Source organism: Nomascus leucogenys, chromosome 12 (genome assembly GCF_006542625.1).
Source record: "Nomascus leucogenys isolate Asia chromosome 12, Asia_NLE_v1, whole genome shotgun sequence".
NCBI classification, from domain to species: Eukaryota; Metazoa; Chordata; class Mammalia; order Primates; family Hylobatidae; genus Nomascus; species Nomascus leucogenys.
Window position 1 is genome coordinate 43,480,712 of NC_044392.1, and position 134,897 is coordinate 43,615,608.

A 134,897-nucleotide genomic window follows, 5' to 3' on the forward strand; every position below is an offset into this window, starting at 1 on the left:
ATAAAATACTGGCAAAGCGAATCCAGCAGCACATCAAAAAGCTTATCCACCATGATCAAGTGGGCTTCATCCCTGGGATGCAAGACTGGTTCAACATATGCAAATCAATAAATGTAATCCAACATATAAACAGAACCAAAGACAAAAACCACATGATTATCTCAATAGATGCAGAAAAGGCCTTTGACAAAATTCAACAACCCTTCATGCTAAAAACTCTCAATAAATTAGGTATTGATGGGACGTATCTCAAAATTATAAGAGCTATCTACGACAAACCCACAGCCAATATCATACTGAATGGGCAAAAACTGGAAGCATTCCCTCTGAAAACTGGCACAAGACAGGGATGCCCTCTCTCACCGCTCCTGTTCAACATAGTGCTGGAAGTTCTGGCCAGAGCAATCAGGCAGGAGAAGGAAATAAAAGGTATTCAATTAGGAAAAGAGGAAGTCAAATTGTCCCTGTTTGCAGATGACATGATTGTATATCTAGAAAACCCCACTGTCTCAGCCCAAAATCTCCTTAAGCTGATTAGCAACTTCAGCAAAGTCTCAGGATACAAAATTAATGTACAAAAATCACAAGCATTCTTGTACACCAATAACAGACAAACAGAGAGCCAAATCATGAGTGAACTCCCATTCACAATTGCTTCAAAGAGAATAAAATACCTAGGAATCCAACTTACAAGGGATGTGAAGGACCTCTTCAAGGAGAACTACAAACCACTGCTCAATGAAATAAAAGAGGATACAAACAAATGGAAGAACATTCCATGCTCATGGGTTGGAAGAATCAATATCGTGAAAATGGCCATACTGCCCAAGGTAATTTATAGATTCAATGCCATCCCCATCAAGCTACCAATGACTTTCTTCACAGAATTGGAAAAAACTACTTTAAAGTTCATATGGAACCAAAAAAGAGCCCGCATCGCCAAGTCAATCCTAAGCCAAAAGAACAAAGCTGGAGGCATCACGCTACCTGACTTTAAACTATACTACAAGGCTACAGTAACCAAAACAGCATGGTACTGGTACCACAACAGAGACATAGATCAATGGAACAGAACAGAGCCCTCAGAAATGATGCCACATAGCTACAACTATCTGATCTTTGACAAACCTGACAAAAACAAGAAATGGGGAAAGGATTCCCTATTTAATAAATGGTGCTGGGAAAACTGGCTAGCCATATGTAGAAAGCTGCAACTGGATCCCTTCCTTACACCTTATACAAAAATTAATTCAAGATGGATTAAAGACTTATATGTTAGACCTAAAACCATTAAAATCCTACAAGAAAACCTAGGCAATACCATTCAGGACATAGGCATGGGCAAGGACTTCATGTCTAAAACACCAAAAGCAATGGCAACAAAAGCCAAAATCGACAAATGGGATCTCATTAAACTAAAGAGCTTCTGCACAGCAAAAGAAACTATCATCAGAATTAACAGGCAACCTACAGAATGGGAGAAAATTTTTGCAACCTACTCATCTGACAAAGGGCTAATATCCAGAATCTATAATGAACTCAAACAAATTTACAAGAAAAAAACAAACAACCCCATCAAAAAGTGGGCAGAGGACATGAACAGACACTTCTCAAAAGAAGACATTTATGCAGCCAGAAAACACATGAAGAAATGCTCATCATCACTGGCCATCAGAGAAATGCAAATCAAAACCACAGTGAGATACCATCTCACACCAGTTAGAATGGCCATCATTAAAAAATCAGGAAACAACAGGTGCTGGAGAGGATGTGGAGAAATAGGAACACTTTTACACTGTTGGTGGGACTGTAAACTAGTTCAACCATTGTGGAAGTCAGTGTGGCGATTCCTCAGGGATCTCGAACTAGAAATACCATTTGACCCAGCCATCCCATTACTGGGTATATACCCAAAGGACTATAAATCATGCTGCTATAAAGACACATGCACACGTATGTTTATTGCGGCACTATTCACAATAGCAAAGAGTTGGAACCAACCCAAATGTCCAACAACGATAGACTGGATTAAGAAAATGTGGCACATATACACCATGGAATACTATGCAGCCATAAAAAATGATGAGTTCGTGTCCTTTGTAGGGACATGGATGAAACTGGAAAACATCATTCTCAGTAAACTATCGCAAGGACAAAAAACCAAACACCGCATGTTCTCACTCATAGGTGGGAATTGAACAATGAGAACTCATGGACACAGGAAGGTGAACATCACACTCCGGGGACTGTTGTGGGGTGGGGGGATGGGGGAGGGACAGCATTAGGAGATACACCTAATGCTAAATGACGAGTTAATGGGTGCAGGAAATCAACATGGCACATGGATACATATGTAACAAACCTGCACATTGTGCACATGTACCCTAAAACCCTAAAGTATAATAAAAAAAAAAAAAAAAAAAGAAAATGAAAATTTAATTTTTTTGCACATCTTCACTGCAGTATGTAAGTTTTTACTCTCTCTTTCACATATGTCTGACCTTAAGACTATCTCTGTATTATATCCCATATCAGACCATAGACGTTTACAAAACAAATGTTTATTAGCCTAGAGTTTTTATCTTGAACAGGAGTCACATTATCACACCATGTCCTTTGCTCCTCTGTAACCTGGATGGTGGCTGTTCCCATGCAGCCCAGCTTGATGGAGCACTCATCTCTTTTTCTCATTCCTGAAAGAAGCTTCCTCTCCACAGAGCATTACTGATTAAACAGGCAAAGTTCAGTCTATTACATTATTTGGTAGGGTGCAAACACAAAGTAATTTCATTATCAGCCAATAACTTACCTGTTAACTTACTTTGTTGAGTCTTTTTAAATTTTCCACTACCAGAGGAAATCTCAAGCAAACTTGGTAAGATTTCCAATCACTTTCAGGTATTAATTAAGTAGTTCCTCTTCAGATAGGAATGAAAGGAAGAAAGAGATACAGAAAGAGAGAGAGAGAAGGAGGCAGGCAGGAAGAGAAAGAGAAAGCAAGCAAGCAAAAAACAAATCTGGTTCTTTTTATAGGGTGACTTCCTCATATGACAGCCTCTTTTTTGCTTCTCTCTCAGCACAGGGCTGAGTGACTTCTGCTTGGAAGCCTGCAGCAGAGAAAGAGGAGATCCTGTTAGTTTTCTCTCTCTTTTTGCTTCACTTCCTTCCCAACCCATTAGCTGCTATTTTGGGTCCCTAAAGAAGGAGCAGGGGCAGGACAAGAAGGTTAACAATGAAGGATAAAGTATTTCTTAAGAAGGCAGCTATAGTGGGGCTGGTGTCCCTTAGTGAGTGCCCTGTCACCTGCTGCCTCTCTAGCAACCCTTCTGTGGCTTCTTCAGAGACTCATCCACCTGCTGTTCCCTGATGCTATGATGCCTCTGGCCAGCTACTTAAAATGCCCCTACTGCTGCTGGACCTTCCTCACACAGTTCCTCTTGAGGGGTCTCCTCACTATCCCAGCCATGCTCTGTGTAGCGTCACCTTCAAGAAGATCCAGTCTGGTCCACATAAGATCCTAGAAAACATGCTTCTTTCCTGTGTGAAATTTGACCAGCCTGGGCAGCATGGCGAAACTTCATCTCTACAAAAAATAAAAATAAAAATACAGAAAAATTAGCCAGTTGCGGTGGCATTCACCTGTGGTCCCAGCTACTCAGGAGGCTGAGGTAGAAGACTCACTTGAGCCTGGGAGATCAAGCCTGCAGTGAGCTGTGATTGCACCACTGCACTCCAACCTGGGTGACAGAGACAGACACAGTTTCAAATAAATAAATAAATAAATTTGAGTGCACAGGAGATTCATGACACAGCTCCAGCCAGCTGCTCACCTTCAGATGCTTACAGATATGAGCCAGCTACCAGACCAGGTCCCTCTAAACTTCAGTGAACCTGAGCAGAAATTTCTTACAGATTTTCCAAGTCCCTCTCTCGGTTCATTTAGGGGAAGGTAGAAGAAAGTACACAGTGCACTAAAAACTTTATTTAAGAAAATTCCTTGTTATTACATATTTCTTATTAATGAATGAGTTCTTGGCATTGTCTAATAAAGCCCAGATGGGCAAGACAGACTAATGACGGCAGCGACCAGTTTTACAAAATTTGAACATGTCCTGAACAAATGATCTAGCACTTATTTTTCCAGGCCTTGGGGCTTCTTCCAGAATTGAGACCATTATTTATAATAGTTAATTTTTAATATTATAATTAATAATTATTATTTTTTAAATTATACTTTAAGTTCTAGGGTACATGTGCACAAGGTGCAGGTTTGTTACATATGTATACATGCGCCATGTTGGTGTGCTGCACCCATTAACTCGTCATTTAGCATTGGGTATATCTCCTAATGCTGTCCCTCCCCCTTCCCCCCACCCCACAACAGGCCCCAGTGTGTGGTGTTCCCCTTCCTGTGTCCAAGTGTTCTCATTGTTCAATTCCCACCTATGAGTGAGAACATGCGGCGTTTGGTTTTTTGTCCTTGCGATAGTTTGCTGAGAATGATGGTTTCCAGCTTCATCCATGTCCCTACAAAGGACATGAACTCTTCATTTTTTATGGCTGCCTAGTATTCCATGGTGTATATGTGCCACATTTTCTTAATCCAGTCTATCATTGATAGACGTTTGGGTTGGTTCCAAGTCTTTGCTATTGTGAATAGTGCTGCAATAAACATACATGTGCATGTGTCTTTATAGCAGCATGATTTATAGTACTTTGGGTATATACCCAGTAATGGGATGGCTGGGTCAAATGGTATTTCTTGTTCTAGAACCCTGAGGAATCGCCACACCGACTTCCACAATGGTTGAACTAGTTTACAGTCCCACCAACAGTGTAAAAGTGTTCCTATTTCTCCACATCCTCTCTAGCACCTGTTGTTTCCTGAGTTTTTAATGATCGCCATTCTAACTGGTGTGAGATGGTATCTCACTGTGGTTTTGATTTGCATTTCTCCGATGGCCAGTGATGATGAGCATTTTTTCATGTGTCTGTTGGCTGCATAAATGTCTTCTTTTGAGAAGTGTCTATAATTAATTATTAAGTATGGATTGATTAGAATATTTACTAACCAAATATTAAGAATAGATACTGTACTAATAGTTGCAAGAATACAATAGGGACTATGAGTAAATAATTATCCCAAGTTTCTTTTTTCTTTTTTTTTTTTTTTTTGAGATGAAGTCTCACTCTGTTGCCCAGGCTGGAGTGCAGTGGCACCATCTCCGTTCACTGCAGCCTGTGCCTCCTGGGTTCAATCAATTCTCCTGCCTCTGCCTCCTGAGTAGCTGGGACTAGAGGCGCGTGCCGCCACACCCAGCTAATTTTTGTATTTTTAGTAGTGACATGGTTTCACTATGTTGGCTAGAATAGTCTTGATCTCCTGACCTTGTGATCTGCCCACCTCGGCCTCCCAAAGTGTTGGGATTACAGGCGTGAGCCACCGCGCCCATCCCATCCCAAATTTCTTACATTTATATTGTAGCATTCAAAAGTACTGCCTTTTAATATGGTGCTTGTGTGTTATAGACTATGTTTAAACCAACTCTAATTCTTGTCCTCCTCTTTTCCGAGCCTAGGACATTGCTTGGTTCACAAGAGATAATCACTAAATATTTGTGGTTAAATTAGTACTATTCAATAAAAATTGTATTACCAACTTTGAAAGCACTGAAACAAGGGGTGACAGAGGATAGCCCCAGTCTGCTCTTCCATTCCCCCCTCCTCCTAAATGAATTTAGCCATCTCCTGTAACATTATTATCTCTTTATTCCATTTCCAACCTGTTTTCAAGAATAGGTGATGAACACCAGTTAATAAAAGAGGAGTGAGGAGCTGAAAATAGGAAACCACACCCTCTCCCTGTCCCCGAGATCATGTGTGACAGAAATGATGTGGACACACAGAGAGGATTGGCAGACCCTCAAGAAGAGAAATTGGTTTAGGGGGTCTGGGTAGAACAGATGGTTCTCTCAATCACACAGGTTAAGGAAAATCATCATCTCCTTGGTAAGGAAGGATTGGAATTTCACAGTACAATATTCTCAAGGCTAAGTAGGGAGTGCTCATGAGAAAACTGTTCATGTGACTCCTTATGAAGCTCAAATTTTGCGCTGGTGTAATGTTTTCCATGCAGGGGCAGCAAAGTGCAGTGATGTCTAGTAACCCTCATGATACTTCCCATGCCCGGCCAGCTCATAGGACAGCTCCTCTTTCCTCTTCCTTCACAGGTCCTGTACCGAACTATTTATTCTGACATTATGAGAATGTGGGCTTTCAACATGAATATGTGTCCAGTGACCCTACTTTGGGGCACAATGGTGCCTGGGCAAAGCTAATTAGCCTTTGGAAGTGAGCTAGCCTCTTTGCAGGGTGCTTCCAGAGTGCTTCTGAGGTGTGACCCTGTAAGTTATTTGCTTTCCTGTCACTTATGATTTCCCATTTAAAAGAGGAACATGAATGTGGATTAAGCAAGATTAAATTAATTAAACATTCAGTTTTTAAAAGGAAGAAATGAAAACTGATCATCCTAGCCAAAAAAAAAAAAAAAAAAAAAGCATAGATCTAGTTAACAAAGCTACCAAGAAAAGACCCAACTATCTTGTACAGGGTCCCACAGCTAGTAAGTTACTGAGTGGGAATTGGAAGCCAAGTCTGCCTGCATCCAGAACCCATGCTCATAGCCTCTGCACTGTAATGCTGTTTTTTTTTTTTGGAAAAAAGAAAAAATTATACCTTAAGTTTTAGGGTACATGTGCACAACGTTCAGGTTAGTTACATATGTATACATGTGCCATGTTGGTGTGCTGCACCCATTAACTCGTCATTTAACATTAGGTATATCTCCTAATGTTATCCCTCCCCCTTTCCCCCACCCCACAACAGGCCCTGGTGTGTGATGTTCCCCTTCCTGTGTCCATGTGTTCTCATTGTTCAATTCCCACCTGTGAGTGAGAACATGCGGTGTTTGGTTTTTTGTCCTTGCGATAGTTTGCTGAGAATGATGTTCTCCAGCTTCATCCATGTCCCTGAAAATGCTGCTTTTTACAGATGGTTCCAGGAAAGTCCAGAAAAGCAAAGGTAGAAGTTCCAGGGCAGAGCACACCAGGGATACAAGGACAGCTAGGGCTGATTTTGCTGCTAGCAAGATGTGGGCAGCCAGTCTGGGTTCAGCCCGGGCACCCTAGACAGGGAGGCTTGCTGAGTTTCCTCCCTGTGGACTCCAGTCTTTGGGCTGCCATCATCTGTTCTCTGTCCTCTTGGATCCCTCATTGCAGATACCTGGAGAATTAAAAACCATTGCAATTTTGTCATGACCCTGAGGGAGGCCACAGCCCAGGTGTCCTGTCTGCCCTGCAGCATCCACAAGGGCCCAGGCTGACAGGGTTGGTGCTGGAGTTTTAAGTCCTAAGTCCTTAGGACCTCTTTTCTGTGAGTGATTGGATTTTTCTTTGCCATAAACAATCCTAAGATTGGTGATATAAAAAAAGTATTAATAATAACCAACCATAAGTAATGGATCTATTAACAGGAGATGTGACTCAACATCTACAGTTATAGAGAGCTTATGGTCTCTGGGGCAACCTATTCTGTCTTTTTTTTTTCTCATGATGGGTTTAAATTTTTTTTTTATACAGTCGTTCCTTATTATACATGGATACTCAGTTCTTGCATATGTGAAAAATGTGCCCTCTGTATTTGGTTGAAAAATAATCTGCGTATTAGTGGATGGACCTGCCAAGTTCACACCTGTGTCAACTGTAGTTTCCATACGTACATGGTGTTTTCTCCTCAGAAATCCCACAAAACAATTTTATTTTAAATGCCTGAAGACAGTGCTTATGTTCCCTGAACCCCAAGTCCTGAGTCTATTTCCCATATGACATAATGTTGAGCTTCTCCTCCATCTTGGTCACCGTTGGGGAGGGAGAAGGGACACAGTGAGAGCAACAGAAGGGAATCAAAGCGATTATTTAGAGGTGTTTGCAGATGTACACAAGAAAGAGCAACCAAACCCATCAGAACCCTGTGTTCTAGATCAATTGCTTATAAAACATCGGCCTGGGAGAGGCCCAGTCATTCTGTAACTGTCTCAGAATGTCAGTCCCAGCCACCAGAAAACACAATGTGGACAAGGAATAAAGCCAAGAGATGGCATTTCTGGTGAGTCTAAAGGCTCAGTGATGTTCTGTCTCACAATACAATCATTCATACATTCATTTGTTGAGTCAGCAATCATTTATTGCATGCTAAGCACTAGATGTATAAGGGGGAGCAATTTGGATGGTTTTCTACTCTCACAGAGCCATAATTGACATACTCAACTATTTACCCAAGGGGTTTCAGCTTGATTCCAAACCAGCAGGACACGAAGCTTGCCCTTCCTGAGAGGGCCCTCAGAGTGTCTTCTAGCTTTTGTTGTGTGTCATGTATTGACGTTCTCCAGGCAGGTATCTACTTCCGCACAGCTTTGGGCTTCCCCAACCTGTGCCTCCCATTCCACCTCCCTCTTCTTGGCAGTCCTCTTCTTGATAACCTCTTCTCAATTCCCTAAACCCTCAGCTTCTGAAACTTCTTCCTTCACTCTCTTCTCATACCCTGGTTTGTGCTTGGTCATTGCCCAGAACAGCTTCTCTGACTCAAGCACTTCTCTCCCAATCTCTGAACAACTTCCTATACCTTGAACTTTCTAACACTCTCCTTTTCCCCAGCACCTCCTCACTGAGGTTCCCTTTCCCAGAACTTATTTCTGTTTTCACTTTTCATCAGCCCATGTCCTGATCTTCTCTAAGCCTCATACACCAGTTGGGCGGGCCCCTCAGCTTGAACTCTGGCTTTGTGGGCCTCTCACACCAGCCTTCTGTCTGCAGCCTGAGAAGATCCCACAACTGGGCACGTGGATGCTGCTTACAAATGCAAGTTTTTCTACCCAGTGCTGAAAACAGATAGTTTACTTATCTTTTTTCAGACTCGCTTTCCTTTTAGTGATTATTTCAGACCTTTACCACTTTTTAGAAGCTGCCAGCCAATACAGCCTCCTTGCTCACGTTAAGTAACTTTTATCCTCCAAACATAGTAGGTTTCAGGTAAGTTCTTCTACCTCCTATTGAAGTCCTCCTCTGCTCTCTCTGGTGCAGTGGTCTCTTAATGGGTCTTAATGACCCATTACTGGTCTTCTCCATCCCAATTCCTCCTCAATGCTACAGCCAAAATACACACCTTAAATGTGTAACACTCTTCAGTGGCTTCTTGTGTCCTGTGAGATAGTGTCCTTCCTGGCTAAAAAGCTTCCTTTTCCTTTCTTCATGTTCTCACGCCTGTTCATAAAATACTATATTGGGGGGAAAGTTTTCTTTTTCTTTTCTCTTCTTCTTTCACTCAATTTTCCACATGGAATGGGGAAAATATATTTCTGAATCATGAAGCCTCTGTTTGCTAATGGGTTTGTCTGCCTTCAAGCCACACAAAGTCTTTTCTTTTCCAAGGATAAACTCAGTTGTGCACATCTGGCTCCTGAAGAATGGAGGTAAATGCATAGAGCCTTAGATCCCAGTGGCAGTCTAATGTAGCTTCATCAACAGTAAAGATGATATTTTGAACCTTTTCTGAATTCTGTACCTATTACTGTATCACTTCAGAATCTAGAGAGGGAAGGATGTGAATAGTTAGCATTTACAAACCCATTCATGATAGACCCTCCATTATCTGGCTCTTGTTGCTACTTGCATATCATCTAGTATCTTTACCTTTCAACATCAATAACCCCTGGCCCCTGATCACTAAGCAGGCTGTAATCCAGTCATTCCAAACTACCTGTGGTGCCTTAAATAAGTAATACTGTTTCACTTGTCTGCATATGCATAGCAAAATCTTTTCCTATTCTGATTCTCCACTTAATTCATCCTGAACCCCTGCTCAAGTATCATCATTGCTGTGAAGTCTTCTCTGATTAGCTCCAAACATAGTAACCATATCCTCCAAAGTTTCATTTCTTTTTTTTATTTTACAGATGGGATCTCACTCTGTCACTCAGGCTGAGGTGCAGTGGCCTGATCACAGCTCACTGCAGCCTCAAACTCCTGGGCTCAAGCAATCCTCCCACTTCGGCCTCCCAAAGTGCTGGGATTACAGATATGAGCCACCTTGCCTGGCCTCCAAAGTTTCTTATACTTTTCTCTCTTAACAGCAGTTTCCACATTATTGCAATTACTAGACCGCATACTTTTACAGTGCAAAACTATCACGTGTTCCTTCATGTACTGCCTCCACCCATCACATTGCCTGACATTCATGAGTGCTAAAAACTTTTCATTGAATACAATATTAAGTAAATGAAGAAATGCGGGATTAAAAATGAATGCCTACAATGAACCAAGCTTTCTGCTCAGTCACCTGAATATTATAAAGAAGCAAAAATTATCACTGTAGAGCAACAATTACCCGGCTTGGAATGCAGGGATTATGTCAGCATACAAAGTTGATTGCTTGATCAATCTGGAGTAGAATAGCTCATGAATACAGCAAAGCAGAGGGGCCTGAGAGGGTCTTACTGCTTCATCTCTGTCCATCATGTCTTAGACCTACAGACAACTTGAGTTCAATTATTATGATGCCCCTCACCTCAAGGATCTGTTTCCATCCAGCTTCCAAAGATGGGCATACACCAGCACAAGCACAGAAAAAAAAACAAATCTGTATATTGGACCCTCTGCTTAGCACTGAGAAAGCAGGTTTGAAGACAATAAAGCCAGGCCTATATGTGGAGATTGGCACCATGACCCTGGATTATGGTTTATCGGATATGCCTCCAAGGGCAACTCTGCATTTATCCTATGGCCTCTGGCTTCCAGATTTTCTAGGCACTTCCCTCTGGGGAAAAGGAATCAAAATTGGCTTACTTCCCTTGCAAACCATCCTTGGAGATTAAGTACTGGCTTGTCTTCTACTGAGAGATGGCCATATTTTTGGCACCTGCCTTTCCTTGTGGGAGGTGTTTCCTCTGTTTACATAGCAAAGGGGCTGTAGCAGAGACAGATGGAGCTGGACTTACAGCAGAACCAAGTCATGATAGCCTGTTTCTGTTTTGTTTTCAGCATTTTTCTGCCAGTTCTGGCCACCTCCTTTCCTCTGGAACATGCTGATTTCAGCAAGTCCAGCTCTGTCAGCTCTGCCCCCCCGAGTCTATTGGTTTCTGATCATCTGATGATGCTTTGACTGCACTCAGGACCTGTCTTTGTCCCTCCTCTTAACATACTTGCAGCTAAAACTAAATATTGCTGCTTAGGGACCTACTTCTAGCCTTAAATTTCAGCTCATCCTCTTCAGCTGCCTTGGTCATGGCTCTGCTATTCTCCTTGATCCTTGGTGAGTATCTCTGCACCTGTTGGTTTAGGCTTCAGAGTTTTCTGGAAATTTGATTAGGAGAACTTTCTCCCTGCCAACCTGGAATAGATTTAGATGTTTTTCAAGGATGAGCTTCTTCCTCCTTTCTACATTTGGTAAGTATTCTAATCCTTAAAAAGCCACTTAATCCATACACATTTGTAAGTCACTTTAACAGATTTTTTTCTATTTTCTTATATTTGTAATAACAGAGTCATGATAGTTTATCCCATTTCTCTTTTTACATAAGTGTTCCTAAATGTACTATTGGTAAGAAGACAAATGAATGGGCACCGGGTAGCAGCAAGTAGAGCCAGGAAAGGAAGTAGAACTACAAGAAAATCACCTTTCATTGATCATATTGTCTGGTTTCCTCTGAAGAGTGTTTCATATAATGTTTTTCTAATTTTCTTCAGTTTCTCATTGCTTAGAGTAATCTAGAGATTAGTCTAGTTAATCTGGTGATTGTGGAGCCAAGGAGACCTGGATTTCAATCCTGCCATTTTGATTTCTTAGCGGTGTGAATTCGTAGGTTACCATACCTCTCTGAACTCTTGCTCTCTCATCTATGAAGTGCGGATAATATTATGTTCCTCAGAAGTTTTTAGGAGTATTTTTTTAAATTTTATTATTATTATACTTTAAGTTTTAGGGTACATGTGCACAACGTGCAGGCTTGTTACATATGTATACATGTGCCATGTTGGTGTGCTGCACCCACCAACTTGCCATCTAGCATTAGGTATATCTCATAATGCTATCCCTTCCCCCTCCCCCCACCCCACAACAGTCCCCGAAGTGTGATGTTCCCCTTCCTGTGTCCATGCATTCTCATTGTTCAATTCCCACCTATGAGTGAGAACATGCATTGTTTGGTTTTTTGTCCTTGCGATAGTTTGCTGAGAATGATGGTTTCCAGTTTCATCCATGTCCCTACAAAGGACATGAACTCTTCATTTTTTATGGCTGCATAGTGTTCCATGGTGTATATGTGCCACATTTTCTTAATCCAGTCTATCATTGTTGGACATTTGGGTTGGTTCCAAGTCTTTGCTATTGTGAATAGTGCCACAATAAACATATGTGTGCATGTGTCTTTATAGCAGCATGATTTATAATCCTTTGGGCATATACCCAGTAATGGGATGGCTGGGTCAAATGGTATTTATAGTTCTAGATCCCTGAGGAATTGCCACACCGACTTCCACAATGATTGAACTAGTTTACAGTCCCAGCAACAGTGTAAAAGTGTTCCTATTTCTCCACATCCCCTCCAGCACCTGTTGTTTCCTGACTTTTTAATGATCACCATTCTAACTGGTGTGAGATGGTATCTCATTGTGGTTTTGATTTGCATTTCTCTGATGGCCAGTGATGATGAGCATTTTTTCATGTGTTTTTTAGATGCATAAATGTCTTCTTCTGAGAAGTGTCTGTTCATATCCTTCGCCCACTTTTTGATGGGGTTGTTTTTTTCTTGCAAATTTGTTTGAGTTCATTGTAGATTCTGGATATTAGCCCTTTGTCAGATGAGTAGGTTGTGAAAACTTTCTCCCATTTTGTAGGTTGCCTGTTCACTCTGATGGTGGTTTCTTTTGCTGTGCAGAAGCTCTTTAGTTTAATTAGATCCCATTTGTCAATTTTGGCTTTTGTTGCCATTGCTTTTAGTGTTTTAGACATGAAGTCCTTGCCCATGCCTGTGTCCTGAATGGTATTGCCTAGGTTTTCTTCTAGGGTTTTTATGGTTTTAGGTCTAACATGTAAGTCTTTAATCCATCTTGAATTAATTTTTGTATAAGGTGTAAGGAAGGGATCCCATTTCAGCTTTCTACATATGGCTAGGCAGTTTTCCCAGCGCCATTTATTAAATAGGGAATCCTTTCCCCATTGCTTGTTTTTGTCAGGTTTGTCAAAGATCAGATAGTTGTAGATATGCGTAGGACCCTCTGAGCCAGGTGCGGGATATAATCTCCTAGTATGCCGTTTTTTAAGCCCGTTGGAAAAGCGCAGTATTAGGGTGGGAGTGACCCGATTTTCCAGGTGTCATCTGTCACCCCTTTCTTTGACTAGGAAAGGGAACTCCTTGACCCCTTGTGCTTCCCAAGGGAGGCAATGCCTCACCCTGCTTCAGCTCGCATACTGTGCGCTGCACCCACTGTCCTGCACCCACCATCTGGCACTCCCTAGTGAGATGAACCCAGAACCTCAGATGGAAATGCAGAAATCACCCGTCTTCTGCGTCGCTCATGCTGGGAGCTGTAGACTGGAGCTGTTTCTATTCAGCCATCTTGGCTCCACCCTCAAGAGTATTTTTTTATAAGATAACTAATATAAGGCATCTTACAATGCCTGGTAAATCCCTATGCTAATCAATCACATCCACTTTTATGTCTTGATGATCTAGTGCATCACCAAAGCCCACACAAGCCTCTCAACTGGACACTTTCGTGTCCAATGTAAGGTACTGACCACATCTTAAACATCCATGCATCCCCCACATCACTCAACAGCTAGTCTTGCCCCTCATGGATATACTACTGGGTCTCCCAGGCTCATCTGCACTTCCACCTGCTTCATGAAACCTTTCTGGCCTGTGCTTTCTGCAGTTACCCACCCTACTGCAGAGCTTCCAAGTCACTTACTGGCTATATCACGTTTGCACCTGCATATCAGGCTTGCCATGCTCACTTTCCTTCACATGTACACATGTTGGGTTGGGGGTTATGCAATGATTCCCATATGTATAATATAACCTTGAGTTTTGGACAGTTGCAGAAAAGGCCTCATTGAGCCTGAGAGTGGCCACATTCTGAAGATTAAAGGAATGAGAGTAATGAAAAGTTATTTGGAAACCAAGAAAAGAAAATATTCCAGGATAAACCACTGAACTACTTGAATCTGCCTGAAAAACTGTAGGCTGGAGGTCCAAAGATATTTGCTCCTTCTGAAAAATCCTATAAGATAGGGGTGGTGGGTGTTTTGCAGCTGAAAATGCACAGGCCTCAGGGACTCCTGGAGTTTACAGGGCCCAGGACTCTCTACAGCATTACGAGGGACCTTATGGAGAAAGGAGTCCAAATATACAGAGATCCTGTAGGAAGAAATCCACATGTTTTAAAGATAGGCTGGTACTGGAATCTGGAGGTTTGGAACTACATAGAGAGCTACTTCCTGAGCTATTCATCTAAATCAGCTAAAACAGCCTGCAAGCTGATAATGAGGTTTATATTTTTAAATGGTAGGAAAAAAACAAAAGAAAAATACTATTTTATGACACACGAAAGTGACAAAAAATTTAAATTTCAGTGTCTAATAAATAAAGGTTTAATGGAACAGAGCCGTCCTCATTTGCATACATATATGTGGCTGTTCTCAGGCTACAGTGGCAGAGCTGAGTGGTTGCAACAGACACTGTATGGCCCACAAAACTGAAAATATTACTGTCTGGACTTTTACAGTAAGAGTTTGCTTACCTGGTCTAAATGCTGTGCCAATGAACACAGGCATATCCTGCCCCTTTGCCCTAATTTCTGCACTGCCCACCATGGCATCTTTACCTCCACTGGCCATTGCATCTTCTCAGTGGCCTCCAGCACTCTTTCCTGTTGAGCCAAGAGGCTGTATCACCACACTTTTACTTCAGGCAGTAATAACCAATCAATCTAAATAGATATAGAAATAGAAAACCAATCTATCCACCATCACATGTGAAGAAAGCAGGCTGAACCAGTTAGCTGTGGTAGAATTGATCTCTGTGATTCCTAGCCAGTGTCCCTCTGTCCTTGGAGGATGGTCATCCCAGAAGAAGAAGGTCCCAACAGGACTAACATTGGAGGCTCTGCATCTACCACTCTTGTCTCACACAGTTCTGTGAAGGCCTTCTAGAGTCATGTTCTTTGAATAAAGCCTTGGAAATTGACCTCACTCATTTCCTTCTTTCTTCCCCAGCCATTTGCACCAGACCTGGATTCCTAGGTAAGATTTTTGGGGGTTTCTGAGAGGGAGGCCTCAAGCTCAGGAGAGGGGAAATTTTGAAGCTTCTTGAGCCACAGAGAAAGACTGGTTCAAAACAGGCCCAGCAGACTTCCTTTCTGGCTTCCTACCTCACCCACTCAGTCTTGTGTGGGCAGATTTCCACCTCCAGAATTTAGAAGGGTTTGGGTGGTTTATCCTGGCAGGGGGCACCTCTCCCCACTTGGTTTCTGTGGCCACTTGTCCAGCATCCAAGTAAGAGCTAGGTTCATTTCAGGTCTAGAATGCACTTCTCTGCCTTATGGGCATACCTGAAAAATGAGCTTCCTTTTAGTTTCTTCCTGTTGGTTTCCAGCATATCCAGGTCCCCCTGCCAAGATAATGGTATCTTTGTTTGAATTAGAAATGCATTGTTGCTTGCAGCACATAGCTTGACCAGCAGAGTATAGGCTGGATTTCCTGCTTGGGGAGTCTTTGGGTAATGCACAAATTATAAACCCAAGGAAAGGGTGCACAGAGAGAATGAGTTTATAGAAGAAGGAGGCTATAGGTTGTGGATTATCAGTTTCTTGTATATTAGCCCTCCGGTCTCCCCTTCTGTTTGATCATAGAGACTTTACCACAGAGGGGCAGCCAGAAACATTGCTATTGGTGTGGAGAATCCTATACCCTGATAGATGCAACCTTCCTGGGTTCTCATCTTGATATTCAGATTATTCTTTTCTCAGCCCTTCTGTTTCCTCAAGCTGAATTTCTTGTTTTTTTAAAAAAAAAATTGTTTTTTTATTTGTTTCTTCTTTCCCTGAATTTCTTGTTTACTTATTTTTTGTTTTTTGTTTTTTATTTATTTCTTCTTTCTCATGGCTATTTTAGTCTTCTACCCCATAGAAAATGAAAATCGATGAAAAATTGAGGATTTTGCAATCAGCAAGGAAAGAAAATATCCTGTTAATCCTGATAGCTAGTATTTCCTGGAGTACACAATAATGCCAATCCAAACTCTAATGTCAGATACAATGACCCCCAAATTATTTATGGTTCATGCTACTCATGAAGATAAAAACATTTCTGGATAACTGCTCTTAAATTATATTTTAACCCAGATCTATAAGCCTTAAACTCAGTTGTGTGAAAATGAAAAACTTGTCTTAGTTTTTTATGGTTTATATAAAAGCCTTATTTTTTATGGTTAACTTTTAATTGCTATCTCTAGCCTCCATTTTTATATTTTTTTCTGAAAAAAATTTAAGCAAAGGAAAGAAACAAAACAACAAATGCATTAACTAAACACAAGCTTCCTGATGCAGTTTAAAATTAGCCAGATTAGGCTGGGCGCAGTGGCTCACACCTGTAATCCCAGCACTTTGGGAGGCCCAGGTGGGCGGATCACGAGGTCAGGAGATTGGTACCATCCTGGCTAACACAGTGAAACCCCGTGTCTACTAAAAATACAAAAAAATTAGCCAGGCGTGGCGGCTGGCACCTGTAATCCCAGCTACTTGGGAGGCTGAGGCAGGAGAATGGTGTGAACTCAGGAGGCTGAGCTTGCAGTGAGCCGAGATCGCACCACTGCACTCCAGCCTGGGCGACAGGGCGAGACTCCATCTCAAAAAAGAAAAAGAAAAAGAAAAAGAAAAAGAAAAAGAAAAATTAGCCAGATTATAGTTTTCTCACTGAACTACTTCTCTTGGACTGATTCTAAACTCTGAGGACTTTGTGTGCAGTTGTGACAAGGCAGTCTGTGGGAAATCTGGTCCTCAGCAGTCATGTTCCATCCATGCATGCAATCTGAGTCATCCCATGTGGCCCATGTTGGCCCCTATTAAGCTGTTCATCTTCCAATAGGCCATAGACTTCCGGTCCAAACGTGGTCTCACCTGGTGCACCAGAACTCTCTCAGCTAACTGTCTCTCTCCATGTAAGCATGGCAAATTCAGACTCTGCTCTATTGTTCTGAGGATGCAGGAGGCTTGGTAGGATTGCCAAGCTTAATATAAGCTTCCTGAGGGCAGCAATGCTATCTCCCTTGTTCATCACTGTTCTCTGAGATCACTAACAAACAAACAAACAAAACAGAAATGTAGTACGCACGTAACAAATGTTTGCTGTCTGATAGGCTCTTCCCTGGTCTCCCTACACAGCCATCTCTACTCTCCTTGCATGTCTTGGTGGAAGGAAGAAAATTTCTGTTAGTCTTTTCTTTTTTTCTCTTTTTTCGAGATGGAGTCTCGCTCTGTTGCCCAGGCTGGAGTGCAGTGGCATGATCTCGGCTCACTACAACCTCCAAATCCTGAGTTCAAGCGATTTCTGGCTAATATTTGTATTCATTTATTTATGTTTTTTAGTGGAGACACGGTTTCACCATGTTGTCCAGGCTGGTCTTAAACTCCTGACCTCAAGAAATCCATTTGCCTCAGCCTCCCAAAGTGCTAGGATTACAGGCATGAACCATCGCACCCCACCTCTGTTAGCTTTTGTACTTCCAGAGTTCTAGTCATGAAACTGAACCAAGTCCTAGATTTCTCACAACTTATCTGGAGACTCCATGGATCCTCTCTTATGCTTCTAGTCCCTGGAATTAGACCAGACTCTTGGGGCTCTGAGACTCTGACTCTTCCCTTTCCCAGTGCTCTGTATTTCTCCTGAGGTGGGCACTCGAACAAAGAATAATTTCATAGGAAGCAGCAAGTATGGGCATGGATTGGCCACTGAGAGTGAGAGATAGGCTGTTCAGCCCAAATTGTACACACTCTGCCTCAATCTGGCTGCCACGGAGAGAGACAGAGTCACGAAGAAGAAAAACGCAACAGATACTCTCTTTATACCTCTGTTCTGGCCTGGGGCTTCCACTTTTGGACAATGTAGCCATAGGACCACAATTTTCATGAGGATGATTTTCCTCATCTGTGAAACAATGGGGTGGACTTTATGATCTCCTTAGGGCCTTCTGATTCTGACCACCAGAGAATCTAAAACTCTGCTGGATCTTCAACCAACCTCTTTTCCTTAATCTTCAATCTGAAAATGCCAGCAGTCATGTCCAGGTATCTTGAAGTAGAGTTTCTTGGCAGGATACCATTAAGGCTGTAGCAGAACCAGAACTCAGAGACGGAGTTCTGAAGCTCCTCTTCCTTCCCCTTTCTTCTGATCCCTCATTTCTAGTTCCCCAACACTCTACACCATTTGAATGGTGGAAGAGTCCCAAATTGACTGAGTACATGCCTAAGGACCCTCTGAGCTCCTCTCAGGCCTCTAGCTAACAACCTGTCTCTTTGCAGAGTCTCCATCTGGAGTGCGGCTGGTGGGGGGCCCCCACCGCTGTGAAGGGCGGGTGGAGGTGGAACAGAAAGGCCAGTGGGGCACCGTGTGTGATGACGACTGGGACATTAAGGACGTGGCTGTGGTGTGCTGGGAGCTGGGCTGTGGAGCTGCCTACGGAACCCCCAGTGGTATTTTGTATGAGCCACCAGCAGAAAAAGAGCAAAAGGTCCTCATCCAATCAGTCAATTGCACAGGAACAGAAGATACATTGGCTCAATGTGAGCAAGAAGAAGTTTATGATTGTTCACATGATGAAGATGCTGGGGCATCATGTGAGAGTGAGTATGGCAGGGGTCCCAGACCACTTGCCAGCTGCCATACCCCTCATGGCCACTCTTGTTGGTCTTCATTCCCCACCATAGACTTTCATATAATGGCTAATTGGCCCCTCACCCCCCACATCTCATACTTTCCTAATTGTCAGTGCTGGAGATAAACAATATCCTCACCTAGAACTACAATTCCTACTTGGTTGAGCAAATGCTTTTATCTTAGTTTCAATCTATATGAGAACTTGTTTCTCTTATTTACACACATGCCAACATGCATACCACTAAACATTTGTTGAATAGAGTATACTGTAACTGGAGCTGGGCATGGAGTTATGGGGGAATAAATGAGCTCACAAAGTATAATGTATGCTTTTTAAAAAATTGTTTCAGTTTTCCAGGAGTTTATCTTCTAGTCAGGTAGACAGGAGATACTCATAGGAAACTAACACAATCTAATAGACAGGTGGATAGATGATAGAAAGATACATAGACAAACAGATCTGTGTTCCTTTACTTCCCTCCATATACTTGCTTTCTGTGTATGAGTAGTCTCTTCTCTTTTGTTCATTAGATGGCGATGTGACTGAGGAGCTAGTCCATGGCTCCTCTTTGTCTCTCCACAGAATTTGTTTCTAGGGAAACAGTCACCTTTTGCCTTGACATTGAAGACTTAGTCCTATTTTTTAGAAAGATTGAGGGTTGGGAGCACTAATCTGAGATATTTAGTTCATAATGCCAACAATGAACCAAAAAGCATTTGGTGTTGGATATATCTTGTATGTTATTGTATTTATTTTTAAAAGTCTATACAAGATCTCTTGTGAGGATCAAATGACAAGTTGAACGTGAAAACAATTTGAAAAATTAAAATGCTACAGAAATGATAATGATTCAGCTTTGAATTTGGAAATTACATTTTCTTCACTGATTCCCTCATTCATTCTTTCAGCAGGCATCTATAAGGCAGTGTTAAGCACTTTATCATACCTTGTACTGAACACCAAGAACTGAGAGATGTGTCCATTGGGCCGCCTTTACTGAGAAGACCATGTTCTGGCAGGGAACAGACATACTCTCTTTCTTTCCCTCAGACCCAGAGAGCTCTTTCTCCCCAGTCCCAGAGGGCGTCAGGCTGGCTGATGGCCCTGGGCATTGCAAGGGACACGTGGAAGTGAAGCACCAGAACCAGTGGTATATCGTGTGCCAGACAGGCTGGAGCCTCCGGGCCGCAAAAGTGGTGTGCCGGCAGCTGGGATGTGGGAGGGCTGTACTGACTCAAAAACGCTGCAACAAGCATGGCTATGGCCAAAAACCCATCTGGCTGAGCCAGATGTCATGCTCAGGACGGGAAACAACCCTTCAGGATTGCCCTTCTGGGCCTTGGGGGAAGAACACTTGCAACCATGATGAAGACACATGGGTCGAATGTGAAGGTAATGCCTGTGCGTCCAGAGACTAGGTTTATTCACGGATTTAATTATGTGGAATCTCATTCAAACAGTATTTACAAAGAGCTACTAACGCACCAAAGGACCATTGCAAACTTATTTAACTGGGCAGATAATTAATTCCTTTGTTTTTGAAATGGAGATAATAATACCCAACTTTGTATCTGAAAATGCTTTAAATATTAAGCACTATATTAATGAACTCTTATTATTTTGAATTCTATATTGTAAGAACAAGGTACATCTTTCTATATATCTGTTAAGTTCTTCAATTTTTAAAACTTCTTAGAATGTCATTTATAAATATTAGATTTATAAAATAGATGGGGAAGTGAAAAGATCCTTGTGAGGGAAATCGACCTGGACAACAGCAGTTAGAACTTGATGGAGAGATACAGAAAGAGCTCTAATCACAGAAATACATGTGGAGAGTTTCAAATGTGCTGATGGGGCTTGGTAAGGATGTAGATGATCTTCTTGGCCAGGTGCAGTGGCTCATGCCTGTAACACCAGCGCTTTGGGAAGCCAAGGTGGGAGGAGCACTTGAGCCCAAGAGTTTGAGAATAGCCTGAGCAACATATGGAGAACCCTGTATCCTAAAAAATAAATAAATAAATAAATAAATAAATAAATAAATAAATAAAGCTGAGCTTTGTGGCATGCACCTGTAGTCCCAGCTACTCAGGAGGCTGAGGTGGGAGGATCACTAGGGCCCTCAAGGTTGAGGCTGCAGTGAGTGGTGATTACACCACTACACTCCAGCCTGGGCAACAGAGTGAGATGATGTCTCAAAACAAACATACAAAAAATACAAAATGAAAAAATTTTAAAAATAAATGATCTTATTTTTTCTCCTTTCCCTTCCTGTCTCCAACCCCTGACTTCCTCCCCCATCCTGCAGATCCCTTTGACTTGAGACTAGTAGGAGGAGACAAGCTCTGCTCTGGGCGACTGGAGGTGCTGCACAAGGGCGTATGGGGCTCTGTCTGTGATGATAATTGGGGAGAAAAGGAGGACCAGGTGGTATGCAAGCAACTGGGCTGTGGGAAGTCTCTCTCTCCCTCCTTCAAAGACCGGAAAAGCTATGGCCCTGGGGTTGGCCGCATCTGGCTGGATAATGTTCGTTGCTCAGGGGAGGAGCAGTCCCTGGAGCAGTGCCAGCACAGATTTTGGGGGTTTCACGACTGCACCCACCAGGAAGATGTGGCTGTCATCTGCTCAGGTAAGTCCTACAGATGGAGTTCATAAGGGCTGGCAAGGAGGATGATAAAGGAAGAGGAAATGATGGGGGTGTACTCTGGGGAAAAGGGTATTTCCACAAGCGCCATGAAGCTGCTCATAGCCATCACCTGCTCTGTACTTCCAGGGATGTGGCTGGAAGTCCAGACCCTGTGGTAGGCTTTATTCCTGGGGCTGGTGGGTAGAGGTAGGGCTGACACTATATAGGTATGGATCGTGAGAACATACAGGTATTGAATGTAAAAACAAGAGGTGTTCTGAAAATTATTTCATCAACATTTTTATATTAAACATGTTAAACATAAAGTGAGAGTCGGAGAAAATAAGCAACTCTTCAAAATCATTAAAATTGCTTTCAAATCATATAGCAGAACCATAATAAACCATCTTTACTCTCAACCCAAGGTTATTCTCTTAGATGACCCTAACCTTGAAACTTAAGTTAAACTATGAAAGATGGTTCTACCTCATTCCATTTGTCATCACTCCTAAATTTTAAATTAGTCTGTGAGAGTAGGACTACGGTAGGGAGCTTTTTGAGAATGCCCATGAGAGAGTCTTATCAGAGAGACTACAATACCAGCCCTGAACTGTAGACCTCTTCAGAGGATTGAAGGAAGAAGCCCTGTCGCAATTTGGGTTAGAAAATGCAAGTGCAGCCGCTGGGTGGCTGACTCAAAAGAGCCACCCATCTGAAGCCCCATTGTGTAATCAATGTGGGGCTACTTGGTTAAACCACTAACTCTGGAACTAGATAAGAACTGATAGTTGACCAAGGAATGTGGGAAGCAGTTAGTGCCCAGAGAAGAATAAATTCAGCTGCAGGAGGCTAGGGTCTGAGCCAGGCTGCTGCTACTTTGAAGCTGTGTAATGTTAGTCACTTAACTCCTCAGAACCTAAGTGTTTTCATGGGTAAAAATAGAAAGACACTTGTCCGGTTTACCTCAAAGACTTTGTGATTGTGTGAGGATAAGATATGTTAATAGATGTCAGTACTGTTTGTGACTCACATGGAGCTAGTTGAGTAAGTCCCTGGGATACTGCACCAGGTTCTGGCCTGGCTCACATCAGTGTGGGATCTGTACATGGCTTAGCTCTTTTTCCTATGTTGAGCCCCAGTCTTCTCCCTTAGCTAATGTGAGTTTCAACTGAATAATTCCTTTGTGGACTATACCCATCCTTACTGCATTTTCCTCTTCTCTTTACAGGATAGTATCCTGGTGTTCTTGATGCTTCACCTGGCCCCACTGGCCCTGCCTGCCCTCTGCTTGTTCTCCTGAGCCCTGATTATCCTCATACTCATTCTGGGGCTCAGCTTCAGCCACTACTCCCTCATTCCCTCAGGAGTCTGAACACTGGGCTTATGCCTTACTCTCAGGGACAAGCAGCCCCCATTGCTGCCTGTAGATGTGAGATGTTGAGTTCCCTCTTGCTGGGGAAGATGAGCTTCCACGTATCCTGCGCTCAACCCTGATCCTTTGACACTGGTTCTGGCCTTTCCTGCCTCTTCTCAAGCTGCCTGGAATCCTCAGGCGTGTCACTTTGATCAGATGTGCAGACCATTACTAAGGCAAGATCTATGTCTGCAAACATTAAAGGAATGAAACAATGAAAGGAACATTTGAAAGAAAATGTGGGTAAACAATTTCTTGCAACTTGGGGGAAAGTTTAGAATTCTTTTGATTGGATTACTTTTTTTTTTTTTCCCTTAAGCTTCAGGTGACCACAATAGCAGCACCTCACTATTCTGTTATTTCTTAGTGTAGGTAGACAATTCTTTCAGAAGAGCAGCATCCTATAATCCTAGACCTTTTCATGACCCTTAAAAATTGATGTTTCATCCTCTGATTGCCCCAATAAAAATCTTTGTTGTCCATCCCTATACAACCTGCCAACATGGTTGACATTTAACAAGAGGAATGTCAAAAATACATTTTACTTTATTCAAAAAAAATATATTGGTTACTGGGAAAAGGTCAAGAAAGAGGCAGAAACAGGTCAGGGAGGGCTAAAGTTGTTTCTTATGCCAAGTAAAAGCGAAAAATATCATTTTCACTTTATCAACTGAGACTTTGGGGCCTGTAAGCTTGAGGCAAGACAGAAATAAGAGAATCAAGACTCGATTGTAAAAATTGACAACTTTAGACTCTGAGGCTAGGCTGAGTACTTATTATATGGCTACATTTACACATTTACACTTATCTAATAAATCAGATTTCACAGTCTTAGCAATTGCCTCTCTGTGTGATATGCTCTTTTTGCCCACAGAGAAGCAGCTGTGTCAGATTCTCTGCGGCAATCTCTTAAACAAGGTTAAGTAGAAGAGAACCTTCCAGCAAATACAACCATATGTGTAAAAAGCTGTCCTCTGGGTGTGCAACTGTCTCCCAGTCTATTTCTGCTCCAGCCTGTGTACCCAAAGACAGTTCTGCTGCTCCTGCACTTCAGGCTAACACACTTCTAATAAGCCAACTCTAATGCCATGCCTTTCTAATCTGACAGTTTTTTGCTTTTCTTCTAACCAGTGTGTTTATGTTTCTAACCCAGAACCACAATGGTCTCTGGCTCCTTACTCAATTAATTCTGTCAAAACAGTTCAACCATCAAAGAAAGACAGAAAGTGGGAGGAGGGGTGCAGTGGGACAAGAGGAGAGTGGGAGGGAGAGAGCCCACCACTCAGCTGGGAGTCCAGAGGCAAAACTGTGTTTCCCTAAGTCACTGCCTGTCCTAGAGGATTCATTCTTAAAGCACTAGGTTTTAATGAAGGATGAAAAAACACTGAAGAGAGAATGAATTTCTGACATTGTAAAGCTGAAATGATGGAATAATGGGGTCCTCTGAAAAGAGTCCCTAAGGAAATGCATGGAACTGATACTATTTGCTGACAAACTTGTCCATTCATTAGGTTTAGGGCATCCTTGACATGTTTACTCTGCATTATTCAGATATGAAATGTGAGACAGATTGCCTACAGAAAGAGCTAGACTCTTGAATACTGGCTATGGGATCCCATGACTGCTAATGACACTGGAGTGTGTTTCTGCATCCTAACCCGCAGTTCCATTGTAGCTCAATTTGTTTAATAAATATTTAAAAACTAGCAGGCGAAAATAGGTAGAGAAATCTTGCTTCAGAGAAGGGAAGAAAATGCTTTACCACATGGATCAGAGAACCAGAGGAAGCCCTTCCACAGAGATATATGAGTAAGAATGAAACAGATGCTCAGAGGGGAACATAGATGAGACACACAGAAACCCCAGAAAGTATTTTTGGTTTCTCATTCTTGTCTCTTCCTGGGGTCAAATGGCATTCCTGGCCTTGGGTTCTGTGACAAACTGCTGTATTGTACATAATAATTTTTTTGAAGTTTTTGATTGACTTATGCTTGTTTTTGTACTTCCAACTAAAAGAACCCCAGATAATATATTTATTTTAAATTCATAAAATGATAATTCACTAATTTTTTGTAAGGCTGAGTAGCTAAACCCAGTTATTACTAATGAATAGACTCTCATTGCATTTATAAAATCATGTTTATGGATCTCAAAAGATAAGGACCAGGGCCTATAAGCAGAGGCCTATTTCTATTTCTGTTACTCCAAGATACTACTTTTGAGTGGCCTTGGTTATATAAATGCCCAATAATTCTTTTACAAAGGTGACATTTAAAGCTCACGGCCTCCACATTAAAACACAGAACAATTAAAGGTCTAGTGAACGTGGGCTCTAGAAGATAGGCAAATCAGAACTGACAGCTATTCGTGCTTCCTGTTTCTTCTGCTGGAAAAGCTCTCTTCAACTTTGTTACCTGATGAACTTTTAATTATTCTCAGTGTCTCATTTCTCTCTTAAAATGTAATTTAAATCAGGTTATAACCCTGCTATAGGGCCTTTGAGAGCTTCTCATTGCACATGAGTTAAATGTAAACTCCTTACTTTGACTTAAATGCCTGTGCATGATCTGGTCCCTGCCTACTCCTCCAACCTCATCTCATGCTACTCTTGTCCTCTAACAACCCATTCCCACCACATGGGCTTTCTCTCCTTTCCTCAAACATGTCAAATTTACTAAACTGTGGTAAGTCTTCCAGAGGAGCAGGTTTTTGTAAGAGGAGCTATCAGAAGCTCTGTTTAGACATGTTAAGTCTGATATCTATTAGATCTCCATGTGGAGATAATAAGTACAAGTTTAGAGGAGTGGTCTGGGCTTGGATACATGATCTGGGAAACCATTACACATAGATAGTATTCAAAGCCATTAGACTACAGGACTTCAGTCCCAAGAAAATGAGTGAGACAGAAAAGGAGAGGAGATGCAAGAACAGAGCCTCAGAGAACCGACATTTAATCCAACATTTAGCTTACATTCCCTTGAAACAAGGACTTAGGTGCAGATTTTTTATTAGGCGATAATTTCAGGAAACACTTGTGAGAGACTGAGGAAGGTTAGTAGGAAAGAAATAAAACGCAATAAAGTGAGCATTAATGAGTTGGTTACTGCTGGGGGCAACTGAGTCTCCATCTCTCTGGGGGTCTTCTGAGGCACTGTATAAAAGTTATTTCAAAATATTCTCACCAAGGAATGAGTAAGCTGAAGTATTTATCTACCAAATCTCATACCCCATTGATTGAGAGTTGCTCCTGTTGGTGTTAAACCTTGTGTATGGGCTGAGTGAACTCCTGAGTACCAGTGAAAATTACAGGTAGAAAAGCTAAGACATGTGGGCACTTGAGGGGACATAAGACCTTCCATCACAGGTATAGAAGACAGTGAAGTAGGAGTAAGCATGAGACTTGTATCTTTAAAACCAATGAAGAAAGTGTTTCAAGAAGGAGATATGTATTGACTGTTGATGGACCAAATAAGATGAATTGACTATTGGGTTTGACACCATGGCGTCTACATTTTCTAGATGCACCCTAGAGGTACTCCCTTCTGAGGTCCCAATGTCTTCCTAGGGCATTGCAAGGATATGAGACTCAAGTTGTTACTCCACATAGAACCCAGAACCACTCAATTCCCTGGTCTTGTGGAATTTATCACTCCTTCTCCTCCACTTACTCCTCATTTCTTCCCTTCCTCCATCTAAGGTTAATTTGAGTTATACTGTGAAATGTTTGAGGGAGAAGCCAAATATAAACCTTCTTCTGGGTTCTGGAAGAAAATGGAACATGAGGAAGAGCTAATAAAGTTGCAATGATAATAAACTAGAAGTGATAATGGCACTTTTAACTACTCTACTATGGGAATTTTCAACTAAGTTATGATTGCCTCTGGACCCCACCTTATGCTGCCTACCAAGATTCCTCTGGTTGAGCTCTGTCTTGGTTATTTTTTCCCTCCTTAATACTTTCCCTTAAACTACCTTTGATGGTTAATTCTATATGTTCATTTCACTGAGTCATGTGGTGTCCATATATTTGGTTAAACATTATTTCTATGTGTGTCTGTGAAGATGTTTCCAGATGAGTTAGCATTTGTATCAGTAGACTGAGTAAAGCATGTTGCACTTCCCAGTGTAGGTGGGCATCATCTAATCTGCTGAGTGCCTGAATAGAAGAAAAACACAAAAGAAGCGAGCATTTACTGTCTACATGACTGCATGAGATGAATATTGATCTTCTTCTGCCCTTGGACTGGGACTTATACTTGGTGCCCCGATTCTCAGGCCTTCAGAGTTGTATCAGAACTTACAATATCAGGTCTAGTTCTCAGGCCATCAGACATAGTCTGGAACTACACCACCACCTTTCCCGTGTCTCCACATTGCACAAAGCAGATTCCCAGCCTCCATAATTGTGTGTACCAACTACTTAAATACATTATAACACACACACACACACACACACACACACGCACACCATTTGTTCTGTTTCTCTGAAGAACTCTGACAAGATACAGATTTTGGTACTGAAAGAGATTCTACAGGAACGGAATTTTAAGGATAAATTTTCTGAATTGGTTATGGGGTTTCTGAAATTGGCTCTATAATCTGATTAGATATAAAATGCTGGTAACTTTATTTACAATAATAAAGATAGCACTGTGTGTTCATGGCTTGAATTGGTAATAAAGATACAGAAATATCCACATCAGATATTCCTAATCAACCACCCATAAGAAGCAAGAAGCTGAGTGACTAGGTTTATGATACTTTCAAACATTTTTGGAAAACTAGCAAATAAAATGAGGTTATCTGGTTACTCAATACTACCGGACAAAGTAGTGAAAGAAAAAGATGAGCTCAGGGATTTGAATTCACAGCTCAATTACCACATGAATCACCTGAAAACTTTTATATGTGCTCTGAAGGGAGACCCTTATCTCCTGTAGCTACAGAGTTGAGATTGCTGAAAATCAAATGCTGGATCTTAATTGTGCAACTGTCTAAACTACAAAGCAATTTAACCCCCCGGAACTTCAGCGTATCTACCATTAAAGGGCAGGCATTGATTGGGAAATGATGAGATCCTGTAAGTTAGGATGGGGATGTGTGAGAAAACTCTAAGGAAGCCTAACCACACCTGGCAGAGTGGCATCCACACCCCAGAGGTATTGGCCTCTCTATTCCATCTGAGGCACTAACCTTGCATTGCCTGAGGAAAATGTAAGGCCTCCCCAGAGTCATGAAAGACAATGCCAATTCTCCTCAGGACCGACTCCTATCTTTTCTTTGATTCTAGATCTATAACTATACTCACATTGCAACAAGCCTCTAAAGGTGAGATATAAATTGTGACCCACGAGGAGGTCACACTACACTCCAAAAGAACTGCCTGAGTTTTTCTAATTCAAACAGACAGAAATCTAGGGAACACATGTGGGAATGAATACTAAAGGTATAAGATAATGATGAAAAGAACTTAAGTTTGATTAGGCAGAATTTATTGGTATGGGCTTGTAAAGTATATATTCTTTCTTTAATGTTGCAGCTCATGAAGGTGAAAAGGGCTCTCGCAGTTTGGTTAGTAGGACAAAACATGGAACAAAAGGTGGCCCACAAAGAGTGAGGTGGCACACACTGCCTTGGTTTAATGTAGAAGAAGGGATTCAACGACTTAGGGAGAGAGGACTGTTAAAGAGGTTTTATCATTTAAGACCTGCTTACACACACTAGAATAGTTCAGAAGACACACATTTTATCATTAGCTGTGAGAAATAAATTTCTGAGGGGAGCCCTGGCATCCGAAAAACTCTGTCATCACTCTTCTTTGTAGGCTGGCCTTACAGTGGAAATTGCAGTCACTGAATTGGGAAATTAAAATGCAATAGGAGTAACTGGATCCCAGGATGGCAGGGCCAAGTGATGGCATTCAACTGCCAAAGGCTATGTAGGTTACCAAAGTGGACAACAAAGTCAAAGCAACCATCAGAATAATCTGACTCACAGAGACCTATGACACTGACTAGATCATCATGTGTTTCTGGAATTGAAATAGATAGGAAGCCTGCTAATTTCTTATTGATCTATATAAACAGAAACATTTTAGGTCAAGCAAACAACAGTCTAACCTAAATCATAGAAACAGAGAGTCACAGTCCTCAATCAACTTCTAGATTTGAGCCAATTTACAAAGCTAGAACCTCCTGAATGAAGGAAAGGGCAGGTCCTTTTGAGGAAGAACACTAGTGCAATACCAAAAATTTGTTACTAATCTTTTTCCAAAGCCTCTCCAAAGGGATGTATAGGTTTTTCCAGGATAATTGTGCATTGGGGAAAATAAAATAATCAGACTTCTTGGGGACTATTGGATACCAGCCCTAATTCATTCTGAGTAAAGAAGACCCAAAACATCACTGTGCTCCAGAAGTCAGGGTAGGAGCTTATGAAGTTCAGGTGATCAATGGAATTTTAGCTGAGGTCTGTCTCACATTGGGCCCAATGGGTCCCTGAACTCATCCTGTGTTTATAACCCCAGCTCCAGAATGCATAATTGAAATAGATATACTCAGCAGCTGACAAAGACCCTACATTGTTTCTCTGACCTGTGGAATGAGGGCTACTATGATGGTAAAGTCCATGTAGAATCCAATAGTACTGCCTCCACCTAGAACAATAGTAAGTTAAAAGCAAGACTGCATTCTTGGAAGAATTGCAGAGATTAGTGACACCATTAAGGATGGTAGTGATTCCTACAATTCTATTTAACTCACCTATTTGGCCTGTGTAGAAGACAGATGGGTCCTGGAGAATGCCAGTGAATTATCATAAGCTTAACCATGAGGTGACATGAATTGCAGCTGCTGTACCAGATGTGGTTTCATTGCTTGAGCAAATTAACACATCCCCTCATACCTGGTATATAGCTACTGATCTGGAAAATGCCCTTTTCTCCATCTCTGTCAATAAGGCTCACCAGAAACAGTTTGCTTTCAGCTGGGAAGGCTAGCACTACACTTTCACTGTCCTATCTTAGGGGCATTTCAGTTTTCCAGCCCTATATCATGACGTACTTCACAGAGATTTTGAGTGTCTGTCTCTTCCTCAAGATATAACACTGGTCCATTATATTGATGACATTATGCTGATTGAATCTAGTGTGTGAGAAGTAGCAGCTGCTCTAGACTTATTGGTAAGGCATTTTTGTTTCAGAGGATGGGAAATAAATCTGAAAATAATTTAGGGACCCTGTACCTCAGTGATACTACATGAAGAGGTGGTTAAAATATCCCCAATCTCCACTCCTGCCACACTGCCTTCTCTCTCCCAGCCTGCACCTGTGGCTTCATGGGGAGTTCCCTCCAATCAGTTGACAGAGGAGGAGAAGACTCTCTGGCCTGATTTATAGATGGTTCTACATGATGTGCGGTCACCACGTGAAAGTGGACAGCTGCAGCACCTTCCTGAGACATTCCTAAAAGACAGTGCTGAAAAAAAATCTTCAGTCAGCAGAACTTAAAGCAGTGCACCCGGTTGTGCACTATTGCTTGAAGGAGAGATGACCTGAAGTGCAATTCTATACCAATTCATGGACTGTGGGCAATAGTTTGGCTGGATGGTCAGAGACTTGAAAGAAAGGTGACTGGAAAATTGGTGAATAAGGAAATTTGGGGAAGGGATATGTAGATAGACCTCTTTGAATGAGCAAAATAGATGCGAAGATATTTGGGTTCCATGTAAATGCTCACCAAAGGGTGACCTCAGCAGAGGAGGACTTTAATAACCAAGTGGATAAAATGACCCATTCTGTGGAAGTGGGTCAGCCCACTTCCCCAGCCACCCCTGTTGTGGCCCAATGGGATCATGAACAAAGAGGCCATGGTGGAAAGATGGAGTTAATGCAGGGGCTCAGCATCATGAACTTGCACTCTCCAAGGAAGTGGAGAGTGCCTAATATGCCAGCAGTGGAGACCACGCCGAGTCCCTAATATGACACTACTTCCCAGAGTAATCAGCCATCTACCAGGTGGCAGGTTGATTACATGGGACCACTTCCATCATGGAAAGGGTAGTGTTTTGTCCTTAATGGAATAGACACTTACTCTGGATATAGATTTGTCTTTACTACACACAATGTTGTCTCTAATAAGATAATAATTTAAAAATTAGCCGAGTATGATAGTGCGCTCCTGTAGTCCCAGCCACTCAGAAGGCTAAGAGGAGGATCGCTTGAGCTTGGGAAGTCAAGGCAGAAGTGAGACATGATCATACCACTGCACTCCAGCCTGGGTCACAAAGTGAGACCCTATCTCAAAAAAAAAAAAAAAAGCATTAACCATGCAAGAAAAAAGGATAAATTGGGCTTCACCAAAATTAGATAATTCTGATCTCTTTTTTGTTTTTGATTTTTCACAAAAATTGGACAAGCAGCTTTATGAATAAATAGGAAAATAACATGAAGAGACATTTCAAGGAAGAAAATATACAAAGGGCTAATAAACACATGAGAAATGTTTAGCTTCATTGGCCGCCAAGAAATGCAAATTAAACTCATAAGATATCTCTACACATGCATTGAATTGGCTTTAGAAAAGGAGTTGGAGAGGATATGGAGAAACTGGAATTCAGACTGCTGGTGGGAATGTAAAATAGTAAACATCAAGTAGGGAAGTAATTTAAATTTCTTGAAAAGATAGGCATATTCTCACTCAATAATTCCACCCTGGAATAGTCACCCAAAATTTTGTACATGAATGTTTATAGCAGCTTTATTCATACTACATGGATGAATCTCAAAAATATTATGCCAAAAGAAAGAACTTAGAAACAAAAGAGTAAATATTATATGTTTCAATTTATAGGAAATTCTAGAAAAGGCAAATCAAATCTATAGAGAGTAGTTGGAGAGATACCTAGTTCTGGGAGGTTTGGGGTGACTGGGAAGGCACACAAGGAAACCCGTTGAGATGATGGAAGTGTTCTCGATCATGACAGTGATTGCATTTACATCAGTGTGTATGTTTGTCAAAAATCATTGAATCATATAGTTATGATGGTTCATTTCAATGTATATTAGTTATAACCGAGTAAGCTGATTTTTAAGAAAGAGAACTATAAACAAAATATTCAGAGTGATAGTTACTTCTGGAGAGTACACAAGGAGTGGATTAGAAAAGGCACACTCAAGTAGATGCAATAGTATCATATTAGTTATGTTCAAATTCTTAAACAGTCTGGGGATAGGCTCATGGTTTTTCATTTCATCGTAGTATTTCATAATTTATATTCATGTTACTTTTTTGTGTGCATGCATGAACTATCACATTATAAAAATAAAAGTGTGAGAGAGCTTAACAAATAAAATGTTATAGCCTTTATATCTGTGGAGGAGGAAACACATTTTAATCTGAACAGCTTGTGAAGGCACTGGAGCAGGACACACAGGAAGAGGTGTGATGAGAATCAACCTAAGACCCCAACAACAGATGAATCCATAAAGAAAATGAGTGTATATATACAATGGAATACCATTCAGCCATACAAAATGAAATCCTGTCATTTGTGACAACACGAATGAACCTGGAGGACATCATGTTAAGTGAACTAAGCCAGAAACAGAAAGACAAATACCACATGAACTTACTTACATGTAGAATTTGAAAAAACTAAGAAGTTGATATTATGGAAGTATAGCATAGAATAGCATTTATCAGAGACTGAGGAGGGAATGGGGAGGGAAGAGAGGGAAAGATTGGTCAACAGGTACAAGGTGCCAATTCGATAGGAGGAATAAGGTTTGGTGTTTTATTGCACAGTAGGGTGACTATGGTTACTAGTAAGGTATTATATATTACAAAATAGCTAGGAAAGAGGCTTTTGAATGTTCTCACTACATAGAAATGAAAACTGCACGAGACAATGGATATGCCAAGCACCCTGATTTGATCATCACTGTAAAACATATATATGTATTATATTACAATGTCAAATTGTGCCCCATAAATATGTACAATTACAATGTGTCAGTTAAAACATTAAAAAACCCAACAGATTAAAAGAAAAAGAGAGAGATGAAACAGCACAGTGTATGCAAAAACAGCTTTACACCCTGGATTTAGAGGGCTCTACATTCTCATTCAGGAGATTTTTTTGCACTGGTCCTGAAACTTTACACTAAGCAAGCTTATCCCCACACAGGCTTTCCTAAGCCAATAAATAAAGCTATGGAATACCTATTTGTTTTCAGCACTTTCGCTGTTAGCCTGGTTACCAACATTGCTCCCTTTTCCCTCTGGTTTTGCGTATCTCTGAATAGTTTCTTTTCTCAGTCATACTCATTGAACTGGATACCTGGACTTCGACATCATTGCCTGATAGCATCTTTCTCCTAATAGGTTACTTTCCACACATTCTAGTTATTCTTAATCCTAGACACTCACGGATTTAAGAAATATTGAAAATTAAGATAGCTTATTCTCCTCCAATCCCTAATCTAGGCTTCACTTGCCTAGAACTGGTAGCCCTAATGTGCTAAGGGTAGCAATGGGAGAGATTATAGATACCCTGGTTTTGAGGGAAAAGAGGGGCAATTTTACAAACGCCAGAGTTAGTACTAACAGTGAACCCTTCTCAAGTGCTCTGAAGCTAATCTGCATATACTTCTTTTCTGTATTTCATTTTCAAATATCCCCCAGATTGTAATTTGCCATGATTTTATTTTTCAATGATTTCATGCTCATTTACTGGTACACTGAAAGTTTGAATATCAAAGCGTATATCTGTATGAATAGGTTGACCCTGTACGTAAGTCATCATATGCAGCAAGTGTCAGACCCTACACATAACCGGGGTGACAGCCCCATCAGTCTCTGGCTTAATGACATGTTTGCATAATATGACTATACTAGAGAAAGTTTGCACAGTGGGACTATATTGCTGAGCAAGAAGAATGTGCCAATTAGAAACAATCCAGGAGACATCCCTATCAAAGGTGAAAAGTATTTCAGCAGGACCATAACCTGATGAGACTCATCAAAGTAGGAACCTGCCTTTAGAAAACTTCCTTTGAAATACATGAATTCTTGAAAAAGTCCCTCAAATATTGATGTGTACTATCTGCAACTTGTGGAACTGAATCAAACTATATTTAAAAAGGAGCATCTTTAATTTTCTCAGACTTCACAGAAAAGGAAATGGAGTCTGGTCTTTGGAGGGCTCTTCTTCCTTCTACCTCTGCTGAAGGGTAACTTCCGATATCAACTTCCTCAAACCTCTGATGAACTGCTGCTGCTCAACTCTGAGGTGCATTCTTTTTTTGATGAGAGGCATCTCTAGGTACCATCCCTGACCTGGTCCTCATGCTGCCGAGGCTGTTGCTGTTGATCTGTGGTGAGTTGGACAACTCAGAGCAGGGTGTGGGATGCAATCATGCTTGGGCTCTGCTTCCTGAAGGGCTGTAAGGACTTCTTAGGACTAAGGTTCTGTCAGGTAATGCTCAGGGGTGCTCAGATCTCCACTTCCACGGAGGGCTCAGAGTCAGGCAAAAAGTTGTAGATATGTCAAAAAGCCAGAATTTTCAAGAAAACTGTCATTTCAGTTTTTATCTCATAGGAAGTGTTCACTGTCTGTCTTCCTGTCCATCAATAACTGTCTTTATTCTCAGTGTTTTCAACAGCTGCCAAAAGAAAAATCTGTATAATAAATTAGCCTCTGGATTCCTTGCCCTTCTTACTACCAACATTATTTCTTTTTATCCCTCTCTGACTCCCCATTCCCACAGTCAAACCTTAGAACTTATCATCACTCCTTTGTTTTCAGCATACATCCCCCACCCCCACTAAGTTGTGTTTCTAGCTCACTTTCTTGTGCACTCTATTTTCAACATGTCTTCAATTACCCCAGGGCTACTTTTCCATTATCAGTGACTACACTTCATGCACTCACTTCTCATGGTACTCAGCTCAGATTCTGCAGCTCACCACCACAACTCTCCCTCGAGTACACCTTCATCTCTCTTCCCCCACAGCACTCTCCTGGTTTACACGCCCTTCTGCATGCTTCACTCCTGGGCATAAACAGCTGAGTGGGATTTTTTTTTAAATGCACAACCCTGATGACTTATCCCCTTTTAAGTGTAGGACCCCCGAATCTCAGGTAGCCAACAGCAATGCCAGGCAATTATCCTACATGTTCATAGTCCATGTTGCTCCATGATCACTATTGCATACCTTATCCTGTCATCTCAAACTTCTCTGTTCATTCTCATTGTATAATCTTGCTTCATATTTCATTGAGAAAATAAAAGCAGTCAGAAGAAAACTCTGTCATCTTTCTATTGCCGTTGACCTACTCACCTCTGCATTCACATACACTGCCTTCTCTTCCCCTACCACGAATATATTGCCCCTCAGCTTGTTGATGACAAGACTCTCCACTTGTGCATTGGGCCCATGGCCCTCTTACTTTCTCAAAAAGTTTGCTCCATCATCAATATGTTTATTCATTCTAAATTATTCCCATAAGTATACAAACATGCTACAGTATCTTTTATTAAAAACAGCTTTATTGAAATATTATTCACATATAATACAATTCACCATTTAAGCTATACAATCCAGTGGTTTTTTATTACAATCACTGAGTGGTGCAACTATCACCACAATCAATTTCGGAATGTTTTCATCACCCAAGAAAGAACTCCATACCCACTAGCAGGCATCCCCAATTTTTTTTCCAACCTCTCACTTATCCTCACCCCTCTATCTTCTGGCCACATGCAATCATTATCTACTTTCTGTCTCTTTATATTTGTCTATTCTGGACACCCCCCCCATATCTAACCGTAATTACATATCCCTTGAGCAACATTTCCCTCATTCCTCCTTCCCCACTATTGCCCAAGCTTCTTGTAACCACCATTCTGCACTATCCTTCTATGAGATCAACGTTTTTAGATTCCACATGAGTGAGATAATGCAGTACTTGTCATCCTGTGCCTACCTCATTTCATTTAACATAATATCCTTCAGGCTCACCCATGTTGTTGTAAAAGATAGGATTTCATTCTTTTTTATGGCTGAATAGTATTCCATCATGTATATATACTGCATTTTCTTTATCCATTAATTTTTTTGATGAACGTCTACATTGAAGCTGTCTTGGCTATTGTGAATTGTGCTGCAATAAATGTGGGAGTGCAGATATCTCTTTAACACACTGCTTTAATTTCCTCTGGATACATGTCCAGTAGTGGGATGGCTGAACCATATGGTAGTTCCATTTTTTATATTTTAAGAGCCTCCATACTGTTTTCCATAATGGCTGTTCTAATTTACAGTCCCACCGACAGCATGTGAGAATTCTCTTTTCTCCACATCTTTGACAATACTAGTTATCTTTGGTCTTTTTGATTATAGTCATTTTCACAGGTATGGGGTAATATTTCACTGTGGTTTTGATTTGCATTTTTCTGATGATTAGTGATGTTTGCCATTTTTTCATATACCTGTTGGCTGTTTGCATTTCTTCTTTTGAGAATTAGGCCATTGTTAATAGGGTTGTTTTCTTACTATTAAGTTGTTTGAGTTTCTTATATATTCTGGATATTAACTTTTTCTCAGATGTATTGACTGCAAGTACTTTTTCCTATTTTGTAGGTTGTCTCTTCACTCTGTTGATTGTTTCTTTTACTATGCTGAAGGCTTTTGGTTGTGTGTAATCCCATTTGTCTATTTTTGCTTTTATTGATTTTGCTTTTGAGGTCCTAGCCAAAAAAATCACTGCCCAAATCAGTGACATAGAGCTTTCCCCAATGTTTTCTCCTAGTAGTTTCAGTTCAGGGTCATACATTTAAGTCTTTCATCCATTTTGAGTTGATTTTTGTCTATGGTGAGAGATAAGAATCTAATTTCATTCTTCTATAAGTAGATATCCAGTTTTCTTAACAGTATTTAGTGAAGACACTGTCCTTTCCACATTATGTATTTTTAACACCTTTGTTGAAAATCAGTGGGCTATAAATGTGTGGATTTATGTCTGGGCTCTCTATTCTGTTTCATTGGTCTATGTGTCTGTTTTTATGCCTGTACCATGCTGCTTTGATTAATGTAGGTTTGTAGGTTATTAGAGTTTTAAAGTCAGGTAGTGTAATACCTCCAGCTTTTCTTTTCTTCAAGGTTGTTTGGGCTATTCAGAGTTTTTTGTTTATTTGTTTTTTAGTTCCATACAAATTTTAGGACTGCTTTTTCTATTTCTGAAAACAATGTCATTGGTATTTTGATAGAGATTGCATTGAATCTGTAGATGATTCTGGGGAGTATTGACATTTTAACAGTATTTATTCTTCCAATCCATGAACATGTGATATCTTTCAATTTATTTGCATCTTCTTCAATTTCTTCATTAATGTTTTATAGTTTTCACTGTAGAGACATTTCATCTCCTTGGTTAAATTTATTCCTAAGTATTTTATTATTTTATAACTGTTGTGAATGGGATAGTTTTCTTAATTTCTTTTGCAGGTAGTTCACTATTAGCATATAGAAACACTACTGATTTATATATTTTGTCTATCTATCTATCTATCTATCTATCTATCTATCTATCTATCTATCTATCTATGTATCTATCTATCTATCTATCTATTATCCAGCAACTTCATCAGTGAAGCTGCTGCCCAAATCAGTGACATAGAGCTTTAGCACTTATTAGATAAAATTTTGTTGGTGGGGTCTTTAGAGTTTTCTATATGTAAGATTATGTCATCTGCCAACAGGGACAATTTAACTTCTTCCTTCTCAATTTGGATGCCCTTTCTTTCTTTCTCTTTCTTTCTTTCTTTCTTTCTTTCTTTCTTTCTTTCTTTCTCTTTCTTTCTTTCTTTCTTTCTTTCTTTCTTTCTTTCTTTCTTTCTTCCTTTCTTTCTTTCTTTCTTTCTTCTTTCTCTTGCCTAATACTTTGGCTAGTACTTCCATTATTATGTTAAATAGAAGTGGCCAAAGTGGGCATCTTTGTCTTGTTCTAGATTTCAGAGAAATGCTTTCAACTTTTCCCCATTCAGTATGATATTAGCTATAGACTTGTCATATATGACCTTTATTATGTTGAGGTACATCTCTTCTACACCTAATTTTCTGAGAGTTTTTAACATAAATGGATGTTGAATTTTGTCAAATGCTTTTTGTGCATGTATTGATCATGTGGTTTTTATTCTTGATTTTGTTAATGTGATGTATTATTTCTATTGATCTGCATGTTGAACCATTCTTTCATCCCTGAAATGAATCCCATTGATCATGGTAAATGAATTTTTTAAATGTTCTGTTGAATTTGGTTTGCTAGTTATTTTGCTGAGAATTTGCACATCTATGTCTATCAGAGATATTGGCCTGTAGTTTTCTTTTTGTTGTGTTTTTGTCTGGTTTTGGCATCAAAGTAATATTGGCCTCTTAGAATGAGTTTGGAAGTGTTTTCTTCTTTTAATTTCTTTGAAATCATTTGAGAGGAATTGGTATTAGTTCTTTAAATGTTTGGTAGAATTCAGCAATGAAGCCATCAGGTCCTAGGTTCCTTTTTGATGGAAGACTTTTATTACTGATTGAATTCCCTTAGTTGTTATTGGTCTGTTCAGATTTTCTATTTCTTCAAAATTAAATCTTGAGAAGTTATATGTGTGCAGGAATTTATATATTTCTTCTAAGTTACCAATTTGTTCGCATATAATTGTTCACAATAGTCTCTTATAATCCTTTATCCTTTATAATCTGTGATGTCAGTTGTGATGTCCCCTTTTTATCTCTGATTATATTATTTGAATTTTCTCTCTTTTTTCTTATTTAGTCTAGCTAGTTTGTCAATTTTATCTTTTTAAAAAACTGACTCATTTCATTGATCTTTCGTATTGTTTTTCTAGTCTCTGTTGCATTTATTTCTGCCATAGTCTTTATTATTTCCTTCCTTCTACTAACTTTGGGTGGAGTTCGTTCTTGTTTTTCTAGTTCCTTGAGATGAAACGTTAGGTTACCTATTTTAGATCTTTCTTCTATTTTTGTTGTAGGCATTCATTGCTATAAACTTAATGTGGTTCCATTTTTATTTGCCTCAATAAATTTTAAAATTTCTCTTTTAATTATTTTTCATTGACTCACTAGTTCTTTGGGAGCATGATGTTCAATTTTCATGTATTTGTGAAGTTTCGAAGTACCTTGTGTTACTGATTTCAAGATTTATACCATTGTGGTCAGAAGATACTTCATATAATTTCAATCTTTCTAAATTTGTTAAGATATTTTGCTTCCTCAAATATGATCTATCCTTGAGAATGTTCCATGTGCAGTTGAGAAAAATGTGAATTCTGCCGATATTGGGTGAAATGTTCTATAAATGTCCGTTAGGTCTATTTTGTCAAGAATGCAGTTTAAATCTGATATTTCTTTGTTGATTTTCTGTCTGGATGATTTTCCATTGCTGAAAGTGGAATGTTAAAGTCCCCTACTATTATTATATTGTAGTCTATATCTCCTTTTAGATCTAATAATATTTGCTTTATATATTTGGGTGCTCTAGTGTTGGATATATATATGTTTAAAATTGTTATATCTACTTGATGAATTCACCCCCTTATCATTATACAATGGCCTTCTTTGTGTCTTTTTATAGTTTTTGACTTAAATTCTATTATATCAGATATAAGCATAACTATTCCTGTTCTCCATTTTCATGGTATTTCTTTTTCATCCTTTTACTTTCTGTCTATGTATGTCCTTACAGGTAGAGTTTCTTGTAGGCAGAATATAGTTGGGTCCTGTTTTTTAAAATCCATTCAGCCACTCTATATTTTTTAATTGAATAATTTAATCTATTTACATTCAAGGTTACTATGAATAGGTACGGACTTACTCCCGCCATTTTGTTGAGTGTTTTCTAATTGTTTTGTAGATCTTTCATTCCTTTGTTTCTCTCCTGTTGTTTATCTTTGTGTTTTGGTGGATTTTTTGTAGCACTAGGCTTTGATTCTTTTCTCTCTCCCATTTACTTATCTGCTGTCAATTTTTTCTTTGTGGTTACCATGAGGCTTATATAAAAAATCTTATAGTTGTAATAGACTACTTTAAGCTGATAACAACTTAACTTTGGTCCAGACATTTACCATTGCCCTCATAATTTATATTTTTGTTGCCTTATGTTACATATTTTGTATTGTGTATTTCTTAACAACTTATCACAGCTATAGTTATTTTTGACCATTTCGAATTTAACCATCATAGTAGAGATTTGAAAGATTTACAAATCACCATTACAGTAATGAGATTTTCTGAATTTAATGATCAATTTACCTCTAGTGGTTAATTGTACACTTTCACATGTTTTCATGGAATAATTATTGTCCTTTCACTCCTGGTTGGAACACTCTCTTATGCAGTTACTTTAAGGCTTGTATAGTGGTCTTGAATTCCATCAGCTTTTGCTTGTGTGGGTGGGACTTTATTTCTCCTTCATTTCTGAAAGACAGCTTTTCTGGGTATAGTATTCTTGCTGAAAGTTTTCTTCTTTCAGCTCTTTGAATATATCATCGTATTCTTTTCTGGCCTGCATGATTTCTGGTGATAGATCTGACGATACTCTTATAGAAATTCTCTTATGTGTGACTTGATGTTTCTGCTGTGTTTAGAATTCTCTTTGTGTTTGACCTTTAACAATTTGATTATAATGTACCTTGGAGAGGATCTCTTCAGGTTAAATCTATTTGGGGATTTTTGAGCTTCATGGATTTGGTTGTTAATATCCATCCCAAGACTTGAGTAGTTTTCAGCTACTATTTTATCAAATATGCTTTCCAAAACTTTCTCTATATCTTTTTCTTCTAGTGCTCTAATAACACAAATATTTGCTCACTTAATGGTGTCCCATAAGTCCTGTAGGCTTTCTTCACTTTTGAAAAAAATTTTCCTCAGCTAACTGGGTTATTTCAAAAGATCTATATTCAAGTTTAGAAATTCTTCTTCTTTATCTGGTTTGCTGTTGAAGCTCTAAATTGTAATTTTTATTTCATGCATTTAATTTTTTAGCTCTATGATTTCTGTTAGGATTATTTTCATGATATCTATATATTTTCAAATTTCCTCTTTAGGTCATAAATTGTTTTCCAGATTTTATTGAACTTTTCATCTGTATTCTCTTATAAGTGAGTTTCCTTAAGATTATAATTTTGAATTTTTTAGGCAATTAATAAATCTCCAGTTAGTTATTGGAAAACTGTTTTGTTCTTTTAGTGGTGTCATGTTTCCTCACTTTTTCATGTTTGTTGTGTTCCTGCTTTACCATTTGTGCATCTGGTGGAAGAGTCACCTCTTTCAATTTTACAGAGTGGCTTTTGTAAGAAAAGAGTTTCACCTGCAGATTGATCCTAGGGCACCAACGGATCCTTAGTTGAGGAAGATTCATTGGTTTGGTTCCAGGTGAGCATAGCAGTGTGGTCTCTGTGTAATTTCTTCAGCAGTAATCAATGTCAGCAATGCTTGTGTGTGCCTCAGTGGCCTAGGCTGTAGGAATTTGTGAGGGTGGTGGTGGCAAGATAGATTGTTACAGTTCTCAGTGGCAAGAGCTTTAGGGATCTTCCTGTTCTTTTCCTCATAGACCATCATACCTGAGAGGGTGTCTTTTGGTGTTTGGCCCCGGCATGGGTCACAGGCAGGCATGGTAGTACTGTGTTCCAGGGCACAGATGCTTGAGGTGGTTGTGGTCCTGCACTCAGTGTCCTGCACACACTGCCACTACTATGGCATCTGTGCCTGGATGCAGGTTCATTGTCTTAGGCATAGATGGACACAGCTCTTCCACCAAGACAAAGAATGTGACTCTGAAGCACTCCCCAGTATCTCAGGCCCAACGGGCAAGGTTGTACCTGTGACTTTGATCCTGGGGGTCAAGATACAGCACTATCATGGCTCTAAGGATAAAGGGCTTTCCAAAGGGTCAGACACTGGGAAGCAGATCACAACTACAAATCAAATCCCAGAGTCAATGAGACACAGCGGCAACTTAGGCACCAGGAGAGAGTGTATTACATAGTGGTGACTCTGGATCCTGGAGTGGTGGGACACAGTAGTGGCCCCGGCTCTGTGATGCCAGGTGTAGTGACAAGAAAGACCCTGGAATGGTGATAGGATGCAGTTGTGGCTTTGGCTTTGGAAAGCAGGGAACAGTGCAATATTGGGTTCACTCCCCAATATCACACCATCACACCAAAGAAATGGTGTGCCTCAGCAGCTTAGGCTTCAGAGGGCTAGTCCAGATCCAGGCAGGACACTTAGGCTGTTTGGCCGAGAAGGGCAGAGTAATACAGATTGGCAGGTGCTGTGTTTCCCCAGGGGTAAGATGCCAGGCTGATTTTCACACCAAGGGAGCATGCAGTTGGTCTGCTGGCTCAGCTGTGGCTTCCCTAGGGGCAGGATGCCTGACTGGGTCATATGCCAAGGAGGCAGGCACATGGCTGGTCTTCTGGATAAGGCTTGACTTCCCTGCTGGGCAGGACAGCCTGTTCCTTGGCAGGGCAGAGTGTCATGTGGACTCAAGTGACAGGATCACAGCTGTCTCCCTGAGCCTAGGTTTTGAGTCCCTGGGGTTGGGGCACCGAAGCCACTAAGATGGAGAAAATGGAGTGCTTCCTAGACAGCTTGTTCCCATGGATTAGGAAGCGGGGCAGCTTGGCTAGCAAACGGTGTACTACTGTGTGTGAGCATGATGCAATGATGGTGAAGCCTCAAGGATGAAGAGATGCAGTGACTACTGCCCCCAAGAACAGAACACACTCTAGTAGTTGCTCTAGTTTCAAGACAGTGCTGTGCAAGTAGCTTGGGTCATGGGATGGGAGGAGCCACAGTATGGGCTCTTACTCTAGAATAATGCAGCCATATGAACTCCAGGCAGTTTCCAAAACTGCACATAGGTCCTGTGAGAACTGCAGGATTCTCCAGCAACAAAGACTGCCGGTGTCCACAGATATAATGGGCGCTTCTGGGGACTTCTTTACCTTTTGTTTTTAGCAAAAATCCCCTCCTAGGCCTGAATCCCAGCCTGCATTCCAAGCTGATCTTGACTGAAGAGACAGGGTTGCAGAGGCAGGTTGCAGGGTTCCATTCCCTTCTTTATGTAGCCATCGTGAGCTTCTGTGCTCCACAAGGTTTCTGCCACTCCCCTGCTGTACTTCAGTGCTCTCCTTTAGACACTTCAGTCAAAACGTAGTTGTTTCCTTATTGTTTCAGTGTTTTTTAGTGGGGGAGGGGGATGAGTAATAGACACCTCTAGTCAGCCATCTTGCCGACATCACTGACAATGCCTTTTCTCTTAAAATAATAGAAATATGGCTTCCATTTACTACACCAGTCTTCTGTCTCCCTTTATAAAGTTTTCAGTGCACCAGGTGTATAATCCCAGCACTTTGGGAGGCTGAGGTGGGAGGATCGCTTGACACCAGGTGTTTGAGACCAGCCTGGGCAACGTAGCAAGATCTTGTCTCTACAAAAAATAAAAAATAAATAATTAGCCTGGCATGGTGGCACATGCCTGTAGTCCCAACTACTTGGGAGGCTGAGGTAAGAGGATCACTTGAGCCCAGGTGGTTAAGGCTGCAGTGATCTGACCTCCAGCCTGGGTGATGGAGCAAGATTCTGTCTCAAAAAAATAAAATACAACAAAAAATAAAGTTTTCAGTGAATTGCTGTCTTTGCTTCACTTCCTTTCATTCTTTATTTAATATTTATTTTTAATTTACATTACATTAAGATTTACTTTTTTGAAACACTGTCTATAATTTTTGACAAAAATTTAGATCTGTATAACCACCAGCAGAATCAAAATACAGGACATTTTCATCCCTTCAAAAATTTCCTGGTTGGGTGTAGTGGCTCACGACCATAATCCCGGCAACTGGGGAGGCCGAGGCGGGTGGATCACCTGAGGTCAGGAGTTTAAGACCAGCCTGGCCAACATGGTGAAACCCCATCTGTACTAAAAATACAAAAATTAGCCAGGAGAGGTGGTGCAAGCCTGTAGTCCTAGCTACTCAGGAGGCTGAGGCAAGAGAATTGCATGAACCTGCGAGGTAGAGGTTGCAATGAGCCAAGATCACACCACTGCATTCCAGCCTGGGTGGCAGAGTGAGACTCTGTCTCAAAACAAACAAACAAACAAACAAAGAAACAAACAAAAGCTTTCTTATGCCCTCAAGCCCTCAATCCCTTTTATGGTCAAATCTTCTCCCATTCCTAACCCCTGGCAAACTCATTTAAGTCCTTATACTTCTTCCTCATTCTTCCTTGAACCTACTTAAATCAATCTTTCATCCTTACCACTCCATTGAAACTGTTCTTGCACATAGCATCAACCATCTTCATGTTGCTGCATCCAGGCGTCAATTTTAATTTTTTATTTTACTCAACTTCTCAGGGGCATTTGATCACTCTTTTTTTTTTTTGAAACACTTTTAACTTGGCTTCTGGAATATCATATTCTGCTGGTTTTCTTTCTAATTCAGTATCTGCTGCTTTTCAGTTTCTTTGCTAAATTATTTAATTTTTTTAGAGTCAAGGCCTTACTCTGTTGCCCCAGCTGGAGTGTAGTGGTATGGTCATGGCTCATTGCAACCTTGAATTCCTGGTCTCAAGTGATGCACCTGCCTCAGCTCCCTGAGTAGCTGGAACCAGAGACACATGCAACCACACTCAGCTAATTAAAACAATTTTTTGACCGGGTATGGTGGCTCATGTCTGTAATCCCAGGACTTTGGGAGGCCAAGGCGGGTGGATCACCTGAGGTCAGGAGTTCAGACCAAGCTGACCAACATGATGAAACCCAGTCTCTACTGAAGAAAAAAAAAAATACAAAATTAGCTGGGTGTGGTGGCGTATGCCTGTAATCCCAGCTATTTAGGAGGCTGAGGCAGGAGAATCGCTTGAACCCGAGAGGTAGAGGATAGGGTGAGCCAAGATTGTGCCATTGCACTCTAGTTTGAGCAAGAAGAGTGAAACTCCTTCCCCCCCAAAAAAATTTGTTTTTGTTTGTTTGTTTGTTTGTTTGTTTTACAGACAGGGCTTTTTTTTTAAATTAATTTATTTTTTGCCTCCCAGGCTGAACTCAAACTTCTGGCCCCCATCAATCCTCCTACCTCAACCTTCCAAAGTGTTGGGATTACAGTCATAAGCCACTGCATCTGGCTTGGATCCTTTGCTGACTGCAAAATGTTGGACATCCTCAAAGTTGATACCTAGACTTCATCCATACTCACTTCCCCAAATTATATAATTATGTCACTTCATGTGCCACTTTAAGCTTAAATGTAATCTTATTTCTCCAGCTTTCACCTCTCTTTTAAATACCTCTTATGTACTTAACTGCATTTGGGTATCTAATAGACATCTTAATAAACATCTTAAACTTAACATCACGTGTTTAACTTAAGGCATCTTAAACTCAAACAGATCTCTTGATCTTCCACCTGTACTACCATCACCACAAAACTTAACCTGTTTTCCCCCACAACTTCTCCAATTCAGGAAATGTCACTACCATTCTTCCAGTTGCTGTGGCCAAAAATCTAAGAGTCATACTTAATTCCCCTCTCTCTCCTTTTGCACTTTCTATTAAATCCATAAGCAATTCCTATTAATTCTACTTTCAGAATTTATAGTAAAGTCTGACCACTTCATATCACCAGCAGTCTAATCTTAGCCACTATCTTTACCCTCCTACACTAAATTCCCACTAACGTTCTCCCTGCTTTTCTTTCACTTCTATACTGTTTTCCTCACAGTGTCTGAGTGATATTATAAATTAAGTAAGAACTGTCCATAGTTCCCCATCATACCTAGAATGAAATCCAAAACTATTGCCAAGTCCATAAAGTGCCCGTGACTGGATCCTTCCTATTTCTCAGACACCAAAAACTAACCCCTGCCCCCTTACTTGGTCAGCTCCAGGCGCCCTTGCCTTCTCATTCCTCCTTGTACAAGCATAGTTCCTCCTCAGGATACTTGCATTTGATGTTTTCTCTGCCAGGGATGCTCTTTCCCAAATATTCAGAAGACTTGCTTCCTGATTTCATTTAGGTTTTTACTGAGTCTATCTAAATCTATCTAAACAGTTAAGAGCATCTTAAGATGCTCTGTATCTTATTTCTCTGCTTTATTTTTCTTAGAGAACCAATCACCCTCTGAAAGAATATTATATACTTCTTTTTAAATTGGCTCTCTACCACTATAATATAAATTTCTTGACATCAAAGATTGTCATTCATGTTTACTCCCATCACTCCAGGGCCATGCACAACGTCTGGCATACAGTGAGCACTTCAAATTATTTGCTGTATGGACAAATGTATAGAATATGATTTTATGCCATCTCCTATTGATACTTTTCCCCTACCTAAGGAACTAATTATTCAAGTAAACATTTAACCTAAGAAAAAGTAAGTATCTCAAACCAAGCTTGGCTAAAATAGATAGTAGTAATGACACAATATTTACTGAATAAGTAAATTCCAGGCACTAGTCTAAGCTCCTTAAGAATATCAGTTTATTTAATCTTCACAAAAACTCTGTGAGGTAGGTACTACAATTATCTACACTTTACAGACAAGGAAACTAAGCACAGAGAGGTGAAACATTTCTCCCATAGTCACACAGCTTGTAAGAGGAAGAGCCAGTACTCAAATCTGTGTCATCCAGCTACAAAGCCTGCATTTTCCCCAGAATTATTTTTTCTTGATCATTGAGCCATAATATTATGGTCAAATCCTTGGGATAGAAGATAATTTTTGGAGAAATTTGAATTCCTTTTCTGGACCTAAGCCTCCTCTGATCTGAAATTGGTAAACAAAGGGTCTCTATGCCTTGAGTATGAGGCTTTGCACTCTCCTTGCCTGACTCTGTTGTTCCCATGAGACAGTCAATCCAAACCTGGATCCTCAAGGCTTTTGAAAGGAGGAGGTGGGAATGGGAATGAGGAGCTTGAAGAGGGAGCTGCTAAGTAGTTAGCAAAGATGCCACCTCCTAATCACAGACAACACAGGTCATTGGCAATTACTTTATGATCATGAAAAAGAACCATGTGTTGTTCTGTGGGCAGGTGCTCTGTGGGTGATGCAGAATATGGGAAAAGGAGCAGAGAGAAAGAAGAAAAGAAGTGGGGTTAAGATAAGGAGGGAGGAAGAGAAGATGAAAGAAGGAAGGGGACAAGAGAGAAAGAGAGAAAGAGAGAGGAAGAAAGAGATGCAGGGAGGGTACAGGGGATGGAGGGTGTGGTGTTGGGGAAGCTCTCAGAGGATTTAAACTTTGGAGATGTGTGGGATTTGCTGCTCTGTACTGATCTCTGCTGAATTCTCTCCCAGCTCCACTCTGTGAACCTGCCGGTGAGTTGCACTTCCTTTTCTTCTTCAAGGTCTGTGGGTATTTTGTTACTTAGGTCAGCACAGGAGGCCTGTGGATTGCTGTCTTAGCAGCCCCTTCCTGCCCAAAACATATTAGGGTGACAGCTGCTGAGGTGTACAAACATCAGTGGCTCCCTTGGGCCTGGACTGCTCTGTCTTCACATCAGTCTCTGCACCTGACACGTGTCTGCTCAGTGGGGTGAACAGGTCTTGCTTTGACCTTCTCAAGAACACAGTCACATTTCCGGGAAGCCCCAGCACAGGGAGGGAGACACTGTTTGCACAAGGAAGGCAAAGGGTGCTGAAGATTCATGCTAGAGAGCGTCTCTGTCCTCCCAGCCTCAGGTGCTCCAATTCCCGGTTGTGCTTCTTCGCTGGGTGTGTCACCATGGGTGATGAAGGAAATGCCAAAATCACACATCCACGGAGAACATTAGAGTGAATCCTCCAGACATGTGTGGAATGAAGTAGTACTGCTGCCTCCTTCCTGTTTTTAGCGCTCCTCTGCAGCCACACCTGTTTCCCCAGCTCATTTTCTCTTTCGGACTCTAGCTTATGCAAACTTACTTCATTGCACTGATCCTGATTCAAAGTCTTACCTTTACCAGAGAAGGAGAGTAGGGAATTCCTTTCCCCACCAAGGACTCTTCACTAGATCATGCTCAATGATAAAATGTAAAAATTGCGGCGGCCGGGCGCAGTGGCTCAAGCCTGTAATCCCAGCACTTTGGGAGGCCGAGGCGGGCGGATCACAAGGTCAGGAGATCGAGACCATCCTGGCTAACACGGTGAAACCCCGTCTCTACTAAAAATACAAAAAATTAGCCGGGCGTGTTGGCGGGCGCCTGTAGTCCCAGCTACTCGGAGAGGCTGAGGCAGGAGAATGGTGTGAACCCGGGAGGCAGAGCTTGCAGTGAGCCGAGATCGCGCCACTGCACTCCAGCCTGGGGGACAGAGAAAGACTCCGTCTCAAAAAAAAAAAAAAAAAAAAATTGCTATCTTGTGGAGAAAATACTAGCCACAGTGTTAAAAGGGATTGTCCTGCCACCTCAAGAACATTGGCTGCAAGTGCAACTAGGGAACACAAGTTCCCAAGTTCCCTAGGAATTCCTGTGACCAGAAAGATTCAGAGAGATTCAGAGTCAATCTAGCCTTCTAGGTTCCTTATCTAATGTTTGTCCAAGTCTAACTGACGACTTGTATTAATACCATGCATGCCTTGTGTCTGGTCTCATCTTTACCCCTAAGCCCAAGTGCCCAATCCCAGTCTAAGCAGAAATCCAAAGCCATATCAAAGATGAAGAAACCAAGTTTCTGTCACCAGGTATTTTCCAGATAGTCTCTGCTATCTAAGAATTATCTGAAACAAGCTCTGAACTGTAAGACTGAGCTCCAGACCCTTGCAATCCACCCTGTCCAGTTTCCCACTTCATTACCACCCTAGCCCCATTGAGAATTGCAGGTTACAGATACCCAAATGCTAAATGCCTTTCTTTTTTGAGACAGAGTCTCACTCTGTTGCCCAGGCTGGAGTGCAGTGGTGTGATCTCAGCTCACTGCTACCTCTGCCTCCTGGGTTCAAGTTATTCTCCTGCCTCAGCCTCTGGAGTAGCTGGGACTACAAATGCATGCCACCACGCCTGGCTAATTTTTGTATTTTTAGTAGAGAGAGGTTTTGCCATGTTGGCCAGGCTGGTTTTGAACTCCTGACCTCAGGTGATCCACCAGCCTCGGCCTCCCAAAGTATTGGGATCACAGCCGTGAGCCACCACGCCTGGCCTAAATGCCTTTTTATTTATTGCCCTGCCTAGCTCCAAGAGCTGTGCTACTGGTCAGTCTTCTGGGGACCACAGTTTTCCAAGGAAAGACAGTGACTCTAAGATATTCCATGCCTCAGGACAAAGCAAATATTCTGGTACAATGGATGGAACTGATGTTTAAAAGTTTCCAAAAATAAAAACCAAAAAAAAAACACATTTCAGCAGAAAAGCTGAATTCCTAGTAATTCACCCCTTAGTAATCCAAAGCACTTGTCATTTTCATCTGGTGAGGAAAGAATAAAGTTTTGTCTTAGGGAAAGTATAATATTTTTCAAGGGGCAGAGGCTCTGAGGGTTGGATAAACAAATGCCCACACAGCCCATAGCTATTAGGGGTTGTGACATTTTTATGGGCTGCTGCAAGCTGGGGAGATGAGGAGAGAGCAGAGCACAATTTTATCATCTTATCACCAGAAAAGAGCCCTAGGCCGGGAGTGGTGGCTCACACCTGTACTCAGTACCTTGGGAGGCCAAGGCAGTAGGATCACTTCAGCCCAGGAGTTCAAGACTAGTCTGAGCAACATCATAAGACCTCATCTCTACAAAAAATAAATAAAATTAGCTGGGCTTATGCCCAGCATATGCCTGTAGTCCCAGCTACTTGAGAGGCTGAGGTGGGATGACCGCTTGAGCCCAGGAGGTTGAGGTTGCAGTGAGCTGAGATCGCATCACTGAACTCTAGCCTGAGAGTCAGAACATGACCCTGTCTCAAAAAAAAAAAAAAAAAAAAAAAATAGAAAGAAAAAGAGCCCTTAACACCCCAAAGGGACACATCTCTGAGAATTAAGATATGAATTAAATTAGCTCTTTAGATCATGGTTTCTACAGAGGTTTATATAGAAGCCTCAGAGGTTTGTATAGAAGCCTCAGATAGAAGCCTCTTTAGATCATGGTTTCTACAGAGGTTTGTGTAGAAGCTGTGTGGATGGTGGGTACTGGGCATTTACAAGCAAATACACGCCATTTCTTCTAATAGAAATAGCAATAATGGGGCAGGACAGAGTCAGCAATGAGGGGACTGGGTTCTTCTATGTCTTTCCTGGACAGATCAACCCTGCAGGTCCCATATTCTGTTTTTGAAAAAGATAGTGTGGTTCTGAGATGCCAGGGGAAAGGGAACAGAAGAAGATAATGAATGTGGCTTACAAGGACAAAAGAAGCATATTCACTTTGAATAAAACTTCAAGCTTCACCATCTCCAATGCCAACTCCAGTGACAGTCTTCAATACTATTGTACTGGCTTCAAGAAAGGTGTTTTTAGTTTATGGATAGAAACTTCAAAAAATAATAAGATCCAAGTCAAAGGTAAGGGTTGCCTTCTGAAAGATAACACTGCACAGGGGCAGGATGTACCAGGGGTGAGCAGGGTGAGTTCATGGCAAAGGAAGGCCCATGGGCCACTGGGGGGTGGTGGAGACATGTGGGGTGGCCTGTGTGTCCAACTGGCTGTTTCTTTGAGTCTTGTTAGCAAGTGCTGAGACACAAAATGCCTCTTACCGGAAACTCTGAACCCCATTAATCATTTGTGTTTAATTCGTCTCTCTAGAGCTGTTGTTAATAGCCAGCCCCTCCCATCCCACAGAGGGGAGCCCAGTGACCCTGATGTGTAAGATGCCCTTTCTATGGAGTTCAGATGCCCAGTTCCAGTTCTGCTTCTTCAGAGATGCCCGGGCCTTGGGCCCAGGCTGGAGCAGCTCCTCCAAGCTCCAGATCGCTGCCATGTGGAAAGAAGACTCAGGGTCATACTGGTGTGAGGCACAGACAATGGCGTCCAAAGTCTTGAGGAGCAGCAGATCCCAGATAAATGTGCACAGTGAGTGTCAGTGGGGTCAGTCTGCCAGGATAGGCTGAGAAGGGCAGTGGCAAGAGGCTAATCCTCACTGTTACGGGTTCTATCTCTGCAAGAGTAGGAGCTGTTTGAAAGATATTCCTGAGTTTCTCTCATTATTAGAATCCTTAAGGGATCTTCCCTTATTCACTCTGTTTCCATTCAAGCAAACAGAGAGTACTTAGGAAAACCTTACTGTGTGTCTTCACTGTGCTGGAGGGTGTGAGGGGAAGAGCTGCATAATATCTGGTCCTTGACTACACGAAGTTGATGCTCAGCCAGCACTCTGAATAACTAGGGTTAAATACGTGATGCTGCATTGTGTAGGACTGGCTGTTGACTACAGAGAAGGGGGATAAGGGACTGAGGTGCTCAGAGAAGGCTTTGCCGAAGGAGTGTGTAGAATAGGTTACTGGAGCAGGGCTTACGGAAGGGCAGTTGGAGCTTGATTTCCAAAAAATAGAAAGAAAAGAGTGCTTCATAATTCAACTTGTTATTCCATGTCAGCGTTGACACTTCCAACATCCTCTCCCATTCTATCGTGCCATGAAGCGAATGTCTAATGCCTCCAAAAGGCTGTGGTCTCCCACACTTGCTAAAAACTCAATACTGGTGAAACTGGACCACCACCACCACAATAATCATTGAGCAATTTATACATGGCAGTCCCTATCCTAATGCTTCATAGATACTGTGTAATTGAACCCTCCAATTGCAGGAGATAACTATCATTACCAGCTCTCTTTTACATATGGGAAATTGTACTTCAGAGAAGTTGAGTAATTTGATGAAGCACACAAGAGTAAAAGCATTGGAACCACTCTTCAAATAAGGCAGTCCGATTTACAATTTAGACTTATAATCACTTCACTATACTATTGTTTCTTGAAAAAATGAAAGTTTGAGAGATTAAGGTAGTGGAAGTCACATTGTTCTAGGGAGAGAGGTGATGCTACACCTTGTATGGTAATACTATGGTGTCTTTCTTATCCTACCACCATCACCCAACCAATCAGCAGACCCCTCCCCCTCACCCAAATTAAGCTATATACATCATTGACTTCACTCATGCGCTTTGCTTTCAGGACTGTCACATCTACTTACTGTCTTTGAAACTCTCCCTACTCAGGGTCTTCCTATGTCATCTTGTGTTCACACAGGGGTCCCTGTCACTGATGTGAGCTTGGAGACTCAGCCCCCAGGAGGACAGGTGATGGAGGGAGACAGGCTGGTCCTCATCTGCTCAGTTGCTATGGGCACAGGAGACATCACCTTCCTTTGGTACAAAGGGACTGTAGGCTTAAACCTTCAGACAAAGATACAGCGTTCACTGACAGCGGAGTATGAGATTCCTACAGCGAGGGAGAGTGATGCTGAGCAATATTACTGTGTAGCTGAAAATGGCTATGGTCCCAGCCCCAGTGGGCTGGTGAGCATCACTGTCAGAAGTAAGTTCCACTACCCTCCGTTCAGCCAGCCAGTCACAAACTGGGCTCCACATTTCCCTGGGGCACACAAAGTTTCCCTGGGGCATGCTGAGGAAGTTCAATGGGGCTGAGCATCGGTGGGCAGGGATCATGAGTTTGCTGCATTGTCAGAGACTGTCTCTTACAGTCTACTATCTTCCTCAGTCCCGGTGTCTCGCCCCATCCTCATGCTCAGGGCTCCCAGGGCCCAGGCTGCAGTGGAGGATGTGCTGGAGCTTCACTGTGAGGCCCTAAGAGGCTCTCCTCCGATCCTGTACTGGTTTTATCACGAGGATATCACCTTGGGGAGCAGCTCGGCCCCCTCTGGAGGAGGAGCCTCCTTCAACCTTTCCCTGACTGCAGAACATTCTGGAAACTACTCCTGTGAGGCCAACAATGGCCTGGGGGCCCAGCGCAGTGAGGCGGTGACACTCAGCTTCACAGGTATAGCTCAGGCTATGGAACTGTCTTGGTCAATGTCTCCTTCCCAGCGTCCTGGGAGAGTTTTGCTGGTGCCACTATGCTTCTGGGTGTGTGCTACCAATGGTGGGGCCTCTGTGTGAGGTGCTGTCATGAGTGATGTATTGGAGGGGCATGGAGAACTCAAGGTTGGGTGTATCTCTTCTCTTTTCATAAAGATGATAAGCCACAAATAAATAAATCTGCACTTGGAAGGGCAGACCTTGGGCACAACCCACATCCAAGATGTCTGCTCTCTAAGCCCCAAGCCCTTCCTCTGAGCAGATCATACACAGTTCTCTCCCTCTAGTGCCTACTGGGGCCAGAAGCAATCATCTCACCTCAGGAGTCATTGAGGGGCTGCTCGGCACCCTTGGTCCAGCCACTGTGGCCTTATTATTTTGCTACGGCCTCAAAAGAAAAATAGGTTAGTATTTAAAGAGAGCGGCATTTTGTTACTGTGATCTTTGTTTTCACTGAAATAGGCTGAAATTGTGACATGTATACTGCAAAAGATGTATATGCTGTTAACCACCTTGCCTGTGAATCTGCCCACAACCCCAGCAGGTAGGAACAGTGCCTATTAACACAGTGTAACATTTTTGGTAAAGTTCTCCATCCCTCATGTGCTATTAATTGAGGTTCGAGTGATATTTTGTGCTTCTGTGATTTAATTTTTATACAAAAATGTAATGATTTGGCCGGGGGTGGTGGCTCATGCCTGTAATCCCAGCACTTTGGGAGGCTGAGGTGGGCAGATCACAAGGTCAGGAGATCAAGACCATCCTGGCCAACATGGTGAAACCCCATCTTTACTAAAAATAACAAAAATTAGCTGGGCGTTGTGGTGCATGCCTGTAATCCCAGCTACTTGGGAGGCTGAAGCAGGAGAATCACTTGAACCAGGGAGTTGGAAGTTGCAGTGAGCTGAGATCACGCCACTGCACTCTAGCCTGGTGACAGAGTGAGACTCTGTCTCAAACAAACAAACAAATGTAACTATTTAAAATAATCTGCCACAGAAGAGAAATAGTTAGCAGTTCCAGCTATCCTGACTATATCCCAGTACTAAAGTCAGTGCATCAATTCTTATTCACCTTCAAGTATTGTCACATGCTTTTTCTTCTCTCCGAAATGCACATTCACACATCCACATGTTCTACTTACTGCTGGAACTTTCTCACTTTTCCTCTGAAATGACATTTTCTCCAAGAGGCTTCACCTGGCCTGCACAGCCTGCAATTGTTCTCTCCTATTATGAGTTCCAAGTTATTTAGATTCACACGTTATCACAATTGGTAATTACATATTTATTTATATATTTAACCTTGGTCTCCTCTTCACTGAGGAAGTTGTAGACAAGGCAAGAGAGGACACTGTGAAATTCTCATTTAAATTCCAAGCTTTTCTGACATCTTTGGGTACCTCACACCATCTATAGCATGGTTGTGGCAGAACCTGCCTCCAAGGAATTTTGTCACAATAAGATTGGGTAGTGTGGTTGTAAAACAAAACCAAAACATACAATAAATGTGCATGTTTAGAGACTTGGGTCCTAAGTCCTAGATCTGGTACTAATTGGCTTTGGGAATCTCACTTAATTATTCAGGACCCGAGTTTCCATCTGTGAAATGAAGGCTCTGTAAATGATTGCCAGGATGTCTGCTGGGCACACAGTGGCACCCACAATGGTCATCTGAGCATGAGGCATATCCCTGTGCAGGGTGTATGAAAGCACTGACAGTGAGGGTTCTTCCATTTATGTGTGTGCTCATTTGTTTGTCTTGCAGGAAGACGTTCAGCCAGAGATCCACTCAGGTGAGACCTGTTTTCACTATAGGTGCCAATAATGCAGAAAAATCTATTTTAAAAATAGATTTAGATTTGTTCTCTCCTGAGCTTTTTTTTTTTTTTTTTTCTGTTTTATTATGCCCAGAACTCACTCCTGAGTTCTCCCACTGGCAACTTTGAACAATTCATTGTCACTTCCCTTCTTTCAGATTTCGTACATTAACGATTTTAAATCTTTTCGTTATTTTTCCTATTGATCCCCCTCAATACCACTGCAGAGTATTAAAATCACATTGCAGCTGGGCACAGTGGCAATAATCCCTATACTCCCAGCACTTTGGGACCTATAATCCCAGCACTTTGGGAGGCTGAGGCGGGCGGATCACCTGAGCTCAGGAGTCCAGACCACCTTGGGCAACATGGTGAAACACTGTCTGTACCAAAATACAAAAAATTAGCTGGGTGTGGTGATGCACGCCTGTAGTCCCAGATACTCAGGAGGCTGAAGCAAGAGAATCCCTTGAGTTCGAGAGGTGGAGGTTGCAGTGAGCCGAGATGGCACCACTGCACTTAAGCCTGGGTGACAGAGCAAGACTCTGTCTCATAAATAAATAAATAAATACATAAATAAATAAATAATCACATAGCTTTCACCAGGATCATGCATTCATTCAATCAGTCAACCAATATTTGAGGATCTGTAAGTCATTCTGTTGAGTGCTGAGAGGTGTGAAAATATAAAAGGCTCTTGAGAGTTTTAAAGTATTTCAGGGTAGGTAAGATACATGTACATTTCTGGAATGTAAGACAGACAGGAATAAACATACTGAACAGTTATTGGTGAAGTTCTTTAGATGTTTAGAGGAAGAAAATATTTTTTAAAATACTTCCATCTAGAGATCCCAATGTTTAGTTGTCTTTTTAATATAATGTATTATCATTTATGCCAACAATAAACAGATATTCTTTTTTTTCAAGTGAGAGTAGCTCTTTCACTGGTACCTGCACATGAAGGAGCATTTTCTTCTGACCCTTCCTCAAGTTGCTTCTTCTGCCCAGCAAAGTGTTTTCCATCTGGAGTGAATCAATATTTATTCATTTAATATTTAGGGAGCACTCATGATGTGAATGACACTATTCTGGGAATGGGCAATACCACACCTTACGCTCACAGAGTTACCCTCTGGTGCATGCTCTGCAGTGCCCCACTCAGCCTGTGACAGGGCTGTGGCTCATACCACACTGCTGTGCCTTCTAGCTGCTCATTTCCCTGTAACTTAGTATTCTGCTCAGGACCATTTGTCACAGGCTTCTCTCCTTCAGTGTGATATCTGCATTATCTGGAATGCAATTTCAGATAAATAACATGTGTCTCTGTGTTTGCAGGAGCCTTCCCAGCCCTGTACCCCAAGAGTTCACCTACCTCAACTCAGCTACCCCAAGGCAGCTCCAGCCTATATATGAAAATGGTGAGCCTTCCCAAATGACCCAGGCCAAAGATGGTACAGCAAGATGGGGAAGGGACAATGGGATAACATCTGCTAGCCAAACCTGACTTTGTTGTGCCCCAGCCTCTGCTACAAACAAATGAGTCATCTGTCTTCATGGCTGTGACAGGTGGAAGGTATGGAGTAATTTGAAAGACAGGAATCAGGGGCTGTGTCTTGAAGTCTCCTTCCTTCTCTTGCAGTGAATGTTGTAAGTGGGGATGAGGTTTATTCGTTGGCGTACTATAACCAGCCGGACCAGGAATCAGTAGCAGGTGAGACGTGGGGGCGTAAATTTGTCTCTGACTTTTGTCTTTCCCAGAACCAAGAGAACAATCAGTGGCTGTGCATGGCAAACAACAGCATTCCTCAGAGCAGAAGGCTGTGAGCATCACTGTGTGTACTTAATGGCTGTCTTTGGGTCTGGAGCTACCTTGAGTAGAGCCCAGAGCTAATGCTAAGGTTCTTTCTTTCCTCTGGGGATGGGCTCTCAAATTTCTTAAATTATAGCCACTTAGAAAGAGCAAAAATCCCATGGTCTACCTCTTCCTGACCTCCCAACACAATGGAGGTAAAACGTAGTTACAATAAGGTGTCATTGTAAGGCCTACATTTTATGCCTCACTCCCCAGTCATGTGGCAGCACCAGAGGTGATGGCCTCTGCCTGCCCTCTTTGAGTAGCCTGACATACTCCTCATAACCCCATCACAGCTGCCTAGCTGGTGCTCTTGTCCCATCCTACACATGGTGGGCCCAGAATAACTGAGATGTATAAAGGCCCCTCCTGGCATAGGGGGTCTACTTACCCTCCCACCCCCAGGCTGCCAATTTTCCTCTGGCTACTAAGGGAATCATATTTGTGATAAACAGAAAAGCAAGACAGAAAATATTAATGGAAATCAATTCATGGGAAATAGATGAGAGAGGAAGAAGCTTTTCTTAACACAAGTTTAGTGAAGGACTTTAAATATAAGTGGAATGTCACAGCACTTGCCTTTTCTCCACAGCAGAAACCCTGGGGACACATATGGAGGACAAGGTAAGAGTCTCTATTGTTCTTTCTTCCATGTTCTTTCTTTCCTCTGGGAACTGGTTCTCAAACTTCTTAAATTATAGCCACTTAGAAAGAGCAAAAATCCCATGGTCTACCTCTTCCCTACCTCCCAAAGCAGTGGAGGTAAAAACATGTAGTTACAACAATAAGGGGTCATTGTACAAGGAAATTTTGAAGGCTTACAAATAGATTTACTTTAGCAATGGGCACATGAATGATTTTCAGCTAAACTGCAGTGCATACCTAGTCTAAAAATTCTATTTATCTGAAAATTTTTATCCTAAAATACTATTGAGCCATACATCCATCACTTTGTACTATAAGGTTAACCAAACATTCTACAGCAACTAAATTAATATTGAACAAACCTAAGCTCATAGTAATTTGTGTCACTAAAAATTAGCATTTGGTAAACTTTGAATAATTCAAGATATCACCACTGATACGAAAATACTTTCTTAAAACTGCAGAAATTCCAGCTCTGTGCATGTGTGCAAAAACAGTAGGGGCTTTGCAGTTTTGTCTAGTGTAGTATGGCAGCCAGATATCTCAGGACAAAATTCAAATCCTTGGTAAAGTCCAGTGACATGCTACATTTAATTTACGAATATAAAATTCTGACAACCTTTTAAAAAATGACAGCCCATGGGGCTGCCTAACAATGGCCCATAAGAATGAGGGAAGACACTGTATGTTTGCATCAGTTTGCAGCTTATCAGGAGCATCTTTGTAGTCCACCAGTGGGATACAGGCACTCTGAAAATGCTGGCCTTGGATCACAGTTTTCCAAGAGGCCCTGATTTTTGCGTTGTGTGATGTGCCATGATAAGATGCATCCAAGCTAACTGGGGAAGAGGACCAGTGGAGGCATGTTCTGCTTGTCTTCCCTGCTCTAGTCCTAATCTTTGCTTCCAGGTTTCCTTAGACAACTATTCCAGGCCAAGGAAAGCAAACATTACAGATGGGGACTATGAAGACGCTATGTAAGGTTATGGAAGATTCTGCCCTTTGAAAACCATCGATGACCCCAAGCCTCAGACCTGATATGTTCTTCAGAGATCTTGGGGCATTAGCTTTCTAGTATACCTCTTCTGGATGCCATTCTCCATGGCACTATTCCTTCATCTACTGTGAAGTGAAGTTGGCGCAGCCCTGAAGAAACTACCTAGGAGAACCAATAGACACAGGAGTGACAGGGACTTTGTTATCAGAACCAGATTCCTGCCGGCTCCTTTGAAAACAGGTCAAATTGTGCTCTTCTGTTTACAAGAGGAAACAGGATGGAATAAAAGAAATTAGGATCTTGGGTTGGAGGGACAGTGAAGCTTAGAGCACATGAACTCAAGGTTAGTGACTCTGCAGCACTTCACATAGAGAGCCATGCCCATCATTCAGTCCAAGTGCTTTCTCTGCCCAGACAGCACAGAACTCCAGCCCCGCCACTTACATGGATCATCGAGTTTCCACCTAAAATATGATTCTATTTATTTTGAGTCACTGTTACCAAATTAGAACTAAAACAAAGTTACATAAAAAGTTATTGTGACTACACTTAATTTTAGTGTCATATTTTTGTATATATAGGCCAACCTATGCCACATCCAAAATTATGTATCTATTACAGCCCCTAGAAGCTTTATGAATACAGTGTGTCTTCTTTTATTCACAAAATTTTTGAAATCATGGTAATATGGTTTGAAGTCTATATCTTAATTTTTTTTTTTTAAGTTGAGACAGGGTCTCACTCTGTCACTCAATCTGGAATGCAGTGGCACAATCTTGCCTCACTGCAACGTCTGCCTCTCAGGCTCAAGCAAACCTCTTACCTCAGCCTGCTGAGTAGCTGGGACTACAGGCACATGCCACCAAACTTGGCTATTTTTTGTCTTACGTAGAGACAAGATTTCACCGTTTTGCCCAGGCTGGTCTCAAACTCCTGGGCTCAAGCAATGTATTTAATTTTAAAACAACCACTCACTCTTACGAATTAATAAACATTTGGAGGTATATAAAGTAAAAAGTTAAAGTCTTTCCTGTAAGTTAACACAAATGTTAACTATTGTTAAAAACTTTCAGGTAGCTCTCTAGATATTTTTCTTTTTTTGTATACATACTTATACATACATGTAAATATATAAACATTTAGAAGTATACCTATCTAACAAACTATCATGAAATAATTTCAAATCTGTAAATAGATCTATTATACTATTTTAGAAGTCTCTGTAGTAGTATGTTATATAGATAAATCATAACTTTTTTCTTTTTTTATTGTAGTAAATATGCACAACATAAAATTGATCATTTTAACCATTTTTAAGTGTACAGTTCAGTGGCATTATGTACGATCATAATATATTTTAATCCTTCTCACCACTGGTGGACATTAAGGAGGCTCTCAAAAAATTCATATTATAAAAACAAAGTTCAAACAAATGTCTTTGTACAAGCATATAATGGCACTCCTGCTGGATTATCTGAAGGATAAATTTGTAAATCTAGTATTGCTAGATTATGCATATTAAATATTCTTGTTAAATAGTCTTCAATGTCTCTCAGATAAGGCTGTATCAATTTATATCTTCACCAACAATGTCTGGGAAATCAGTTTGTGGGGTGTATTAGTTAGTTCTCACATTGCTAATAAAGACATATCAGAGACTGGGTAATTTATAAAGGAAAGAGGTTTAATTGACTCACAGTTCCAAACAGCTAGAGAGGCCTCTGGACACTTACAATCATGGCAGAAGGGGAAGCAAACATGTCCTTCTTCACATGGCAGCAGGAGAGAGAAAGTGTCCTGTGTTCAGCCTTTGCCCATCTTCTATGTCATTTGTGTTTTTCTTGGTTTTTATAGGACTGATTTATTAAGGCATAGTTTATAACAGTGAAATGCACAGATTTTATGTGCATAGTTCCATCAATTTGACAAATGCATGCATTTGAGTAATCCAAACCTTTATCATGAGATAAAGTATTTTCATCACTCCAGAAAGTTCCCTCATACTCATGTCTGGTCTATTTATGCCACTCTAGAAACAACTACTGAACATTATGCTTTTGACCATTTCTCCATTGTATGTGATGACAATGTTTTTGGGCAATCTTTCACTTCACTTTTTGTTTACAGTGAATTTAAAAATTAGTTAGTTTTTGCACAGCTAAACTCAATTTTTTTAAATCTTGGTTTCTAACTTTCCTATATTTCTGTCATCTTCTATCAGACCATGTTGCCATGTTATAAAGTATTCTTATATTTTCTTATAATGCCTCCATAGTTTTATTATATATTCACTCAATACATAATTTTTCTATGTGGTATGAGGTAAGAATCTAACTTTTACTGATTTTATCTTTATGTGATTTTTAATTTAAAATGTGGGATAGGGATCTAACTTTTTTTCAAACACATATAAATTGTGCACTACTGTTTATTTAAATAGTCTGTTCTTTTCCCTTTTATTATTATGCTATCTTATCTCACTTGAATTCAACCTAAGCCTGTTTTAGACTCCAACTAATACTACAGATCTTCCTACCACTCTTACCCTTGCATAATTCATTTCAAGCACATTAGCACATTAGCGTCAGGGTTCCTCAAGCACACCAAATTTAGTCCCAGCTCAGGAACTCTGTACTTTCTATTTCCATGCTTTAACGTTCTTTCTCTTGATATCCTTGCTTTCTTATTTTCTTCATTTGCATTTCTGCTTTGATTTTCTGTTTCTGGTCCATGGACATTTTTATTTTCTTTTTGTAGAACAAACACAGCTTTTTTACATTTTATATTTTGCCTGCCATTGCTATGTGCTTGGAGCTCAGGGAGGGCCTCAAAGGATAAAATTGGAGTATCATGTGATCAGAAGTTCGAACTTGTTTGTATTGTATGATCATCCCTTTACTTTAATACATTAAATGCCATCTATGGCTTCTTACATTCCACTTCTTCTTAATCAATTTCTTTCTTCATGAACTTGAACTTTCCCATCATTTTTGATAGGGTCTGTGAGTTTATTTGTCCAAAAAGCCCAAAAGCAGAACTTAAGATTGATAGCATAGCTTTGTGCTCAACAGTTGTAATATTTTATTCCATGCTCTTCTAGCTTCTACTGTTTTCTTTGAGAAATCTATTTAATTGTTGTTTCTTTATAATTAATCTATCTTTTCTCTCCAGTTGCCTTTAAGACTTTTTATATTTGATATTATGCAATTTCACTATGATTTGTCTAAATGTGCATTTATTTTGCTAGAGATTAATAACTCAATTCTAAGGTATCATGTCTTTTTTCAAGTTTAGAAAATATTTGGCTATTATCTCTTTATTATTATGCTGCTGCAGCATTACTTGAATTCTTTCCCTCAGAAATTTATATTAGAAGTTTGCTAGATTTCATTCTATTCTCATGACCCTTAATTAGTCTTGCAAAATTTTCATTTCATTATCACTTATTGCATTTTAGATAATTTCTTAATCTCTGTCTTCCAGTTTACTGGTTCTTTCTTCAGCTGTATCTATTTTATTGTTTAACCTATTTATTTTCTATTTCAATGATTACTGTTTTTTGAGATTTTATTAGCAAAATGGTTAAAAGCATGGTTTCAGAGGATTGTCTGGATTTACATTTTGCCTCCATTATTTACTAACTCTCCAGTTTTGGTTAAATTAATTAACCTTTTGTGCTTCTTGGTGTGTAAAATTGAAGTAACAATTGTATATAAATATAGTGTTGTTTTGCTAATTAATTAAAATTATTTGCATAAAATGCTTAAGATGGCCTGAAGTGACATTGAGTCCTCAAAAAATAAATTATTATTATCATTCCTTCACAGAGTGTTTTTGTTATTTGTTGTGTTTTACTGTTATTGGTTTAACATTTGATTTTATGATTTTTAACAAGCTTAAAATAGTTTAAATACACTGTAATTCTCAGATAAATCTACCAATTGAAGTTTTAGGCATTTAATCCTGAATTTATGACATATTTTATTTTACTTATATTCATTAAATATTTTTAGAGACAGAATCTCACTCTATCACCCAGGCTGTAGTGCAGTGGCATGATCATAGCTTGCTGCAACCTCGAACTCCTGGACTCAAGCAATCCTCCCACCTCAACTCCCCAACTAGCTGGAACTAGAGGTGCACTGGCATGCCCAGCTAAGTTTTAATTTTCTTTTTCTAGAGATGGGGTCTTACTATGTTGCCCAGAGTGGTCTTTTTCACTATGTTGTCCAGACTGGTCTTGAACTCCTGGCCTCTAGCAATCTTTCTTTCTCTCACATATTTTAAACCTTGTTTATGGTGGTTTCATAGATTTTGTGATTTTACATTGTGCAGCATCCTGTGCAATGTGGGGATTCCATGTGGCCTAGGTTCCTTTTTTTTTCTTTTTTTTTTTAAGTGAAGGCTATTAAGGTATTATTGACAAACATTGTATATATTTATGGTATATAATGTGATGTTTCGATATATGTATACATTGTGAAATGATTAGATTTGTCTAATTAACATATACATCACCTTGCATACTTGCCATTTTTTATAGTGAGAACATTTTCAATGTAATCTTTTAGCAGTCTTCAAATACAGAATAAATTACTATTAACTATAACACCATGCTGTATAATAGATCTCCAAAACTTTCTAACTGAAATATTACATCCTTTGTTCAATATTTCCCCATTCCCCCTAAATCCCTGACAACCACCATTGTACTCTTTGCCTCTATGAATTGGAGTTATTTAGATTCCACAAGTAAGTGAGATCATGTCGTATTTGTCTTTCTGTGCCTGACTTACTTCACTCAACATAGTGCTCTTTAGGTTCATCTACATTGTCACAAATGACATAAATTCCTTCTTTTTAAAGGCTGAATAGTATTACATTTTGTATATATACCACATTTTAAAAATTGATTCTTTTGTTGATGGACACGTAGGTTGATTCCGTATCTTGGTTATTGTAATGCTGCAGTGAACATGGAAGTGCAGATATCTTTTTGACACACTGATTTCATTTCCTTTGGATATAAATCCAGTAGTGAGATTGCTGGATCATACGGTCGCTCCATTATTATATTTTGAGGAACTGCCATACTGTTTTCTATAATGAATGTTTTAATTTACATTCCCACCATCAATTCCCTTTTCTCTACAACCTTGGCAACACTTGTAATCTTTTGTCTATTTGATAATAGCCATTTTAACAGGTATGAGGTGCTATTCCACTGTGGTTTTAATTTGCGCTTCCCTGATGATTAGTAATGTTTAACATACACCTGTTTTATATATCTGCTGGCCATTTGTATGTCTTCTTTTGAGTAATATCTATTCAGATTCTTTGCCTATTTTTTAACTGAATTATTTATTTCCTTGTTGTTGACCTGAGGTTCTTATATATTTGGCATACTAACTCTTGTCAGATATATGGTTTGCAAATATTGTCTTTTTTTCTTTGCCCATAATTTTGGGATCAGATCCAAAAAATCTTTGTCAAGATTGAAGTCAAGAAGTTTTTCCTTATGTTTCCTCCAGGATTTTACAGTTTCAAGTTTTAACATTTAAGTTTTTAAGTTGATTTTTGTGTATAGTGTAGGATAAGGATCCAATTTTATTCTTCAGCATGTAGATATCCAGTTTTCCCAACACCATTTATTCAAAAGACTGCCCTTTCCCCATTGTGTGTTCTTGTTCCTGTTCTTGTGTGTACTTTGTCAAAGATCACTTGAGCATAAATTTGTGAAATTATTTCCGGGGTTTCTACTCTGTTCTATTGGTCTATATTTCTGTTTTTATGCCATTGTCATACTCGTTTGATTACTAAGCTTTGAGTACATTTTGAAATTAGGTAATGTGATGCCTCTAGCTTTGATATTTCTGCTCAAGAACAAATTTCACTATGCCAAATTAAATGGCATTAAATTTTAGCAGAATTGGTTTGCAAAATTGCTTTTTGTATTGGGGCCTTTTGTGGTTACATACAAGTTCTAGGATTTTTTTCTATGTTTGTTAAAAATATTATTCAAAATTTAATAGGGATTACATTAAATATATAGATCTCTTTGGGTATTATGGACATTTTAACAATACTAATTCTTTCAATCCATTTATTTATATCTTCTTCAATGTCTTTCACCAATATTTTATAGTTTTTGGTATAGAGACCTTTCATTTACCTGGTTAAATTTATTCCTAAGTATTTTGTTCCATTTTATTTTATTTTTTGTAGTATGGGATTGTCTTCTTGAATTCTTTTTCAGATAGTTTGTTGTTAGTGTATAGAAATGCTACTGATTTTGTATGTTAAAGTTATGCCTGTATATTACTGTATAACAGTTTTTGGTGGAGTCTTTATGGTTCTCTATGTGTAAGATCATGTCATCTGCAAGCAGAGACAATTGTACTTCTTCCTTTTCCATTTTGATGCCTTGGTTTCTTTTTCTTGCTTAATTGCTCCGGTTTGAAATTCCAGTACTATGTTGAAAAGAAGTGGTGATAGTGGACATCCTTGCCTTGTTCCTGAACTTAGAAAAAGAGCTTTAAGTTTTCATCATTGAGTATGGTGTTAACTGTGGGCTGTGATATATGGCCTACATCACGTTGAGGTACATTCCTTCTATCCTAATGTGTTGAGAGTTTTTATTATAAAAGGATGCTAAAGATGCTAAATGTTTTCTAAAATGCTTTTTTGCATTTATTGAGATGATTATGTAGTTTTTGTACTTCATTTTGTTAATGTGATATATCAGTTTATTGATTTGCTTATGTTGAATCATCCTTGCATCCCAGGGATAAATCCCACTTGATATTATGGTGAATGATTATTTTAATGTGCTGTTGAATTTGGTTTGCTAGAATTTTGTTGAGGATTTATGCATCTATGTTCATCAGGGATTTTGGCCTGTAGTTTCCTTTTCTTGTAGTGTCCTTGTCTTGTTAGGGTATTAGAGTAATGCTGGCCTTGTAAAATGAGTTTAGAAGTATTCTATCTTCAAAGTTTTTGAAATAGTTTGAGAAGGATTGGTGTTAGTTCTTAAATTGTTGGTAGAATTCAGCCCCGAAGGTAACAGGTCCTGTGCTTTTCTTTGATGGGAGATTCTTTAAATTACTGATTCAATTTTCTTACTCATTTTTGGCCCATTCAGGTTTTCTATTATTTCATGTTCAGTCTCAATAGATTGTGTGTTCCTAAGAATTAATCTGTTTCTTTAAGGTTATCCAATTTGTTCTAATATAATTGTTTATAGTAGTCTCATAATCTTTTATATTTCTGTGATATCAGTTATGTCTCCCCCTTCATTTATAATTTTTATTTATTTGAGTTTTGTCTATTTTTATGTTTGTGTAGCTAAAAGTATGTCAATTTTGTTTATCTTTTCAAAAACCAACCATTGGTTTCATTGATCTTTTCAATTATTTTTTTCTAGTCTCTATTTCATTTATTTGTACTCTAATCTTTGTTATTTCCTCCTTCTACTAATTTTCAGGCTTAATAGGTTCTTCCTTGTCGAGTTTCTTGAGGTATCATGTTAGGTTGTTTATTTGAGGTATTTCTTATTTTTTTAATGTAGGCATTTATTGCCACAAATTTTCCTTGTAGAACTGCTTTTGCTGCATATCATAAGTTTCAGAATGTATTTTCATTTTTGTTTATCTTGAGATTTTGTTAATTTTCTATTTGATTTATTCTTCAAACCATTGATTGTTCATGTGTTGTTTAATTTTCATATATTTGTAAATTTTCCAATATTCCTCCTGTTCTTGATTTCTAGTTTAAAAACATTGAGGTTGGAATGTTGTGGTGGAAATCACCGATATGATTTCAATATTCTTAAATTTATTAATAATTGTTTTGTAGCCCTAACATATGATCTGTCTTGAAGAATGTTTCATGTGTACTTGAGAAGAACACCTATTCTGCTACTGTTCAATGGAATGTTCTGTAGATGTTTGTTAGGTCAATTTGGTCTAAAATGTAGTTCAAGTGTGATGTTTCTTTACTGATTTTGTGTCTGAAGCATATAGAGGCATCAACAGCAGAACTGCGAATCTGAAGAAAGAATGTGTGAATTGAAAGACAGGTTGTTTGAAATATCCAGTCAGAGGAGAAAAAATAATGAAAAAGAATAAAGAAAGCCTATAGGATTTATTGATTTTGACAATCTATTCATTGTCAAAAGTGGAATATTCAATAATTTTACTATTATTATATTGCAGTTGATCTCTCCCTTAATATCAATTCAATTTGCTTTATATATTTAGGTGCTCTGATATTGAGTGGTTATAAATTTATAATTGCTACATTCTTTTGATGAATTGGCCCATTTTTATTATTAATAATCTTCTTTGTCTGTTTTTATAGTTTTTGAATGAAAGTCTATTTTGTGTGATATAAGTATAGCTACTCTTCCTCTCTTTTGGTTCCTATTTGCATAGGCTACCTTTCTTCATCTTTTCACTTTCTGTCTATGTGTGCCCTTAAAGTTGAAGTGAGTCTCTTGTAGGCAGCATATAGTTAGGTCTTTAAAAAAATCTATTCAGCCATTTAATATCTTTTGATTGGAGAATTCAATACATTCACATTCAAGGTTATTGATAGGTAAAGGCTTACTACTATCTTTTGTTAAATTGTTTTCTGATTGTTTTACAGATCCTTTGTTCTTTCCTTCCTCTCCTGCTGTCTTTCCTTGTAATCTGATGATTTTCTGTAGTGGTATGCTTTGATTTCTCTCTTTATCTTTCATATACCTATTATAGGTTTTTATTCGTGGTTTCCATGACGCTTATGCAAAATATCTTGTAGTTATAGCAATTAAAGCTGATAACTTTATTTGGATTGCATACAAAAACTTTATACTTTTTACCTCCCCAAACATTTTATGTTTTTGATGCCACAATTTACATCCTTTTATATTGTGTATCTATTAACAAATTATTGTAGCTATAATTATTTTTAATACTTCTCCATTTTAACCTTTATACTAGAGATACGACTTCCACACCACAATTACAGTACTAGAATATTCTGAAATTGACTATGTACTAATACTTACCAGTGAGATTTCTACTTTACATGTTTTCATGTTACCAGTTAGTGTCCCTTCTTTCAGGTTGAAGAACTCCACTGAACATCTTTTATAAGGTAGATGTACTGATGATAAACTCTCTCAGCTTTTGCACATCTGTGAAAGCATTTCTTTCATTTCTGATGGACAGCTTTGCTGTATTTAGTATTTTTAGTTGAATATTTTTTCTTTTTTCTTTTTTTTTGAGATGGAGTTTTGTTCTTGTTGCCCAGGCTAAAGTGCCATGGTACAATCTCAGCTCACTGCAACCTCCACCTCCCAGGTTCAAGTGATTCTCCTGCCTCAGCCTCCTGAGTAGCTGTGATTACAGGCACCCACAACCACACTCAGCTAATTTTTGTGTTTTTAGTAAAGACGAGGTTTCACCATGTTGGCCGGGCTGGTCTTGAACTCCGGACCTCAGGCAATCCTCCAGCCTCAGCTTCCCAAAGTGCTAGGATTACAGTCATGAGCCACTGCACCCAGCCAGTTGGACATTTTCTTTCTTTCAGCACTTTGAATATATCATCCCATTGTTTTCTGGCCTGCAGAATTGCTACTGAGAAATCCCCTGATAGCCTTTTAGGGATCCCCTTATGATAGGATCTTCTTTTCTCCTGCTGTTTTCAAGATTCTTTTCGTCTTTGACTATTAACAGTTTGATTATAAAATGTCTTGGTGTAGCCTTCTTTGGATTGAATATGATTGGAGATATTTGAGCTTTCTGCCCCTGTATGTCTATATCCTTTCCTAGATTTGGAAAATTTCCAGACATTATTTCATCAAATAAACTTTTGGTCCTTTTCTTGATCTCTTCTCTTTATTAAATTCCTACAATGCAAAGCTCCCTTGATGCTTTTCCATAAATTCCATAGGAATTTTTCCTCATTTTCTTTCATTCTTCCTTAACCCTGCCTGGATATTTTTAAATAATCTGTCCTTAAATTCACAAATTCTGCTGCTTCTCAATTCTGCTACTGATGTTTCTATTGCCTTTTTTCATTGCATTCATCATATTCTTCAGCTTTAGAATTTATCTTTTTAAAAAATGATTTAATCTCTCTGCTAAATTTTTGATTTTGTTCATATATTATTTCCTTAATTTTGTTAAATTGTTTGGGTGTTTTCTTGTAGTTTACTGAGCTTCCTCCAAACAATTATTTTGAGTTATTTGTCAGGTAAATTTAGAATTCAATTTCTTTGGTGTCAGTTACTGGAAAATCAATTTTTTTTGTTTGCTTTTGTTTTGTTTTGTTTGAGACAGAGTCTCATTAAATTGCCCAGGCTGGAGTGCAGTGGTGGAATCTCAGCTCACTCCAACCTCTGCCTCCTGGTTTCAAGTGATTCTCCAGCCTCAGCCTCCTGAGTAGCTGGGATTACAGGCATGCAATTTTTGGTGGTATTTTGTTTCCTTGTTTTTTTCTTGTTGCCTTTCTTTGATGTCTGCACATTGATGGATTGATCTCTTCTAGACTTTATAGACTGATTTTAGCAGAGAAAAATCGTCCCCTTGAGATAGGACTAAAGGTACCAGCTGGGAGTGAAGGAATGCAGAAGTTCTAGCTCCGGTGAGGATGCAGAAGTTTAGTCTCCATGCAGCTCTTGGTGTTGACAAAGATTGCAGATGTTCTCAGTGGCCAAGGCTGTGGGTGTCCTCAGCAATAGTGAGAGCTGTTAGGGTCTCCAGTGGTGAAGGCTATTGTGGTCCTTCCAATCTCTTTTTGTTCCACTGGGGAAGTCATGGCCAAGACGCTCTCCTTTTACGCCAGGTTCAGCTTGAGGGGATGCTTGCAGTGGTAGTGGCACCAGTGTCTGATGTATAGTGTCCATGGAAAAAAGGCACAGAGTTGGGGTCTGAAGCATGGTCATATGTGAAGGAACCATGGCTTGAGTCTGGCGTGGTCTAGGGCCACAGGTCTAGGTCAGGGCACAGGCATCCTCATTGCTGCATTGATAATGGTGTGCAAGGTGGCATGCAGCAGCATCTCCTCCTTGGGAGTCTGCAGCAGGGATGGCTGTTGGTTGCCTTAGTGGTGAAAGATGCCCATGTTTTCTGCAGAGCAGGCCACTGGGGACTGTGAATAACACCTGCTGCCTGGCTGATCTGAATGGCCCCTGCCCTTCTTTGTTTCTAGCCATCTCCAGATGTCTTAGGTACACCATTCTCCCCAGAAATTATTTCTGTGTAGTCATTCTTCTTCTTCTTCTTTTTTTAATCTAATGTGTTGCTGTAAATTCTTAAATGGACCCTAGAGCCCTCTTAAGGCTATTATCATTCATAGATAACTATTTTGTGTGTGTGTGAGGGGGAGGATGAAGGCTAATATCTTTTAGATTGCTATCTTGCTGATGTCACTGTGGCCTCGGCTTCTGCTGCATCCTTCAAAATCCATTTTGCTTTTGTTTCTGCTAAGCCCTGGAAATTTCATTGGCCTGGGAGCAATTTTTATGGTAATTCCTTATTTGGGCTTTCCCAGAGCATACACATTAATGTGGCATGGTCCTGGGCTTTAGTTATTTCAGGGGAAATTTTATGTTTTTCCCAGAACTCATATAAAGACAAACTTGCTTATCATCTGTCTATGCTAATAGGTGGATTTTTTCCCCCACCCACCATTCATTTATTAAAAGGTAGTCTTTTGAGGGTCCACACTTTATGCAGGTGTTTTAGTTTCAAGTTTCTTCCTTTTGAAGCCTTAAGGTTTTGTTTCCTAGTTCCACATGGACTTTAAACACTAAGCCCATAAAAAGTATCTAGTGTTGGCCGGGCATGGTGGCTCACACCTGTAATCCCAGCACTTTGGGAGGCCGAGGCTGGTGGATCACTTGAGGTCAGGGGTTCAAGACAAGCCTGGCCAACATGATGAAACCCCGTCTGTACTAAAATACAAAAATTAGCCAGGCGTGGAGGCGGGCACCTGTAATCCCAGCTACTTGGGAGGCTGAGGCAGGAGAATATCTTGAACCTGGGAGGCAGAGGTTGCAGTGAGCTGAGATCACCCCACTGCACTCCAGCCTGGGGGACAGAGCAAGACTCCATCTAAAAAAAAAAAAAAAAATAGCTACTGTTTAATTTCCTCCGTTACACCTCCCAGGAGAACAGTAATGCCAATTTACATGTTTAACACTCTGCTTTCACTTCCTCATTTATCTACAATGGGGGAATTTCTCTTCTTTCGTACATATATAGTTATGTATTTAAAAATTATGCAATATTTATTCATCACTTATAAGCATTTAAGTGGGAGAATTTAAAGTGGGAGAATTTTCAGGTGTTTTAGTCTACCCACACCTGCCAGAACTAGTATTCCCCACTTCTTATTTTCCAAGTGGTGGTGGATTTTATTTTGATTTTTAAATCTTTTCATCATCTAAGGGGATTTTGAAAGTAAGAAAATTTAAATACCAGTGCTTAGTTTGCTATCTTGGATCATGTCCTCCATTATAAGTAATTGATCCAATTGGCTGGAGTCAGAGGCTTTCTGATAATATTGATGACCCTTAATTTTCTCTGTATTTATGGAGTTCTATTATTCTATAATCATCTTTCCCTTGCAACCAAAACCTTTTTCATTCTCCCAATATTGTGTCCACCAATACCACAATTATATCTTTAAACTTTTTTTTCTTTATAGTTTCCTACGTATCTGATGCCAGATAAAAGTGAAAAATTTAATTGAGAAACACTGGAAGAAAATTCTATTTTTAGTTATGCACAAACACTGAAATTGTTAGAAGTTAGCTCTAGAACTGATTCCACCCTTTGCCTTATCCTTGTCTCAGCTCTGGGTTCCTTCACCAGTGGGCCATTTATAGCTTTGGCATATACCTTCTTATGACTAGTTTTCCTGGACAGGTCAATAGTGGTGGTTTCTTGTCACAAGGTGTGTAAGTTTCTTGTAAGACAGACAAATCTGCCACCATGGTATTGAGGAAATGACAATGCTAAATTTGAATGAGATGGTTAAAGAGAGAAGAAAGAAGAAAGGAGGCTAAAGCTGAGACAAAATATGAGGAAGCGGCTCAAATGGGAGAACCCTGAAAAATTTATATAATGAGATTGCAATGAGCTTGGTTACAGGAAGTATGGGATAGCTTCTAAGAGGAATCTTGGGGATAAAGGATTATGAGGGAAAAAAATAAGACTTCAATCCAGAGAAGCAGAGCAGGCTGCCATAAATAAAATTAAAGCAGATTTGTAACTTAGTAAAAACAAAGTCCAGGAACCTAGGTGTCTTTCTGGATTCTGGCTCCACTCTTACACCCCACACCTAATCAGTCATGAAGCTCTGCAGATTTTGACTCTGGCAAAATTTATCTCCTCCTCTTCATCAGAACCACCTTAGTCCAAGCCTTCATCTTTTCTATCCTGGACTGTATCAGTGGCCATACAGCTCTTCTATTTATCTCTAGCTTTATTCCCTCTAGTCCACATACACCCTGCTGTCCAAATTCAAAATGATCATGTTCTGATCATGGTTGAAATGCCATCATTAGTCTTGAAATATTTAGGGTTTATGGGTGCTACTCACCTTATGTCTCTTCTCCAGGTTTGGAACTAAGTTGACAAAGTCAGATTGGAGACAAAATGTCAGCTTTAATAATGACCATACTAGACTAGATCATGTGACTTATATTTGAGCCAAATGGAGATTTTCTCTACTTTTCTATCAATAGGCTTTGGGACTTACTGTCAGGAGAGTTGTGTTTAGCCAGCAGAGGACCCTGGCTTCTGTGACAACTCATTGAGATAATTACACATAAGAAAATAAGCAGGAAGAGATTATTTTCTGTTTGAGGACAAGTGAAGAGAGAGAACAAGGTCATGAGCTGACATCTTCAACCCAACTTACCAATCAGATGAGCCTCTTCTCCCATGCAGAGCAACAAATAGTAGGAATAAAAGGACAATGGTAAAAGGACCAAAAGAGTTTTATCTAATCGTGTTCTTTCCTGGGAATGGTGTGGGTGTCTCCTCCACCCTATGAAAATATAAAGATTTTCCCACCTTCCCACCTTTGGGCCTTACCTCTTGTGATGCTCTTCCTCGTACCTTTGGATCTGCCATTCTAAAGTGCCTGTGGATACCTGAGCAGCCCGAATGGGTCCCTGACCTCTTACCATGCTCCTGATGCTTTCTAGGCCTGGAACTTCTCCCTCTTCCTAAGTCTTATTTGCTTGATTAAAATCTACCTATCTCTCAACATTCATTTCTTCTGGAAGCCTTTACTCCTTAATCTCCACTGTGTCCATTCACGTGCTGTACAGAGCTCCACCACAGCAGTGGGACACAAGTATGTTTACTCTTTTCTATTAGTCTTCTGATGCTAGAATGCAATTTCCATTAGAGTAGGGACCATATCTTTTTATCTGGGTATGTCTTGTGCCAAGTGTATTGCCCATCAATAGGGGACATTGAATAAAACTCTACTGAGTAACTGAATGCATGGCTTCATGCATACATGAATTAATTACTGAATGAATAATGATTCTGCTTGGGAATCATATCTTTATGAACTGTGAAAAAGTTATTAGCAGAGTGTGTTAGAAGAGTGAACAACAACAACAACAAAAAGACAAGTGGTAAAACAAGACAGAAAGCCATCAGTGTAATCTGGATCTTGGTTCTTGCTTTTTTCTTCTACTACAACTGATGCTCACCAGCCTGCCAGAAAGACACCCACAGGAAGCTGCTGTGGGTGATTCTACTAATGGTTGGTGTAGTTGACAACCCATGGTTCACAGCTCCCCTTGGCCTGAAAAGTCATAACCCATCCACCTTCTGGAAAACCCACACATATACAATTAAAACAGGAAGTAGAAAGCTTTGAACTGAATTTGACCTCTAGACATCCCTCCCCACCTGTTGTTCTCAGGGAACCCAGGCCACTTGCCAGGAGGTATTTTCACACATGGAGAGAAGACTGCTCCCCACCACAGATGCTGCTCTGATGTCTTCTATGAGCCTCCCTAAGTCTTTCTGCATCTCTGCCTCCCCTCAGACACCAAGGCTGGGTTCCCCTCCACTTCCACTGTAGGAATAGTAATACCTTCTTTAGTAAGGATTTACCATAGCTTCTATTGCTACCAAAGGAACTGATAATCTTCATGACGAAGGAAAAAAATCGAACTTTGTTAAACTCCAGTTCCCTAGAAATACACAATCTAAAACTTCAACTTACTCTTGGCCTTCTCTGATTCTCTGGGCTTTCACTATCTTCGTATCTTCCATGGAGGTAATGACCACTAGCTTCCAAGCATTTATACCCAGTCCGAATTCTCTTTCATGCTATTTGGTCCATGCAGAGCCCTATTGGACTTCTAGATATAATAAATTTCATTGTAAAAAATCTTCTGGGCAGAAGGGCCTGGCTCTGTCTAAATTACACTGGAGAGTGTCTGCATAGACAATATTTGGTCTAGCCAGTTCTGTCCCAGAAGTTCTTCAACAAACAACATCACCTCCATAGAACTCGGAAAGTATCTAGTTACTATCTTGGACAGGAAATTATTAGGGAAAGTGCCACTCAACAAAGACATATCATACTGCTTAAGGTAATTATAGTAATTATTAAAACTGCTGCTACTACTACTGCCATAACAATGATGATGACCATGACTATGAGTACTTCCACTGCCATTTATGCAGCAATTACTATGACAAGTAATTTATATATATTACGACATTTAGTTCTCTCATAGTGACCTTGGAACCCCACGCTCAAAAGATGATATCTAGGGATCTTGGAAGTTAACCTGTTTCATTTTTTTATTTTCCCACTCTAACTGTCCTAGTAATCAAATTCATCAAGTAGGAGGTGTGATTTGTTTTATTCTGACATATTTTATGAAGACTCTATTTGTCTCTGTCTCAGTTCTGGCATGCCCCAACTTGGCACTGTACTTTGTATTCCATTCAAGACATTGAACATGGTTCACAGAGATGACTCTTGCTCTGCATCTGGCAGAATAGGCTTCAGTATGTTACCACCTGTGGAATCTCCATGTTAAGGGTTTACCTGGTTGATCCAAGAGGCATTTATATGTATGTCTAATGCTGCTTCTTTCTGATACCTGTGACTCCATCCTGTTGGTGGCAAAATATCCTTGCACAAAAAGTATTGTTATCTCTCACTTTGATCAAACCTACCAACACATAATTTTATTTCTGTGCCACTATTGCCTTAATTTTTAAGTTACTTCCCCCGCCCCCCACCATTAAGCCTCTTAATCTCTGGTCACAGTGCCTACTGTGCATTTAAGTTTAGCTATGCTTCCAGGATATGCCTATTCACGTGTAAATTACTGCCATCTGTCAAATACAGAGTAGCACCCACATGAAACATGTTAGCCATCTTAGAGGATTTGTTGCCACCTCTGTGGCCCACCCACCTCATTATTGCTGCTTTCCACCTGCACCTTTTATACCAACTGTGAATTTTACCTCATACCATTTGGTAACACCTTAAGAAATATTGATTCTTAACTGAAGAGGCCACATTTCCATAGACGATATATAGAAATCAGTGAAAGGATACAGATTATTTTGAAAAATCTCCTTGATGTCTATGAAAAGCTTGTACCTACCACCAATCCACCACCATCTTTTTCATGATCCTCTCTGTACTCCTTTCCTTAATTCTCTCCCATCCACAAAATTTCTATAGCTTCCAGGTTGGTCAGAATGGGAAGGAATTATAGGCCACCTGGAAACCCATTCGGTAGGCAAGACTTGATGATAAGATCAGTGACTAGCTTTGGTCCTGGGAAAGAGTAACTTACACTTTCAAACACATACAAACCATTTGTCTGTGCAGAAAGTTAAAGTAGTATTGTTTTCAACACTTTAAGATGAGAGAGGCCATAAAACCTAGTTTTTTTAATGAATCTTTAAAAAGTACATAAATAGCATATGTTTATTGTAAGAATACTAGAATACGCAGATAAGCAAAATGAGGAAAATAAAAATCAGCTCTAATTAGATTTTTTGGATATAATTACAGTAACTCTGTGGTGCTAATTGTCTCAGACACTTTTTATTGGAGAGCAGGGGATGATGTGCAGCAGATAAAGTGCACTCTGCAGCCACTTTTTTCTTTTCTTTTTTTTTTCTTTTTTTTTTTTGAGACGGAGTCTCGCTCTGTCACCCAGGCTGGAGTGCAGTGGCATGATCTCGGCTCACTGCAAGCTCTGCCTCCCGGGTTTGCACCATTCTCCTGCCTCAGCCTCCCGAGTAGCTGGGACTACAGGTGCCTGCCACCACGCCAGGCTAATTTCTTGTATTTTTAGTAGAGACGGGGTTTCACCGTGTTAGCCAGGATGGTCTCGATCTCCTGACCTCGTGATCTGCCTGCCTCAGCCTCCCAAAGTGCTGGGATTACAGGCGTGAGCCACCACACCCGGCCCACTTTTTTCTTAATCATATATCCTAGATATCTTACCTTGCTATTAAATATTATTCCACAGAATTATTTTAACGGCTGTTTGGTTTTCCACAGCATTTGACACATAACTTATTTTTAACACACATCTCTCCTTGTGACATATTTTTAGTATTTTCTTTTTACATTATTATAAGCAAGGCTTTAATGACCATCACATATAAATATTAGCATTTCTCAAAGTAAAACTATGATAATAGTGAGAATAAAATGTTAAGTATCCAACTGGTAAAAATTCAATGTTAAGTATTCAGGTAAATGTTAAGTACCTGAACAGGTAACATTGAGTCTATGAATATTTTCAGTCAGTCCCTCATTTATAAGCACCTGTGATTTTTTGGTTTAGAGTTTCATCCTGCATAAGGTTCATTTATGAGACAATATCCACCGGGACTACATCTAATCAAAGTGAGCATGATAATAGGCGTTCACATAGCACATGCTTTGCTTTGTGTGAGATAACTGTATTAGGATCAGCCTGAGGTACAAAAAGCAATGCAGATTAGAAATAGGCAATGTTTTGATTACAAATTAGAAAGATGGCAATGTTTTCAGCAATATAGTGCAAGTGTTTTGAAGTTTAGTAAAATCTCATTCTAGAAAGTCAGCGAATGACTAAGAAAAATTTTACTTAAGAAATATGAGCTATTGAAACAATGGCCTTATTATTTTAAGAACCTTCAGAAGCAATATATCAAGACAGTAGGGCACAATGTTTAAGAGCCAGACTGTGGAACTGGGCTGCCTGGGTTTGAATCCCAGATCTGTTACTACTAGAAATTGACTAAGCTGATCTTGGTCATTTTACTGGCTGCTATGGTCTGAATGTTTGTGTCCTGGCAAAATTCTTATGTTGATACTTAATCCTCAATGCAATAGTAATAAAAGGTACTCACCTTTTATTACATGACCCTTTAGGGGTCATGAGGGTGGAACTCTTACGAAAAGGATTAGTCTCCTTGTAAAAGAGGCTTGAGGGAGCTTGTTTGCCCCTTCCATCATGTGAAGACACATAGAGGACACCATCTGTGAGAAACAGGCCCTCATCAGACACTGAATCTACTGGTGCCTTGATCTTAAACTTCCCAGCCTCTTGAACTATGAGTGATAAAGTCATGTTGTTTATAAATTTCTCAGTCTAAGGTATTCTTTATAGCAGCCCCAATGGACTGAGACACTTACCTTTGCTAGTGCCTCAATTTCCTCAATCATGTGAAAGGGGATAGTGCCTTCAGAAACTTGCTGAAGGTAATAAATAAACTGTAAGCACGAGGCACTTAGAACTGTGTCTGACTCGTTGCAACTCATATGTAAATGCTAGGTATCATCATGAGTGTCAAGACACAAAATTTCTCTGGCATTGAGAGGATCAGATATAATTGTTTTAGCCCTTCCAGGACAAAGATAATGGTTAAACACTGTGGCACTATTCTACTTCCTTTTTTGCTAATTATACAAAACCTATTCTGAAAAGCACATTTCACCGCCTGCTCAGAGGCTCCAGTTGGTGGCCAAGAGTACATCTCTTTTCAAATAGTTGGATTAGGTCCTCATGCTGCTGTGGTCATTGCTGGTCATCTTTGGTGAGTTCAATACTTTGACTGAGAAGTGAGGTGGCAGCCGAATGAGGTCTACTGCTCCCGAAAGGTCGGAGGTTTTATCGGAGCCCAGGGACTGGCGGGGATGCTCAGGTCCTGCCTGCAGCTTGGGCTTCAGAGGCAGATGCAAAGAAGTAGGCTGGGGACAGTGAATTTGCAGCACATCCATTAAGCATTAAGCACAATGCTTAACATTCAAGGTGGACCACTTTACCATTTGCTGGTCATGAATTGCTATTTTGATATCTTAGATCTCATTGAGTAGTATAATGTTCTCATAGTAAAATGTTCATAATATTAGCATTTAGCACTGCCCTTCTCCTCCATGAACACCGATTATTCAATTGTTATCTATAAGATTTGGGTTCAGCAGATGCATTGAGACCCTTTGCTAATATTCCTCTGTTTAATTGTGGACAACGAGGGAGATGACAGCTGCTGCTAGAAAATAAGATTCCTGGGTGAGTGTGGTGGCTCATACCTGTAATCCTAGAACTTTGGGAGTCCAAGGCAGGTGGATCACCTGAGGTCAGGAGTTCGAGACCACCCTGGCCAACATGGTGAAACCTTGTCTCTACTAAAAATACAAAAATTAGCCAGGCGTGGTGGTGGGCACGAGTAATTCCAGCTACTCGGGAAGCTGAGGCAGGAGAATTGCTTGAACCCGAGAGGTGGAGGTTGTGGTGAGCCAAGATCATGCCATTGTACTCCAGCTTGGGTGAGAGAGTAAATAAGATCCCTTTCTCTATGCTGTGTAGGCACTAAATAAATATTTGTTATTGGAATAAAAGGGCTCTAATGTGAAATATGGCCGTAGGAAAGAGACTGATTTATTGATTTCTTGGAACTCTCACAATGTATGTTTCCTGATGAGCCCTTTGTGATCATGTTGTCATGTCGGTCTACCACTTGAAAAGTTTGAGTGTGAGATAGAGTGGTGGGGATGGTGGAAGGAAAATGAAATCAAGAAGAGTCACTAAATATCCAATGTGGGTATTTTCGACAATCCCTTTAGTCAAGCGTTGGGTTTGCAACTAGCCTTGTGACTACAATGAATGACAGTTAGATGTGTGCTCGAGGGAGATTGAATTGTTAGTAATGAGAGATTAGGGAAATAGAAGAGAAAGGAAAAATGGAAAGAAGTTTTTGAGCAATTTACCAGAGCAATATAAATTTATAAATTATGAGGGTGAATGCTGTGTACTAATTTCTGGCTTTTGATCTCCTCACAGCTGCAGTCACTGAATGGGCAGGTGAGTCCTCCTTGTCTTTGTTGTTCTTGGTCTCTGGCATATCAGTCACCCAACTACCCCAGGATTCTATAGAGGTGGCTCTGGGAAGCCTGTGAAGATGTCTTAATATTACTGCCCTCTAGGCTGACATGTTCTGAGGTCACGCAGCCTGTTTCCAGCACCGCTTGCACGTTTGGGTGACCAGGTGCCACCTAGCCTTCTCAAGACCCCACATGCTTGCCTCTTCTTTAAAAGCCTGGCTTTAAGAAGGGCAGTAACATCTGAAAGAAGGCATGCAGATTGAAGAGAAGAACAATTTGGAGAGAATTGTTTTCCTGCCCATAGGACTGCAATGCCTCATTATTGTCTGGCTGAATGCTGAATGTTTTCACAGCTCTGAAAACAGTTATTTATAGAGGAATGTATCAGAACTACAAACTTCTGCAGGGTCAGAATAAACATGTGTCCTCACTGCTTCTCTAGCTCTAGCTCAGGAGTCAGCAAGCTTTTCCTGTAAAAGGCAAGAGAGTAAATAGGCTAAGCTTTTCAGGTGTATGCCATAACTACTCAATGCCATTGCTGTGGTAGCAGGGAAACAACCAAAGACAATATGTAAATGAATGAGGTTGGCTGTGTTCCAATAACATTTTATTTACCAAAACAGTGTTGGCCAGCTCACAGGCCAGAATTTGCCAACCCGCACTCTAGATTTAGTATTTAGTTTTGACTTTTTAAAAATGCATGTATTACTGTTCTAATCATAAAGAGTGAAATAAAGCTAATTTTATTTCACTCTTTCTGAGTTAAATCTGTGCTCAGTGAAGGAAGTCAATGGGAAAAATATTTTATTCTATATACAGAATCTTCACATAAGCCAAGACAAAATCTAAAGAAAGGGAGAATTGTTCCCTTGCCCATTGAATGCTGGCTACCAAGTGGAAGGGGCTCTTTGGGCTCTAAGTAACAGTGTGGAGAAAAGCAGATCCTGCTCTCACCTTGAATGGAACAAGAGTGTCCAGGGAGACATTCAGGGGTCCTACCTGGAACTTGCTCAGGAGCAAGTCTGGTCTCTTGCATTCATTTTGTCCCACATAAGGTCCCGGAGTCCCACCCTGTGATACCCATCACTCCACCGTCTGTCTGGATGGAAATTAGAGGAAACCTCGATCAATACTCAGGAGGTTTCTGACCATTAGTGGAATCATGCCAAGACAGCAGGCTCTCTGAAGTGAATCACCTACAACCATTCAGAGAACAGGGCAACAGCCACTTCATTCTCTTTCTTTTCCTTTAGCAAGAGTTTCTCAGAAAACTGAGATGTTCTTCAGAAGTTTGAGATCTTTTCTTTTTAAAAAGAGTAAGAGAGAACTTAGTTCAGCATGATGTACTGGAAAGAACAGGACTTATATAGCCAGAAAGACCAAATTGAAATCATGGCTTTGCTATATACCTGCTATGTAGGCTGGGCAGTCACTTGGCCTCTGAACCCCAGTCTTGTCTCTGGGGAAAAGTTTCTGGCCTGTTGAGAATTACAATCCCCTGCAAGGTTTGAAAATGCTATTCAGCAGAGCAGCTGAAAAGGTCTTTCTGTCCCCATCCATTGCCTCAACGCAGTCTTCTACCACATTTCCTCTTTTCAGCCCCACCCATACACTGCACTCACCACCTGGGACCTTGCCCTTGCAAAGCTTTGAGAAATACCATTTGCTTTTAGTTTTTGCTGTTGCTCTGGTAAAGATATTTTTCACTGAAATTCTTGTGAAAAAACATTATTCAGTCCTGTACATCTCGCCCTGAGTTAAATCTTTGTGCTTCTATTTATTTGCTTTGCCTAAGAATTTCTTGTTCACAACCTACCCTTCTCCCTGCCCCCTACCACTGTCCCTCCACTGCAGTTCTCCTCTGTACTCTCTGGGGGTCAGCACGATTCTACTGGGCACCTCTGTAGGTAGAGCCACTCTCAGCCAGTTGCTGGAGGATTTGGAATGCCCTGAGGATGCAAAAGTCAGCTTTGGGACTTGTTGCCCTCCCCTTCTAGGGCCTCTGACTCCTTGCACTCTGCTAATGGTGCACACAGATTAGAACTCTTGAGGTTGCACCACAATGACAGCCAGCATAGAGCCAGCACACTTCTGCTGAGGCCTCCAAACTGCCAGGTGGTTGGCATTGGAGCCATCACAGCCATGCTAGAAGCAAGTGGATACAAACTGTCACACAAACCCATTATGACTCTTTGGGGTTCCCCGATATGAAACTATGGACTAACTTATGTCTACCCTATAGGTAGGACATCACTCTCAGAGGGTTTGACTTCAAGTCACCTTCATTTATTCAGTATTCCCGAGTCCACCCCATCTCACAGACCTGAAACCCATTATTTTGGTTGCTCTTGAAGTGCAGTTATGATGACCTCTTATTCCTCCTCAGCCATCACTAGCTTCTGCAACAAAGACATCCCCCATTAAGGCTGTGAGATTTGTGGCTCACTGAGTGGTCCATAAATGCCAGCACCATTGTGTGCTTCTCTCACAGAATCCTTAAGACAGCCGATGACAGGCAAATGCTCTTTGTTGTTCCATTTCTCAGATGAGAAACTGTAACTGAACTCAGGTCCAGCTGCTCACTGCTTGCAAAGTCCAATTAACAAGAGAGAGATCTGGTAGAAAGAAAGTGACTTTTTAATTCCAAAACTTAGCTGAGGGGAAGTAGTACAGGCTTCCGCCTTGAGGGTACCATTTCTACTTCTGGGGCAGAAGGCAAGGCCTTTTAAAGGGGGACTTGGTGTGAACAGCATGCAGGGGAGGGAGTGAGGTGGTGCAAGTCTACATGACTTGCTTTGGATGTCATCTGTCAAGTGATTTGGCTGGCACCAGTGTGGGCAGAACTAGGTTGTAAATTGAGGCAATCTTCTGGTGAGAGAGAGTTCTAGAGGCATCTGGTTTGCTTCGAGTTTCTGTCTCTGGAAGCTCTTAAGTAAACACATAGCTAGATATGCTTTCAGTGCAAGGAGTGGATGATGGAGATAAGGTAAAAATTATAATTGCATGAAAAAGGTGAGGGATAGCATTAGGAGATACACCTAATGCTAAATGACGAGTTAATGGGTGCAGCACACCAACATGGCACATGGATACATATGTAACAAACCTGCACATTGTGCACATGTACCCTAAAACTTAAAGTACAGTGAAAAAAAAGAAAAAGGTAAAAATACTTCTTTTTTTCTTAGAAAAATAGGATACTTGGTTACAAAACCAAGGTTCAAAGAGTAAAGTGCTTTGTCCAGTATCACACAGCTAATAATAGTAGACTTGGATTCAAAACAGTGTGATCTGGCTCTTCATCACTAGGTTAAACGTTGTGAGAACTGAAATCAATCAGTATCTCCTAGTGGTGACGATGACTCTCTCTGGCCGCATCTTCACTTCCAGGCCTCCGAGCTTTAGCGTCTCTCCAAGCAGATTCCTCTCAGAGCTGCAAGCCGGCTCACCCTGCTGCTCCCACTTGCTGGTCTGCTGTTATGGACTCGTGATCATCCACTCCTCACTGCTCTCCATCCTTGGGCTTGCTCTTGGGGCAGTCTGCCTCTTACCAAGCAGTTTGAGGATATGAATAATTCCTAACGACCAACTCAAAGTCTCACTTTGTCATTGGCAGCCAGAGCCAGCGAGGCTGCCTGTCATGCCGTTTCCAACAGTGTCTCTAATCATGACTCCTCTTCCTATCCCCAGTGGTGTTCTCTACAGGAATCTTTCCTGTTTGTGGAGGAAGACTGTATCAGTGGTTTAAAAGTTGGCTTGATTCCAAGTCCCACGGTGGAGTTTCCATGAGATCTAGTATCCATTTGCAAAGGAGGCCACAAGTCTTGAATTAAGTTAATTGTTTCTCCTTCTTAACTAATTAACTGTTAACTCCTAATTAAGTTAACTGTTTCTCCAACCAATCTTTTCTGCCCTGCTAATTATATATATATAAATATATATAAAAATATTTAATTTATAAATAAATAAATATATAAATAATAAATAATAAAAAATAAATAAACATATATAATAAATCTATAAATATATATATAAAATACATATATAAAATCAGATTGTTCCCCAATGTCCAACAAGTAATTCTGGTTCTGCTGAAATAGCCAGTAGCAAACCATACATTTTGCCAAAAATTATACTTCCAAACGCCACAGATTTCCTGTGGCTTTTTGGCTGTAGCTCTGCAGTAGTATTTTATGAGTCATCATATCTCTTATTTTATTGACTTCTGCTTCCTTCTACTACACATCTGACAGTCATGATACAATTGAATAGTGATAGGAAAGATTTTTATTTGAGATATAACTTAATTCCTTACTTTGTGGTCAGAATCCTCTACTATAATCATAAAATATGAAGATGTCATAGACATAAAACATAGTCTGGTACCATAAATAAATGAAGTGACAGGGTCAAAATTAGAGAACCTGTGACCAATTTAAGGAAAGCAACCTCTGGGGAGGACATTTGTCTTTGGCAATAGCTTTTTTCTTTATATGATCAGTCTCTGGGAACTGAGCCTTGGATTAAAAATAATCTCTACTTCACTAAATGGATGAGAAAAATTTTCTGAAGGCATTCAAGTAGAGAATTCAAGTAGATAATTAAAGATACTGGATCTTATTCCAGTAACTGGCATATTCCCAATAATCTACGCCACTTGATGGTTTTATCTGATGAGGCAAGGAGAGGGGATGGGACCTGAATTTATAACACAGTATAGAGCTCTGAGGGCTGGATGAAGGCATGGGGGATGAAAAAATAAAGTGCCCACTAAGGACAATGGTTTCCCTGTGTGGTGTCACCGATGGAGAAAGCTGAAGATGAGGTGTTTATCAGAACACTCCTTCATGAACATTGAAAAACCATGTTTACCTTGACACCTCTGCAATAGACTGAATGTTTGTATCTCCCTCAAATTCATATGTTGAAACCCTAATCCCAATGTGATGGTATTTGTAGGTGGAGCCTTTGGGAGGTAATAAGGTCATGACGGTGGAACCCTCATGAATAGGACTAACGCTTTTATAAGAAGAGGCCACAGAGTTAGCTGATTAGTTTTCCACCATGTAATGGTAGAGCGAAAAGTTGGCAGTCTGCAGCCTAGAAGATGGCCGTCATCACAACCTGACAATGCTGCACCCTGACCTCAGACTTTCAACCTCCAGAATTGTGAGAAATAAATGTCTGTTATTGATAAGCCACTCAGTTTATCAAATTTTGTGATAGCAGCACAAGCTAAGATATCCCCTCAGGAAACACGGGATGAAACTCTCAGTAATTAAGGCATGGATTGGAACCTCCATCTTGTCTAAAGAAGTAGAGGCTATGCCTGAGACCACCTCACTGCCAATGGAGTCTGTCTGGGTTCTCTGCAGAAATGGCAAATCCGGTTTCCCTCCTTCTCTTGCAGATTCGCTGAACCTTGTGGCGCCCTCTTCTGTCTTCGAAGGAGACAGCATAGTTCTGAAATGCCAGGGAGAACAGAACTGGACAATTCAGAAGATGGCTTACCACAAGGATAACCAAGAGTTATCTGTTTTCAAAAAATTCTCAGATTTCCTTATCCAAAGTGCAGTTTTAAGTGACAGTGGTAACTATTTCTGTAGTACCAAAGGACAACTGTTTTTCTGGGATAAAAGTTCAAATATAGTAAAGATAAAAGTCCAAGGTAAAACCCTCACTTCTGTGGGATGGGCTGGGTAAGAGACCATGGCAGCAAGGCAGGGTGGGCACTGGGTAGGGGAAAGCTGCTCATGGGCTAAATATAGACGGGAGTGCTTGTGGTTTGACCATCAAAGGAGCCATGATGGGTGAGAGGTGTCTAGCTCTGAATGTCCTGTTTGCTGGGGTTGCTTCTTACCAGAGGCTTTTCAGCAGGAATCTTAGCTGTCACTGCTTTGGGGACTATTGTGATCCTTCTCTCTAGAGCTCTTTCAACATCCTGTGCTGACTGCCAGCTCCTTCCAGCCCATCGAAGGGGGTCCAGTGAGCCTGAAATGTGAGACCCGGCGCTCTCCACAGAGGTTGGATGTTCAACTCCAGTTCTGCTTCTTCAGAGAAAACCAGGTCCTGGGGTCAGGCTGGAGCAGCTCTCCGGAGCTCCAGATTTCTGCCATGTGGAGCGAAGACACAGGGTCTTACTGGTGTGAGGCAGAAACGGTGACTCACAGGATCAGAAAACAGAGCCTCCAATCCCAGATTCATGTGCAGAGCAAGTATCATTGAGGCTGAGCCTGGAGAAAAAAGATAGGAGTGCTATAGCTTCAGCTTGGAGTACTAGTCTGTTTCTTTGTTTAACTCCTGTCCTTGAGGAAAGTGAAAATTAAGCTAGAAAAACCCTCGAGGTTGCGGCCAGGCGTGGTGGCTCACGCCTGTAATTCCAGGACTTTGGGAGGCTGAGACGGGCAGATCATGAGGTCAGGAGATTGAGACCATCCTGGCTAACACGGTGAAATCCTGTCTCTACTAAAAATACAAAAAATTAGCTGGGCGTGGTGGTGGGCGCCTGTAGTCCCAGCTACTCGGGAGGCTGAGGCAGAAGAAAGGCGTGAACCTGGGAGGTGGAGCTTGCAGTGAGCTGAGATCACGCCACTGCACTCCAGCCTGGGCGACAGGGCGAGACTCCATCTCAAAAAAAAAAAAAAAAAAAAAGAAAAACCCTCCAGATTGCTCCTGGCTTCCTACTTTATAAGAATCAGAAATGCACTAAGCCCCTTATAATCTTTCTTTTTTTTGTTGTTAGTTAAGTAATATTCATTGATCAAGACTTCATTGATGACTGACTGTATGCCTTGGCATTTAGTAGTGGGTGGGACACTTCAAAAGGCAAACCACCTGCTGTCTAATGGCTCTCCAAATGTCTCCATATGATGAGATTGCAACACAAATTGACTTATTAGAAGGCAATGTAGCATCAGGAAAAGCAGATGTGAATGAACAGAGTGGTCAGAGGAGAAGTTGTATTTGGTTGAACCTTGAAATTAAGAATGATAGAGGAATTATTATTGGGACCGTTGTTAGGAATAATGACTTTTCCACTGCAAGACTGGAGATATCAGTGCCCCTCTATATTCTGTGCAAAAGGTGTCTGTGACTCATCCAAAAAATTGAACAGTTTCCTGTCTCATGGAGTGGATGATCCATCACAAATTCTTTTAATATTACTACCCATGAAATTGGCCAGGGTTAGGGCATTCAAATGTCTTTATCCACATTCCTGAATGATAATTGTTATAGATTCCCTACCTCCATAGGAATGCTTATAATGGATTATCCATACAATCTCCACACTCCCACATTTTGCATTAGAGAATGGAAACAGTCAAACCCTGTTCCCAGAGTTTCCCTTAGAGTTCTCACCTGTTATCTTATATCCATCTAGGAATCCCCGTCTCTAACGTAAGCTTGGAGATCCGGGCCCCCGGGGGACAGGTGACTGAAGGACAAAAACTGATCCTGCTCTGCTCAGTGGCTGGGGGTACAGGAAATGTCACATTCTCCTGGTACAGAGAGGCCACAGGAACCAGTATGGGAAAGAAAACCCAGCGTTCCCTGTCCGCAGAGCTGGAGATCCCAGCTGTGAAAGAGAGTGATGCCGGCAAATATTACTGTAGAGCTGACAACGGCCATGTGCCTATCCAGAGCAAGGTGGTGAATATCCCTGTGAGAAGTGAGTGACACTCTCATTCATATCTTCCGGAAAGTCCTAAACCAAGGTCATGATACACAGGAGTCCTGAGGAAATTTCAGGAGGCCCCAGGGATTAGTGCTGTGGAGAACCAAAAGCAATTTGAAAATGGGTTACCCTTGCAGGTTAGATTGCTGAACGGTTTCTTTTTGTGGAAGGAAATATAAAGAGGGCTGTAATTGATTATGAAGCATAAGCATTCTTGCAATCCTATGATAGGATAATAAAACATCTATTACATGAAACCTTTGGGCTCTGGGCCAGGCAGTGTCATGGATCTAAAAGGTTCATAGTGGTAACAGCCTGCTTCATTTTATGTCATCTCCTTCAAAGTGATTAGAGTGTTTCTAGCTTGCCAAAATTGCACCCAAAGGGAGACATTTGGAGCCATGTTATTGGTGATTTACTGGTGTGGAAAATTACCTGGTGTTGTAGCCAAGTAGCCTTTTCCGTTCTAACCCAGTCCTACAGTCCTGAACTGGGCTGAATAAACACACCTAAATATATGCTTAGAAATGCTCCTATGTATCAGTTTTCCCAGGAACAACTATAATATTATAGAAATCTTAAAATTATTTCCTAATAAAAAATTATGGGATACAAAAGAAAAAAAGAAATACGAAGAGGGCTGGATGGGCACAGGAAAACAATCAGATGAGAACAACAGATGACCGTGTCCGTAGGCAGCACCCAGAACTGATATTCCCCTCAAACGTCTAAATATATTGTTGAGAAAATTATCTCTAACTGTTCTAGTGGGAATGTGGGAATGGAAAGTATGCAACAGCCATGGGGCCAGGCCCTTTGCTGAGCCTGCAGGATGGGAGTTTGTGAATCTATTGCAGCATCACAAATCTTTTCTGATAGCCCCTCTGTGTCTGTCAGTTCCAGTGTCTCGCCCTGTCCTCACCCTCAGGTCTCCTGGGGCCCAGGCTGTAGTGGGAGACCTGCTGGAGCTTCACTGTGAGGCCCTGAGAGGCTCTCCCCCAATCCTGTACCGATTTTATCATGAGGATGTCACCCTGGGGAACAGCTCGGCCCCCTCTGGAGGAGGGGCCTCCTTCAACCTCTCTTTGACTGCAGAACATTCTGGAAACTACTCCTGTGAGGCCAACAACGGCCTGGGGGCCCAGTGCAGTGAGGCAGTGCCAGTCTCCATCTCAGGTGGGTGGGTGTTACCTGGATACAGAGTTTGATGACAATGGCTGTGTCTCACCAGCCTGGAGATGTCTGCTGTGTGTGAAGAGGGGGAAGGTGATCTCAGTGTCCAGTTGCTTCTCTTCTCCCCACACTAACCTGAAGAGTACAGACTACACTTCAGTGATCTCTTACATGAATTTGTATTTACCATCCCTATATAGCATTTATAAGAAGGGCCCAAGTCTTTCACCTCTGGGGCTGAAGCACTGCTTTCTTTCCTCAGGACCTGATGGCTATAGAAGAGACCTCATGACAGCCGGAGTTCTCTGGGGACTGTTTGGTGTCCTTGGTTTCATTGGTGTTGCTTTGCTGTTGTATGCCTTGTTCCACAAGATATCAGGTTGTATCTACTATTTGGATTCTCCATATTTTGCTATGACCTTTCCACTACTGATATAGATTGAAATTACAAAAAAAGAAGAGAGAAAAGAAAACCCTCCAAAATCCAATAATTTCTTTTTATGCTTCATAATTCTGCAAGGCTCTGTGCAATGCTCAGTGTGGTCATACTGCTAATTATACAATATGTCACTGTTCCCTGTGCATAGTCACTTGAGATTAAATTATTTACACATTCTTTCCATGCTTGACTTTTAAACTAAAAAGTCTAATTCTTAATTGCCATTTAGTAATTTTCAATAGATATAATTAGTTTATGTACAACGGAGCAAAATGTAGTAAGGAGCTAGATTTAAAGGAACACAAACAATTTTTTTTTCTTTTTGAGACAGAGTCTCACTCTGTTGCCCAGGCTGGAGTGCAGTGGCACGATCTCGGCTCACTGCAAGCTCTGCCTCCTGGGTTCACGCCATTCTCCTGCCTCAGCCTCCCGAGCAGCTGGGACTACAGGCGCCCACCACCACGCCCAGCTAATTTTTTGTATTTTTAGTAGAGACGGGATTTCACCATGCTAGCCAGGATGGTCTCGATCTCCTGACCTCTTGATCCGCCTGTCTTGGCCTCCTAAAGTGCTGGGATTACAGGCGTGAGCCACAGCGCCTGGCCAGGAACACAAACAATTTAATGTGCTCTTTTTTCTTTTTATTTATCTATTTCTTTTTAGCCACCTTCTTTATGAAAAGAGCAATGACTCCTTGAATTCTTGGATCCATGATAGAGACCATAAGAAGCCATCTTCACCCACATGTCTGGCCGTTGATGCTGGCTATAGTTTGCAGTTTCAGCTGAGAGTCAACTAGAGCACATATACGCAGCCTCTCAACATGGCCTGGATTTCCTCACAGCATGATGACCTTAAAGTAGTCAGACTTTTAACATGTTGATTCAGGCTCCAAAAAGCAAGTGTGATAATGAAGCTGCAATACATTTAATCAATGAATTTCAAAAAGTATGATGTTGTGTCACTTCTACGACAATTTTATTATGTCCTGGTGCTTCAAACTTGCCTAGGTATCAGTGGAGAGGGCACAGACTTCACCTCTAAATGGGAGAACTGTCAAAGAATTTTAAGCCATATTTTTTAAATTTCCACATATAACACCATAAGTTTCAATCTGCTATGCCTCCAAACCCCACAATACTGTCAAAAGCACAAGCTTCTTGGCTGTCCTCTCCGGAATCAGCAAATGCTCCATGGAACAAGTGATTTCAGAAGTTAGGTTTTTCTCCCTGAGCCCCTCCCCATGTTTTGTTGAAGATTTTTGTGTCTATGGTCATCAGGGATATTGGCCAGTAGTTTTCTTTTTTGGTTGTATTCATGTCTGATTTTGGTATCAGGGTAATTCTATCCTTGTAGAATGGGTTAGAGAGAATTGCCTTCTCTTCAATTTTTTGGAATGGTTTGAAGAGGGTTGGTATTAATTCTTTATACATTTGGTAGAATTTGACAGTAAATCCATCCAGTCCTCGGCTTTTCTTTGTTAGGAAGCTGATTGTTAATGGTTCAATCTTGCCGCTCACTATTGGTTTATTCAGGTTTTCTATTTCTGCCTGATTCAATCTGGGTAAATTGTATGTTTCCAGGAATTTATCCATCTCCTGTAGATTTTCCTGTTTATTTGTAATAATCTCTGATGATCTTTTTTATTTGATATCAGTTGTAATGTCTGCTTTTTCATTTCTGATTATATTTATTTGGGTCTTCTTTTCTTGGTTAGTCTAGCTAGCAGTTTATCAATTTTGCTTATCTTTTCAAAGGACCAGCTTTTGTTTTATTGATCCTTTGTATTTTTTTTAGTCTCTATTTAATTTAATTGCGCTCTGTTATAATTTCTTTCCTTTTGCTAATTTTTAAGTTAGTTTGCTCTTGGTTTTCTAGTTCCTTGAGGTGCTTCATTAGATTGCTCATTTAAATTCTTTCTACTTTTTTGACGTAGGTGTTTATTGCTATAAACTTTCCTCTTAGCACTACTTTTGCTGTATCCCACAGGTTTTAGTACGTTACGTTTCAATTTTCACTTGTTTCTAATATTTTTGATTTCCATCTTAATTTCTTCATTGACCCAATGGTTGTTTAGGAGCATGTTGTTTAATTTCCACTTATTTGTACAGTTTTCAAAATTTATCTTGGTATTGATTTCTAGCTTCATTTCCTTGTGGTCTGAGAAGATACTTGATATGATTTTGATTTTAATAATTTGTTGAGACTTGTTTTGTGGCCTAACATATGGTCTATTCTGGAGAATGTTCCATGTACAAGTGAGAAAAATGTGTATTCTGTAGCTGTTGAACAAAATGTTCTGTAAATGCCTGTTAAGGCTATTTGGTTTAAAGTACAGTTTAATTTCAGTGTTTCTTTGTTGATTTACTATTCAGATGATCGGTCTAATGCTGAGAGTGAAGTGTTGAATTACCCCACTATTATTGTATCAAAGTCTGTCTCTATTTTTTGTTTAAGCAATATTTACTGTATGAATTTGGGTGCTCAAGTGTTGAGTACATATATATCCTCTATATTCTCTTGCTGGATTGATCCCTTTATTTTTGTCTTTTTTTTTTTTACCGTTATTTATTTATTTATTATTTTGAGGCGGAGTCTTACTCTGTCACCAGGCTGGAGTGCAGTGGCACAATCTCTGCTCACTGCAACCTCCGCCTCCTGGGTTCAAGTGATTCTCCTGCCTCAGCCTCCCAAGTAGCTGGGACTACAGGTGCGTGCCACCACACCCAGCTGTTTTTTGCTTTTTTTTTTTTTTTTAGACACAGTCTCGCACTATCGCCCAGGCTAGAGTGCAGTGGCAAGATATCGGCTCACTGCGAGTTCAGCCTCCCGAGTAGCTGGGATTATAGGTGCCTGCCACCCTGCCCAGCTAATTTTTTGTATTTTCAGTAGAGACGGGGTTTCACCATGTTGGCCAGGATGTTCTCGGTCTCTTGACTTCCTGATCTGCCCGCCTTGGCCTCCCAAAGTGCTGGGATTACAGGCATGAGCCACGGCACCCCGTCTATATATTTTAAGTAAAGAATTTAATCAATTTACGTTCAAGGTTATTATTGATATGTGAAGTTTTCTTCCTGTCATATTGTTAATTGTTGTCTGGTTGTTTTGTGTATTCCTTGTTGTTTTTTCTCTTAGTGTGTATTTTCTACATCTAACAATCATGGGGAATTTAAGTGGTTTGCAATGCTTACTCAGCCAGTACCTGACGACCAAGCCTCAAACCTAACTTTGTTGCACCTCCTGGCTTTACCTGTGCATTTTCATGATGGTAAGTATTGTCCTTTCGCTTTCAGGTTTAGGACTCCCTTGAGCATTTCTTAGAGGGCTGGGATAGTGGTGACGAACTTCATCAGCTTTTGCTTATCTGGGAAAGATTTTATTTCTCCTTATTTATGAAGGTTATTTTGCTGGATTTAATTTCCTTCACTGGCACTTTATTTATTTTAGCACTTTGAATATTTCATATCGTTCTCTCTTGGCCTGGAAGGTTGGAGTGTATTTTTTGTTTTGTTTTGTTTTGTTTTTCTTTATAGGTGACTAGAGGCTTTTCCCTTGCCATTGAAAAAATTCTGTCTTTGTATTTGACTTTAGACTGTTTTATTATAATGTGCCATGGAAAAGACCTTTTTGCATTGTATGTGCTTGGGGATCTCAGAGGTTTTGTATCTGGATGTCCAAATCTCTCGCTAGACTTTAGAAGTTTTCATCTATTATTTTATTAAATAGGTTTTCTAACCTTTTCATTCTGTCTTTGCCATCTGGGACCCCAATAATTTGAATACGTTTCCAAAAGTATTCAAAAATGTGCCAATTCTTGGTCCTCCAGGTGACTTAATCACATACCCGAAGTGGCTATGCTGGGCCAGGCAGGTGAAAGGGTTCTCAGGCCCCTGGGCAGCCAGCATGGTTTGGGCAATGGCAGTGGCTGTGGCAGGTCCACCCTCTGAGTCCCAAACAGTGGATACTGGTGTCGGTAGTGGCTGTGATAGGCTGGGCAGGTCAGACTCCAGACCTGCAGATGGTGCATGCGGGTAGGTATCAGTTGTGGTGATAGTGGCAGAATTGGTAAGCCCAACCTCAGGTCCCCTGGAGGAGTGTTAGGTGCCATCATGGTGGACTGGGCTGGGCAAGTCCCTGGCCCCCAGGCTGTGTGCTCTGGCATGGTCAGGGGAAGGGCAAAACCATGCTGGGTGGGCTTATCCTCACGCTCTCTGATCCTCTCTACTCTCTTTTCTCAGCAGTTCTTCACTATCTTATTACCACTTCAATGTTTATAAACAGACTTGAAAACTCTTTTGCCCAGCCTTTCTAGTTGTCCTTAGTAGAAGATGGTTCAAATGCATTCATTAACCATTACTGGAAGTTTGAAGGCATCTACCTTTTACAACCAACATAATCCTTAAGCTGCCACGTCTTTTGGCATTTTCAGCATGACTATATGTTTTTGTAACATATTATTTCTAATTTGTCAAGAATTTAGACAAATCAGAGTGATTTGTCATACTGAGCCCTATTAATATTTCACAAGTCAAAAAAAATTACCAATGCCCCTATTATTGTGTCAACCACATATGGCAGGTTTACATATATTATCTGTAATTATCAAAAGTTATTTTTAAGTGTGCCTTTTTGGGGAGACAAGGTCTTGTAAAATGCTTTCTTACGCTTATCTACTACAACAGGTGAAGTAAATTTTGGAACTCATTAATTTTCTTCCACATAGTAAACATTTAAGCCAGTATTTTATTTTTTACTTCCAACTTTTATTTTAGGTTCAAGAGGTTCATGTGCAGGTTTGTTACATAGGTAAATTGGTTGTCTTGCAAGTTTGGTGTACAGATAATTTTGTCACCCAGGTAATCAGCATGATACCAAATAGGCAGCCCTTCCTTCCTTCCTTCCTTCCTTCCTTCCTTCCTTCCTTCCTTTCTTTCTTTCTTTCTTTCTTTCTTTCTTTCTTTCTTTCTTTCTTTCTTTCTTTCCTTTTTTTTCTTTCTTTCTATTGACAAAGTCTCTGTCTCCCAGGTTGGAGTGCAGTGAACAATCTTGGCTCACTGCACCCTCCACCTCCTGGGTTCAAGCGATTTTCTTGCCTCAGCCTGCTGGGTAGCTGAGATTACAGGCACCTGCCATGATGCCCAGCTAATTTTTGTATTTTTTTTTAGAAGAGATAGCCTTTCACCATGTTGACCAGGCTAGTCTTGAACTCCTGGCCTCAAGTAATCCACCCACCTCGGCCTCGCAAAGTGCTGGCATTACAGGAGTGAGTGAGCCACCATGCCTGGCCCCAATAGGTAGCTTTTCAATCTTCACTCTCTTCCCTCCCTCCACCCTCAAATAGGTCCCAGTGTCTGTCGTACTCTTCTTTGTGTTCATATGTACTCAGTGTTTAGCTCTCACATATCAGTGAGAACATGTGATATTTGGTTTTCTGTTCCTGTGTTAATTCACTTAGGATAATGGTCTCCAGCTCCATCCATGTTGCTGCAAAGGACATAATCTCATTTTTTATAGCTGCATAGTATTCCATAGTGTATATGTAACACATTTTCTTTATCTGGTATACTGTTGATGGGCATCTAGGTTGATTCCATGTCTTTACTATTGTGAATAGTGCTACAATGACCATATGCATTCAGGTGTCTTTACAGTAGAACGATTTATATTCCTTCGGGAATATACCCAGTAATGGACCCCTTGCCAAATGGTAGTTTTATTTTAAGTTCTTTGAGAAATCTCCAGACTGTTTTCCACAGTGGCCGAACTAATTTACATTGCCACCAACAAGGTGTTAAGTGTTCCCTTTTCTCTGCAACCTCACCAGCATCTCATTTTTTGACTTTTTAATAGCCATTCAGACTGGTGTGAGATGGTATTTCATTGGGTTTTGATTTACATTTCCCTAATGATTAGTGATATTGAACATTTTTTCATATGATTTTTGGCTGCATATATGTCTTTTTTGGAGAAGTGTCTGTTCATGTCCTTTACCCATTTTTAAATAGGGTGGTTTGGTTTTCGCTTATTGATTTGTTTGAGTTCCTAGTAGATTCTAGGTATTAAACCTTTGTTGGATGCACAGTTTGCAAATATTTTGTTCCATTCTATAGATTGTTTATTTACTTTGTTAGTTTCTTTTGCTGTGAAGAAACTCTTTAGTTTAATTAGGTCCCATTTGTCAATTTTTTTGTTTTTATTGCAATTGTTTTTGGAGTTTTCATCATGAAGTCTTTTCTTTGGCCAATATCCAGAATGGCATTTCCTAGATTTTCTTTTAGAGTTTTGTATTAGTCTGTTCTCACAATGCTATAAAGAAACACCCAAGACTGGGTAATTTTCAAAGGAAAGAGGTTTAATTGACTCACAGTTCCACATGACTGGGAAGGCCTCAGGAAACTTACAATCATGACAGAAGAGGAAGCAAACATGTCCTTCTTCACAGGGTAGCAGGAGAGAGAAGTGCCAAGGAAAGGGGGAAAAAAACATCAGATCTTATGAGAACTAACTCACTATCACGAGAATAGCATGGGAGTAACCAGCCCCATGATTCAATTACCTCCCACCGGGTCCCTCCCACAACACGTTGGGATTATGGGAACTACAATTCAAGATGAGATTTGGGTGGGGACACAGCCAAACCATATCAAATCTTTATAGTTTTAGGTTTTACATTTAAGAATTTGATCCATCTTGAGTTGATTTTTGTATATAGTGAAAGGTAGTGGTCCAGTTTCAATATTCTGCATATGGTTAGTCAGTTATCCCATCAGCATTTATTAAATAGAGAGTCCTTTCCCCATTGCTTGTGTTTATCAGCTTTGTAGAAGATCAGATGGTTGTAGATGTATGGCTTTATTTTTGTGTTCTCTAATCCATTTCATTGGTCTGCGTGTCAGTTTTTGTAGCAGTACCATGCCATTTTGGTTACTGTAGTCTTGTGATACAGTTTGAAGTTGTATAGTGTTATCCCTCTAGCTTTTTTATTTTTATTTTTTTTGCTTGGGACTGCTTTGGCTATTTGGGCTCTTTTTTGGTTCCAAATGAATTTTAGATTTTTTTTTCTAATTTTGTAAACAATGTCATTGGTAGTTTTCTAGTTTTCTTTGAATCTGTAAATAGCTTTGAAGAGTGTGGCCATTTTAACAACATTGATTCTTCCTATCCATGAGCATGGAATGTTTTTTCATTTGTTTGTGTCATCTCTGATTTCTTTCAGCAGTGTTTTGTAATTCTTGCTGTGGAGCTCTTTCATCTTGTTGGTTAGTTGTATTCCTAGGTATTTTTTCCCTTTTGTGCAAGCCAGTATTCTCAAGTTCAATGGAAGTTTTATTTTTTAAACAGATGATCTAAGTAAGTCTTATATTACACTTCTTCACCCCTCTCTGCTACTTTATTCCCAAAATATCTTTCCCAGTTCCTCATTCTTTTATAGAGCCTCCTGCCTCATCACTGCTCTTTCAGGGGTGAAATGGCCACCCTCTGTTTGGGTAACCAACTCCGCTCTGTTTCCTCACCTACAAAACGAGAAAGTTACCTCAGATCTACGCCATGATACACGAAGCCCATCTTCAACTGTTTTATACTTACAAAAGACAATAGTTGTTCTTTCCCGTGAAGACAGTGTAGGGTGTCTGTGTTGGTCTTCTTGAGATAGCACAACAAAATGCCACAGATTGGGTGGCTTAAAGAACAAAAACTAATTTTCCTTTTTTTTTGAGACGCAGTCTCACTCTGTCATCCAGGCTAGAGTGCAGTGGCACCATCTAGGCTCACTGCAAACTCTGCCTCCCGGGTTCATGCCATTCTCCTGCCTCAGCCTCCCCAGTAGCTGGGACTACAGGCACCCACCACCACACCTGGCTAATTTTTTGTATTTTTAGTAGAGACGGGGTTTCACCGTGTTAGCTAGGATGGTCTCGATCTCCTGACCTCATGATTCACCTGCCCCGGCCTCCCAAAGTGCTGGGATTACAGGTGCAAGCCACCACGCCCGGCCCCCAAAATTAAAGGCTGGGAAGTGTAAGGTTAAGATACCAGCAAGATAAGTTTCATTCTGAGGCCTCTTCTCTTAGCTTGCAGGCAGCTACCATCTTGCTATGTGCTCACACGAATTATTCTTGTGTACATGCAGAGAGAAAGAGCAAATTCTCTGTTGTTCCTTCTTTTTTTTTTAATTATACTTTAAGTTCTGGGGTACATGTGCAGAACGTGCAGGTTTGTTACATATGTATACACGTTCCATGGTGGTTTGCTGTACCCTTAAACCCATCCCTTCTTATAAAAACACTAATCCTATTGTATCAGGGCTCACTCTTATGATCTCACTTAAAATTAATTACTTCTATAAAGGTTCCATTTCCAACTATAATCACATTTGGCATTAGTACTTCAATATATGGAATTTGGGCAGGACACAAACATTCAGTTTATAAATGTGCCCAAGCAAGGACAAGTACTAATATAAGCCTCCTAATTTGTCACTGTTGTTATTGATCAAAAAGTCCCATTGATCAAAAAGTAAGTCATATGGTCATAACCAAATGCAAGTGGTAGAGAAATAGTGTCTACCTCTTTGCTGACAAATGACAGAGTCACATTGCAAGACAATGCATACAAGAAGACAGGAACAAATTGGGAGCCTTTACCGCATGGATCTACCACATGGTTTTTGACCTGCACTTCCACTCTTGTAACTTTAAAAAAATTTAATTGATTTTTAATTGACAGATAAAAATTGCATGTATTTATGTACAGCATGATGTTTTCAAATAAGTATACATTGTGGAATTGCTAGATTGAGCTAATTAACATATGTATTGCCTCACATACTATCTTCCTATTACTTTTTAGTTTACAAGCTCACAACCACACAAAATTATTTTCTACTAAATTTGCTTCCAAAATTAGGCTGCTTCAGAAGTTTTCAATTTCAGGTCATGGCTTTGACCTTCAGATATCCAACCTTTTTTTTTTTTTTTCAGACAAAGTGTCACTCTGCTACTCAGGCCAGAGTGCAGTGGTATGATCATGGCTCACTGCAGCCTTGATGTCCCAAGCTCAGGTGATCCTCTTGCCTCAATTTCCCAAGTAGATGGGACCACAGGCATGCATCACCATGCCTTGCTAACTTTTTAATTACTTCTGGAGGTGACTTTATATGTTGCCGAGGCTAGTCTTGAACTCCTGGGCTCAAGCGATCTTCTTTCCTTGGCCTCCCAAAGCACTGGTATTACAGGCATGAGTCACCAGGCCTGGCCAGATATCCCAAACTGGCAATTTATTTCGTGGTGAGTTTCATTTAAGACAATTCTTTCTTTCAAGTAGATGACTTAATTGGGACCACCTCAATTTATCAAAAGATGATCTAATAACTAAAGAAAGTCAGCGTCTTGATCCCTTTCCTTCCATGAAGGTCCTCGGATCCCTACATAAATTAGCCATACCCTAAATCATTCACTTTTGAGCTTTGCACAGCATAGAAATATAAGGGCAAGGCAGTGGCTGTTGCCTAATGAAAGCAATGCTTTCTTTCATTGGCTAATCTCTTATCATGAGGACCATGATACCTCTATGTCAACCTAAAATAAACTAAAATAAACTATTAACATAGTCCCTTTCAGAGTGGCCCAATATCTTTTATTTTTTCTTTAAAATAAACAACTGAATAAATATGTTACAAATACATCTGGTAAAACATTCAAACAATATCAAAGAATATGACAGTAAAAAGTAATCCTTTCTCTCACACCTGTTCCTGGACCTCTTGGTTCCCTTCCTCAGAGGCTCCCACTCTTAGCAATATCTCATTTATTTTTCCAGAGATATTTTAGACTTACATGATGTCATTGTATACATACATATTCTTTATTTTCACACAAATAATAACATACTATGTGCTACACTTCACTTTTCTGTGAATATTATTTGAGAACTGTTTGATATAAATATGTATAGAACTGTAACATCTTTTTAATGGAGGCAAAGATTCTATTCATGGATTTGCAATAGTTATCTTAATGTTAATGATTACCTATTAATGGAGATTTAGATGATCTCAAGTTGTTTTCCATGACACACAATGCTACAATAATTTTTCTTTTAGATGTCATTTCTTACATGTACAGTATGCCTGTGGAATTAATTCTTATAAATAAAATTTCTATATTCAAATTAGATACCTTTCTAATTTGATAGATATTGTCAGGGTTACTCATAGTTGTACAAAATTATACTCCCATAAGGACATGTCATAAACACGCTTGTTTATGACATACCAGCCACACAAAGTATTGTTAAGTTTTGATTTTTTTGCTTGTTTCTCAATTGAGAAACATTACTGCCCTGTAGTTTTGATTTATGTTTCTGTTTATGGTGAGCTCTTTGTTCACATAGTTTCATCGTTTTACATTGGGTTTTTTGTCTCATTCTTAGTGATTTGTAGATGATCTGTTTATACTAAATATATTAGCTCTTTGTCTGAGGTATGAATAGTGAAAAGGGTCCCCAGTCTGCAGTTTGCATTGCCTTTCGTATTGAAATTCTTACTATAAAAATAATTATTTTTATGTGGTCTAACTTATCAGTATCTTCTTTTATGGGTTCTAGGTTTGGTAACCTATTTTGGAAGGTCTTCCCCATTCTTAGATGATAAAAAAGTTCTCCTTTTCTTTCTTTCTTTTTGTTTTTTTTTTTCGAGACAGGGTCTTGCTCTGTCACCCAGGCTAGAGTGCAGTGGTGCAATCTCGGATCACTGCAACTTCAACCTGCTGGACTCAAGTGATACTCCTACCTCAGCCTCCTGAGTAGCTGAGACCACAGGCATGCACCACCTTGACTGGCTAGTTTTTGTATTTTTTATATATATGGGATTTCTCCATGTTGCCCAGGCTGGTCTCGCACTCTTGAGCTCAAGTGATCTACCAGTCTTGGCCTCTCTAAGTACTGGGATTACAGGTGTGAGCTACTGTGCCAGGCCCATATTTTCTTCTAGAATTGTATCACTTTATATTTATGCTTAAATTTTTGATCCATCTGTTACTGGAAAGGGGTCTGAATCCAGACCCCAAGAGAGGGTTCTTGAATCTCAAGTAAGAAAGAATTCAGGGTGAGTCCATACAGTACAGTGAAAGCAAGTTTATTAAGAAAGTAAAGGAATGAAAGAACGGCTATTCCATAGGCAGAGTAGCACCAAGAGTTGCTTGTTGCCCATTTTTGTGGTTATTTCTTGATGATATGCTAAACAAAGGGTGGATTATTCATGCCTCCCCTTTTTAGACCATATTGGATAACTTCCTGATATTGCCATGGCATTTGTAAACCATCGTGCCACTGGTGGGAGTGTAGCAGTGAGGGCAACTAGAGGTCACTCTTGTTTCTATCTTGGTTTTGATGGGTTTCTGCTGGCTTCTTTACTGCAACCAATTTGATCAGCAAGGTCTTTATGACCTGTGTCTTGTGCTGACCTCCTATTTCATCCTGTGACTTAGAATGCCTAACTGTCTGGGAATGGGGCCCAGTAGGTTTCAGCCTCATTTTACCCAACTCCTATTCAAGATGGAGTTGCTCTGGTTCAAATACCTGTGACACATCCAGAAATCTTTTCGAAAAGGTACTGAACTAGAATCTAATCTTTTTTCAGATAGCTATTTCATTATTTCTATGTGCTTTATTTAATTATCTTTTTAAAGTACAGTGGTGCCTTTATAATATCCTATGGTATTGTGATATAAGAAGAAATTATTTAATATATTTGGTCTTTGTCCCTAGTTCCTGACCCCTGAGCTCCTAAAACTCTAAGAATTCCTTGAGTGTTGAGTGTCTTTGGTATGCTAATGAGATGACTCTCAACAAAGGGGCTCCTGGATAGCTTCAATATGAGAGCTGGTTTTCAGAAACACCAACCTTTCGATTAGAGGGTTGGAACTTCGAACCCCACCCCTGGACCTCTGAGGACAGGAGAGGGACTGAAGATTCATCTAACCATCAATTGCCAATGATTTAATCAATCATACCTATGTAATGGGACTGCTATAAAAATCCTAAACAATGGGATTTGGCAAGCTTGCCAGTTGGTGAATACATCAATGTACTGGGAGGGTAGAGCACCCCATTTCCTTGGGAACAGAAACTCCAGTGTTCAGTACACTTCCAGATATTGTCTTACCTAAACTTTTTCATTTGGTTGTATATTTGTATCTTTTATAACATCCTTTGTAATAACCCAGTAAAAGTAACTGAAGTGTTTCTTCAAGTTCTATATAGGAAATTATTGAAACTGAGGAGAGAGTCCTGGGAATCCCCAATTTATAGTCATTTGGTCAGAAGGATATGAGGCCCATGACATATTATTGGCATCTGGAGTTGGGGGCAGTTTCGCGGGACACACTCCTTTACCTGTGGGGTCTGCACTAACTCTGAGTAGTGTCAGAACTGAGTTTAATTGTAATTAGTGTCCTAAGAGTTGGAAAATTGACTGGTATGGGGAAGAAAAACCCCACACACACGGCGACAGAAATGTTATGGATAAAAGCAGTTCAGCTATACGAAATATCTGATACTATTCAGATCTATCTTTGATGCCTTATGCTGTTTGTGTGTATGTCAGTATGTGCATACGTGTGTTTGTGTGTGTGACTTGTATGCCTTCACTTTATAACAATACTTTTTTTCTTCCATCAAGATTGTTCCCATCATGACTATGTTATTCTTACAGAACTTTTCTGGATATTATTGCTTATTTATTTTCCCCACAAACAATATAACCAGTGTCTCTCAAGAAAGTATTTTTGTTAGGTTTCTCTTAAATTTTGAGATTAATTATGGAAGAATTGACAGCTTTATAATGAGAAATGTTTCTATCCAAGAGTATGTCTACTTTTGGTAAATTTTGAGTCATAGTATTTTAGAGTTTTACTTATATAGGCTTTCACCATTTCTTGCTAAGTTTACTCCTGAGATACTGATTAATTTTTGCTATGATAACTGATTTATTGAACAAGGGTACTCTTAGAGTGCAACCATAAAATTTAATTTTTTATCTTCCTCTTCCTACTGCCCATTCACACTCAGTCTTAGAGGATCGTATTTTCCCTGACTCTGGTTGAAATCGCAGGCAGGCCCATAGTCTATCCACTTACTCCTTGTATTAGTCGGTTGCTAATAAAGACATACCTGAGAAAGGGCAGTTTACAAAAGAAAGAGGTTTAATTGGACTTATAGTTGCACATGGCTGGGGAAACCTCACAGTCATGGCAGAAAACCAGGAGGAGCAAGTCACATCTTATGTGGATGGCGGCAGGCAAAGAGATAAGCTTGTGCAGAAACGGCTCTTTTTAAAACCGTCAGCTCTTGTGAGTCTGATTCACTATCACGAGAACAGCACGGGAAGGACTTGCTCCCATGATTCAGTTACCTCCCACTGGGTACTTCCCACAACATGTGGGAATTCCAGATGAGATTTGGGTGGGGACACAGCCACACCATATCACTCCTATATAATTTTAGGCAAACAACAACAAAAACATAGTTTCTCCAAAGAGTGCTTGTTCATTAAGCAGCTTTCTGAATCTCAAAGTTAAAGCACTCACCTCCCACCCACTCAGCTTAGACCCTCTTCAGGCCAGCCTTCCGCGATATGGAAACGGTTCTGTCCAGATGTTTCTCTCTTTCCTCGACTTTCTTCTGTTTCTGAAGCCCGCATGGTTGGCATTGATTTCCTCTGGCTCCAAAAAAGCTGACTCTCCAGGTTTTCTGGGTTGAGAAAATCGGCTCCTATTCTGGGGGTGTGTTTCTGGATTCTCCAGAGCCCCCAACTATGAACATTACCTACCTGCATCTTGTGATGCAGGTGATTTGTTTATCTCCGGCTGAGCACTTAACATCTCTCTTCGGTTTCTAAGAATCTAAAGCCTTCTTCCTCTTCCCCTCCACCCTTATTTTGGAACCTATACCTCTTCAGGAAGTCCCCTTGGCCAGATTTTTAAATGGCTTCAAGCTATGCCTCTCTTCCACAGGGCTCAGATCCATCCACAAGAAACACTTGCACACCATTGCACCCACCTGTAAATATGCAGCTCCTGCCTCAGGCAGATGACCATATCTCCCCTGAAATGAATGTTCCTTTATCTGCTTTTCAAGGCTCCATAAGATTCCTCAGGCATGTGTCCACACAGGGCACTCCTCCCCACACCAAGCTGGCATTAATATTGTCCTCCGATTGACTATAGGCTCCTCGTCTCCCTTTTCTTAGAGCATTTACTTTAGAAAACTTGCAATTGTAAATTCTTTCTCTGCCTCTTTGAGATATAAATTTTCTCTTAGCCTCTTGCCAGTTTTACAACCCAGAAATGTCTATCTCTAAGACTTGGGAGCCATCCCTTTGAAATGTAATTATCTAGAAAGATAGTGCCTGTATCTCCTGTATGGTAAAACTCTTAGAATTTATTATTTGATCTACCAATATTTCTTTCTAATTCTAGAATTCTGCTTTTATCTTTGTTAGTTATTGCCTTCTATTTTTGTTAGTTTTATTCTTTTGAACAAATTGGATATTTAGTCTTCCTTTTTTTTCTATATTTGCATATGTATTCAGTTGCTTAAGACTTGCTTCCTTTAAATCGACAAATTATAGACATATGTCAATTTTTTCATAGTTTTGTTATGAATTACCAGTTTCATTATGATCAAGGAATATTATTTGTACCATGTCGATTTTTGGAATATTTTGGAGGTTTTCTTTGTGAACCAATGTATCATCAGATTTTGTTATTATTCAAAAGTGCTTAGATAGTAGAACTATTTTTGAAGTCCATTTTAAAATAATTTCTTTAAGAAGGAATTGTTGGAAACATATACACTAATTTAATACATGTTTGAATATGACCGACTGCCCCTGACTTACGCTTTAATGACAGTTTGGCTTGGTAGACAATTCTGAGGTCATTCCTTTCCTTGAAGACTAAACAAGCTAATTTAGTTTTACCTTCTCCTTGGCAAACTAAATCAAAGTTAATTTTCTAGCACTGTTTTCTGTAAAGCCTAACAAAGTTGAAATATTGGCTGGGCTACTAGCAGTATTTTCCATGATTGGCAAACTGCACCTAAACTGGGAGGACTTTGACCACGATTATATAAGCCTGATGGGAAGCACAACTGGGGTATCCCCAAGTGCAATGTAACTCGAAATTTAGCATGTCTCTTGCAGTGGTGACCTCTGGAAGCTACACGCACACATTCATGGGTGTTACAAGCGATACTGATTTCTACGAAGCATGAAGCTTTTGAGCTGGGGTGGCCTCTATATACATCTATGTGGCATTGTTTCTTGAGGTATTAATGGAGGACTAGAAAATATCTCCTGGATCACTATGAGGATTCGCTTTAAAGACACAGCTGATACATCTATGCTAATATGCTACATTTCTTGTTTTACATCTCTCCACAAAGCAAAATGGTGCAAGAGATGGCCTAGTTTGCCTTACGAATGTCAATATCCAGCTTAGCCCCAAGATCATTCCTAAAGACTAAGTGTTGCAAATATCAAACATTTAAAAATTAAGAATGGCTGCATAAAATCTAATACAGAGGAGCAATAAAATAAAATTAGTCATCAATGGTTAAAATATGTTATATATTAGGATAGTTAAAACAACATTGTACAGGCACAAGAATAGACAGAGACAATAGAACAGAATAGAAAATCAAGAAACAGTTACCAGTGCATGAAGGGTTTGCCATTTGAAGCGGCATTTTAAATCAGTGGGGAAAAAAAAGAATGAATTATTTTACTAACAACTAGTTGTGTTGGAATAAATAAGTAGCCATTTAGATGAAATACAATTGGATTACTCTTCTATATCCTATGTCTTACCAGCTGAGTATACGTAGTTAAATCATGTCAAAATTTTAAGAGATAAAGCTTCCTTCTCTGAAATGAATTTTGTTTTATTTGCATTTCAGGAGAAAGTTCTGCTACAAATGAACCCAGGTGAGAACTCTTCCTAGTAAAAATTTTAATTCTAGAGGTCTCCTTCATTCAGTTTTAAATACCTACTGTACTCTGCTTGTACGCTGAGACTGAGGCTATGTAATTAACATGGTATCTTTCTGTAATACTCTTGTCTCTACTGCATTACATTTATACCACCAGGGCACTGTCTTAAGGTGGTCCACATGATCCTTGGTGTTATCTTGTATAGGATTACAAACATTTAAATTAATATATAAATTCATATATTCAAGATTATTGAATACCTATAATGTATAAGTAAGTTTTTGTTAGATATTTAGAAGAATGAACATACACACAAAATGCGTATTTCCTCCAGGGACATACTGTGCTATAGGTATGTAGTATATGTCCAGAAGGAGTGAGAGAGATAAAGTAATGAGAAAAAGGCAGGCAAAGTTTTATGACAGTTTATAAGAAAAAAATGATTCTGGAGCAGTATCATTGTCTTATTTATAACTTTTGAAAAAGCCAAAGATAAGGAACAGAAGTTTTGGCCATATCGAAGTAGGTAGTCTATACAAAGGGCCATAAAATCACCCAAGCAGAGAGCCATGACTGCAGGGCTTCTACCTGCTGTCTCCTCAGCCAGTCTCCCCCCTGTTTTCACTCACTGCCCTGGGGACTCTATCATGCAGTTAATTCACTTTCTCACAGAGGGGCTTCCAGGCCAAATCCTCAAGAGCTCACCTATTCAAGCCCAACCCCAGACATGGAGGAGCTGCAGCCAGTGTATGTCAATGGTGAGTGTCTCCACTGGGAGGGGCTCTGAGGCTGAGGCAGAAAAGAAAGAGGAGACAGGAGCGGAGACCATTATGTGGGTGGTGTAGCCACCCCAACCCCTGAGGCCCAGCCATTCCCCATAAATAAATGACTCTCTTGGAATCATATTGGGGTTGAGAGGAAGGATATAATCATTAAACCAGGAACTGGGAAGATGTGTATGAAGTGTGAACCCTTGGCCACCAACATCTGTGAACTCTTGTCTTCTCCCTGCAGTGGGCTCTGTAGATGTGGATGTGGTTTATTCTCGGGTCTGGAGCATCCAGCAGCCAGAAGGCTCAGGTGAGAAACTGCAAAGTGGTTCTTGTCAGATGCATATTCACAGGAAAGTGATGCATCGTATGCAATAGGGGCTTTATTGTTTATTTATTTATTTATTTATTTATTTATCTATTTTTGAGAAGGAGTCTTGCTCTGTTGCCCAGGCTGGAGTGCAGTGGTGCAATGTCAGCTCACTGCAATCTCTGCCTGTGAGCTGAGACAGGAAAATTGCTTGATTTTCCTCTCTCAGACTCCTGAGTAGCTGGAATGACAGGCATGCGCCACCACGCCCAGCTAATTTTTGTATTTTTAGTAGAGACAGGGTTTCACCATGTTGGCCAGGCTGGATTCAAACTTTGACCTCAAGTGATCCATCCACCTCAGCCTCCCAAAGTGCTGGGATTACAGGTGTGAGCCACTGCATCCGGCCAGCAATAGAGGTTTTAATACATCGCTTGCCCTTGATAGGAAATCTGTTGATCCAGAAGGGAGCAAGAGACACCTGGAGGTAGGCTCTTGTGAAGAAAGCAAACTTAAAAAAAAAAATAGGGAGATGGTCTAATGAGTCTTCATTTGAATGGGGTAAGATAGTCAGGGAGAATCTAAGATTCAAGGCAAAAGAAGGAAATCAGGCAAGAGTGAGCATGTCTAAAGTCCAAGAGGAATTCTCTCAGGTGAACAGGGTCATTAAAGTGTCTCTTTTGAAGGATCTGTAGTCTTCATATGGGATGGGAGGAATAACTGAATAAATCAACATGACCTAGAGAATTTTCACTTCGACATGTAGCTTTGCAGGAACTGCTGAGTTCTGCAGCAGTGCAGAGGAGTGTCCTTTAAACTTCTGCTTCAGTGCCCTTAAAACTACAACCCTTATACCAACAACCCTAAAAGCTGTCCTTTGTTCTGTGCTCCTGGTTGCCTCTGATGGAGCCAGTGGCTGTTGACAGCTTGGCTGATTTCCTGGTCAGTGGTCATCTAGCTACTCTCCTCTGAGCCTCTGAAGGTGGGTCCTCTGTCTGCCTTGCTTAGATTTGCTACTTCAACTTCCTATAGGGAGTTGATTACCCTATCATTCTCTTTCTCTATCTGACCAGCCTAGCAGAATCAAAAAGTGCAGTCATTTTCCAAGCCCTCTAGTTGTAAATCTTCAAGGGAAGGAAAGGGATGTTATCTCACTATGCATACCTGGAAAAAGGGGAAAAGAAGCAGACATCACTAAGCAGCTCCTGCAACCAGATTCAAAACACTATGTGATTCAGAGTCTGTCTTCTGTTATCTATGCTTCTACTCCAATTTCCTTCTATGTAGTGAGGTGAACCACACATGGTTGGTTGTCTCAGGAACATAGAGAAAGAACAGGAAACAGCCCTGACAGAATGCTGTAACAGAGAAGTCAAGAGGAAAAAATTATAAAGACAATAATGACCTATGGGAAGTTGCATTAGAGAAAGGAAGCGCTTTGTTAGTAAGTGCTGGTGGAGGGCTTGGAAGATGGATAGAGTCTTAGAAGGACTTCAGTATTAACAACTTTAAGAATGGATTTTACAGAACAGGAGAAAATGGGATTCCACATACTAAGCATAGTAGTTCTATACCCTGGGGCATAAAGTCTGGGAGCGTGGCCTAAGTAAGAATGCAACAGTTCAGAACTATTACTTTTTCCTTAACAGCACACATCAGGACACTTCTGGAGAACAAGGTGAGCTAGACTCCTTGGAAGTTCTTCATCTTTCCTTCCTCCCTGCTATTTATTTTCTTGATCACTTTGGTCTTTATTCCTGTATGTCTCTCCCAGGACTCCCAAGTCATCTACTCTGCTGTGAAGAAATCATAACACGGAGGAATCAGAAGGGAAGATCAACAACAAGGATGGGGCATCATTGAGACTTGCCATAAAACCTTATGAAAATGCTTGAGGCTTATCACCTGCCACAGCCAGAACGTGCTTCAGGAGGCACCTCCTGTCATCATTTTTGTTCTGATCATGTTTCTTCTCCAATATCTTCTTTTACCTATTAATATTCATTGAACTGCTACTACATCCAGACACTGTGCAAAGAAATTATTGCTGCTACCTTCTCTTAAGCCATCAGTGTGTAAAGATTTGAGGGAAGAATGAATAAGAGATACAAGATCTCACCTTCATCTACTGTGAGGTGATGAGAACAGGACTTGATAGTGGTGTATTAACTTATTTATATGCTGCTGGATACAGTTTGCTAATATTTCATTGAGAATTTTTGCAAATATGTTCATTGGGAATATTGGCCTGAAATTTTCTTTTCCACTGTGTCTCTGCCAGAATATTTGTATCAGGCTGGTGCTGGCTTCATAGCATGAGTTAGGCAGGAGCCCTTCCTTCTTGATTTTTTGGCATAGTTTCAGCAGGATTGGTACCAGTTATTCTTTGTACATCTGGTAGAATTCAGCTGTGAATCCATCTGGTCTAGGGCTTTCGTGTTGGTTGGTAAGTTTTTTATTACTAATTCAACTTCAGTGCTTGATATTGGTCTACAAGGGTTTCTGTCTCTTCCTGGTTCAATCTTGGGAGATTGTGTGTTTCCAGGAATTTAGCCGTTTCCTCCAGATTTTCTTCTTTATGTGCATAGAGTTGAGTGTAAACATAACTTACATGCACTGAGAAACCAAAAAATCTGTGTGACTTGCTTTATGGCAGCATTTGCTTGATTTTGGTGGTCTGGAACTGAACCTGCAATATCACCAAGGTATGCATATAGTTGCAAAAATGTGATTTTTGACACAGTAAATATGAGTATTTGCAATAAATTATGATATTACTTTTGTAAGTATATAGAATAAAATATAAATATGGATTTGATACTATCATATTTTCTTTTTTCTGTGAATGCACATTTTCCTTTTATTTCTTTCTTGTAAATTATATTTTAGGTTCAGGGGGTACATGTGTGGGTGTGTTATATGGGTAAATTGCATGTCACAGGGGTTTGGTGTACAGATTATTTTGTTACCAAGGTAATTGGCATAGTACTCAATAGGGAATTTTTCTCTTTCTTTCTTTCTTTCTTTCTTTCTTTCTTTCTTTCTTTCTTTCTTTCTTCTTTCTTTCTCTCTTTCTTTTTTTTGACAGAGTCTTGCTCTGTCACCCAGGCTGGAGCTCAGTGGCATGATCTTGGCTCACTGCAAGCTCGCCTTCTGGTTTCACACCATTCTCCTGCCTCAGCCTCCTGAGTAGCTGGGACTACAGGCACCCACCATCATGCCCGGCTAATTTTTTGTATCTTTAGTAGAGATGGATTTTAACCATGTTAGCCAGGTTGGTCTCGATGTCCTGACCTCGTGATCTACCCACCTCAGCCTCCCAAAGTGCTGGGATTACAAGCGTGAGCCAATGCGCCCACCCCTCAATAGGTTAATTTTTCAATCCTCACTCTCTCCTCACCCTCCACCCTCCAGTAGTGTCCCTGGGAAAGACCTTCTAGGCCCCAGCATCTATTGTTCTCTTCTTTTTCAAAGAAAAATTTTAAATTTTTGTGGGTATGTAGTAAGTGTATATATTTATGAGGTACATGAGATACATAGTAAGTATATACATTTATGGGGTACATGAGATACATAGTAAGTATATACATTTATGGGGTACATGAGATGTTTTGATACAGGCATGCAATGTGTAATAATCACGCCATGAAGAATGGGGTATCCATCCTCCCAAGCATTTATCCTTTGCATTTAAAACAATCCAGTTACATTATTTAAGTTATTATAAAATATAAAATTAAGTTATTACAGGTTATAATTGTGCTATTAACAAATAGGTCTTATTCATTCTTTTTATTTTTTTTGTACCCATTAACCATCCCCACCTTGCCCTGTATTGTTCCCTTCACGGTATGCATGTGATTTTTTTTTAATTTTATGGCTGTGAATGCACATTTTCATTGGTATTTTTTCATTCAAAATTTTAGGTGCAATGTAATTCATCTTTATTTCTGAAAATATCTTACTGATCACTTTCATTTAAAAAAATTTCTGTGAGCATAAGGCTCTGTGTTAAAACATTTCTTCTGCATTGAATTATCTTTAGAATTATTATAGGTACAAAACTGATCAAAACTATGGGAATAAATTACAGATTTTTTCAAAAATTATTAACATAAAAAGGTAAATTTTATTAAAATCCACCTCTTAATGACTCAATGGAGTACTTTTTAACATTTTAGAATTGAAACATGTATCCATGAATAAATTTAGTCAACTGATTCACCAGACATTTATTGAAAATCTACAAGAACCAAGTGTTAGGGATATAGAATGTAAGTTTGCAAAAATCTCAACCCTTGATTCTATTTTAATTTTCTTTTTTACAGATGTCAGCACTGAGAAACCTTCACGTGAATAGATAGATTGGAATAAAAGGACTTTTTATTTTTTAAAAATAGAAGTTTTACACAATTTTTAAAAGACTTGTCTAAGGATCATTAATGTGTCTTTATCACTTAAAAACACCTTGTTGAACCCAAATACACATGAAACATTGAGAATAATAAGAATACCCCAACCTGCTTGACTGTCCTCCTTAGAAGCACATTTAAACAGGGATCTCCTTTAACTGGCCATTGGTCCTGTCCAGTGATGGCTGTAGGTAGGCACCATGGCCATGCCTTCAGTATTCTGATAGCTGCTGGCTCCAGGGTTAATTGCAGGGATGAGGTTATCCCATTTTGTGATAACCCCATGGGACATCCCAACTTTCAGTCCCGGATGCTCAGAGATGAGAAATTAGGTGGTGGATGTTTAGGGTGCTTAATTCCTATGAAGGTCTTTCCCAGGGACACTCAAAGGTATTTCCATTTATTTGGTTCTATCTACATGAAATCTTATCAAAATTTCTGTTTTACATGTGCCATTGTGCTTACACACATTTCTCCTAATTTTTGTTTCTTTGGTCATTTTAATGGTAATATGAAAAGAAATTCAGCATGAAAATAAAAATAATAATGAGGATGATAATAATCTTGAAGCAAATATCTCTCTTCTTTATGATACTTTCTTTACTGCTTTTTTATTTATTAATTTTTTTCGAGGCAGGGTTTTGCTCTGTCACCCACGCTGGAGTACAGTGGCATGATCATAGCTTACTGTTTTGACCTCCTGGGCTGAAGTGGTCCTCCTGCCACAACCTTACAAATAGCTGGAACTACAGGCACATGCCACCATGCTCAGATAATTTTTAAAATAGTTTTGTAGAGATGAGGGTCTCACAATGTTGCCCAGTCCAGTCTTGAACTCCTGGCCTCAAGTGATCCTCCAGCCTTGGCCTCCCAAAGTGCTGAGATTATAGACATGAGCCAGTGTTCATGGTCATAATTTGTTAAATTTATATAAATATCACTTTTTTTCTCATCTTCACTGTCTATTCTGAACTGTAATTCTGTTCCATTATTTTGGTCTATCCATTCTTGGCAGCTATCATGCCAATTTTATTTTTAGAGTTTAAGATGTATTATTATATTATAGCTGATATTTCCTCGTTAGCCATTGTTAAAAATAATAGCTAGTAAAGTGAGTTTTGAGAGAAATTACTAAAGTGGGAGAAATTATTCTTCCTGGTGTTAAGGATTATTATATAGCTACAGTAATAATGACAGGATGTTACTGGTGGAAAGATAGACACATAGGTGAGTGGAACAGAACACAGGACTCTGAAACAGACCTACACAAATATGCTCAAATGATTTTTGACAGTCTATAAAGCAATTGAAAGGAGGAAGGGTAATCTTTTCAATAAATAGTACTCAAGAAATTGGACATCCATAAGCAAAGGAAATGAACCTTAATTTAAGTCTCACATCTTATACAAAAATTAATTCAAAATGGATCACATACTTAAGTGTAACATGTAAAAATGTAACATGTAAAAAGTGTAACATTTAAAAATAATCTTTGGGATGACATAAGAATAGGTAAAGAGGTCTTAGAGTTGACACTAAAACAAAGAATAGAAAACATTTATCAAAGAAAAAGTCACTGAATTGGATCTCTTCAAAATTAAAAATCTTACTCTGTAAGAGATCCTGTTAATAGAATGAAAAAGCAATTTAAAGGTTTAGATAAAATATTTGTATCCAACATCCAACAAATGACTTGTGTATAGACATTATTAAGAGCTATCAAATGCAACAGTAAAAATAATCCAATTTAAAAATGGACAAAACGTGAACACTCTCCAAAGAGGATTTAAATACAGAAAATAGATAATAAGCACATGAAAAGTTATTCAACATTAGCCATTAGAGAAATATAAATTAAAATAACAATGAGAGATCATTACACATCTATCAGAATGGCTAAAATGAAAAATGGTAATCATGTCGCCCTACAAGGAGATATGACATTCTCTAAGCATCCAGGACTGAAAGTTGGGATGTCCCATGGGATTATCAAAAAAATGGAGTAACCTCATCCCTACAATTAATCCTAGAGCCAGTAGCTATCAGAACACTGAAGGCATGGCCATGGTGCCTACCTATAGCCATCACTGGACAGGACCAATGGCCAGTTAAAGGAGATCACTGTTTAAATGAGCTTCTAAGGAGGACAGTCAAGCAGGTTGGGGTATTCTTAGTTTTCTCAATGTTTCCTGATACTTGGATTAAACAAGGTGTCTTTAAGTGATAAAGATACATTAATGATCCTTAGACAAATCTTAGAAAAATTGTGTAAAATTTTTATTTTTTTAAGTAAAAAGTCATTTTATTCCAATCTACTTATTCTCGTGAATAAGGTTTCTCAGTGCTGGCATACAAGGGATACTGGCAAGGAGGCAAAGAACCTGGATCATTCATTCATTTCTGGTGAGAATGTAAAATGGTAACCACTCTGGAAAACAATTGGCATTTCCTTTTTAAACATGTATATACCATAAGAACCAATCACACTCGTGAGCATTTATCCCAGAGAAAATGAAAACTTATGTTCATAAAATATCTGTATATGTGTGTTTATAGAAGCTTTATTCATAATAACTAAAACCTAGAAACAACCTCAAAGTCCTTCACTGAATGAATAAACAAGTTTTGGTTTGATACTATGGAATATTAGCAATAGAAAGGAACAAATTATTGATATACACAAAAATGGTTCTCAAGGAATATACTGAGTGAAAAAAATCTATCTAAAAAGATTGCTTTCCACTTATTTCCATACTTCCACTAATATAACATTTTTAAATAACACAATTATATGGATGGAGAAGAGATCAGTGGTTGAAACCAGAGATTAAGAGTGGAGGAAGGCCAGCGTGACTGTGAACATGTAGCAAAACAGAGTAGTCCTCTGGTGATGACAGTTATTTCTCCTGATCATTATGGTGGTCATTACATAAAGCTACACATGGGATAAAATTGCATAAAACTACACACACACACACACACACACACACACGCAAACTTACAAACACACACACACACGCGTTTTAAAATCGTTTAAAATTTGAAGAAAATTTGTGGATGGTAACAATACCAATTTTTTGGTTTTGATAGAGCTGTACTGTTATTCAAGATGTTCTCATAGAAAGATGCTGAGTTAAGCTTACACAGGGCCTCTCTGTACATTATTTTGCAATTTCCTATGTGTATAGAATCATTTCAATATAAAAATTTGAATATTTACAATAATTATAACCATTCTAGATTATTTATTTTTTTCTGATGAAATTTAAAGTTATTCTATGTAGTTCGTACAGCATATGAAATAATTTTTGGGCAAATTAAATATAAAACCCAAGCCCACAGTCACCTATGTCATTACCATTGGTGAACTATCTTTGTCAGGGGAGGGAATTATACAATGGTTAAGCAAAGAGGCATTGTGGTTAAAATTCTGATCGTTGTCTCTGAAAGTTATTTGATTAGAGATCCTCATTTCTCAGCTTTTTGAAACTTCTTATACTGAATTTGAAGTATGAGTAATAATTGTGCATATTTTATGTAATAACCACTTATATTGTGCTACTTACATGCCAGAGGCTAGGCAATTTACAAATATTTATTAAATTTCTATAATTATTCTATTGGTTATTCCCCCATTTATAGTTGAGGAAACTGAGAGATAGGGACATTAAGTAGTTTGCTCAAGAATATGCAATTGGGTTTTTGGACAAGATTCTCAGACTCAGCCAAGAAGCACCACTACCACTGAGAGAGGACAAATTATTGAGTAAATCAGCATAATTTGGTCAGATCTATGGAGAGAAAATGTCAAGAGTGGATAAAGAGGTGACACTGAAGCAGATGCTGAAGGAGGAAGCTGGGAACCCTGTGTGAGGTATCTGAACACCAGAGTTAGCTCCTGGCCCCAGTGGCTCCTGGGAAATGGATGAACAGGAGAACTGGGAGATGGCTCACTCTCACCGTGGACCTCTGGGTCACTAGTTACAGGGGGCCTTGTGTCCCCCATTTACACGTGAACTGTCAGGGGGATCTCCCCAGGGAGCAGAGACTGAGTTCAGATGATACAAAGCCTGGGAGCAGCTTTTGTGCATTGGGCAGCTCCAGCAGAGCATAGCCATAGGCTCCAATCCCTCTGGGCTCCCCATCACCCTCCAGCAGGCAATGGCCTCAGCTGATGGCTGAGCCAGGGAGAGAGTAACACCAGTGACCCTGTGGGACCAGGGTCTGTTTGTTCTGCAAGCCCTTCTGCCCAGTGGCTCCTTCCAGGGGCCATGCCCTGCTAGCCACCTCACAGTAGTGGGTGTATGCTGCAGCTTCTATAGCCCAGCCTGAGTGTTCTGCTCCACCTGAGTAATTTTCCAGTGACCTGGGAGCACATTGGATTCTCCAGTGCATCTGAAGCCTGACCCTGAGCTGCAGGATGTCCTGGCATCCCCAGGGCTGTGGTGCACAGCTCAGGAGTACCAAGCGAAGATCTCTGGCTGGAACTGAAGTAGGGAAGGAGTCCCCACTCTCAGAGCACTGAGAGGGGCAAGATGCATGAGTCCCTGGGCTGAGTCAGGAATGAGGCATGCCTCTCTTCACAGGGCTGGTTCAGAAAAGGTATAGCCTATCTTCCTGTCAGGGCCTCTGCCCAAAAGAGCACACACAGCCTGGAACACCTAACAAAAGAAATGTCACATGGTGCCAGTGACCAGAGGGTCCTTCCCCAAAGCCCAGGAATGTACTTAGTGAGCGAGCAATCTCCCCCCACCTCCCACTGCAGAGCATGTCTGCGAATATGAGAAAGTACCAAAGAGCCCTGTGGCTGGTTATTATCCTAGCTACCAGCCATTACTCTCTGTGCCATCTACTGAATTGCAGCTCAAATGACAAGACCAAAAATTACCCTGCTTATATATACACTTGTGAAGCCAAGTGCAAGACTTTACCATGCATAAAGATCCTATACAGAGCCCTGCCCCCATGAAAGCACCCAGAAATGAAGCCAACTGACTATATCCAACTTACACCACAGTTAAAGAAACACCAACCTTCCCAGATTAGAAAGAAATAGCACAAGAACTCTGTCAATTCTAAAAGCCAGAATATTCCCTGATATGGTTTGGCTGTGTCTCCACCCAAATTTCTTCTCGAGTTGTAGCTCCCATAATTCTCATGTGTCGTGGGAGGGACCTGATGGTAGGTAATTGAATCATGGAGGCAGGTCTTTCCTGTGCTGTTCTTGTCATAGCAAATAAGTCTCATGAGACCTGATGGTTTTATAAAAAGGTGTTCTCTGCACATGTTCTCTTTGACATGACTTTGCTCCTCATTCATCTTCTGCCATGATAGTGGGGCCTCTCCAGCCACGTGGAACTGTCAGTTAATTAAACCTCTCTCCTTTATAAATTGCCTGGTCTCAGGTATGTCTTTATTAGCCAGGTGAGAACAGACTAATACATCTCCTCACCTCCAAATTAGTACACTCATTTGGAGCTTCCCCACAATGGTTCTTAACCATTCTGAAATAATTGAAATGACAGACATAGAATTCAGAATCTGAATGGCAAAAAAGCTCATCAAGATTCAGGAATGAGTTGAAATCCAATCCAAGAAATCCAAGGAATCCAGTAAAATGATCCAAGGGCTGAAAGAAGAAATAGTAACTTTAAGAAAGAGCCAAACTGAACTTCTAGAGCTGAAAATTCACTGCTAGAATTTTGTAATACAATTGGAAGTATTTACAGCAGAATAGAACGTGCTGAGGAAAGAATCTCAGAGCTCAAAGCTCAGTTCATCGAACCAACTCAGTCAGACAAAAAGAAAAAAGAATTTATAAAAATGAACAAAACCTCTGAGAAGTATGAGATTATGTAAAGATACCAAAATCTATGACTCATTGGCATACCTGATAGAGAAGGAGAGAGAATAAGCAACTTGAAAAATATATTTGAGGATATAGTTCATGAAAATTTTGCTAATCTTGCTAAAGAGATTGATGTGCAAATCCAAGAAATACAGAGAACCTTGACTAGACATTATACAAGATGACCATCCCCAAGGCACATAGTCATCAGATTCACCGAGGTCAATGCAAAAGAAAAAAATCTTTTTTTTAAATTATACTTTAAGTTCCAGGGTACACGTGCAGAACGTGAAGGTTTGTTACATAGGTATACACGTGCCATGGTGGTTTGCTGCACCCACCAACCCGTCATCTAATTTAGGTATTTCTTCTAATGCTATCCCTCCCCTAGACTCCCACCCCCCGACAGGCCCCAGTGTGTGATGTTCCCCTCCCTGTGCCCATGTGCTCTCATTGTTCAACTCCCACTTATGAGTGAGAACATGTGGTGTTTGGTTTTCTGTTCTTGTGTTAATTTGCTGAGAATGATGGTTTCCAGCTTCATCCATGTCCCTGCAAAGGACATGAACTCATCCTTTTTTATGGCTGCATAGTATTCCATGGTGTATATGTGCCACATTTTCTTTATCCAGTCTATCATTGATGGGCATTTGGGTTGGTTCCAAGTCTTTGCTATTGTGAACAGTGCTGCAATAAACATACATGTGCATGTGTCTTTATAGTAGAATGATTTGTAATCTGCTGCTATAAACATACATGTGTATATGTCTTTTTCACATAATGACTTATTTTCCTTTGGGTAGATACCCAGTAGTGGGAATGCTGAAATTAAAGGTAGATCTACTTATAGTTCTTTTTTTTTTATTATACTGTAAGTTTTAGGGTACATGTGCACAACGTGCAGGTTTGTTACGTCTGTATACATGTGCCATGTTGGTGTGCTGCACACATTAACTCGTCATTTACATCAGGTATATCTCCTAATGCTATCCCTCCCCCACCCGCCACCCCACAACAGTCCCCGGTGTGTGATGTTTGCCTTCCTGTGTCCATGTGTTCTCATTGTTCAATTCCCACCTATGAGTGAGAACATGCGGTCTTTTTGTTCTTGCGATAGTTTGCTGAGAATGACGGTTTCCAGCTTCATCCGTGTCCCTACAAAGGACATGAACTCATCATTTTTTATGGCTGCATAGTATTCCATGGTGTATATGTGCCACATTTTCTTAATCCAGTCTATCATTGTTGGACATTTGGGTTGGTTCCAAGTCTTTGCTATTGTGAATAGTGCCACAATAAACATACGTGTGCATGTGTCTTTATAGCAGCATGATTTATAATCCTTTGGGTATATACCCAGTAATGTGATGGCTGAGTCAAATGGTATTTCTAGTTCTAGATCCCTGAGGAATCGCCACACCAACTTCCACAATGTTTGAACTAGTTTACAGTCCCACCAACAGTGTAAAAGTATTCCTATTTCTCCACATCCTCTCCAGCACCTGTTGTTTCCTGACTTAGCACTTTTAGTTCTTTAAGAAATCTCCATACTGTTTTCCATAGAGGTTGTACTAATTTACATTCTCACCAGCAGTGTATAAGTGTTCCCTTTTCACCACATCCATGCCAACATCTATTATTTTTTGACTTTTTAATAATGGCCATTCTTGCAAAAGTAAAGTGGCATCTCATTGTGGTTTTAATTTGCATTTTCCTGATGATTAGTGATGTTGATCATTGTTTCATATATTTGTTGACCTTTTGCATATCTTCTTTTGAGAAATGTTTATACATGTCATTTGCTCACTTTTTGATGAGATTATTTGTTTTTTTTTCTTGCTGAATTGTCTGAGTTCCTTGTAGTTCTAAATATTAGTCCTTTGTCAGATGGATAGTTTGCAAATATTTTCTCCCAGTCTGTGGGTTGTCTGCTTGCCCTGATGATTATTGCTTTTGCTGTGCAGAAGCTTTTTTAGTTTAATTAGGTCCCATTTATTTATCCTTGTTTTTGTTGCATTTGCTTTTGAGGTCTTAATTATAAATTCTTTGCCTAGGTCAATGTCCAGAAGAGTTTTTCCAAGGTTATCTTCTAGAATTTTTATGGTTTCAGGTCTTAGATTAAGTCTTTGACTCATCCTGAGTTGATTTTTGTATAAGGTGAGAGACAGGAATCCAGTTTTATTCTTCTACACGTGGCTAGCCAGTTTTCCCAGCACCATTTATTAAATAGGGTGTCCTCTCTCCAATTTATGTTTTTGTATGTTTTGTTGAACATCAGTTCATTGTAAGCATTTGGCTTTATTTCTGGATTTTCTGTTCTGTTCCATTGGTTATGACATGCCTACTTTTATACCAGTGCCCATGCTGTTTTAGTAACTATAGCTTTGTAGTATAAATTCAAGTCTTGTAATACCTCCAGATTTGTTCTTTTTGCTTAGAATTGCTTCGGCTATTAGGGCTTCTGTTTGTTGTTCCATATGAATTTTAAGATTTTTTTAATTCTGTGAAAAATGGTGATGGTGTTTTGATATAATTTGTATGAAATCTGTAGGTGACTTTGGGCAATCACAAAATTGTGAAAATAACCATTCTTCCAATCCATGAGCATGGGATGTATTTCCATCTATATGTGCCATCTATGATTTCTTTCAGCAGTATTTTGTAGTTCTTCTTGCAGAAATCTTCCACCTCCTTGGTTAAGTATATTACTAGGGTTTGTCGTTATTGTTGCTGTTTGTTTGTTTTTACAGCTATTATAAAAGGGATTCCATTTTTTATTTGATTCTTAGCTTGGTTGTTGTTGGTGTATAGCAGTGCTATGAATTTATGCCATTGATTTTGTAACCTGAGACTCTATGTCTTAAATTATACTAGTGCCCTGAAGATGTGGAAGCTGCAGTGAAAGTAATAAATACTGGAGATGCTGAATATCTGAAAAATGAAGAGCTCTAGGTAGTGCGCAATGCATATGTTAGAAAGTTCCTTGTGAGCATAAAATAAAGCATGGGTTATAGTGTTGTTGGGAAAGGTGTGGCTTTTGGGGATATATTAAATATGGGAGAAGGAATTTGAAAAAAAACAGGGAAGTAGGGTATGGACGGGTGCCAAAAAACCCTCAGAATTACAGAGTGAAAAAAGATGACGTACTGCTCTGTGCTCACTTTTCATTCTTCTCTCTCTTGCAGCTTCATTCAGTGGACAATTTGCTATGTTTCCCTGCTGGTCCTTCCTCATAGATTTTCAGTAACACTGTCCTTCTGACCAGCTCAGGAGGCATATGGATGCTGTCTCAGACATGTGAGGCTGAGAACTCTCAGATATGCAAATATTCAGTGGTTTCCTCAGGCCCTGATTGTTCTGCTTTCACATACACCTGCTCTGAAAATACACAGTTTTTCTGGTTAGGCAGACACTGTCTGGTCTTTTAAAGCCCTCTAATCGGCCAGGCGCGGTGGCTCAAGCCTGTAATCCCAGCACTTTGGGAGGCCGAGGCAGGCGGATCATGAGGTCAGGAGATCAAGACCATCTTGGCTAACACAGTGAAACCCCGTCTCTACTAAAAATACAAAAAAATTAGCCAAGTGTGGTGCGGGGTGCCTGTAGTCTCAGCTACTCAGGAGGCTGAGGCAGGAGAATGGCATAAACCCGGGGAGGCAGAGCTTGCAGCGACAGAGTGAGACTCTGTCTCAAAAAAATAAAGTAAAATAAAATAAAAATGAAAGTAAAAAAGCCATCTAATCCTGTTTCAGCCCACAGATTTATTTTGTTTTACTTGCACTTTTTTTGCATTAACAAACTTATATTTGTTGACAAGATGGCTTCAGGCTCTTACTATTAAACTGTACCTTGGAAATACCAAATAAACAAGAGACAAACTTTCACCTATCAAAAAAATCGTAAAACTGTCATAAGTACATAAGGAAACAAATACAGGGAAGCAGAAGCTGCTTAGAGAGGAAGAGGCAAATTGGAGGTAAGGGAATGCTTTCTGAATGAGATCTTTTCTGTCCCCCAGATTTTTCCGAGCTGATCATTTCCTATCCCAGCAGGGCAATTATTCTACCAACCAGTGGTAATGGAATAATTACTAGGGCAGTATTAGAACCCAGCCACTGTGGGAAGCAGATAGCAATAGGCACAAGTGTACTGCTCCCAAGAGTTCCTGTCTCACCACCATACACAGTGGGGTGAGCAACTAGGGAATGACTGTGTCCAGCTAGAGCTCTAGAGGTTTTCTGCCTGAGACTAATCCTGAACACTCCCTCAACACACCAAATCATGACAAGTTAAATAACAGCCAACAAGAGATAATAAATATGAAAATTATAATTGTCAAAATAAGTACCTGACAGGTGAATTGATTAGCATACAGAATAATACTAAAGAAAAAAACAGTGAGCTGGAAGGCCAGGAAAAACTCTCCTAAAAATACCAAGAAAAGGTACAGAGAAGGAGAGTATACAAGTTAAGAAATATGAATGATGGCGTAGGAAGTATCAATATCTGTATGATTCATGTACTGCATACAGGTACAAATAAGAGAAGAAAACTTATGGAAAAAATAATAACCCCAAATTTTACAAAATCAGAGAAAGACTAAAGATTTCACAATGAAAAGTATCATAATTTGCTAACTGAATTGATTTTAAAAACCTAAATATTAAAGTAAAATTTGGGAATATCAATGACCAAGGAAAAATTTTGAAATACTAAAGAACATAAAGCATTATCTATAAGTCACAGGAATGAGAATAGCCTAAGACTTCTTAACAATAACATTAAATTTAAGAAGTCAATGGAAAATGTTTTCAAAGTGTTCAAAAAAAAAGGCAAACCTATTATTTTATATCTATCTAGACTTTAATTGTGAGGGTGAATGAAAATTTTTTCTTTGGTATTACAGCCCTCAAAATCTTAACACACAAACGTGCATGCACACACACACACACATTCAAACCACTAAAAACACTTTTAGAGGAAGTGCTACAGCAAGATGAAAAATAAATGCCGAAATAGGCCACAAGATAGGGAAAGTGAGTTTGAATAAATAAAATAATAAAATTTTGTTGTTTAAACAATGAAAAACACACATGGAAAGAAGAAGTAAAATAAAATTCTATTATTTAAACTGAAGAATGATAATGTGATTGAAGAGTGGGGAGGAAGTTATTTTGAAGACATGTAAATTAATGTTGTTATTCATCTTAGTAAGCGAGTAATTACCACCAGAAATAAGAATAGAATGACCTTCAAAGCAGCATAGGAAAATCCACCCCCTTACCCTGTTGAGCTTCCTGTGGCTGCCACTGAGCAGAATATGGCTGTCCCTCCCATGTACACTGATCTTGACAAATGTATCAGGGATGTCTTCACCAAGCAGTATGGATTAGGATTAATAAAGCTTCATTTGAAAACAAAATCTGGGAATAGACTGGATGTCACAAGCTCAGGCTCAGCCAATCCTGAGGCCACCAAAGTGACAGGTAGTCTGGAAACCAAGAACAGATGGATCAAATATGGCCTGACATTTACAGAGAAGTGGAATACTGACAAGACACTAGGTGCAGAGTTACTGGAGAAGATGAGCATTTTATATGGACTAAAGCTGACCTGTGATTAAGCCTCGTCACCTAACACTGGGGGCAAAATGTTAAAATCAAGACAGGGTGCAAGTGAGAGTACATCAGCCTGGGCTGCAATGTGGATTTTGACATCTCCAGGCCTTTCATCCAAGGTGCTCTCATGCTGAGTTACAAGGACTGGCTGGCTGGATACCAAATACATTTTGAGATCAAAGAGTCCCAGGTGACCTAGAACGACTTTTTGTGGTTGGCTTCAAGACTGATGAATTCCAGCATTACACTAATATAAATGACAGTGTTTGGCAGCTCCACTTACCAGAAGGTGAGCAAGACTTTAGAGACCACTGTCAATCATGCATGGACAGCAAGAAACAATAACACTTGCTTTGGAACAGCAGCCAAGTAGCACATACATCCTGACAGCTTCTTCTCAGCTAAAGTGAACAACTCCCGTGAGAGGTTTAAGATACATTCAGACTCCAAAGCAGTTATCAAACTAATTCTGCGAGTCCTGAGAGATGACAAAAACATCAATGCTGGTCTAAAACGAGCTTGGTTTAAGACTGGATTTTTTTTTTTTTTTTTGAGATGGAGTCTCGCTTTGTTGCCCAGTCTGGAGCGCAGTGACACTATCTCAGTTCACTACAACCTCCACCTCCTGGGTTCAAGCGATTATTGTGCCTCAGCCTCCTGAGTAGTTGGGATTACAGGCATGCACCACCATGCCCAGCTAATTTTTGTATTTTCAGTAGAGATGGGGTTTCACCATGTTGGTCAGGCTGGTCTTGAACTCCTGACCTCAGGTGATCTGCTACCTGGGCCTCCCAAAGTGCTGAGATTACAGGCATGAGCCACCACACCAGCCTAAGACTGGAATTTTAAGCATAAATCAATACTGTATAATCATTTAATTTTAAAGTAATGTGCAGCATAGCTACCTTCAAAATTTAATGTACCCTCTTATGTTGTATGTCTAGGATTCAAGTAGTGCTAGGTATCATGATAAATCTCTAGGTTAAAGATACTTGATCTTTAAGATGTTACCTTTTCAGAGGTATAGAAGGAATCTGATTCCCAAAAGGTCCTTTCAGTTAGAAATTTGGGAGGAATTGGTGGTCCCTCTAGAGATGTCTGTTTTGTTTTTTTTTTTTCCATTTAGAAACAGCTGCAAGTGGAAACTGATAACATGTAGGCACTTTGTAAAATCATATTGAGTAAATGAACTTGTGACTTCTTGAGAATTGAACTTTGGTTTCCTATCCTAATGAGAGACTCATTGCTTGAAGTTGTGTACAAATATATCTGAGGGACACTTTTTTAGATGTATATTCATGGTCTATTTCCACTCTACTCTATCACCTCTTTTATACCAAAAGTAGTTTGCAGGGTTTGGTAGGTTATTTCCTTTGTGCCATTTGTGGGTAGCAAGGGTGATGAAGCCAATTATTCCAGACTGATACAATTTAGATCTGCGTCCCCACAAAATCTCATGTAATCCCTAGTGTTGGAGGTGGGGCCTAGTGGGAGGTGATTGGATAATGGGATGAAATGTTTATGAATGGTTTAGTAATATCCCCTTGGCATTATATAGTGAGTGAGTTCTCATGAGATATGGTTGTTTAAAAGTGGTGGCACCTTCCCTGCCTCTTTTTCTTGTTCCTGCTCTGGCCACGTACGAAATGCCTGCTTTCCCTTCACCTTCCTCCATGACTGAAAGTTTCCTGAGACCTCCCCAGAAGCAGAAGCTGCTATGCTTCCTGTACAGCCTGCAGAACCATGAGCCAATTAAATCTCTTTTCTTTATAAATTACTCAGTATCAAGTATTTCTTTATAGCAATGCAAGAATGGACTAATACAGAAAATTGGTACCAAGAAGTGGGGCATTGCTATAAAGATACCTGGAAATCTGGAAGCAGCTAATAGTAACTGACAGAGTTTAGAAGAGTGTGGAGGGCTCAAAAGAAGACTGAAAGATGAGGGAAAGTTCAGAACTTCTTAGAGCCTTGTTAAATTGTTGTGACCAAAATGCTAATAGTGATATGGGCAATGAAGTCCAGGCTGAGGAGGTCTCAGATGGAGATAAGAAACTTATTGGGAACTGGAGAAAAGGTCACTTTTGTTATGCATTAGCAAAGAACCTGGAGGCATTGTGCCCCTGCCCTAGGGATCTGTGGATCTTTGAACTTGAGAGTGATGATTTAGGGTATCCAGCAGAAGAAGTTTCTAAGAAGGAAAGTATTCAAAATGTGGTCTGGCTGCTTCTAACAGCCTAATGTAAAACTGGGACTTATATTTAAAAGGGAAGCAGAACATGAAAGTTTGGAAAATTTGCAGCCTGGCCATGTGGTAGAAAAGAAAAGCCCATTTTCAGGGGAGGAATTCAAGCAGGCTGCAGACATTTGCGTAAGTATAAAGGAGTCAAGTGCTGATAGCCAAGACAATGGGCAAAAATCCTCCAAGACATTTCAGAGAACTTCTTGACAACCCCTCCCATCACAGGCCCAGAGGCCTAGAAGGACTAAATGGTTTTGTGACCTAGGGTCCAGACCCTGCTGCCCTGTGCAGCCTTGGGACATTGCTGTCTGCATCCCAGCCACTCTAGCTTCAGCCATGGCTCAAAGGGCCCCAGATACTGCTTGGCCCACTGCCTCAGAAGGTGCAAACCATGAGACTATGCAGCTTCCACATGGTGTTTAGCCTGTGGGTACATTCTTCCAGAGTGCAAGAGTTGAGTCATGGGTGCCTCCACCTAGATTTCAGAGGATCTTTGGAAAATCCTGGTGTTCAGGCAGAAGCCTGCTGTAGGGGTGGAGCCCTCATGGAGAGATTTTATTAGGGAAATGTGGAGGAGAAATGTGGGGTTGGAGCCTCCACACAGGGTCCCCACTGGGGCACTGCCTAGTGGAGCTGTGAGAAGACACCCACCATCCTCCAGACTCTAAAATGGTAGATCCACTGACAGCTTACACCATGCTGCAGGTAAATCTGCAGGCACTCAATGCCAGTCCATAGAGTAGCTGTGGGGGCTGAACACTGAAAAGCCACAGGGGTAGAGCTGTCCAAGGCTTTGGGAGCACATTCCTTGCACCAGCATGCCCTGGAGGTGAGGCATGCAGTCAAAATAGATTGTTTTGGAGCTTTAACACTTAATGACTTCCCTGATGGCTATAGCCCCTTTCTTTTGTCTAATTTATCCCTCTTGGAATGGGAGTATTTACCCAATGCTTATACCTCCCATTGTATCTTGAAAGTAACTAACTTGTTTCTTCTCTTACAGTCTCATAGGTGGAAGGGACTAGGCTTGTCTGAGATGAGATTTTGGACTTTGTACTTTTGAGTTAATGTGGGAATGAGTTATAACTTTGGGGGTCTGTTGGGAAGGTATGATTGTATTTGACAATGTGAGAAGGACATGAGATTTGGGAGGGACCAGGGGTGGAATTATACAGTTTTGATCTGTGTCTCGACCAAATCTCATGTTGAAATGTAATCCTCAATGCTGGAGGTGGGGCCTGGTGGGAGGCAGTTGGATCATGGCAATGGTTTCTAATGGCTTAGTGGTTTAGCATCACCCCCCTAGTGTTGTTCTCGTGATTGAGTTCTCAGGATATCTGGTTGTTTAAAAGTGTGTAGTACCTCCCCTGTCTCTCTCTTCCTTCTGCTCTAACCATCTGAAACATCTCGCTCCCCCTTTGCTGTCCATTATAATTGAAAGCCTCTTGAGGCCTCCCCAGAAGCAGAAGCCATTATGCTTCCTGCAGAACTGTGAGCCAATGAAAGCTCTTTTCTTTATTTATTAGCCAGTCTTGGGTATTTCTTTATAGCAATGTACAAACAGACTATTACAAAGACTTAATTTCCTCTCAAGTTGTAGTTTTATTGTCCTTGCATCAGAGAATGAAATAGCTTCCAAAAACACTAAATGCAAGCCTGGAAGAGTCTCTGTGGCTGTAATCACACTGAAAATCTAAAGTGGACTTCTGCTACATTCTTACTAACTTATATTCTTAACAGTTTAATGAGTGTGGTTTAGAGTCTTCCATTTTGTGTGGAATTAGATTCTCCCCTTCAAATGCTATAATTAATGTCACTTAAATAAAATTTAAATAAAATATTAAAAATTCAAAGTCTATAATAAAAACTGGCAGGCATAGGTAAACATTTTTAAATAGGTAAACAGAAATGACCAAATAAAGCAGCAGAAATTAGGTCCCATTAGCCTAGTAATTACAATACTGTAAATGAGTTAAACTTAACAATAACAAAGCATAGACTCTTAGATTGTATTTTCAGAAATCCAACAATACATTGAGAAACATATCTATAACAACACTAAACAAACAAATAATATCAATTTAGTTTGATATAATTCAATTGAAATAATACTATTTGGGGTACTACTTCTAACTGAAGCTATTTTTGCCTCTCATTTTACCATAAAAATGAATGTCATGGTAATAAAATTCTCTTTCTCCCAGAAATTTAAGCAGGTTCCATGGTTTTTCTTAGGTAATAGGTAAGGTAAATATTTAACTCTCAATTGGCTAATTAGGACATTAAGTTCAAGTCATTAACCAAAATTTGAAACTTCCTTTTCTCTCAGCCTAAGTTTATTTTATGCCAAAAACCTACAGTAAAAACAGAGTATGAAATGTGCTTAATTTCAGCTCTTTTCTCCATTTTGCTCCTCTAGCTGGCATCAACAACTTTTGGCATAGGAAGGCAGGATTAGAAAAGCTCAGGTTTCTGTTGACATGACGTAGGCATACAGCTATTTAAAACTGTTGTCTTTCCTTTTTTTGGAGGCTCTAATTGGTAGAAAGCTCTCTCCCAGGCCCATCATCAAAACATTTAATCTGCCCTTTCTTTCCCTTTAGATTTTCTCAGAAAGGAGTCAGATAAGAGTCCACTGTGCTCTTCTGAATACAAGAAACACATTTCAACTCTAAAGAGTATCAGACCCAAGGCAAGGGAAGTATCACCCCAAACCAGTCCTCTTGTAGTGGGGATAAGGGAAAGAAATCCAGTACAAAAACTCTGCCCAAGGAAGTACATTTAACAATCTCTTTTTTCTCTCTCCGAACCCTTTTATATTCCTTAAGCAGATGAGGAGTTTAGGAGTCATGGAACATATCAGAATATAATTTAAAAGTCACATATGGATATTTGCCATCTTATTGTGAAAATTAACAACTATTGAATCATGATATCTCATCAAAACTTTTATTTTAACCACTTGTTATACATTTAAAACACCCAGAAAAGTTGAATAAAAAATATAAGGAACCAATACTGAAAGTAAATATTAGTCCAAAAAACATCATATATCATGCTTATACACTCATGTAACAATATAGTCTCCAAACATACAGTAACAAGTCAGAACTACAGGAGAAGAAAATTTAAATCAACAATTGGCATTGAAGATTTTACTGTAACCCTTCTGGAAATCTATAGATAAAATAAAGCTAAACAAAAGTATAGATATGAGTAATAAATTCAAATATGGATAAATTTATGTGGAACCAAAAATTCACTTTGTTTAGGAGTACACATGGAACATTCAAGTGAGTCAATTATAAATTCAATAAAAAGCTAACAATATATGTTTTTAAACCATAATGCAATAAATTCAAAATTGATTAAAGAAGATAGTAAAAATAGTCTTATATCTGCAAAAGGAAAAATAATTATTCAAAATTATACTTTAATTAAAGAGGAAATCACAAAGAATATTATAAAATACAAGAGAATGATAATAAAAGTGTGATGTGAAAAAATATAGAATACAGCTAGAGAAAGACTTAGAGGAAATTTTATTGAATTAATTCACAATTATTTATTGAATTAATAAGAAAAGAAAAATTAAAGTCAAGAAACCTACCATTGAACTCAAAAAGCTTGTAAATGGAACTACAGGATTCTTCCCTCCAAAAAGGGATGGAATAGTAAAGAAATAACAAAAAATAATAGAATACTAAAAAAGAGCTCAAAAGGAGAACCAGCAAAACCAGTAGCTGTTTCTATAAAAAGACTAACGAAATTAACAAACACCTAGCAAGACTAATTAAGAGAAAAGAAAAGGAAAAAATTCAGGTAAAAAATTACCCTTTAATAAAATATTAGAAATTTAATATTTAAAAATTAAAATTTTTAAAATGTAAAATGTAATATTAATATTAAAAATTACCCTTTAATAATATTAAAGGTTAGCTAGCTACAACATATAAAGATTTAACAAAAGATATAATAAATAATTGCATGTCAATAAATTTGAAAATTTTACTGTTGAATATATTAGGAAGTATCCCTGGAGAGGTCCTGAATTCCAGGCATGATCTTGTCCATCCCCATTGTGTTGGCAGCCCTACTTACCTTCATAAAAATAATAAGTAATGTTTGCCAACATAGTGTATAGTTAATTTTAGATGTCAACTTGACTGGATTAAGGAACAATTAGAGGACTGGGAAGCACTATTTTGGGGTGTGTCTGTGAGGGTATTTTCAGAGGAGATTGCCATGTGAGTCTCAGTGGACTAAGTGGGGAAGATCTGACCTCAATGAGGATATACACCATCCAATCAGCTAGGGGCCCAGATAGCACTGAAAGGCAGAAGAAATGACTTCCTCTCCTCCTGGAAGTGGGACACACTCTTCTCCTCCTGTCCTTGGACATCGGGACCCCAGGCTGTCTGGCCCTGGGCCTCCGGAACCTAAGCCAGTGCCCCCCACCCTTGGTTTCTCAGGCATTCACCTTAGGCTAAGAATTATCCCATCAGCTTCCCAGGTTCTGAAGCTTCCACACTTTGACTGAGCCACAGTACTGGCAACCCAGGGTCTCCAGCTTGTAGACAGCCTGTTGTGGGACTTATTAGTCTCCATAGTCATCTGAGCCAATTCCCTAACACATTCCTTTATCTATCTATCTATCATCTATCTATCTATCTATCTATCTATCTATCTATCTATCTATCTATCATGTATCTATCCATCTAATCTATCTATCTCTATATAGATATATCCTCTTGGTTCTGTCTTTCTGGACAATCCTGACTAATTTTTTGCCTGTTGGTCTATTGACATGAAAAGCCTCAAACTGAGGTCACAGTTTCAGTTTGCAGAGCAATGGAATTGTATCCTTCAGTGGAAGCATGCTTTCTTCCAAGGTTTCTAAGCACAGTCCAAAGTCATAGGTATGGGAAGAAAATGTTGGCAGTGGGTCATAAAAAAGACATGTCATAAGTTGTGTCCCACTTCCACTCCTTAGTTCTCAAATCTAAGTATTCTGACTATGGGAGAAACAGTAACATATATTAGCATAGATAAAATAACCCTGGTCTGTGTCTCAAAACATAATAATAAGTTCCCATGTAAACCTAGAAAGGAGAAATCTGAGTAAAAGAAAAACAAATCCACAACACCACAGTGGCCCAGCACTCTTATCAACAGTGCCTGGAGGCCCTTTCATTGCAGAAAGACAGGAAAAAAAATAAAAAAATATAAAAATTAAGCAAGAAGTAAAAGAACAAGTATTATTCACAAATAATATGAATGCAAATGTAGCAAATCCAAAAGAATATATAGATAAATTGTTGGAATTAACACAAAAGTTTAGAAAAATTGCTGAATGAAAACAATTAGTATATAAAATTCAGTAAGTTTATCACATCAACAAAAATGAAATGCACTATATATATTATTTTTGATAGCATGCCTAAGAATAAGGAAAAGAAGAGACATTTTAGGCTTCTACAAAGGTAATTACAAAAGGATTAGAAAAATTAAAGGAGACCTAGAAAATAGAGAAATATATCATATTTAGCAGTTAAAGTTTTTAATATGATAATAGCAGTTAAAGGTTTAATATGATAACCTCAATTTTTCCCAAATTGCTGTATTAATTTAATGAAATCTCAATCTTAATCCTAAAAAGATTTTATTTTTGTTTATCTTTTATGGAATTTAACAGTTGATTTTAAAATTGGTATGCATATACAAATGCAAAGGGCAAAGAATAACAAGACATTTTTGAAAAGAAAGAGAAAGACAAAAGATTTCAGATTAAAATATATTTTGAAGCTATAAAAACGGTGATACAGCCACAATGATAAATGAATCAATGTAATCATAGATAATTCAGAAACTGATCCACATATACGCATAAACTTCAGTTATAATAAACATAGTACAGAAGGAGGCAGAGGAAGATGAGCAAATAGAAACCTTCACCAGTCATCCCTCCTGCAAATTTCAACAACCACACATGAACAAAAAATCAGGCGAGCAATCACAGTACTTAATTTTAGCTTTATATTACTGAAAGAGGCACTGAAGAGAGTAGGAAAGACAGTTTTGAATTGCCGACACCACCCCTCCCTGATTCCTTGGCAGCAGCTGGATGATACGTAGAATTCGTGCAGTTGGAAGAGGGAAAGCACAGTAACTAGGGAACTTGGCATTAAACTCAGTGTGGCCCTGTCATAACACTGAGAGAAAAGCCATGCTGGGTTCAGCCAGTGCCCACCCATGGAGGGAACAGAATAGTCCATCCCAGTGGTCAGAACCTGAGTTTCTCAGCAAACCTTGTCACTGTGGGCTAAAGTGCTCTCGGGTTCTAGATAAGCCTGAAACACAGTCTAGGACACAAGGACTGCAATTCCTAGGCAAGTCCTAGTGCTGGGCTGGGCTTAGAGCCACTGAACTAGGGTAGCATGTGACCCAGAGAGACACCAGCCCAGTGGGCTAAGGGAGTGCTTGTGCCACCCCTTTCAAAACCCCAGGCAGAGCAGCTTGTAGCAAAGAAATTGACTCCTTTCTTCTGCTTGAGAGGAGAGCAAAGACTAAAGAGGACTTTGTCTTGAAGCTCAGACACAGTAGGGTAGGGCATTGGGCAGAGTTGTAAGTCCCCCATTCCAAGCCCTAGCTCTCAGATGACATTTCTAGACACATCATGGCCCAGAAGGGAATCTGCTGCCTTGAAGAGAAGGATCCAGTCCAGGCAAGATTCATCACCTGCTAAATAAAGAGCCGTTGGGCCCTCAATAACCAGCAGCAATACCCAGGTAGTACACCATGGGCTTTTGGTGAGACTCTGAGACATCCTGGCTTCAAGTGAGACCCAGTACACTCCCAGTTGTGGAGGCCATGGTGAAAGACTCCTTCTGCTTGAGAAAAGCAAAGACAAAAGTAAAGGGGACTTTGTCTTGTACCCTAGGTACCAGCTCGGCCACAGTTGGGTAGATCACCAAGTGGGCTCCTGGGGACCCTAAGTCCAGGCCTGGGCTCTTAAACAGCATTTCTGAACCTCCCCTGGGCCAGAGGGAAGCCCACTGCCATGAAGGGTGAGTCCCAGGCCTGGCAGATTTCACCACCCAGGCCTGGCTAAGTGAAGATCCCTTGGGCCTTAAGTGAATATTGGCAGTGGCCTGACAGAATTACCCATGGGCCAGTGGTGGTGGTGGCCACTGAGAAAGGCTCCTCTGACTATGGAAAGGGCAGGGAAGAGCGGAAAGGACTTTGTCTTGTGGACCAAGGAACAGCTTAGCTTCAACAGAATAAAATACCAGGTACATTTCTAAGATTTTTGACTCCAGTCCCTGGCTCTCAGACCGCATCTCTGGGCCTGACCGGGGCAAGAAAGGCACAAACCTGGCTGGCTTCCCAACTTGCTAACTGTAGAGCCCTAGGGCCTTAAGTGAACATAAGCAGTAGCCAGGTAGTGGTTACAGTGGGCCCTGAGTGAGACCCAATGCTGTGCTGGCTTCACATCTGACCCAGCACAGTCAGTGGTGGTGGCCCCAGGGGTGCTTGCATCACGCCACCCCCAGCTGCAGGCGGCACAGCACAAAGAGAGACTCCGTTTATTTGGGAGAACATAAGGGACGAGAACAAGAGTCTCTGCCTGGTAATCCAGGGAAGTCTTCCGGAACTTATCCAAGACCACTAAGGCAGTACCTCTATGAGTCTGCAGGAACCACAGCACTACTGGGGTTGGGTCTCAAGTTCCTTTGAATACCTGGAAAACCTTCCCAAGAAAGACAGGCACAAACAAGGCCAGACCGCAAAGAACCACAGTAAATACTTAACTCTTCAATGCCTAGACACTAAAGAACATCTATGAATATCAAGACCATCTCTGAAAACATGATCTCACCAAATGAACTGAATAAGGCACCTGGGACCAATACTGGAGAAGCAGAGATATGTTACCTTTCAGACAGATAATGCAAAATAGCAATTTTGAAAAAACGCAAAGAAATTCAAGATAACAAAGGGAAAGAATTCAGAATTCTATCAGGTAAACTTAACATAGGGATTGAAATAATAAAAGAAAATCAAGCAGAAATTCTGGTGTTGAAAAATGCAATCAACAATGGAAGAATGCATCAGCATCTTTTAATAACAGAATAGATCAAACAGAGGAAAGAATGAGTGAGCTTTATAGGCAACTAATACCAAAATGGACAAATTGGATCACATCAAATTAAAAAGCTTCTTCACAGGAAAGGAAATAATTCACAAAGTGAAGAGACTACCCACAGAATGGGAGAAAATATTTGCAAACTCCCATTCTGACAAGGTATTAACAACCAGAATATATAAGAAGATCAGACAACTCTGTAGAAAATAATCTAATAATCTAATCAAAAATAGGCGAGAGATCGGAACAGATATTTCTCAAAAGAAGACATATAAATGGCAAACAGGCATATGATCATCAGAGGCATGCAAATCAAAACTACAATGAGTTATCATCTCACCCCAGTTAAAATAGCTTTTGTCCAACAGACAGGCAATAACAAATGCTAGTGAAGATGTCGAGAAAAGGGAACTCTCACACACTGTTGGTAAAATGTAAATTAGTACTAGCACTATGGAGAACAGTTTGGAGGTTCATCAGAAAACTAAACATAGAGCTACCATATGGTCCAGCAATCCCACTGCCGGGTATATACCACCCCCAAAAGGAAATCAGTTTATTAAAGAGCTATCTACATTCCTATGTTTGTTGCAGCACTGTTCACAATCGCCAAGATTTGGAAGCAACCTAAGTATTCATCACAGAGGAATGGATGAAGAAAATGTGATACACATATGTAATGGAGTGGTATTCAGCCATAAAAATGAATGAGATCCTGTCATTTGCAACAACATGGATGGAACTGGAAATCATTATGTTAAGTGAAATAAGCCAGGCACAGAAAGACAAACACATGTTTTCACTTATTTGTGGGAGCTTAAAATCAAAATAATTGAACTCATGAAGATAGAGTAGAAAGATGGTTAGCAGAGGCTGGGAAGGATAGTAGAGGAATGAGGGGGTGCTAGGGATGGTTACTGGGTACAAAAAAATAGAAGAATAAATAAGACCTAGTATTTGATAGCACAACAAGGTGACTAGTCAATAATAATTTAATTCTATATTTTTAAATAACTAAAATAGTATTATTGGATTGTTAGCAACAGAAAGGATAAATGCTTAAAGTGATGGATACCCTACTTACCATGATGTGGTTATTACACTTTGTATGTCTATATCAAAGTATCTCAGGTATCTCATAAAAATATACACTTACTATGTACCCACAGCAAATAAAAATTAAAAATTAAAAAAAAATAAATGTAGTACAGAGAACAGAAGAAGTTTCTATGATTGACCCTGGGATAACTAGACATCAAGATAGAGTAAAATAAATTGTAATCTCTTCATTATTACATATGCAAGCAACACAAAATAATCTCAAGTGAACTATAAAACTAAATGAGAAAAGAGAAACAGGTTTTTAAAAGATAACTTAGTACTATATCTTTATAAGTTAGAGTAGAGAAAATTTCTTAAACAAAACACCAAAGATAAAAGAAAAGATTGGTAAGTTTGACTACATTGAAATTAAGAACTTCTGTGTATCCAAAGACACAAGGAAGAAAGTGCAAAGCAGGGCCTCAGGGTGAGAGAAAATATTTACATTACATAAACCCAACAAAGGGTTTGTATCTAAAACTACAAGTCATAAAGAACTGCAGATTTATAAAGAAAAGACAAACAACTCAATAGAAAAATCACCACAAGACTTGAGCACTTTACAAAAAAAGAAAATCCAAAGACAAAAAGCTGTAAAAAGATAGTCAACCTCATTAATAGTAAGAGACATACAAAATAAAATCATGAGCTACTACTACACTCTGATAGCAATGGCTAAATTTAACAGGAGCAATGAGAACTAGGATGAATGTAAATTGGTTCAACCACTTTGGAAAACTTTTTGGCATCATCTACTAAAGCTGACATGCATATATATATATATACTACCCTGTGACCCAACATTCAATTTCTGTATGTGTGTGCTTATATATACCAAAATGTTCACAATATCCATAATATCATTGTAATAATGCAAAAACTTGATACTACTCAAAAGGCCATAAACAGTACAATGGACAAATAAAAGTGATGCATTCATACAATAGAATGAATTTAATAAAAAGTTAGAACACAGCCCTAATAAGAAGCATGCTAAAGCCACAGCAGCTACTGTGGTTCTTCCAGCAATGGGCCTTGTACCAAAGGACCTCATGGCTAATGCCACTTGCTTCAGGAGTGCCTCACGTAGATAGATTGAGGTTTTATAATAATCATTTCAGATAATTTTACTCTGCATCACAATGTATTTCCTTTTTAATGTTGTAAATATTTGGCAATTTAAGACGTTGTGTAAAAAGCAATCTATAAAAACATCTCCAGGCTTTGATTTTTGTACCATGGAAACTGTATTTAACCATACAGGGTTTTGGTATGTTTATATTGTTTAGCTTAGTGATGTATTTGTTTAAGTGGCTAACATCCAAACAATTGTTTGAAGGCATCAGAGTAATCTTCAGTGTGGAATGTTAAATAATGCTTTTATACTGTATTTTGTACTATGATGTAACTCCTCTTCCTTATGGCTAGGCTACTGTAACACTTGCCTGTAATCAGTGAAGGGCTGTGCACCTTGTACTATTTCACAATGGGTTCTGCTGGACAGATACTGGGCCAGTGTTATTGAGGTGATCAAGCAAGATCTGTTCCACAGGGCTAATGCAACCATCTCCCTTCAAAATTTTGTAGAGGTTCTAAACAGAAAGTGGTATGTTGTGTGATGATCAGCACTGAGTCCTGCATTCCTGTTAAAGCCACTTGGGTCATAAGAAGGGAGTAAAAAATGAAGTCTGACTAGAATTCTACTATTGCAGAGGCCAAGTACGTTTAGTATGGCATTGAGCTGTGATATAGTTTTACTTTGATGTGCATTTTGAATTTCAACTACACCTAGATAGATGTAAAATGATAATTAACATGCTGTAACCAACTTATCTAATAAAATTGGCAACCAGCCACTATTCTGTTGACTATGAGAAAGTTAAAGTTTATGTTAATTTTTAGGGTCCAATAGAATATTTTATGTGTATTACAATGGTATTCATATGCTATGTTTCTAAACTTTATTTTCAAAAGCTTAAGGCCCAAATACTAACTTCTCTGGAATAAAAAAAAAAAAAAAAAAGAAAGTCATAGACATTGCATGGCCAGATAGGGTAGAGATCTAATCTCACTTGTACTTCATCTTAGAATGAGCCATCCCATGTTTATGATCCTAACATTTGAAAGCTTAACACTTGACACCTCTGTGCAGTGGTAGGATTATTTTGAGATCAGATGTTTTTCAGAGCATTTGATTTTCCCTTCATTAAATAGATTTCTCTCCTTACTCTAGAGCTTAGACCAAAATAGCCAACATTCACTGAACATTATCATTCATGTGTTTAATGGTACCTCCAGATTAACATATCCAAAATTGAAGCAACTTTTTTTTCAACACAGAGTCTTGCTGTCACCCAGGCTGGAGTGCAGTGGTGCGATCTCGTCTCACTGCAACCTCTGCCTTCTGGGTTCAAGCAATTCTCCTGCCTCAGCCTCCCGAGTAGCTGGGATTACAG

At 39.8% G+C, this 134,897-nt stretch overlaps 3 protein-coding genes across 6 annotated transcripts; all 3 read left to right on the forward strand.

The window, feature by feature from the left end:
- The first annotated feature begins 8,297 nt into the window (after window positions 1-8,297).
- CD5L (CD5 molecule like) lies at window positions 8,298-23,525 on the forward strand. Its single transcript, XM_003258645.4, has 7 exons — window positions 8,298-8,450; window positions 11,094-11,364; window positions 15,331-15,357; window positions 18,633-18,953; window positions 20,039-20,380; window positions 21,297-21,617; window positions 22,843-23,525. Exons 2-7 carry the CDS (start codon window positions 11,337-11,339, stop codon window positions 22,845-22,847), a joined length of 1,044 nt encoding a protein of 347 aa, XP_003258693.1. The 5' UTR covers window positions 8,298-8,450; window positions 11,094-11,336; the 3' UTR covers window positions 22,848-23,525.
- A 10,765-nt stretch (window positions 23,526-34,290) lies between these two features.
- FCRL1 (Fc receptor like 1) lies at window positions 34,291-60,020 on the forward strand. Of its 3 annotated transcripts, none has more exons than XM_012511491.2 (11): window positions 34,291-34,404; window positions 47,399-47,419; window positions 50,804-51,070; window positions 52,246-52,533; window positions 52,717-52,995; window positions 53,321-53,437; window positions 54,801-54,828; window positions 56,188-56,270; window positions 56,492-56,563; window positions 57,300-57,328; window positions 58,259-60,020. In XM_012511491.2, exons 1-11 carry the CDS (start codon window positions 34,374-34,376, stop codon window positions 58,328-58,330), a joined length of 1,287 nt encoding a protein of 428 aa, XP_012366945.2. In that variant the 5' UTR covers window positions 34,291-34,373; the 3' UTR covers window positions 58,331-60,020. The 3 variants fall into 3 exon arrangements, with proteins under 3 accessions (XP_012366945.2, XP_012366944.2, XP_012366946.2); XM_012511490.2 differs by having other exon boundaries at window positions 57,297-57,328; window positions 58,259-59,559; XM_012511492.2 differs by lacking the exons at window positions 53,321-53,437; window positions 56,492-56,563 and adding an exon at window positions 56,611-56,672 and having other exon boundaries at window positions 57,297-57,328.
- A 17,321-nt stretch (window positions 60,021-77,341) lies between these two features.
- FCRL2 (Fc receptor like 2) lies at window positions 77,342-107,886 on the forward strand. 2 transcript variants are annotated; one of them, XM_003258642.4, is made up of 12 exons: window positions 77,342-77,431; window positions 78,679-78,699; window positions 84,130-84,387; window positions 84,646-84,930; window positions 86,101-86,388; window positions 87,292-87,570; window positions 87,830-87,946; window positions 103,964-103,991; window positions 104,670-104,755; window positions 105,012-105,077; window positions 106,727-106,755; window positions 106,852-107,135. In XM_003258642.4, the coding sequence occupies exons 1-12, from the start codon at window positions 77,401-77,403 to the stop codon at window positions 106,888-106,890; spliced, it is 1,527 nt and encodes a 508-aa protein (XP_003258690.1). In that variant the 5' UTR covers window positions 77,342-77,400; the 3' UTR covers window positions 106,891-107,135. The 2 variants fall into 2 exon arrangements, with proteins under 2 accessions (XP_003258690.1, XP_012366943.1); XM_012511489.2 differs by lacking the exons at window positions 104,670-104,755; window positions 105,012-105,077; window positions 106,727-106,755 and having other exon boundaries at window positions 106,852-107,886.
- Window positions 107,887-134,897: the final 27,011 nt, after the last annotated feature.

Excerpts from the sequence above, each read along its gene's own strand:
- FCRL2 (XM_003258642.4), top strand. The coding sequence starts at position 77,401 with ATGCTGCTGTGGTCATTGCTGGTCATCTTTG. Across the intron at positions 86,389-87,291 it reads GGTGAATATCCCTGTGAGAA|TTCCAGTGTCTCGCCCTGTC; the intron begins GTGAGTGACACT and ends TGTGTCTGTCAG. Across the intron at positions 87,571-87,829 it reads AGTGCCAGTCTCCATCTCAG|GACCTGATGGCTATAGAAGA; the intron begins GTGGGTGGGTGT and ends TTCTTTCCTCAG.
- FCRL1 (XM_012511490.2), top strand. The coding sequence starts at position 34,374 with ATGCTGCCGAGGCTGTTGCTGTTGATCTGTG. Across the intron at positions 52,534-52,716 it reads GGTGAGCATCACTGTCAGAA|TCCCGGTGTCTCGCCCCATC; the intron begins GTAAGTTCCACT and ends TATCTTCCTCAG. Across the intron at positions 56,271-56,491 it reads CCAGCCTATATATGAAAATG|TGAATGTTGTAAGTGGGGAT; the intron begins GTGAGCCTTCCC and ends CTTCTCTTGCAG.
- CD5L (XM_003258645.4), top strand. The coding sequence starts at position 11,337 with ATGGCTCTGCTATTCTCCTTGATCCTTG. Across the intron at positions 11,365-15,330 it reads GCTATTCTCCTTGATCCTTG|CCATTTGCACCAGACCTGGA; the intron begins GTGAGTATCTCT and ends TTTCTTCCCCAG. Across the intron at positions 18,954-20,038 it reads TGCTGGGGCATCATGTGAGA|ACCCAGAGAGCTCTTTCTCC; the intron begins GTGAGTATGGCA and ends TCTTTCCCTCAG.